Source organism: Crocuta crocuta, unplaced genomic scaffold (genome assembly GCF_008692635.1).
Source record: "Crocuta crocuta isolate KB4526 unplaced genomic scaffold, BGI_CrCroc_1.0 scaffold58, whole genome shotgun sequence".
Lineage (NCBI taxonomy): Eukaryota > Metazoa > Chordata > Mammalia > Carnivora > Hyaenidae > Crocuta > Crocuta crocuta.
Window position 1 is genome coordinate 1,347,127 of NW_027532417.1, and position 144,179 is coordinate 1,491,305.

The 144,179-nt window shown below is 38.9% G+C and overlaps 1 protein-coding gene across 1 annotated transcript; it reads right to left on the minus strand.

Annotated features, from left to right (window-relative positions):
• Positions 1-8,261: 8,261 nt before the first annotated feature.
• ERICH3 (glutamate rich 3) lies at positions 8,262-119,969 on the minus strand. The gene is given in 16 exon segments (XM_077779001.1): positions 8,262-10,006; positions 10,682-13,081; positions 16,508-16,633; positions 26,609-27,058; positions 37,817-38,053; positions 43,042-43,340; positions 49,226-49,412; positions 57,474-57,654; positions 70,264-70,482; positions 74,775-74,933; positions 79,728-79,856; positions 81,694-81,765; positions 85,466-85,591; positions 93,945-94,038; positions 119,420-119,747; positions 119,750-119,969. Coding segments are annotated over 15 exon segments (5,211 nt in total). The 3' UTR covers positions 8,262-10,006; positions 10,682-10,697.
• Between the last annotated feature and the right edge of the window lie 24,210 nt (positions 119,970-144,179).

Sequence of the window (144,179 nt, forward strand, 5' to 3'; positions counted from 1 at the left end):
ACTGGACAAGACTGAAGTTATTTATCATCTTGGTTAGAGGTAGTCAGTATAGCAGAAATCCCTTGACTTGGGTTACTCAGAGTGCTCAACCATTTTACACTGATTCTTAGGAGACACATGGGCCAGAAATTACCATGTGTACAAACTCTCTCGGTTGAGAAATGGCATTTAAGATATGGTGGCTGGCCAGAAGCTAAATCGCCCCCAAAGCCACCAAGACTGAGCATCACAGATCTTACAGTTTGCAAATAGAGATTAATTAAGATGTGAAAACAGCATCATCTCACTATCGATGGAGAAGTATTCTTCTCTGGAAGGGACCTCCATGGTAATGGGAAGGACATTTATAAGTATCATGGATACGGGGTGCCTCGGTGGCTCAGTCGGTTAAGCATCTGACCTCAGCTCAGGTCATGATCTCGTGGTTTGTGATTTCGAGCCCCGTGTTGGACTCTCTGCTGACATCTGGGAGCCTGGAGCCTGCTTGGGATTCTGTCTCTCTCTCTGCCCCTCCCCTGCTCATACTCTGTCTCTCTCTGTCTCCAAAATAAACACTAAAAAAATCAAAATTATAAGCACCATGGAGCCTAATAGAATAGAAATCAAATTCTGTCTCTTCAGTGAGAGAGCAATGATTCCAACATTATTCTTGTGTTTTGTTCATTTAAGTTTTTATTCTGATTCCAGTTAGTTAACATACGGTGTTGTATTACTCTCAGGTGTACAATACAGTGATTCGACACTTCTATACACCACCCGGTGCTCACCACGACCAGTGTTATTCGTGTAACTGTGGCCATACGGCCTTTGGACGCCTTCATCTCCACATGGAGGGCAGGATAGAGAATGTTGTGGCTAAGAGAGTAGACTCTAAAGCAGTGACTCCCTACCATAGCTGCCCGGGGAGCTTTAAAAAAGACTGGTGCTGGGTCCTACTCCCCAAAGATTCCAATGGTCTGGAGCGCAGCCTGGCATCAGGCTTTTTAAAGCTTCCCAGTAGATCCTAACGTGCAGCCCAGGCTAAGAGCCATTGAGAACAGTGGTTCTCACACTTAAGTGTGCATCCGCATCACCTGGCAGGCTTTTTAAAACACAGTTTGAACTCTAGATTCTCAAAGTCTGGTCCCTGGCCCAGCAACATCAGCATCATACAGGGACTTGTTAGAAATGCAAACTCTCAGGTGCCCTGCAGCCCTAAGGAATAAAAAACTCTAGCAAATTCTAATTGAATCAGCCCTCCAGGACAGTCTAATGCCAGATAAATGTTGAGAACTTTACAATGGAGCCATTTTCTTCTGGGTTAAGTCCCAGTGGAGACACTTCCTAGCTCTGTGACTTGAGTATGTTACTTCACGTTTTTGTGTCTCAGTCTCATCTATAGAATGGGGCTAATAGCCCCTTCCTCATGGCATTGTGAGGCTTAATGAGTAAAGGAGTAAAAGAATAAAGTGAGTAAAGTAGTAAAAGCAAAATGTGTTATGCTGTATTATACCTGTTAAGTTAGAATTCTGAAATCACATTACAGTCTACCTTTTCAAATCAGGAGTTATTCAGACTACATGTATTAATCACCTGTGGAGACTTTTTAAAATCCTGATGCCTGTCTCTCACCCCTCAGAGATTTAAAAAATTTCCTCGGGAGAATTCTATGTGCAGCCGAAATTGAGAACCAGAGACTTAGATTTGAGTTGTTAAGCCAATCTGTACATGCTTAAATAGGTTTGTAATTTGTTGAATTCTGCTGCAGAATTCTGTGCTAAGTAGGCAGCCACTAACATTATGATTAGTTCAGTGGGGAGAGTTTGTTCATTCTCAGAGATTTTCTTTTCTTTAAATTAATCCATGACAGGTGTGTGTGTGTGTGTGTGTGTGTGTGTGTGTGTGAGCACATGTGCATTTGTGTGTCTGTGTGTATGTGTGCATAAAATATCTAGCATGTGGGATTTCTGCTGCCTCTAGCTACAAGCCTTTGCATTGTCAGTGGGGATTACAAACGGGCAATGATAACCTTACAGCCATCTATAATCCAGACAACCAAAATGTTTCACTGACATTGCATTTGAAAACTTGCATTTCAGTGTTTGCAAAGCAAGGACTAGGTTAGCTGTCCTAAAAACAAAACAGACAAAAACAACCCACCAAGTTTTAGAGAATGGGATTGGATTAGAAATTAGGATTTTGAATATCCAAAAAGAAAATCTGACTGATGAGCAGCCATACTGTGAAGTGAAATGGGCTCTAGACTAAAGATAGGAGTTCTAATTCCACTTTGTCCCTAACCAACACGTAGCCCCGGCCTCAGACCTTTTGGGCCACTGTTTTCTCAACCTGGTATCTAAACAGGAAATGGTGGAATCTCTGATCTCTAGTGTCCCTGTTGCCTCTAAAATTATATGGAAATATCATTTTCAGTCAACAAATTTGGATACTTTCTGCATTTTATCATCTTCAATTAAATTTGGGCTTAAATGTTCAGGACAATCTATAACACATGATCTCAATCTGCATTTTGTATCATTTAGCCATTCATTTACCAGATATTTATTGAACATGTGCCATGTGCCAGACTGTTCTTGGCACAGGGAATTGAACATGAGCCAGAACGGAGCATGATTCTTCTCTCATGGAGCTGACACTCCATTGCAGAACAAGTCAGCCCATGTTACATGAAGTGTGATTGTCAGAACTCTCGGGTTCCTTTTTCCTTCTTCGCAGCACCTCATGTTTGCACCCTAACAGATGTACCAGAGAAGATGGAGAAGGAGGGGAAGGATGGAGTGAAAACCTCGCTAAGATTTAATAATAGTCTTAAAAAGAAAGAGAGATTCTAATAAATCATGCATTCCACTGAGGGATTAAAGGGCAATTTGCTCCTCACACCTGTCGTTTCCAAACTTTTATGATTAGGGAATATTTTTGAAAACTGAAACTTCTATGGCATATGGGAAGTGAGCATTGGTCTACATAGCTACAGAGCGACTTACTTGATTGCTTTTTAGCACAGGTTACAAACATACAGCGTTCAGGCCAAATCTAGCAGGCTACCTTTCTTTTGTAAATAAAGTTTTATTGGAACACAAGCACACTCACGTAAGTATTGTCCATGGTTGCTTTTGCCCTAACATGGTAGCATTGAGGAGCTGTGACTATATGTCCTGCAAAACCTAAAATGTGTAGTACCTGCTCTTTTATAGAGAGACTTTGCTGATCCCCGCTCTCTAACACGGAGTTACTGTTTAAGTACAACTGTTGACTACCTTGGCTGTGTACTTGGACACACCCCAGAGGCACACTTCCTTCCCTAGAAACAGCGAGACATTGTGCTAGGATTCTTCTTCCCTGGAGCACCCCCAAGCTGCACGACCCACTCATTTATTTTTCTGACAATCGCTTCAATAGTACGTAGCCAAAACAAACTTCATGCATTAATCAACATTTTAGCAACTTGCTTATGATGGCTGCCATGCCTTGCAGCTCGAGAAGCAGCAGCCATGTGCTAGTCACCTGGTTCATTACACCAGTGCTCTTCAAATATTTTTGCTTACATAACCACTGAGAGTGCTTTGGAAAGTTGTCAGTACCCCCTTACACATTTTTTTTCATTGATATCTACAAGTTTTCCTGTAAGTTTAAGTAGTACTTAGAAATGTCATTTCTAGCATGTTATAAAATGGGATGTTTTAGGGTAAAACAGTTACATCTCTTTCCTAAATGGGTCCAAAGAAATAAAAATGCTATTGCAATTTTCTATCCACTTTATCCATGTATGTTGTGGGGTGCCAACAAGATACCCCCTTCTCAGTCAATACATTCATTCCCTAGCTGGGGTGGCGTCAGCTGCTGGCTGGCATCTGAGTCTTTCCACAGGAAGTGCTTTTGACTGAAGGGAGCTGCTATTCAAAGGTTAAGCTCCCTCCTGAGGAAACAGATGACATCAGTGACTGCCCTATAGTGGGGACACCCTCTGCCTTTTTCTGTCATCAGAGCTCCAGAGCATCCCACGTGATGGACTGCAGTCTCAGGGACAAGCACAGCTTCTGGGGTGATGACCTTATAGCCCATCTTCTCCTTCCACCCATTTCTGCTTCCCTCAGTCTCCCATACTGTTACTCCCAAGAGCACACCCCAGTAAACATTCTGCATACAAACCTTTGTTCCAGAGTGTTTCCCAGGGAACCTGACCTAAGATATCCATTTTCAAAAGTATATACTAAGCTCTTCTTTAAGATTAGGAAAACTCACATAATTTTTTTTCTTTTTACATTTTTTAAATATTTAGTTTTGAGAGATAAAACATGAGCAGGGGAGGGGCAGAAAGAGAGGGAGACACAGAATCCAAAGCAGGCCCCAGCCTCCGTGCTGTCAGCACAGAGCCTGACATGGAGCTCGAACACATGAACTATGAGATCATGACCTGAGCCAAAATCAGATGCTTAATTGACTGACCTACATAAGTGCCCTCACATTTTTTTAATTTCCATTCCATTTGGGCCGCAGATTTTTATCCTACTGTAGTGTATTTTTATGTTTGAGAGCCTTTTTTGATTGTCCTGTCATGCTTTCTATAACTAAATTCTTATATAAAATTTAAATATTTTTATTTGAAGTCCAGTATAATTGACATACAATTAATTATATTAGTTTCAGGTGTACAATATAGTGATTCAACAATTCCATACATTACTCAGTATTCATCATAAGTGTGCTGTTAATCCCCTTCACCTATTTCACCAATCCCCTCACCCACCTCCCTTCCGTTTGTTCTTTATAGTTCAGAGTCTGCTTTTTTGTCTCTGTAAAAAAATTTCTTTAAAAAAATGTTTATTTGTGAGAGAAAGGGAGGGAGAGACAGAGAGCACAAGCCAGGGAGGGGCAGAGAGAAAATCTCATGACCTGAGCTGAAACAGAGTCAGATTCTCAGCCACCCAGGCTCTCCTGTAAAACTTTTCTTATGAATATAAGTTTCTATGTGTTAAATTTCTTCTGGACTAAGCTATCATTGCACTAATGAGTAATATGCATTTGATTGAAATAACATACAGGTATGATAAGTTTTTATAAATGTTACACATAAAAAGTGAAAGTAGAAATGCATCTCCTAAGATGGTGACTTCTAGGGGCATCTGGGTGGCTCAGTCGGTTAAGCATCTGACTTTGGCCCAGGTCATGATCTCGTGGTTCTTGAGTTCGAGCCCTGCATCAGGCTCTGTGCTGCCAGCTCAGAGCCTGCTTCGGATTCTGTGTCTCCCTCTCTCTTTCTGCCCCTCCCCCCTCACGCTCTCTCTCTCTCTCAAAAATAAACAAACACTTAAAAAGAGGATGGTGACTTCTATTTGTAATTAGTCTGTGTATCTGTGAACAAATACTATTTACGCTAAATGAGAGTGTGGACCCTCAGTTCTACTCCATTTTCTGTTTTATTCGTATAAATGAACAAATGTCAGATTTGTGCACATTGCATAAGAGATGGGAATGGAAGTGGTTTGGTGTTTTGTGCGGCAGTATCTTCTCTGACCTTCTTAGTGATATGCCAGAAACCACAGACTGAGAAAATACCAAAAATTATTTTAATGGCTTATCAGCAGACAACTCAATTAAGTACTCATTAATTTTCTTGAAAACAAAGAATTGAAAACCACTTGACTTGCAGAAAGATTTGTTAACCAGTCACCGAGGTCATTCCCATTCTCAATACCTACGCCATATTTCAAATTGTTCATCTTTTGTGACATCCCAGAGACAACACAGAAAGTTGGTAAATGAACGAAGAGCTGACACATATTGTGGAGAGAGAATGGGAGACTGGCAAAAGGGAAGACCTTGAGTGCAGGCTAGTTTTCGAGTCCATTGTATGACAAGAGTGCATGTGTGGGTGGAACACTTGGAAAGTAGCCTTGCCATGAATCCCTTGAAAAGCTTCATTTTCCCTCCCGGGGTCCACCCGCTCCAGCTTGAAGATCCCTGTGTCACATTAGTACCAAGCTCCCGAACAAGTAGGAAATTTCTCCTATAATTTCTTTCTTTAACGTAACCTTTACTTATACGTAGATATTTAATAAAGACCAGGAAACATCTGACAAAGGAGGCAGAGAGCTGGTTCTTAAACAGATTTTGGCAGCAGGATCTCTGTCCCGGGAATCTTCTGGGTACTCTATTTTCCCTAATAGAACGTGGGGGTATTGCATCATTGCAAAGTTTTGTAAGGGTTGCACAGGTTATTAAATAGTCTGAGACTCTTGGAAAGAATTTCAAAAGGAATGTGTATTCTCAAATAATGCAGCATTTTATCTTACAGAATTTATATTTCCCATTATAGTTTTCCTGTTATGGGGCATGGTATTAAAAGAAAGGAAAACACTTAACGTAAAAAGAAGGGTGAGTTTGAAAGTGACTTTGAAAGAATTCTAGCTGTATTTATTCCTTGTTCCCTTGTACCTCTTGCTGCTGGCTGACAGGGAGATTCTTTTAAATGACACAATCAGGCGATATAGAAGACTGGAAGGAAATATTGTCCAAGGTCAGATGTGGCCTCTCCTGGGCTGTCCTTGAGGCTGTTGGAATATTTCACTTATTAGATGAATCTTTAAGGCTTTCTTTTCCTTTCTCAAAAAATCATTTTCCAAGGGCAATAATTGTGGCCAAATCATTGGCCTTAGAAATGTTAAGGAACTCAACCATACTTAAAGCTTGTAACAAAGAATATAAAGCCACAGAAAAGGCTTTTCTTAAATTTACTTTTTTATTATTTTTTTTTAGAAAAGGCTTAATTAAGAAAAATTAAGTAGCTTATTCTGCCTACCTTTACTTTGGTTGTCTATTTTTCTCCTGAATTAATTAAATAATTTACCATATTCTTTGATTGGCTGTAAATATAATTCCCTTCTTGCAGATAGGGAATATTAATATTATTAATATATTAATGAGATTTGTTCTTTCCTCTTCTAAGCCAGCTGAAAGAGGTAAAAGAGAACAGGGAATAAATATAGTTGGAATTCTTTCAAAGTCACTCTCTCAAACTCATCCTTCTTTAGTTTCTTTATAAGTTTTTTCTCTTTCCTTCTACAAGTAAACAAAAACATGTATAAGTGTGCATATAGTGTCTTAGTATCCATTAAATACATCTCTTCCCAGAGGATAGTGTGTGAGATGAAAAACGTTAGCATTTGGAGTCAGAAGACCTGAGACTGACCACGATTTTAGACAAGACTATGATTTTGAGGGGCGCCTGGGTGGCTTAGTCGGTTAAGCGTCCGACTTTCGCTTAGGTCATGATCTCATGGTTCGTGGGTTTGAGCCCCGCGTCGGGCTCTGTGCTGACTGCCAGCTCAGAGCCTGGAGCCTGTTTCAGAGTCTGTGTCTCCCTCTCTCTCTGACCCTTCCCTGCTCACGCTGTCTCTCTCTCCTAGAAATAAATAAAACATTAAAAAAAAAAAAGACTATGATTTTGAGCTTGTCTTTATTTATTTATGAATTGGTGATAATTTTCCTAACATTATGTATATGAAAGACATGAATGCAGACATGTTTGAATATAGACAGTCAATATAAACAGCCCAATGAAACTGATTTTCTCTGGTTTATGAAGTTTAACTTTTTTAAGGAAAGGACAAAGAAGATTTTCAGTCTAATCTATTTATAAAGAATCATTCACATGTCTTATCTGTAAACATATAGTTTGTTTATGCTTTTAATAATGAAACTAGGGGAAAAATCAGTTTGGTTTCACATATAGTTTTATCAACAGAGTATTTGCAGAGAAAGATTCATTTAATCAAAATATCACAACACTGAATTTCACACTTAAACCCACATGCAGATTGTAGAATTATGTTACAGAATGTTTTGACGGAATGTGTTAAATATAAAAATAATTCAATGCAATTTCCATATAGCACATTGTACAAAACTCATTCTTCAATGGAATTAACAAGTTTACAGTCTTTCCCATAAGGTGCTGTGTCTTCACAGTGCTCTGTGGCATTCAGGTTGAGATCAGGAAAAACTACCATAGAGCTCCACAGTCATGCAGTTCAGTAATAAATGAAATCGGATATAATGTAAATGAAACCCACCCATAAAACTTAAGACAGATGATGGAGATCTATGGTGTGCTGTGGCTGACGCTCAACCTCAATAGGGGACCGGGCTGAAAGACTTCATAAACACATTATTGCAGTCATAATAAAAATGAGCTTAATATTGAATCCATCACTTTTATAGTGAGTGCCCTTTCCTAGACAAAGGAAGAAAAATAGAGAGACAGAAAGAGAGGGACACAGCGAGAAAGTTCACAATGCTTCTGCAATCCATTTTCCAACTGAGACTAATCCTCAGTACAATCCATAGTCCACAACAGCAGTTTCCAGACTTTAGAGTACATCAGAATTACCTGGAGGGCTTGTTAAAACACCAACTGCGTAGCCCCAGCCACAGAGTTTCCAATTTAATAGGTGTGAGATGAGGGTGGGAATTAGTATTTGGAACAGTGCCAGGTGATGCTGATATCCTGATCAAGGGACCACATTTTGAGACCCAAAGGTCCATTATAGCTTTGATCATTCAACAGCTCTTTTATTAAAATGAAACATACCTATAAAGAGAATATGCCTGGTCCCGAGGGACAGAGGGTAGGGCAGCCAGCATAGATTATACGACGATTTAGGGCAGCGCTTCTCAATTTTAGCTCCATAGTAGAATCAACTGAATTTAAAAAAACAAACAAACAAACAAACAAAAAACCCAAAACTGAAACACCTGATCTCTATACCCACCTAAACTAATTAAATCCAAATCTCTGGGGGAGGGGGGGCCAGGGGTTGAATCATTCATGAAAGTGCTCCATGTAAGTCTAATGTGTACTCCAGCTGGAGAATCACCGCTTTAGGAAATTTTGTTTCACCCCCTCATGTGAGAAAAGATGGCCAAACATATGTGCCCTTTAGGGTACTGCTATATGAACAAAGATGTCTTCAAGGAAATGGAAATCTCCAGCAGGCATGCCGATGCACAACTATTTCTAGTAATATCAAGGAGTAATTTAGAAAGTGATTCTGACTGTTGATTTACAACGCCCTGCAAGGTTAGTTCACAGGTTTGAAATAACAGAACTTGGGAAGGTGAGCAGTGCACTAATTTATTCTAAGTTTCTTTTCTATCAAATGACATCAACCGAAGAATCTAGGGTCTAGAATGTTGGTGTATGTGCTCATGTGCACCGTTTACCTGCTATAATTATTGATACTCATTTCAGTCAGCTAAATTATTTACTACTTTGATTTAAATTTGAATGGAGCTATAAATAAGGCCCCCAGGGACAAAATGCCACAAGCATTTATGTCTACCTCAGAACGCAGAAGTACAGAAACCCCCACACACAAAAACAAAGGGCATTTTGAAATAAGATTGCCGCTTTACTCTTCTGCGTAAATAGTCATCATAGGATGAGTGACTATTTCTAAATGTAGGTGAGTTTATGTGCCATGAAGTTCCTTTCTGGGGAGATTTACAGGGTTGGCGCAATCTTAGTCCTGAGTGTATGAGGAAGGACCTTTAGAGCTCATTTGCACAAACTAAGTCATTAATGCCCCAAGCCATGGACTTGAAATAAAACTCTAATGTATGAAACCGGGACTAATATTTGATTAGAAATAAAAAGGAATTTAAACAGATGTGAGGACTGAGCCTTTCAGGTGCTCTTTGGTAAAAGTCAAACACGTGAAAACTATCAGTTTGGTTTGAGCAGAGACACGTTGGCCAGGCTGAATACGTAACAGCCTCACAGCCCTCCATTAGGAACCAGTGGTCCGGAAGAGAGTGGCCCCGAAGAGGGTCCCGCAGATCTACTCAGCTATTCTCAAGGTGCTCACTGTGTACTGACCAGCACTGCCACATTGGGAATTAGCTCCGACAATACAATGATTAAAAAAAAAAAAAGATAAAATCTAAAGTTCTAGTGAGATGCTTGGTGAATCTTTCTCCAGTCTTCCAGAAGACATCTTAAAATATCCTGAAAAATAGTAAGAGGGACAGAACTATGAGTGAAATCACTCAGGGTAGTAGAAACAGGCACTACGGATAGGAAGGCATCAGGGAAATAGCAGGAATGGAGGAAATGCTAAAAGAGAAATTTGGCCTTTAGTTACAATCTTCAGTATTTTACATGTATTTTCATAATTTGTATACGTTTTAAATATTTTCATATATTTTATAATTTATGCAATATTTATATTAAACTTCACAAACACTGCAGAAAGGAAGGCAGAGAGCCCATTGGAAGGCAAATAATCACAGCCATCCTTTTAACCACTAAAAGGGAAATGAATGGGGAATAGAGTGTGATTCTTTTTGTCTGCGGTGTGTCCCTGTGGCCCATTCTCTTGATTTCAACTCTGGAGCTCCAGGAAGGAGACACGGATTTCACCACTGCGGAGAGCTGTGCCCACAGAGCAGAGAGGGGGACTCAGGGGCGAAAGGAGTGGAAGTGGGTCCCCGGTGCAGGTTGGCTCCACCCTGGCCTGACAAAGCCGCTGTCCTCCTGGGCTTGGGGTTAAGCGGCACAGAATTGGTGTGACTGTGCACAGGTGTGTGCACGGACTGGCGGCGCTTGGAGCCCGCCCTGAGAGCAGGGTACCTCAGGTGGGGGATCTGTTTGGTCCTGCGAACAGAGCAGGCTTACACTCACCTTCTGCCACAAAGTCTTAGGCCTTCATGTTGCTCAGGGAGACATGTGCGTTCTCACTTTCTTTTTCTCTTTGCACGGTGAGCTCCTGCTTCTCTTGGGTTTCAGGGCAATCAGGCTTTGCAGGGAGTGTTTCCACGCCCTGCAGGGTCTCCCTGCCAGGCTCTGACTCTCTCCCCGGGCACAGTCCTAGGCTGAATTCCTCAGCTGCACCCAACTCCTGCCCCCTGGCGCAGCTCCCCAGGCCCACCTCCTCGCCCACCACCCCCACCACCGACTCTGCGCGCTGCTGCGTGGTATCAAGTGCCCCGCCCTCCGGATCCGGCCCTGTCTGTGGGGCCTCCCCTCTCGGGTCTGAAGGTTCTCGTGGAGTCCCCACCCAAGTCCCTGTCGCCTCCTGCACCGCCGCCACCTCCTCCCTGCCCAGCTCTGTTTCCTCTACCACCACCTCGGCAGCTGCCCTTTCCCCCGGTAAGTCATCCACTTGGTGAGGCGTCTCCTTGCCAGCAGCATCTGACAAGAAGGAGGAGGCTTTATTTGCCTCTGTTTTCCCCTCAGCTGTCTTCAAATCTGCCAACACCCCCCTCTTCTCCTCGGCCGTTCCTGCGGCTCCTCCTGGGTGGGGATCTTCCTCAGCCACCGCCACCCCCCCTTGTAAGCTCCCAGCCCCCTCTGTGTCCCCGTGGGCCATCACTCCTGTCCCCAGGGGGCGATCTTTATCTGCCTCCTCTTCTGGGTCCACATCCATAGCTTCTTCACTCTGCTTTTCTGCCATCATGGAGTCTTCCTCAGAAACATCTTCTTGGGTCATCGCTGTGAACCCCGCTCCTTGCTGCCCCTGCAAGGGCCCTTCCTTATCTCCCCCTTCCAATCCCGCCAGGCTATCTTGATCTTTGACTGCACACTCCTGGACCTCACCTGTGGCCATGGTCATCACCTGGGGCACCTGCCCCTCTCCCCCTGGCTCAGTTTCAGGACCTCCAAACATACCCTCCGGCTCAGGGCCTGGCCCCTCGTCCTGCCCTGAGGGAGCCCCGTCCTCCAGAGAGAGCGGTTCTGCTCTGCCTCTGCTCTGCTCTGGGTCCTGGGCTTCTCTCAGTCTTTCCCCTCCTTCCTCTTTCCTCAGAGCTGTTGTGTCTTCCAGTGACTTTTCATCTGCAGGTGCCGCTTCAAACACAGTCCCCTCTCTCTCTCTCAGTGAATCTCCTCCCTGCGGCCCTGTGTCTGTAGGTGATTCAGATGCCCCTATGGGCGCTTCACCCTCAGCATCACACGCCATTTCATTTGGGGGGACTTGTGTCTCTTCCTCAGGTATCACTTCCTTCGTGGTTCCCTGCTCTTCCCCTTTAAACTTTTGCTCTTCTTCTAAATTGTCTTCACCCTGACGAGCATTTGCCCTCCTCACCTCTTCCCGCTCAGATTCGGTTTCCTCCAGAGGTGCCTCTGGCTTCTCAGTTTTCCTCTTCTCTCTCGCTACACCTAATTCCTCAGGTAACATTTCTTTCCTGTCATCTTTGTTAGAGTCTGCCTCAGTCTCAGCCTCCTCCCTTTCGGTATCTTCCTTACAAAGCTCTTCCTGGCTGTCCTCCAAAACTCCCCTCTGGGGAGCCTCGGCCTTCTCAGGAGTTGAGGAGTTCAAGGGTGTCTGCGTTCCCATAACCACCTTCCCCTCTTTGGCCGGTTCCTCTCCCCCAAGCACTGCCTCTTCTGAACCATCCTCTCTCTCAGATGCGGCATCTTCCATGGCCCCCAGGTTCTCTAGGTCTGTAGATGCTTCCTGTTCACTGTTCGTCATATCAGGCTTTTCAGACCCTGCCTCGCTCACAGCCTCCCCTCTCTCAGCCTCCCTCATTTCCACTGTCACTGCCTCCCTCAGAGCTGCCGCCTCCGGAACACACTCTGAGTTCCCAGGCGCTGTCTTGCTTGCAAACACTGCCTTCTCTGAGCCCTGCTCCTCCTCAGCAGCCACCTTCCGTGTGTCCAGCACTGTTGGCAGCAAGGCCCCCTCTTCAGGAACCTCATCCTGACCTTCATTCAGACTTCCAGAAGCTCCAGCTGTGTCTTTCCCCTGGGGGCTTACCTCCTCAAGACCAGGCCTTTTATCCCCTTCTGCTTCTGCTATGCCCTGAGGGATCTCTCTTTCCTCTATAAACTGTTCTACTAACACTGGCTGCTCTGCGGTTGACTTCCACTCCCCCAAGGGAACCTCATTAACCCTGGGTGTTTCCCACAGCGCTGCATCCCCTTTCTCGTCTACTGTGTCAGCATCCCTGTGCCGGGGAATTTCAGCTTCCTCCACTGCCTCTTTCTTCTCCAGTATGTCCACTTCTGATGCAACTTGATTGGATTCCTTGTTTAAGTTGAGTGGTGCCCTTTCCTCCAACACAAAATTCCTATTTGGTGCTATAAAATAAGGTTAGAAAACAAGGTCGCTTTAATCAAAGTGCACAGGGAGGAGATATTCTGTATAATCATATGTGAGAGCCAATGATATTATGTATAAAATATTTCCTCGATTCTATGATGCCATCTACTATAACATGCACCATGATTTAATAATGGCTCTTCGTGATGAAAAGAAGTGCTATCAATTTAATGGACACATTGATTTGAAAGGAAAATTAAATATCAGAAATGTTGAAAACAAAATCTCCATGTCTTACAGTAATCTCTCTCTCATGCACACACATACCCATGTGCGCGCACACACACACACACACATCCTACTTTCATTTGAAATATTAGGACTAGCAGAAAAATATACAATAAGAAAAACAGTATTTCACTCCTTAGAAATCATTGTTCCCTATAGCATCATAATATGCCTGTCCTCAGCCTGTGTTTCTTGGACTTGTGTGGGCATTTGACAACACAATCACAATACAGTGTGAGCTGATTACTATCTCATACATTACTCCCACATTTTAAAGCTACTATATCTAGATTTAGTCATCAAATAACTTTATAGCTCAAGGTAAGACTTTTTACTAAAGACACCAATTTGTACTATAGGTCAAGATACCTCCCATCTAAGTTCAGAAACTGATTTGCCTTTGGCAAAACAGGATCACAGAACAAGACAGGACTTTGTAGTCTGGGACAAATTTCAACATAAATAACCTTCTTGAAGTATTTCATAAGTTCTCATCCATATTTCCCTAGCAAATCTGGGTATACTAGCCATCATACTTCAATAAATGTACGTTCAATATATTTCTTAAAGGCTTCAATGCATTTCTTACTATTTCACAAAGACATGCATTTCTGTTGAAATGACCCATGCAAAATAAATAAAGGTATGCCATGCCAAATACCCAAAGCATTTAAATTTTCCAGCTGCAGAACAATATTTAGGGAGATAGGAAGTTCTAAAATGATCACCTTAATAATTTCGTTATCAATCTAATCTTTTTAATTTATAGAGGCCCATGGGCTCGAAGCCATAAGTTATCATACCAGTGTGTCAACCTCCAAATTATATAAACTTATAAAGTAGGCAAATGTGTCTTCCTCATATTTTCTATTTCTTGTCTTTTTGGTTAGCCATCTAACCCCCACCCCCAACCCATTACCAACAATCTACCAGCAACCTCAACCCCTGATCTTCCTTCTTCCCTATTCTGATACCCAATTTCAGGACTGTATTATCATTCCATTTTCTCCCCTAACACAAAACACAGCTGTCCTTTGTGGCATTTCCTTGGTCTGTTGCAGCTATTAAAATAAACCATTTTGAAGTAAGGAAGTGATAGCTGATATTATTTCTCTTAAAAATATATTTGGAAGGTAACTTTTGATGTCTTCTTTCAAAGAGGTAACAGAAATTTCAGGTCTGTCAGTAGGGTTGGTATTGACTTTTATATGTGGTCCTCAGCATATCACAGGAGTTATTTACTAAATTGTACCTAGAAGCAGCCAGAGGGAAATGTAGAGCCCAATGTTCATTCAGAGAATATGTAGCCAATTCACCTGAATTTTATTTCATTATTCATATTTCATCTCATTGGTCCATTGTATCTCATTATAGATTATTATTGGATTTAGAATAAAATTAAATTAAAGCAAAGTGTGTTAAGTCTCTTTAATAGTATATCTGTTGCTATTCAAATTCCTGCATGAAAGTATATTAATAAATCGGTTATGAAAAACATTTAAATAAAATTCTCTGTTTTGCTAAGCTGGACTTTAAATTTATGGATTAATTAAAGAACATTAAGGAAAATGGGGGAATAAAACTGCCTAGACACCATATAATAATATACTGTGCCTAAATTCTAGGAGAGAAAGGGCTAATAGCATCCAGCTGAGCTATTATATGAACACGATCACCATGGGGGAGTCAGACATGACATTCCTGAGGTAAGAGAGAGAGAGAGTAATTGAAATCCTTCCAAGAAGTATCAGTATGAAAACCATGACGTGTTTTTTGATAGTAACATCATGGACTTTGGGGGGAAAATGAATATAAGAGAGCAAGCAAAATTCATAAACAGAGGCAATTCGATTTAGTGGAATGAGTGGTGGACTTCGGGGTCAGATAGATCTGGATGAAAACATCAGCTCTGCCACTTACTATGTATGTGAACTTGAGAAACAACACCTTTCTAAGCCTTCATTTTTCTATCCATAAAATGAGAATAGAAACACTCAACTCACAGAATCCTTGTGATAGCAAACCATCAAATGCTTAGCACAGTTTCTGGCACACAGGACTCCCTAACGAGTCTTCCACACTCCTCCTCCACTGCTTACAATAAACCATATTTTCTTGCTTGAATCAGAGTTGATCAAGAATGACTGCCGTGCCCACATTGCAGAATATCTGTGAGTACACTGGAAGACCTCTGGTGGAATGGCCACCACAAAAGATTTGGCGTCTCTAAGCCCTTGGGGTCCTTCTGTAACTTGTCTGCTTCACGTTCAAGTGTCATCGGCCCTCTCCACGTTACTTGGGGGGAACTGGAGCTCAGGGAAATGGCATATGTGCAAATATTCTGGCTACTATTTATTGTGAGTAATATAGTCCTTTTTCTCTGACCCAGGAGTCTTGTGTCTTCTGCTAGCACCATGAAACTATGGCTGGCAAATTCATTTGCTTGAAAATAGGCTAAAATCTCAAATAACCTCACAGTGCTTAATGACTGTCATTAAAAATTAGAAGTGGGGGGTAATGTGACCATGGGATGAATAAAATAAATAACCCCTCCCCCTATATACACACACATAAATTCAAATCAGGGTGGTTTTAAAAAGTCTAATACTAAATAGGGAGAGACTTGATTTCAAGGGCATGGGATGTTTGCCCTGATGCATATGAGTCATGGTCTGTTGAGTCACTCTAATTGGCAATCTTGCAGCTGGAATACTCATCACCAAGAGCCCAGGTCATATGCTGATGACAACAAATTCTTCCCTAATTTAAAAAAATAAGGCGTTCAAATAAACCATTGTGAAATGTGCCTTGGCTCTCTGGTCTCCAGTGGGTCAGTAAGGCAAATCTTCCTCCCTAGTCAACTGACTGGGAGGGCAAGTACGAAATAAGACTGATCTGAAAATCCCTACTGATATTTTGTTTTATAATCTAAAGTCTTTTTTCCCTCCAATCTAGGCACTAATCCATTCAAAAAAGAGTAATAACCTCATATCTGATATCAGCTTTAAAGCTCCCCTAAGGCCTCTCAACCACCTCCTGCCATCAAATTCATTAGTTGAAAAGAAAATAAGAGTGGAAGAAGGAGGAAGCAAGGGTCGGAAGATGAAAGGCAGAAACGAGGCTGTCTTGCAGAGGATTTTTCTAAAGGTCTTTCCTAGGTAATGATGTGCCCTTACCTGCACCTGTGTCAATCTCCGGCTTCCTCCAGTGCCTTTCCCCCTCATCTGTGCTGCTAACACCAGGCTCAGTGTCAGAGTGACAGTGGCAGCGAGGTTCCACAGCTTCTGCTACAATCTGTCCAACTGCTTGGAGATCACATAAGATATCAAAAGGCATAAAAACAGGTCATGGGAATATTGCTGAGCTATTTCACATCATTTCAGCAAGGGGGTTAATTTTAAAGCTTTCACATTAAAATGTGACCTTGTTTTTAAAATCTATTAAGAGTAAATAGCTTCCAAGCCGTGATTTCAAAAACACAATCGAAGATCATGAAGTAAAGAGATCCATGCAAAGAAGTACTTCCAACAAAAGACACAATAGCCAGAAGCAGTGACAGATTTGCCAAACGCACATGCAATGAAATGATTGAAAAAGAGGTTTAGTTGCCTTTTCCTTTCTAGAAATACGTGTTACGGCTTTTTATAACACCAATCATCACTGCTCTTTGAAATTGCTAAAACTACCAGAGCTGACTATACTATGAGCATTTCATCCATTAGATTTTAGTGATTTGACCCCAATACTCACTTCATGTGGACAGAGCAAAAAAAGCTATTGCATGATTCCTATATATTTGACAGTAAAAGCTGTTGTAGAAACTGCTGTTATCTGCAGCTGATTACTAGCCATGGAAATTCCGAAACACAATAACCAAAGTTCAAATCCCATATACTCCATACTGTGTCACCTTCGGTAAGTTCGTTGACTTAAGCCTAAGCCTCAGTTTACCCATCTGCCAAAAAAGATACCTACTCAGTGGTTATTGGAAGGATTAAAAAAAGCAATATATGTAGAGCATGCTTATCTTGCACTCATTAGCAGGTGCCTGATGATGATAGCTCTGATGATGATGAGCATGTCTATTATAAGTATAACCACCCAATCTGGTAGGATTCTAGGCAACATTGTAATATCAATTAAATTTGTCTTTGGCTTCTGACATGTCCCTGTCTACATCACTTGCCTATCATCTGATGATTCATGTTCCCAAATCACTGACATCTACCATTATGCTACCTTCTGGTTAATTAAAGCTCACTGGAAAACACTAGATCTTGATCTGCCCTCCCAGATAAGAATCTATCTCCAAAATACCCTTTCCTTCCTCCCTCCCTTCTTCCTCTCCTCCTTCCTTCTATATCTATCTTCCTCTTTCTCTTTCTCCCCTCCTGCCTCCCTCCCTTCCTCTCTCCTTTCCTTCCCTCTTTTCTTTCTTACCTTTTCCTTTTCTTTCCTCTCATGTATTCTGATTCAATTGATCCAAAGACTATACTTCAAGAAAAACAATTAGAATGTGGTCTCTTGCTCACTTTAAGGTGACTTGTTAAGGGATAGTTACAACCTGATCCATCTGTGTTTGGAAGCAAATAGTGAAATGTCTGTGTCATGTGGTTTTTGGTGGGAAAAATGGGGTGACTTAACTTTATTAGTCTTAAGAGAACAAACATGAAAGTGAAAATAGGTGCATCAAATAGTTCAGGTATGTATTCTATTTAAAAAGTTTTTGAACATCAGTTTTCCTCATTCATCCAATATGCCAAATTAAAAAGTTTTTTACAACAATACAGTTGAGATGACATCAACTCATGACAATTAGATTATAGTTGGGTTTGTTATCAAGTCATTCTTTATTTTAGGAACATAGTATTTATAAGCTAAACATCATCTTGCCCACTGTAATAATGTTAACAGTATATAACTAATGGGTTTAAATAAGCAGTGTTTTATGTCCTTGTGTATAAATTTGCTTGGCCGATTTCTTGAGCAATAGAAATCCCAAAGACAGTGGGGCAGGAGGATGGGAGCAAGTCTGGTTTCATAGCAATTACTTGAAGCTTTGTTTCATCAGGGCCAATGAGACATCTGGGTTTTTTCTCTAAGTAGCCCATAGACTATAAAGAAATATGGTTTGTTATACAAAGATCGAGTCATTAGGTTGTACACCTCAAATAATATCATGTGCATCAATTATACCTCAATAAAAATGTTTAAAGAAATATGGTTTACAGTAATAATAATAAACAATGATTAAAATAAACAATTAGCAACTATTGAACCAAAAGCTATTCTAAGAAGCCAAAAGGTATTAGCATAATGTGGAAATTACAACTCACTCAGAATGGACAGTGAAGCATGTAGTCGCTTTGTCTCAGGACTGTCATCAGCACTTGGCCACATCTGCTTGCTTGCCCCTGGAGGGTTGGGCTTTGAAAGTAGATGAGAAGGCTTTTGGAAGTAGATGTATAGTTAGGTGATACCTGCTTCAGATTTATTGAGAATGGGACCCTGGCCTGAGCATCAAGGACTTATTAGGTAGGAGACCAGAAAAGGCCTCACTTGGTCATTTTTCCCTCAGATGTTCTGAAACTGAAACTTAAAAGCAAGAACTTGACCAGGGTCTAACCTTGAGGGTTTCTACATAGAGGAGAGGACTGTGCACGCTGAGCCCCGCCAGCACCAGCAATGTGACACATCACTTTGTGTCCTTAACTACTTAGCTCTTCACCCCCCGAGACTCCTCTCCTTCCCTCTCTCTAAAGATGACCAATAAAAGCAAAGGTAACTGTCAGTTCTCATAGCCTTCGTAGCAAAACAGAAGAGGCTCACACAGAGAATTTCTTAGAAAACAACCTTTTCCACTCAAATGATATAGAATATTTTAAGATGTTTTTTAAATACAAAAATATTATTACCTGATAATGTGAGCTTTTTCATTATGAAAACAAACATATTTTAAAATAATATATACAGTACTTTCCTTAACTAGGGAAATAATTCTTACCTAAAACCTTAAAAGATTATAAAGTACAAAAAAAAGAATAAAAAGGGGCATCAGGGTGGCTCAGTCAGTTAAGCATCCAACTTCCACTCAGGTCAGGTTTGAGAGTTTGAGCCCCACATCAGGCTCTGTGCTGACAGCTCAGAGCCTGGAGCCTGTTTCAGATTCTGTGTCTCCCTCTCTCTCTGCCCCTCCCCTCACTCACACTCTGTCTCTCTCTCTCCCTAAAAAATATTTTTTAGGGAGTATTTTTAAAAAGTAGAGTAAATGGGGTGCCTGGGTGGGTCAGTCGGTTGGGCATCTGACTTCGGCTCAGGTCATGATCTCACAGTTTGTGAGTCTGAACCCCATGTTGGGCTCTGTGCTGACAGCTCAGAGTCTAGAGCCTGCTTCAGAGTCTGTGTCTCCCTCTCTCCTTGCCCCTCCCCCACTCATGCTCTGTCTCTCTCTTTCTCTTTCTCAAGAATGAATAAGCATTAAAAAGTTTTTTAAGTGGATTAAAAAGAGTGGGGTCTGTCTCTCTCAGTCCCTCCCCCACTCATGATCTGTCTCTCTCTCTGTCTCTCAGAAGTAAATAAAACATTTAAAAAAAATCATAGTTTCACCACTCAGAACTACTAGTTAAACATTTGGTGAATCTATGTAAATTTTTACCCTCCACTTAGATAGCTAACATTTTGTACCCCATTTTATTCATTTACTAATATATTGTGATTATTTCCACATTTCATCAAATTAGAAAAGATTCTTTAGTAACTGCATAGAATGTTCTAATAAGTATTTACTAAAATTTGGTTAACCAGGAATGCCTGGGTGGCTAAGTTGGTTAAGCATCCAACTTCAGCTCAGGTCATGATCTCAGGGTTCATGAGTTTGAGCCCCGCGTCAAGCTCTACGCTGACAGCTCAGAGCCTGGAGCCTGCTTCAGATTCTGTCTCCCCAGATCCTACTCTTTCTTTCTCTCTCTCTCTCAAAAATAAATAAAACATTAAAAAAATTGGTTAAACATTTGCCTGCATTTAAATATTGAGTTATTTCTATTTGTGTGTGTGTGTGGGTGAGCACGTGCGCGTGATTAGAAAGCTATTTTAAACACCACTTATAATCATGTTTGTTTTATCCTGACTATTCCCTTAAGGCAAATTCCTGGAATTGGAATTGCTGGCTCAAAAAGCATATTTTTGGAAGCATTTGATACATGTTTTTTATGTTCTTCAAAAAAGAGGTATCAACTAACAATTTCACCAATAATGATGAAAGGCTGTGTGTCCCTGTGCTTTGTCAACAATGTCACAATTTCCTCCAATTCTTTCTATGTTTGATAATTCGTAATTGAAAAGTGGTGACAAGGATAGAGTTTTCACTATTAGTGGGCATGCTTTCTAAATTCATTCCTTCTTCTCTGCTTGTTTTGAAACAAAATAAACTGATCCCATCTGAAAACATGCTAATAATCCTGAACATTTCAATATCAGAAGGAAGTTTTGCTAAGAACTTCTCACCTGAATTTTAAGAAGGTAAGAAGTCCATAAAGGCAAAGTGAAGACATACCCAAGTTTATCCCAAGTTCCCAGTCACCTTTCATGCCACCCGTGTGCTTCAATCGCTCTTCGCGTGGCCAATCAATTACCTTCCGAGCAAGTCACCATGACAAACTTCATGACTAACACCATCTACCTACACAGTAAAGATGCTCCTGCGTTACCTCTGGCATTGACAATGCAGACCCAGGATTAATTACAAACTCAAGACCACAGCTGTTCGGAGATAAGAGCTGCAGAGAGCTAAAGTCTATCTTCCACACAGTAGCTAGAATAGTCTTTCTAAAACTTCCAGATGGTGGCATTTGTATGCTCAGACTTTTCCAATGGCTTCCTCTCTCAGGATAAAAACCTCACTGCGGCATGTAAGTTTCTCCCTCCACCTCATCTCCCACCACTTTCTGGCTCTCCTGTTCTGATCCTGTCACACCACGCTCCTTGCCAGATCCTTCACTCAGCAACGATGCTCCCCATTTAGGATCTCAATTTGTTATTTCCTCTCCTTCCTATACTCTTTCCTTAGATGACCACCCCTTCCTCAAACCATTACTCTGTCCTCCTCCCCTCATTTATTTTTCTTCTACACTTAGTCCAGGATACCCCATTACTTGTTAACATTTTTACTTGTCAGATATATCTCACTAGAACATAAACTCCGATATGGGCAAGAACTTGATTATGTTCACGCCAAGAATGGTGTGACATAAAGCAGATAACCAAAACATATTTATTGCCAGTAGAAATCTATTGGAACAAATAACTACATGCTTTCACAATTCATCCAGAAATGGTATTTAGACTGCAAATCATAACACATGATTGTCTTGTTCTCTCATCAGGACCATCTAACTTGCCTGCATGATGATCAAACTGAATATTACGTTAGCCATAACGTTATTAGTTTTATATTTCCTAGCCAAGCACTATGATGTCTTCCCATTCACACACAAAAGTATAAAATCCCTACTTCCATATATATTTTACTTTATGCTACAATACTCTATTCTTATCATTTTATTTATATTCATAATGTATAAATTATATTAACTCAAAAATTAATCTACTTTAATTTTTCCACCGGAACATAAAGCAAAGATCACGTCACAATGCGTTAGGACAGCTTAAACTGCATATAACAGAGAAAAATAAACACATTAAAATAACACTGTGCCCCATCATATTGAATTACCTCCCAAGGACACTATCTCATTGTAGCTAGCAATTATAATCTTTTATTTCATCTACTTCACTGCATATAACACATCTTTTATATCAGTTCACCTGATTTGTTAGTGACAAACCCCAATAAATAATGTGAGATATATTATAATATAGAAGGAAAATATCACTTTATGCTATCAGTCTGAAAGGTATGTAGGCACTGAATATAGCACTTTACTACTTTATCCACTGCTATGATCTTAGGTGAAAACAATTTAGATGAAGTTGTGTTACCTTGGATGCTATAAAACATCACTAACTGAATGTAATTGTGATAGCCTACAGACCTGCTCTTAACATAATCACAGTTTTCATTCTAAATCTGGTTGAAAATGATTAATTAAGCACCATACAATATGATAGATAATCTTCTACACATTATCTCACCCCCCATTTTGACCAAAGATTCTAGTCAGAGATCTAAATAAAATAATACACATTTCAATCTTTACCACTCCTTATGATCTAATTTACATAAGCTGTATTTTGCAGCATAATCACCTATGTGACTTTCACTTTAAGCATTCACTTTGGTCCCATCCCTCTCTCCCTGAGCCATCTAACTGAAGGCTCAATTAAGAAAAAGGAACTAGCCATAACCTCTTTGCTTGGCATCAAGCAAATTAGGACCCAGTGTATTTTATCTGAAATTTTCTTAGATATGTTTATTCATAGAAGGAACTTTGAGACTATTTATGAATTCTCTTAATCTGTTATTTTAAGTATTTACAAATGTATTGTATCATTTCCTTGAATATACTTAAAACATCAGCACCCAAGAGTTACAATCTATGCATCCTTGAATTTGGATAGCCCTAATCCTTCTACATCATTCTGAACATTTTACACGTTGGTTGCTTATTTGTTTGCTTTTAGTCTATCAATGTTTTATTTTCCACCCTACTTTATTATCTCTGCCTCTATAACCCAAAGTTTTATTCTTTTATGGAAGATGTGTCATAAAACAAATCTACCCATTCTTGCACGGAAGGCAAGATATTTTTTTAAAAATTTGCAAAGTTATAAAATACTCAAGCAGTACGATGGCATACTATGTATGGTAAATAAGAATAAAATACAGTTATGTGCACTGATAGGAAAAGATACTGAAGATACAGTACTAAGTGAAATAAAAGACAAGTTGTAAAACAAATGTATCATTTCCATCTGTATATAAAAATAATATATGTATATATGTAATATATAAACTCATTTATATATGTGTATAGAGAGAAATTTTTCTGGAAATCAGACCTAAAAATATCCTCCACAGAGTCATCTCTGTCTCATGGGAAAGAATAGAGGAATAAAAGGAAAACTGGCTCTCATTTCATTTTCTTTTCATTCTCTCTGTTCTGTATTGTTTAAACTTTTTAGCAGTATTTTGTAAAGAAACGCATTTTATCAAAAGCCATAAAAAGTAATCCAGAAATTACTTTTTGGAACTTATCCTAAGAAAATAACTATAAGCTTTAAATTACCCTAGGTAATAAGATACTAGAGTCCTATTAATAGTAGTGAAAATAGGAAAAATATAATAGGGTAATGGTTAAATTATAAGAAAATCACGGAGTGGGATAACACACAGACATGAAACATATTTGTAAAGATTACATAATAACATAAAAATGGTATAGCATTAAGAATAAAAAGCAAGGTAAGATATTTTATGAAAAATATGACAACATAAGTTTGTAAATCCTCAGTTTAGAACCTGATCAAATGTATGTAATCTTGTGTGTGTGCTAAATCTATGGGTCATATTTTACATCTACTCTTCTCCATTTTCTGTTATTTCATGTTATTTCATAAGCTATTAATAAAAAGTAAACACTGACAGAGAGTCTTGGTACATGTATTAAAACCTAAGAAAGATAAAAAAGTCACAAACCTTGCCATCTAGTGTTGAACCTGCCTTGATAAAAAGATAACAAAAAGATAACAAAATGCGTTAGAATCATAGATGCTTCTATGTTCTAAATCAAGAGCATAGACTCCTCATAATACTTAAGGAAAATATTCAAGAAAACCTACACACTTTTCATTTCACACACCTGGAAAAAAATAAACCACCTCCCTTTCTTCCAAGTAGCACAATCCTCGTCCAGTGTTTCTGCTATTCCATCCAGCACCGAAATACAGCCTGCATTATATGCACCTTACTTTACAAAAAGATGTCTATGTACACAAGTCCAGGCAAACAATCTATTTTTCTGAAGTGGAGGTAAAAGAAATCATAATAATATCAATGTTACTAATGAATTTTAACATCTCTACTTTTTTTGAGCAGCAGCTTGCAAAATTGTACAAATTTCCTAGATTATATGTTATACCCTCCAGAATTGAGCAATAAAATCTGAGATCAAAGACTGGAATTATCTTATAAAAGGGTTTTAAATGTATTTTAACAAGAATCTTAACTCATATATGGAAAAATCCTTTTGAAAATATCAGGGGTCTTTGTATTATAATCCCAGGGCAGAAGATGGAAAACTTTTTCTATTTAGGGCCAGATAGTGAATTCTTAGGGCTTTGTGGGCTGTATAGTCTGTGCTGCAACAATTTAACTCTGCCCTTGCAATGTAAAAGCAGCCATTAATAACAAACAAATGAGCATGGCTCTGTTGCAGTAAAACTTTATTTTCAGACCCTGAAAGTGGAATTGAATTGAATTTTTACATGTCATTACATATGATTTTTTTAAAACTTTTTCCAACCATTTAAAAATTTTAGTGGTGCCTGGCTGGCTTGATCAGAGGAACATGTAACTCTTGATCTTGGGGTCATGAGTTTGAGCCCCCGTGTTGAGGGTAGAGATACTTAAACAAGTAAATAAATAAACATTAAAAATTAAAAAAAAAAATTCCTAGCTCACCGACAATACAGAAAAAAAATAAATGTGGTAGGCCAGATTTGACCTGTGGGTTGAAGTTTGTCAAGTTGTTCATTCCAGAATTATTCATATTTGCTACATCCTACTATCTGAAATGCTTTTATGGTCCTCCATTCCATCTTAAAAATCATATCTAACCCTTAAAGCCTTCTTCAAAAGAATCCTTCACAAAAATATTCAAAGTGTATTTAACCAAACAAGGACTTTCCCCTTCTTTTGAAATGCCACAGTATTTGCACTTTCTCAGGTTTTACAAATGACTGCTTACCGACCTGTGTCCACTTCCTGGTGTGCCAAGCCTTCCTCTTAGCATTTGATGGTAGGCACCCTCCCTTACACATTTCTTATTGACCATGGTGCCCTTCACATAGTAGAAAGTTAATGATAATGATTGAATTGAAAGATAACTATTCAACATCCTCAATTCCTATATGTAGGTCACAGTGGTTTCATAACAGCTTTTAAGGTCCTATAAATGTTAGAAACATTAAAAGTATTCATAAGTGTTAAAGCAGATGGATTTTAGTAATATTAAAATATGAACACGAACTTTATCTTGGAATCAAGAAGAATGCCAATCGTGTTGGCGAAGGAGACAGATGAGAGGGAGTAGGGAACAGAGAGAAGAATTACAGGGCACAAGATCTACGTGACAATCAGATATCTGGCAGGTCCAGCTGTCCACAGGACACAACTTCGTCCCTTAACTGTCCTCCTAAAGTTGAGAAAAATATCAGACTTTCCACATGTCTAAGGTCCTGGGACCTGATTACTGTGGGACACTCCCCACTCTTCCCATGTCATATGGAACTGTTCTGCATACTCACTCAGGAGTCCCTGGATCAGAAAATTACTCAGTGTCAGAGAAGAACTCAAAGTAAAGTTAGGATTTTTCTATGAAACTTTCATATTTTTATCTAAATTTACATTCCTATTGCACAGATACAATAGAAAATCCTTAAAAACTGGAACTACTCTTCTTGAATTCAAATCCTAGGAATGCTTCTTATTAGTTGTATAATCCTTGACAACTTATTCAACCTCTCTGAGCCATAATTTTGTCATCTGTAAAAAAAAGAGATGATGATAATAGAATGTAACTCATGGGGATATTGGGCTATTGTAGGCAGTAGATGAATTAATATATGTAAGTGTTTAGAACTGGTGCATAAGAAGTACCTACCAATGTTAGCTCTGTGTGTGTGTGTGTGTGTGTGTGGTGTGCATATATATTCATACATGTATATATAAATGCATCTATATCTAAGAACAAATAGTATTCCTAGTATTAAATAACCTCTAAAAATCCACACATACCCTTGCCTTCAGACACATAATGTGTTTTATTTGGTTCTTGAGATAGAATTACCATAAGAAGGAATTTACAGAAAATAGGAAACAAGCTGTATAAGATTTATCAAGTAATTTTAAAAATGCAATAGAAGAAAAACAGCAAGCTGAGTGTACATGTATGATTATGTGACGAAGAGAGAAATAAGAAAAACATTGAATGCCTCTGGCATTACCACAATAGTATTTCCCAAGCTTTGGCAGAATGCAATGACCAAATCAGCTTCCATGCATAGGAACAATGGCGGGTCAACTCAATGGCCATACTTACCACCTTTCTCCACCCTACTGGGACCTGCCTTTTTGTCCTTCACCTTAGCGGTGTTTCCTTCCCAAAGCTTACTTTTATCCTTTTCTTCTTCTTTCTTGGAAACATGTTCCCTGGACTTCTCAGATAAGCCTTCTGCAATCACTTGGGTTGCTTTCTCCATTTCTTCTTCAAGAACATTCTCCAAGCATTCTTCTATTGGCAGAGGCTTGGTCTCTACATCTGCTGTTTCTATTTCTTGGTCTTCAATTTTAGCTTCTAGGGAATCCTCAGTTGGAAGGTGGGATTTTGCTGCCTCATCATTTTCACTGGACTCCTGAGAAGATGAACTTCTGGCACTTTTGTTTGGACTGTTCTCAATGTGGTCTTCCCTGTCCCCCAGTGTGGATTCATCTTCACTGCAACTAGAACATGGGTGACTTCTGGATGAGGACGATGAAGCAGTTTTTATATCTAAGAGACAAAAATGATGACATCATTGCTTTTCCATTAAGCAATCGGTTTAATCGTGGGAATTATGTTAGCAATAATCATACCAAAAGTTTAGATTTGATACCCTGTTCACATAGATTGTGCATAATTATCAAGATAAAAATCTATGTAGGGGCACCTGAGTGGCTCAGTCAGTTAAGCGTCCGACTTCGGCTCAGGTCATGATCTCTCTGTTCGTGGGTTTGAGCCCTGCATCAGGCTCTGTGCTGACAGCCAGCTCAGAGCCTGGAGCCTGTTTCAGATTCTGTGTCTCTCTCTCTCTCTCTCTGACCCTTCCTTGCTCACGCTGTCTCTCTCTCAGAAATAAATAAAACATTACAAAAATTTTTAAAAAAGATAAAAATCTATGTAATCTGTGAGTCTCTAGAACTTTTCAATAGGAAATGGCATTTAACTGAAAACCAACTGTATTTATTTATTTATTGAAAGCCATTTTATTGGAAAACATTTGTAAGTATTTTATTATAAAAGTAACTGATTAGTCTTTTACTTATTAAGTAAGAGCACTTATTTCATTATCATCTTTGGTAGCCACAATATTCTCTGTGCGTAAAATTTAAATTTGTATCTACTGTAATATCCACCATACCCAGTTATCAAGGTGTACTAGAAAGATCTATGTGTTTGCAGAATACCAAGACACTTTAAAACTATTTTGAGGTGATGCTTATGGGTGTGTATAAGTGTGTGTGTGTGTGTGTGTGTGTGTGTGTGTGTGTGTATGTAGGAGGAGGAGATATTGTCTGATCTCTGGTTCCCTCAAAAGCAGATGCTGAGGTCAGGATTCATGGGCAAGTGATGTACTAAGGATATGCATTAAGGAGAAACTCTTGCAGGTAGATTAGAATTTTTCCTCCCTTAAGGAAGGAGTTAGGCTTTCATACTCGGCTGCAGTCAGACATGGCTACCGGCCAACCCCAGGGGAGAGTAAACTCCGTGGCACTTTCAGGCGCTTTGCACCTGTGGGTGAAGCAACTCCATGGCCCAGGGCTGTCTTCTAAAAAGTATCCTCTGAAGAAGGTAGAGAGTGCAGGAGTTGGGAGATGTGCACACGGAATCAGTAAAAGGGATTTTGGGAGATCGAGGCAGTATGTTGATGTGATGCAACAGACGCGCAGTCTAGAAACTTACTGAAGCCCAAAGTATACCTAATACCCAAAAACACTTTCAAAAATCTCCAAGAAAGCAACATACATACGGGATCTCTGGAAGGAAGATGCACAGCCTGAAAGTCACGGCATATGCTGTGGGCCAGAGAAAGACAAACTTGCTTTTGAGTTTTTAACCAATAGGTCTGTGTTAACAATTGTGTTTTACAGAATAGTTTTTGAGATGAAATATCCTACACTTAAATGCTGCCTAGCTTTCTTGTTTTCTCTTTTCTGTGTTCTCCTTACTCTTTTCTTTGTTTCTTTTATTTCTGCTTGGCAGCTACACAGATGGCTGTAGCAGCTGATACAGACTTTAAGGGAAGAAATACCTGTCTTTACTCTTATCCTTTTCCTTCACACCCTCCAGCCCAAATGGCTCTCCGTGACAGGGCTTAGAATTTTAAGTATAGTCACAGAGACTTATCAGAGTTTCCACAAAGATTTGAGAGATGCTACACAGCGGTAAAAAAACCAAAAAAACCCCCACAAACTCTAAAAAGCCTTTAAGCAACACAACCCCTTAAGCACAATTCCATTTGTTCTTATCTCTCAACTACCTTGACAGGCACCAGATGACCACTGTTTCTCAAGGGAACACAAACTTGAACCACTCATTCTTTATCTCCATTTTATAGAATCTGGAGATACTGTCTCTCTGTAGGGAACACACAGATCAAGGACAACTGTTCTCTATCTTATTTGTCCCAATTCAGAAACTCCAGGGAGTATGATCTCCTCCTCTCTTAAGCATCTTGTTTTTTGTTGTTGTTGTTGTTGTTTTTTTAAAGAAAAAGAACTCCTATTTGCTAGTTGTTCAATCAGTAGCTTTCACTAAATGCACAATTAGCTAGAACATCATATTATACTTGTTTGGCACTTCTGAAAATATTCATGTCTACCATCTTAATATTGATATAACGGCTCTGACTTTTGGCTCTGAGAGTCGTTCACAGAATAAAAAAAAAAAGAGCGTTCCTCTACCTTAGGTAGCTTCTATTAATTGTGTTACTTTATTTCAAAAGGCTAGAACACACTCTGGCTCATTTTGAGTCAATTCCTTAGAGAAGAAAGAAAGATCAGGAGAATGAATGGCCTTCAAGAGGCCAGGGTACCTGACCTCCCATATAAACTCATTTCAGTTTTCCAATTTCTCTCTAACCTTGCTGTACAAGTTAGCTTCCCTCTCATTTCTTTCTCTCATTTTTATGCAGAAGGTGAGGCAGGGCTTTTCCTACCAAAAAAAAAAAAAGCTCAAAATGTTTTAGGGCCACATTATGGGATTTTCAACACTAATTTTTATTTATTGTCTTAGAAATGAAGCAAGTTTTCATATAGAAATTTTTATCTAAACAACCTTATTACATAAAAGAACTCTGAGGGAACATATGTTTTTGTTTTTGGTTTTTTTTTTGTCATTTGTAGGGACAAAGTTATCTTTAAGTAGTAAGCAACGCTGCCTCCCACCCAATTCTATCTGTCTCTCCGGTGCTCCCCCCAGGTACCTATGTTGAAAGAATCTGAGGTTGGTCTTTACAGCAAAGAAGTGATCTGCACTCGTTGCCCAAGTCCTTGGCCAAAGCCAGCATGTGTGGTGCTATGATTCCATATCCTAAGCAGAACCTCAGGACCTCTGACTTTCCACTCTGCCCATTCAGTTAGTCTCCACAGCCTTCACTGTCTTCTCTTTTCATGTCACTGATGACTATTCCTTCTTCTGCATCACTACCATGTCAACAACATGAGATTGAGAGAAAAGAACATGTCCTCCTGTAAGATAAACCTTGGTGTTTCAGTCATGACTCAGCAACTTAATAGCTTTGACTTTGGTTATTCCACTTAACCTCTCTAAGCTTCTGTTTTCTTGCCTATAAAATGGGGCTAATTCTACTTAGCCATTCTAAGTCATTGTAGAAATTACACAATGCAAAATTAACATAATCAAATTGAATAATGATTTCTATATGGCTTTTAGTCTTTCCTCCCTCTATGAAATCATCCATGTTAAGTACAGCCTATTAAATTTCTGTCTTGTGATTTCACCCTGTGTGTTATATGAAGAATGGTAATTGCAGTTACCAATTGCTTAATTAAAAAAAAAGGAAGATAAAACCCGATCATGGTTATGTACCTACTGTGTCCCTAAAAACGAGGTAAGCACTCAACAAACATCTCACTTAACCCCATGGAATAGCTATCTTCTTTTCTAGATCTAGAAAGTAAGGCCCAGAGAAGTTAAATAATACCCAATGTCCATTAGCAATAAAGCAGCAGGTTTTGCAAAACATTCTTTTTCTTTTGTAATGACCCACTATAGTAAAACCAAGACCACTTTTCTTGCCAAAAGGCCTTCAAACAGAGAGCACCCACTGTCATGGACCTACTATTGCTTCTCTTAACTGACTCTTTACTGTTAGCATCCCAGGATGACAAATAAAAAATCGTTCTCTCCAAAACATCAGAGCTCATGGAATTCAATCTGTCCTCCCTTTTATATTTCTAGTGGTCATTCTCCATTTTGACCACTGTGTGTGTGTGTGTGTGTGTGTGTGTGTGTGTGTATACACAAATTCATGAGAATTTTTAAATGTGTATTTATTTTTGAAAGAGAGACAGAAAGACAGAGTGTGAGCGGGGAGGGACAGAGGGAGAGGGAGAGAATCTGAAGCAGGCTCCAGGCTTCGAGTTGTCAGCATAGAGCCCAACACGCAGCTCGAACTCACGAACCATGAGATCATGACTGGAGCCAAAGTCGGATGCTTAACTGACTGAGCCACCCAGGCGCCCCGAACATGGTTTTATTATAGTTTAAATTCACCATTTTCTGCATTAGTGTCCTGAAATGAAGAGCGAGACTCTTGATTTTAACTACTGTGTTTTGGGTTTAATAGCTTGAAGCCCTATGGACACTTTAAAAAGTGCATAAACTCAAATACGGAAGTTCAGTTAAAAATTTAGATCACCCCAGTAACATACCATGCATCCCAACCCAGTGAACCCAATACTCTTCCAAACTCTAATACAAATTGTTTCTCTCTCCCATTCTTTAGTCGGAGGATTCACAGAAAAATCTGCTTAGGCACTGTTCCTGCTGTCTTCAAACTGGTCATGACACATGAATTCATAGAAATCTGTTTATATTTTATATTAGATACTATGGCTTAGTCAATATTTTCATGTACAATAATACCTAATTAGGCAAGTGCTTTGTACTCATAAATATTATAGAATGAATGTATGCTTAATGAAAGTAAAAGTAGAAATCATTAAATTACAGCTACGAACAGTAATTAGTTACTTGTCTTAAGGGAGACCATATATGTCCTCACACTGATAAATCATGACTCAATTCACCAATGAGACAAATATATACATTACTTTGTAAGAATAAATATCTATAGGTAAATGCAGCTATCACAGGGGGAGAAGAAAAAATTTAAAAAACTTAAAAGTTCCTCCATATGTACCTTTAATTGCACTTTTTAAAAATATTACAATGAATACTTAAAATTCTAGCACTATAATCAAATCCTGTGTCACAGTGTCCTGCCTAGGTCCTTTTACATTTATCTATTAATCTACTCCATGAGCCATATATTCCACAAAATTTTATTGGGTGTCTTAATAATGCCTTTGCTGTGTGTATGGGCAAATTCAAAACTGAAGAGAAATACCTCATAGGAAAGTATTTAGTGTGGACTAAAAGATGATTCTGCAATTAGGGGCGCCTGGGTGGCTTAGTCGGTTAAGCGTCCGACTTTCGCTTGGGTCATGATCTCGCGGTTCGTGGGTTCGAGCCCTGCGTCGGGCTCTGTGCTGACTGCCAGCTCGGAGCCTGGAGCCTGTTTCAGTCTGTGACTCCCTCTCTCTCTGACCCTACCCTGCTCACGCTGTCTCTCTCTCTCCTAGAAATAAATAAAAAAAATATTTAAAAAAAAAAGATGATTCTGCAATTAAACACTCATGTGAAAGCCATGACTTCCTACTACAACAATCAAAAAGTATGGATTGAGGAATTCTTACCATTCAGAAAAATTAAAGTTTGGCTAGTCATGCAAAAAACAAACAAACAAACAAACAAACCCGCACATACAGACTGACCAGACGGCCACCTACAATCTTCCTCTAACCTTCTCTGGTCCAAGGAGCAGTCAAGTTACACTGACTGTGTCGTTTCACAGCACTTATAATTTCAACACGGAAGGAGCAGGCTTCCCTGATACACTCCTCTTCAATAGTCAGGCCAAGAAATGAAGAGTGAGATTCTTGAAGTCAGTAAGTCAAGTAAATAGAATATCTTTTGTGACTCGGGAATTTTAAAAGTCTATAAGGCCTATTTCTTCAACAGACTGGAAAACAGCACAAGTAAAATGTTATCTTTCTTACTAGAAAAAAACATTTGTTTTAATTCTTATATTCTATCCTTTGCAATCCTGGGAAGAGAGTCTCTCTCTCTCTCTCTCTCTCTCTCTCTCTCTCTCTCAACTCCTATTCCTAAGGAGCTATTTATTCTTTACCTCTTACTCATAAGCATTATTATCCAAACTATCCATAAAAGTGCAAAAGTATATTTGCAGCGACATGACACTTTCCCCCTCAACTTTATAACATTCATCTATGACAATATATTTTCAACTAGTGAATTAGTGTCTAGGGTTGCCAACACAAATGGAGAGAAAAAGAAGTGTCATTCTTTTTAAACGATGGAAAGTCTCACACGTCATTCCTAAACCAGGGTGCTCTCTTAGTGGCTCTTGGTCCCTAGCACTCATCACTCATGGGCTGCTCAGCACAGAGCATGCATCAAGGCAGGCCCACGCAATTGTTAGCTGGCAGTTTAAATGGGACCGACTTGTCACCAGAGTGACAGCCTGGGCAATTGTTTGCCCTCTGGGAACAGGTGCAGGCAGGTTCAAATGAAACACATCCAAATACTAACAGCAAGATTCTTAATCATGTCAATAAAAAGGATGAACTGGTGTCTCAGATTCAGTGGTCACAATATGCCTCTTACACTTCGGAAGATGAAATGCTGTCTGGCTTTTTAATAGAGTGTTCCAAGGGATCTATTGTGTCATTATTATTTTTAAAGCATGCTACTTTGTTTGCTGGGTGAAACCTCTAATTTGGATACCCCACATGCTAAAAGGAATGTTTCTGAATAACACAAGGCCAGGTCATCAAAATCAAGGGAAGGGAAATAAAAGAGCCTGGAGGTAGAAGAAAGAAACAGTAATAAATAATGAGGCTTTATTTCTGAATAATGGCAAGGTTTTATTGTAAATACCAAAAATGCCAAAGAGCTCTGAAAAAGGATAGCTTAATGATATCATTATTGAAACAACAAGATACAATAATTGGTGGGGGTGCCTGCATGGCTTAGTTGGTCAAGTGTCTGACTCTTGATTTCAGCTCAGATCAAGATCTCAAGCCTCACATTGGGCTCTGCACCGGGTATGGAGCCTGCTTAAGATTCTCTCTCTCCCTCTCCCTCTGCCCTTCCCCTGCTCTCATTCTCTCTCTCTTTTAATGTTTTATTTATTTCTGAGAGAGAGACAGCATGAGCAGGGGAGGGTCAGAGAGAGAGAGGGAGACACAGAATCCAAAGCAGGCTCCAGGCTTTGAGCTAGCTGTCAGCACAGAGCCCGATGCGGGGCCTCGAACCTTGAGATCATGACCTGAACTGAAGTCGGACACTTAACCAACTGAGCCACCCAGGCGCCCCTATTTTTCCCTTAAAAAGAAAAGTTGGCAAATTTAATTTTTGCTTTTAAATTTCCCAACCTTTGTGTGCTAGATTTTGTATGTTGTGGTAGCTTTCATTACATATCTCTTTAAAATGTTATATATTCTATACCTGAATTGCAGCTAACTCTATACAATCTTTTTCAATAAAATTCTAATAATAACATGCAATGTAAATGTAACTAGATATCATGGCTAAACAATAGCACCTTAATATTCATGGTGTTAAAACAATCAATCAAGTATTCTTGGTATTAAAACAACCAAGTAATCAGGGTGCCTGGGTGGCTCAGTCAGCTGAGCGTCTGACTCTCAATCTTGACTCAGGTCATTATTTCATGGACCATGGGTTTGAGCCCCACATCAGGCTCTGTGCTGATGGCGTGGAGCCTGCTTGAGATTAGTGCTTCTCCCTCTTTCTCTGCCTTTCCCCCACTTGTGCATGCTCTCTCTCTTGCTCTCAAAATAAATAAACTTAAAAAATCCAATCAAGTAATTGCTTAATATTTATAAAATATCTTTTAAGAAATCACTTCTGTGAGGAATAACGAAGACAACATACAGTCCTAACTTTCATTGTGTAATTAACTTTGTTAATAACCTGTGTAATGGGTTTGAAAGGTAAAATTTAACATATGAAACAATAAGAGAATAATGAATTACTGAATGATAGAGATTCATACAATAAAGAGATCAATGAAGGCTGCCAAAGGAGGAGAGAGTCTTGGAAGAGGAGGGGTTAAGCTGGAACTGAATGAAAGTCCTGGGAGTGGACAGGGAGGTCCATCCAGGGAAGAGAAAGGTAAATCTGAGTAAAAGTAGAAAATGTCCATTTTTATCTCCTCTGTTTAAAAACAGAACAAAAAACAGAGGCTAGAGAATAAGATGAAGAATTCAAGATAAGTACCTCTAAAATGTATTGTCTTAAAGAAGCACAATTGTTTTATTAGGGGGATTTGCTTTACTTTTAGATAAATAGATATTTTCTCATTTGGAAAAATCATAGTTATATTGCTCCTCCAAATCCAGGCTCTGAACTTAAGTAATGTTTCTATCTTGGCTCTGCCATTTTCTGACTGTGTGAGTTACTTAATCCCACCATTTCCAAGTTTGTTTGTAAAATGGAGATAAAAAGAAAAAGTATCTGCCTCTTAAGATTGTTTGAGGTAAATCAGGTAATTCATATAAAATATTTGGTATAGTGCTTAGCACAAAGTTTTAATAACCAATACCTTTGGAATACCTTTCCAAACATAGGATTCCAATTATTTATGCTCAAGCAGTATTCAATAATAAAGTTTACCAATCTCTGCCTGTTATTCAATAATTACAGCTAAATGATTAAAGCCTTTCCTCCAAGGAATATCCAGATACTGCCTACATCCTCTGTGTTTGAACATAAAGATTAGTCTCTCTTAGAAAAAACCCATTTGATCCCAAGAAAACAAGATGATTAAGCAGCACAAAAATAATCCCAGATGACCAACTATTGAAAAAATGTACTGAATCTTCATGAAATCAACACTTGACAATTCCCCACCAAACAAGAAGTGAAAAATTTAGTTCTTTGTGTTTTGAACCAGTTATATTTACATGCAAACACATTTTCAATTTTTTTCCAAGTTTAACTCAGCTGTATAGTTTTTTTAAGATGTGATTCAGGTGACATCACTTTTTCAAAGAATTCTTTAACTTTCTCTGTCATATAGTAATATAAACTTAAATTTGATATTTACATTCAAACTGAGGGGGGGAAGCTTATATATTAAGCATGCCTGGAAATATAAAATATAAGTATTATGAGAAATTATAGAAAAGATTTAGCTTAAGACTTCACAAAAAATATTTCAATGCCAGACCATTAATTTCAGTAGTTCTTTGAACTATAATAAAAGAGACAGCAAATACTGTTTTCAAACTTACTAATAGTGGGCATCATTCTAAATTTTCACATCATGCTTCACTCTTTACTTTGATTGTCAGGAAACTCAGAATTAAATTTTAGTTCAAGCGTATTGATGGTCCTCTCTATGGTTCCTAGTAAAATTACCATCCCTTTTATTCTAAATTATTTCTGTATTTCTGCATTTTATTGCCTTGTATATGTGTGCATGAAATTTTAGAATAGGTTTGCTTAAATTCTTTCTTGAAGAGAGTGGAACTATAAATATTTGCTCTTGTGATTACTTGATTACTGAATTTACTACTAGTTTATATTATCCTAATATATTCACTGAATTCAAAATTTTGAGATTTAAAAAAAATATTTATTTACTTTTGGGAGAGCATGAATGGGGGAGTGGCAGAGAGAAGGGGACAAAGAATCCAAAGCAGTCTGTGCACTGACAGGAAGGCAGTAGCAGCGAGCCTGATGTGGGGCTCTAACTCACGAACTGGGAGGTCATGACCTGAGCTGCAGTCATAACGGAGCCACTCAGGTGCCACCAAATTTTGAGATTTTATACAGAAAACATGTTGAGAGGTGGAAAGAATGGTGAAAATAGACAGCAATTCAAAAAGTCATCATGGGGGTGCCTGGGTGGCTCCGTTGGTTGAGTGTATGGCTTTTCAGGTTACCATCTCATGGTTCCGTGGGATTGAGCCCCTCATCGGGCTCTGCACTGACAATGTGGAGCCTGCTTGGGATTCTCTCTCTCCTCTCTCTGCCCCTCCGCTGCTTGTATGTGTTCTCTCACTCTCTCAAAAATAAATAAACTTTAAAAACAAAAATCAAAAAGTCATCATGATATAAACTCATTTTCTAGCCCAGCACAAACTACAAAGACATACACGTACTTAAATATGATAGGGTTATGTTTATAACTAGTAATGTTCTGGATGTACCAGGAAAGATCTCTGACTAACTAAGAATCACATAGCCTGGGCCAAACGCTTTTATGGGACAAAGCAGAAAATTGGTTCCTCCTTTGACTGAACATTACTTCAGTAAATTAACATCTTAAAAAAGTCTTCAAATGTTTGAGATATGCCTCAGATGATGAAGGTTTCTTTCTCTACCTGAAAACCTCTCTGTAATTGTCCCATGAACATTCAGAATCATTTTAGGCTTAAGGTCTGTGAGGGGGCCTCTTTTGCCATGAGAGATGATCCCTACATGAAACTAAGATTTCAGCACCCTGTGCTTAAGTAAGTTAAGACAAAAAAGTGAACCTAAGGCAGGAGTTTTCAACTTTCCCTTTAACTGAAATTGAACTACTTTTCATTTTTCCAAGGCCACAAAATGGTGTGTGTGTGTGTGTGTGTGTGTGTGTGTGTGTTTGTGTGTGTGTAGGTAAGTGGGAATACTTTAGGTTGATAAATAAATAAATTAATAAATAAATAAAAAGGAGGAACACCTGGGTGGCTTAGTCAGTTAGGCATCTGACTATTGATCTCTGCTCAGGTCATGATCTCACAGTTTGTGAGTCCAAATGCTACACTGGACTCTTTACTGACCGCGCGGAATCTGCTTGGGATTTTCTCTCTGCCCCTCCTCTACTTTGTCTTTGTCTCTCTCTCTCTCTCTCTCAAAATAAACAAAAATTTAAAAAGGAGTAAGTTTCTATATAAACAGAAGGCATAGCGCTACAAGCTTTACCTGGCCCCTATGAAAAAATCCTGGCAAACTAAGGAAAGAGAAGGGATTAAGGACTGACCCCATAAATTGGGTATCTATGGAAGACTGATTGATCAGCATCCTCTGGTTAGGGAACCAGGCCCTACAAGTTCCCTTAAAAGAGGGTCATCTCATTAAATATAAAGTAAGGAAAAGTAGTTGGCACACTTGCTGAACAGCACGCATCACATGATAAGTGAAACAACTTGCCTTGTTTCTCCTCCTCCAGTTCACTGTCAGAGCATCCATCACCTTCATCTTTCACATTGTCATCAGCATCTGCCGCCTTCTGCGACGAGGCTTCACTCTCCTTTTCAGGGTCTAAATGATCTTTTTCATCATCTGAGGGTGACTTTGACATCCCATTCATTTGATCATCAGCCTGTCCTTCTTCATTAGCTTTCTCATCTTGTTTCTCCTCATCTACTTCAAAATCTTCTTCATATTCTGAGAAAAAAAAAATCTCCACTCTGAGAATGAAAACAGAATCCCTGATACTTAAGCCATTTTACTTTAATGAGAACTCTGAGTCCACCAGTCTCTCTTCTTTGGGCCTTTCTTCACGTCTTTTTCACACAATTAGTGAACATGGACAAACCAACAGCAAATGATCAAAGATTGCAATCAGTCACATATATAAGAGCACAAAAGAAATAAAGCTCCAAATGACAAGGCTGCAACCTAATGAAAGTCCATTTACAAATGGACATCATCATCTACAATAACCTAAATGGACAAGAGAAGAACTTGATAGAAAACAATAAATTAGAAATAAATTAAAAATGAAGAGAACAGGGTTATAATAATGAAAGTTAATTTGGAGACTCAGTGAAGTCATATTTCGTATGAAAAATGTTCAAAATATTTGGATATCAAGTTAATGAATAGCGAAGCGGAAAAATTCAATTAATCAAGTCCAAAGGCCCCGAGAAGTAACACCATGAATAGCACATTCTTTGAGAACCAAATGGACATCAAGAAAAGGCATTATGAGGGATTCTGTACCTAGACCGGAACCCAAATCATATGCATTATTCATCCCTACAGTCAATGAAATAATTACATTCCAAGGATAAAAAATTCTTATAAAATAGAACATTCCTGTCACAGCCACTAATTTGCTTCATTCCCTACAGAGGTGCAACAAATCTGTAGCAGAAAAAGGAAATTGTCACATCAGATAAACTCCAGCTGTCCCTTGTGGTTATAATTTTTCACCTTTCATATTTAATTGTTCCCCTTTTTCCTCCACCAACAACTAAAAATCTTGAAGTGACAACATGCCAAGGATGGAGAGCAAAAGGATTTCATGCAGAACCAATTAAGCAAATAAACAATTATCTTTAAGAGAAAAATTACAGGGAAAATAAAGCTTTCCCCATTTTGTGCGTTTTAGTTATTAGATATTCTGGCTTCCTTTGCAGTGGTGGGGGCCTCTCAGGTAATTACTTGAGAGCTATCCACCCTGCTGCAATGAAAGAAACTTAATTTAGAAATGCATGCCCTGTGCATATGAAGAAAGCTCTGTTAATGCAGAGATTGTATGAGGGAGATGTAAGGGGAAAAGTGAAATCAGAAACTGTAACGAAGAAAGGCAAACAAAGAGGATTCATCATAAGAATGTTTCCATGAAAGAGATTTAATACAGGGAACATGAAATGCAAATTATTATCAGCAGAACAAAATTATAAATAAGCAAGAAGATGAAAATTTTGGTTTACATTGCATGAAACAAATAGGAAATACTAATAAAAACAAATAAATATTTGGATCCAACTATTTCACACCAAATAATAGGACAGTTCCTCACCTGGCCTAGTTAGCTATCAATCAATAAGCCTTTATTGAGCATCTTTAATGTGCAAGGAGATAAAATTGCAAGATCTGAGACACTACAATAACACAACACCTGCCATCAAGGAAACTCCAATTTTTATGGAGGAAATAAGACCCAGGTACAGAAGACAGAACTGTACTCATAGTAGTTTTTATACATGGTCCTCAGTAGTGTTAGTTTCAACACTACTGGGCTGGATTGCTTATGAGTTTTTATATAAGACTCATGATTAACTATGTGAAAGCATGTCAAATGAGTGGAATGGAATTTTTAAAAGGGCATAAAGTCATCTGGAGATCTTGGAAGACTTTGTACAAAGAAGAATTTAGGTTAGCCACAGAACTTGCACGTGCATGCATACCATACACACACACACACACACACACACACACACAGAAACAAGCATCTGTCACTTTACAGATATTTCTTCCTGGTCACAGGATAAGGAGAGGGCCAAGCAGAACACTAGTATATTGCTATAATTCCATCAATAGTATTACATAGTGGTAACATATGAGAGTTTTAGAGAAGGGCCGTTAGGTGCTGAAATCCAAGTTAAAACAGTTGCTAGCTGTGTGACCTTAGACAATTTGCTTAATACCCTTAAGCTTCAGTTTCTTCCTGTGTGATATGGTAGCTCCTGCCTCACAAAGCTGTGGTCAGTATTAAAGCAATGATCCCTGGAACATGCTTAGTACAGCGTTATGGAGAATATGTGTCTAGTGATTAGTAGGAATTAGTAGTAATAGTGATTGTGAGTGGAAGTGGAAAGAGTTGGTTGTAGACCAGGAGAAATACACTTTAATGGAGGCACCTGACTAACACTGGAGAAGTACAAGTGCCCACAATTAGGACACAAGTAGAGTTATATTATTGAAGCAGAGCATAAAATTAAAGGAACATGCAGTGAACCATAAGAATAGTCCCTACATCCTATTTTACAGGACCTTCTGTGTTTTCTCCCAAAGCATGGGTTTCAAGGCTGTCCTGGCTTTGCCCTATTCACTACTGCCTTCACATCTAAATAAATATCATCCCTCCATTAACCACAAGAGCTCAATTAGCATGACAGCTCAAAGCCATGTCCTTTGTGTTACCTACTCGTGTACTCAGCTTTCTGGATTCCTTTTCATAATTTCTTCTGTTCCTCTCATCTCATCTTCCTTCTTCCAGAGAATTTAATTAGCTTGTTGTTTACCATCCCCACTAATGAGGAAGCAAATCGACACAAGGTCAACATCAACCCAGCTGCAACCCTCTCTTGCTGACCTCCACTCAAGTTTCTTGCTGCCCTTACCATCAGTGGATGCTCTGGAGAGAGCAGAAGTCTTGCTGCTACGATTTCTTCTTCTTCTTCTTTTAAAAAGAACCAGTCCACTAACTAGCCAACACAGGAAAAGACCTTGGGAAAAGCTATATGCATAAAGTACACTACTCATAACACTGGCCATGTTGGTTTAAGAAAGAAAAAATGAAGAAAATGGAAAACCTCTCCTGAACATGGCATAATAAACCTACATATCTTGAAAGTTTAAAATACATAAAACACAACCCATTTGTTAATCTCTCCACTATTGCTGTTGCCATAGGTCATTTTAAATTCTCAGTCTAAGATAATAAAGACTAAAAGGGATCACAGAGAGAGATAAACTGGGTCAAAGTGTTATAAGCAAAATCTATTTTAAGATGACCGTGTTATTTCAGTAATAAACAAAGTGTGGTGCTATAATAGCTCTGTAATTATTCTCCTGGATTTCTGAAACCCTTGGGCAACAGCAAGATGAGGTGAGAAGGAGGTACCTGGGAATCTGTCCCCTTCCTGAGGCCAGTTCTTCCACAGGTCACCCCAGCCCCCAGCTTTGCTCCCCTAATCCTGGCACTGTCTCCCTGCTGAAGGAGGGACACCCAGGCAGCTCCTCCTTTCTGGCTGTTTGGACACATCACCCATAATCAGGCAACATCCAAAATAGCTTGTACAGTGAGGGGAAGTCTGGGTTTTCGAATTAGATAGGCCTGGGTACTGGACTATGGCAGAGGATGCCGCCCCCAAATAGCCACTTTGGTATAAGATTATTCTAAGCTGAAAGTAACTGAGTAATAGTAGATATAAGAAGGGCTCTCTGCCCTCTCCCTAAAAGCAGGACATATATTTTTGAAGGTGTCTCCCCTCCTCTCTCTACCAGGATGGACACAAGTTAATCATAGGAGACTTTAGACCCTTAGCAGCCCAGACAAAACACCAGAGGAATCAGCATAATAAACCTCTCCAAAACTAGTCCTTATGTCATTAATTTTGCTATATATTTGTCTTCCCACAATTTGCTGCCCCAGCAGCTCAGTCCTTTCCCTTTTTCCTGCGACTTATCTAAAAATGTATTGTTCTTTTGTAAAATGCCACATAAGCCCAAGTTCTAACCACCCCTTTGAGTTACTCAGGTGAGTGCTCCTGAGTGTATGTGCATTGTGCATGCTAATAAATGTATTTGTTTTCCCCATTTTAACCTCTTTTGTCAGTCTAATTTACAAGGACCCAGCCAATGAACCTAAACGGGCTCAGGAAAAAGTTTCCTCTCCTACAATATGAATCTTAGTTCTGCTGCTTTCTGTTTGTATCCCTGAGCCTCAGCTTCCTGTCCTGTAAAATGGAGGGAATAATAATATCTACCACAACGAATGGTGAGGATAAAATAAAATGGTGTGTGGAAAGCTCCTGGCCCAGTGCTCAGTGCCTGGCACTTCCATTATTGTTATTATCACTACTATGCATATGAGTGAGTGTCTGTGTGGATGTCGAAAGAAAGAAAAAGGAAGGAAGGAAGGGGGAAGGAAGGAAGGGAAAAAGGAAGGAAGAGGGAAAAGAAGAGTACAGGCGAGGAGAGAAGAAAAGAGAAGAATAACAAGGAAGGCAGACAGATAGGCTCTAGGACCCCAAGCCTATGTCAACTGTTTTTAGTTATGGAATACTCTCACTGCTATAGAAGCATCAATTTCACCAAAGCAAGTACATTGAAATACTAAAAAAAAAGGTAAAATTCTATTTGGTCAACCTGGTCCCTCTCTCTGCAGAAGTGAACAGAGCTTCTGGTTCACACAGACATAAACTGCCCCCCCTTCCTCTCCTGCCCCTATACGCATCTTCACCTCTCCAGAGTCAGACCTGTCCTCCTCTGCTAAGTCAGGTGACACAGGACTCCACACAAAACTGGGAAAAGGTAGTCAGGGATTCCTCCCATGTAACAGAGATGCCTGAAGACTGTAACTGAGTAACAATTAATATATATTGTGGTAAATTTTGATAATGGCATTTTATTCTTTTTTACTTATTTATTTTGAAAGTACAATTATGTGGGGGAGGGTTAGAGAGAGAGGGAGAGAGAGAGAGAATTCTAAGCAGGCTCTGCACTGTTAGCTCAGAGCCTGACACAGTGCTCGAACCTACAACCACGAGATCACGACCCTGGGATCATGACCTGAGCCAATATCAGAAGTCAGACACTGGCCGACTGAGCCACCAAGGAGCCCCTGATAATAGCATTTTAAAGGCCTTAAGCAAAACAACAGCAATAACAACAAGAAAGAACTCCATTTTCTCCATTACCGTATTTAAATATATTTTCCTGGTCATCTTCCCAAACATTTTGTCCTGGCTTTCCTTTATGTTCCATTTCTTCCACAGCTGTTCTCACTTCTCCACTCCTTGTTTTTTCGTGAGCTGATAAAATGACTGAAGGGGACATTTTGTTCCCCTCTATCTCATTCCTTCTTGGTATCATGTACCCTCTATCCTTCCTCAGTTTCCCCTCACCCTTCTTTAGTTCTTCTCTCTTCTCAATACTCTTTTCTTTCCTAAGTTTTGGTGAAGTTGGATTCTTGTCAAGGCCCATTGCAATAATGCACCTATGAAAAATATAAACACAAGGTGATTCTTAACCTATATTAAAACACAGTGGAACCTCAGAGTTTTTAAAATCAGTTACTTTTTACTCCAGTAAAAGATGTTATAAGAAATTTTTCATTACAGTACACATAGTTAATTAGAATAAACTCTTTTCTCCTTATTAATACTAAAATCATGTAAATTGACACAAATATTAACAATTTTACCCACAGTAATAAACAAGAAAACAACTTAACAACTAAGAAAGGTAGTTTCAGACTAAAACTTGTCACTTCAAGCATAATTTTGGCCCTATAACAGAGTCCAATAAACATCATTCAAGTCTTTAAATGAGAATTACGTGCGAAAAGAACAGTCAGGTTTATAAACATAGGGAAGCTGAGATAAAAAGAATCAGAAGAAAGATGCCAGTCTTTGATAATTTGTTATTCCTGCAACACAACAAAAGACTTACATACAAGGTTGACTCTCAATAAATATGATTGATTTTTTAAGAAACATATACAGTCAAATGTTGTTGTGCCCTTTAAGTAAACACCTCGGGAGCCTGCATGCTTATTTTAATAGAACTGTCATCATTGTTTTTAGAATGGCCTTTTGAAACCTGTACAATAATCTTTTTGTGACTTTTCCTGGCAATGAGCTTTTTTCTTTGGAGATGGCAATAATGTGTAGAGGTCATAAAGTCATTCAAAGTTGAATCTGGTGAAATAAGCATATGATTTGAATGCACTGAGACATTGAAAAATATTTTAAAAATCAGTTATAACAAAAGTAACATGAATAAATCCTTCTATAGCTTTTTTCCTATCTCTGAAGTTAATATTGAAATAAGAATTCCAGCCATGATGATAATACAGACATTAATAAAAATATGATTGTGATAATATTATTGAGCACTCCCTCTGTGCCATGCTCTTTGCTGGGTACCATATACATATTGTCTTGCAGGATTCATTACCCTGCCCAGAACAATAAATTAAGAACCAACATCACAACTTTACAAATGAGGAAGCTGAGGCTGACAGTTGCCAAGCTCACCCAGCAGGTTAGTGATGGAGGCAGAATCTGGCTCAGGACTGCTAGACTCCATCACCTCCCAATGAGGTAGACAGTAGACTGGTGTAGATGAACAGCCACATGGACAGATGTTACACTGCTGGGCTGCCCACTGGGGAAAGTACCCACACTTTTCCCCAGAAACTAGCACGAATAAGAAATTTTCACCAAGGCCTAGAAACAATCTGTGACCTGAAAAAGGGCCTGGGTGTTGTCAGTCTCCACTACCTTTCTCCTCTAGCACCACCTGCATCCCCTTCTCTGCAGGTTACATGACTTAGTGGGAAACTGAGTCAATAGAGTGCATAGGTGAAAACAGATCCAAATGCAGTCAAGACATGTCAGTCCAGGAGAATCAGAAATAATAAGTAAATCTGAAAATTGCTTCAAGGTGAATCAGATGCAATGGTGATTTCTTGAACTGAAGATTTCACTGAATTTCAGCCATTTCCACTCTAGAAATAGCAAAGGAATCAATTCTCCCAGCTGATGAGAACTTAGTTATATCACTTATCTTTTCAATATCGCCCCATAAAATAAAGCTAAAAGGATTTGCACTCAAAGTAACTATCAGGCTGTAAAAAATGATATAATAAGAATACACTTACCTCCCCCATATTAAGCATGATAAATTCTTGACTGTAATGATGATGTACTTAGCACACCGCTTTCCTTGAAATAAAGGTGTCATGAATCTTCACAGAATATGATTACTAGCACTGCCTTCTGTTCAAGCTGTTCTTCCCTTATCAATGGCAACACCAAATCCATCGATTTGGAGCTTCTGATATGCTGTTACTTTTAGTTTATGTTGTGACTGTGTGGAGGCTTTGCTGCCTCCCTACTGCACGCACAGACTTTTTATTGCCCATCTGCTTAAGGGAATTGGACGAACAAAGTGAGCAACATCTGTGCTCTCCTCGTCACTGACTACCTATTTGACTTCTGAGTATAATTTGAGGTGTTGATTTTGATTACTAAAGCTCAGAGCTGTCTGCGTTCCACTTGGCTAGGCAATTCTTCCTCCTGGTGTTCCACTCTATCGACTGAAAATAACTACCTTGTCTCTTCAGTTTCCATGACTGAGGGATGGGTGCACCTGTGGAATCTCCACACCTGTTAGTGACCGCTGCTGAGCCTTTCTTGTTTTCTGAGGACCTCAAACAGGTAATTCCTAATCACGTTCAGAAATAGAACTCCCTGTTGTTGTATCACACACTTCCCTCCTCATAACAAGAGTTCCAGAACCCGTATTTTTAAAATGAATTAAAATCAATTTAATTTTTAAGAAATCAGAGAAATTGATGTACATCCCTTAAAATGACTAAAAGTGGGGCGCCTGAGTAGCCTCGTCGGTTAAGCACCTGGCTCTTGATTTTGGCTCAGGTCATGAATTCACAGTTCATGAGTTCGAGCCCTGCATCAGGTTCTGTGCTGACAAGCAAGGAGCCTGCTTGAGATTCTCTCCCTTCCTCTCTCTCTGCCCTTCCCTGCTTGCTCTCTATCTCAAAAATAAATAAATATTTAAAAATAAAGTAAAATAAAATAACTAAAAGTGTTATTATGGATGTGCTTCCCCCAAAAGTCATATAATATTACAAGTGAGTTTATATACATAATAACTAATATGTAATATAAAAGTAATAATATATAATGTATATTATAAGTGATTGTAATATATTATATTACAAGTGGGTGGTTCTCAAGTTTCACTGGAGCTATGCAGTTTTGGTGCTTCTGGAATAATCAGAGTAGTCTCATATGGGGTAGAGCCAAACAAGCAAAGCTGTAGCACTCATCCATACATCCCTGCCCCATTTAAAACTTTCTGCCTTGACTTCTATTTGGTGCAGCAAGGAGACATGAAATGACACCCCCCTTTTCTAATTTGGCCATTGACACATTTCACTTGGAGAAATGATGATGAAATTAACAAAACACTGAAAACCAGTGTCCTATAAAAACTGCATTTTAGTTAAGGATAACAGATCTTATTCTTTAATACCACAACCATTTTGTTATTATTATTTGAAAAGGTCACAGAAAAAAGCTACAGAGAATCAAATGAAATCATATAAAAATTGTACAGAGACTATTAAGTATTAAATAGGAAAGTAGAGGTCATTAATCAGATTTCGGTACTGAGTACTAAACCCCCATAGAAAGTGTTTACATCCAAACATTTGCAGCTTAGATTTATATAGTAGCTCTCAAAGAATGGAGTGTGTTTGTGCTTGGAGGATTGTATGTAAGCTCACTGTCTTTCTTAGGAGCTAAATAGAAATTTGTTAGATGACTTGCCCGCAAATATGGAGAAAGCATATTTGAGTTGGAATAGGAAAGCAACCTCAGGTGGGTCCTAAGCACTCCTGAGCCCTCCTACTGTATTGCTCTAGACCATTCATTCTGCCACTTGCTGGATGACTTCTGCACACCTTTTCTCTCCCCTAAAGCCTCCAATCCCTTCTCCCCCTTAAGCCTTAACCTCAGCTGATAAATTCTTATTTGACTGAAAAAATAGAAACAATCAGTGTAGAACTTCCAGTTGGTCCCAACACATGCATCAACTTACCTCTCTCCCTCCCCTATAAGCCACCTCTCCTCCAGTTGCTCTAGAAGAATGAGTCTCCTCCTCTAAGGCTAACATCTTGATTTGGGCCCTGGATCCCATCTCCTCTCACCCACTCAAGCATTGCCTCCAACAGTTTCTCCCTCCATGTCATGCTCGATTGAATTTTTTTTGATACCTCTGTCTAGGGTATCAATTCTGTCTATCAGCATATAACATATTACTATATCTCCCATCTTAAAAAGTAAAAAGTCCCCTTTGGCCCTTATAGCCTCCTTCCTGGCTGTCACCCAATTTACATCTTTTATAGCAAAATTCTTTAAAAAGAGTTATCTATATTCTCTGGCTCTACCTCTTCTCCAATCATTTCTTAAACCCACTCCAATCAAGTTTGCATTCCTTTACTCCACTACAATAATTTGTGTCAAGGACACCAATAACTGACACATTACCAAATCATACTCAATCCTCAGACTTGACTTGACTTTACCTATACACACATTTGACCTAGTTGATCACGTTTTTCTCTGTTCATTCCCAGGACACCGTGTTCTCTGGGTTCTCTTTATAATCCCTTGCCTTCCTTCTTAGGCCTTTTTCCAGTTCCTCTTTACCTCCTTCATCTTTAAACTGGAGCAACCTGGACATCAGACATCTCTATCTGCATTCAACTCTTAAACGATCACATCCCATCTTATGAGTTTAAATGCCATCTATATGCAAACCATTCTCAAATTTATATCTCCAACCTGGACCTCTCACCAGATCCCAGATTCACATATTCAACCACTTAATTAACATCTCTGCTTGCATACTCATAGACATCTTACATTTCATGTGCCCCAAACCAATATCCCTTCATTTCACTCCCAAACCTGCTTCTTCCACAGTTTTCTCCATCTTAGTACATGCGAACTGGACATTTTTTGCAGTTATTCAGAACAAAAACTTTTCAATCACTTTTGACTCTGCTCTTTATCTCATGCCCTGCATCCAATCCATCAATAAATCCTGTGGACTCTGCTTTCAAGATATATCTAGAACCCAATCACTTCTAACACTTTCTACCATTCTCTCTCCTCTGGATTAAATTAGTTTCCAGTCTTTCCTTGCCTCCACCCCTCTTGTTTATTTTTCCCAGAAGAGCTACAGTCCGATCAAGACAGGTCATTGCTCAAAACCTACCTTAGAAGCTCTGTATCTCACTTAGAAAAAATCAAAATCCTTGCAGTCACTTTAAGATGTTACATGTCTTGGCCTTACTGTCCCTCTAATCTCTATAAAACTTCTATTATTGTCCATCCCTTACTTTTGCCCTGGCCACAATAGGTTCTGCACACCAAGCATGCTCCTGCCTCATGCTCTTTGTATATTCTTTGCTTCTACTTGAAAAACTATTTAGAGGAGACATTTTTTCTGGTTTCTGTTCAAAAGACATCAAAGAGGCCTTTCCTGACCACCCTAGATAAAATACCACCCTCTGACCCTTGTTCCCCTTAACTCCGTGTATCTCCCTTCCCCTGTTCTGTGCTCATCACACTTAATGCCATATGACACAAATTAACTGGTTTACTTGTTATTTGCCTTTCCCCCATTAGAATGGGCTCCATGAGAGGAGGAACTTTGGTTGGTTCACTCCTATAGCTTGTCATACATTAATTTTCCATTAGTACTTTCAGAAAAAAATTAAAGAAAGCCTGCATGTCAGTGTCCTAATTTCAAATAGAATTCCCAATATAAAAGCTGATGAACAACAGTCAAAATTGATCTTTTATCATGCATTTTGTTATGTCTGAGATGAAAACCAGGGGTGTGAGAATGATCACCAGGCCATTCCATAATGCAAGCATGCCTCTGGTATGCATGACCTGAAATTCCCAACCATATAAGACACATGCATGACACACATTTGGAGATTCCCCAATCCAGTTCCTAAGAAGACTGAGAATAAAACCCCCTCTTCTCCTTCACTTCAGTAACAGAATTTAAAACAGTATGAGGAAAGAGAGAGGGACAGACTTTGAAACACCACCAGCTTTTGCCCCCATTATATATACATCTGGAAGTCTAATTCATATCTTATAATTTCAAATACAACATACTGGGTTATAATAAACAACCTTTAACTTAGACATTTTAGGCTCATCTACACTGATATCTTTGTTAACAGACTGTGCTGAGAAATGCATCAGTAGAAGCATGAGAAGAAACATGTAGCAAGGCTTGCCCTCTACCAGAGGACATTTGTTTCCATACTTGTAGCAAGGAGATGATCTCTCCACGCACACAAACCCAAAGTAGCCTCTTTTGCCTCCAAGTCTGGAACCTTTCCGATGCTTATATTCACAGCAGGAGCTCAACCTGTTCACTTGCATCCCATTCAGGAAAAAGGTGAGGCTGAAGGGGAAGCCATGGTGCCTTTTGGAAATAAACTGAAAGGTCTCTGGAATTAAAAAAGTAAATACATCAGTGAAAGCAACTGACTTTGGACTAATATGTTCAAAATCACACTTTTCTATTAGGTAAGTACAATAGTATGCTCTAGATTACCTTTTTAACTTGAGAACAATGTTTAATCATTAAAAACACTTTCTATTACTTTTATTTACAATAAATACTCCAAGGCATTATAAAACTCTGATTTGTAATAAAATAATAACATTCTATGAATTCTTACTATGGCCGGGCATTCTTCCTGATGAACTTAGGTGTGTTATTTCTCAACAACCACATGAAGTGAGAATGTCATTATCACTAGTTTCTATATGCAGGAATTAAAGTTTAGGAGGACTCAGTAGTTCATCCAAGATCATACAGTTAAGTAGGACAGTTGGTGTTTGAGTCCAAATATCTCTCTTGATTCCATCTTGCTATGTTAGCTACTGTTAAAGTATATGACAAAAGTTACTGTGAGCTCAGTAATGCTTTTAAATAAATGTGTATTTTTAGCTGTGAGTTGAAACCGCCTAATATGTATGGAAGAGGAGGAATTATTCCATCTCTAATTCATTCTCAAATCTGCCTGGGTTGATTTCCCTCGCTTGCTCCCCCACCCACCCAAAAGCCACAGCAATAAATTAAGAACCACTGCTTGTAATTAATAATTGTTAATCATCCCAAGTCTTTATAATGCTCTTTGAAAAGGTCTCACCTTGGAGATCCCAAATTCTAGGTCTAAGAAACCCGTTCTATAGAATGACTCAGAAACCTGCTTTTCATGACACTTCTGTTACTTCCTACAAAAGAAGCCTCCTGGGACTTTTCCACTTGCACTAATAATGGGGTTGATCATTTCATCTCTCTGCATGTACACCTTTCTTGTTACTGCAGTATTTCAATGTACATTAAAAATATGGCTATGCCACTGCTTCTCAAACTTTAGTACTAGTGCACCAGAATATCCTGAAAGGCTTATTATAACCCAGATTGCTGGGCTTCCTGCCAGTTTCTGATTCAGTAGAACACAAGAATTTGCATTTCTATCAAGTTGTCAGGTGATGCTTGCGCTTCTGGTCCAGGGACCACAAGTTGAGAGCCCTGAAGTAGATGTCTGCTGCCCTCCATGCTTCTGAAATCCCTGAGAGCTGGAACTGGTCTTACCTTTGTTTCCCCAGATCCCAGGACAATGGCATAGGAGGCCCCCAGTAAATAATTAATACATTATTATTTTAACCTGTTTCTTTCATAGTCATCTAGAAATATTATGTTTGGACCACATTCTGCCCCTAAAAAAAAGTCTAAATAAGATGCAACTTGTACTAAAGAACAGAATTATTGAAAAGGTAATTCCATTATTTACACCTTAGTATTTGTGATGCAAAATTAAACACACTAGTGAAGAGAAAATTGGAAAGTTAGTGTCTGGGGAAACTAAGATACAACAGATTTTAAAATATACTGGTCTTTGGATGCGTGAGTGTCTCAGTAGGTTAAGTGTGCGACTCTTGATTTTGGCTCAGGTCATGATCTCCTGGTTTCGTGGCCCCCCGCTTTGGGCCCTGTGCTGACAGTGCTTGGGATTTGGGATTCCCTCTCCCTCTCTCTCTGCCCCTCCTCCACTGCTGCTCTCTGTCTTTCTCTCTCTCAAAATAAATAAACAGTTTTAAAAAATTCTTAAAAGTCCACTCTTCTAAATGACATATGGGCTTCTAAATATTGACTAGAAAGCGAGTTTGACCGCTTTCTTTACTGAAATTTGAATAGGACATTCATGTAACTATGATCTATTCTGCCAGAGCCTCACACTCTGTAACTACCTGAGATCCCAGCCTGGGAGGAGGTACAGCCAATGAAATGCTGTGAACGGGCACAGAAGACGAACTGCTAGAAGTGACTGCCGTTCCATTTTGTACCCATGTGGCTAGAGAGCACATACACCTATTATTCCATTTCTTTTTTTTTTTCAAATTTACTGACCAAAAATTGACACCATCTGCTCTTCTTTCCTTGTTATTTATTTTTAAATTTTAAATTTTAATTTTTAATGTTTATTTTTGAGAGAGAGAGAGAGAGTGAGAGACAGAATGCGAGTGGGGGAGGGGCAGAGGGAGAGGGAGACAGAATCCAAAGTAGGCTCCAGGCTCTGAGCTGTCAGTACAGAGCCCCTGCGACAGGGGGCTCAAATCCACAAACCATGACATCATGACCCAAGTGGCAGTTGGACGCTTAACTGACCAGCCACCCAGGTGCCCCTAATTTTATATTTTAAAATTTAGTGACCCTTTGCAACCCTCGCTTAATGGTTTCTGCATGAAATTAATGGAAAGAATATAAACCAGAAGTCAGCAGATTTGGGTCCATGTCCTAGTTCTTCACTTCCAAGTTGAGTTTCTGTTGGTAGGTCCTTTAACTTTGCTGCATTTCAGAATTCTCATCCATAAACTGAGGATGGCCAGGGGCGGGGGTGAAGGAGTGGGGTGGAGGGAGTGACCCAGTCTGCAGAGTAGTCCTAAGGATTATATAATGTATAATGTTAGAAGGCATTCCAGGCTATTTGTAAAACGTGGTTATTCATTGTGGACTGGCAAGTGGCTCGCACTGTGTTAGGCACTAAAGAGAAACTAAAATACCAAAAAAAAAAAAAAAAAGGTCAGTACAGAGCCCCCGCGACAGGGGGCTCAAATCCACAAACCGTGACATCATGACCCAAGTGGAAGTTGGACACTTCCAACTTCCAAATATGACCTCCTTCCTCAAGAAGTTATAATTTAGCAGGAGAGATGAAAATAATATACCTGATTTCTGGAGTGTGGTCACCAAATCCTCTCCCCTTAAAATTTTGTCTCTAAAAATGGACCAAAGACTTAAAACAAGCTGAGCAGCAGTTATTCATCAAAAATGACTGAACTTTTTGTAAGAATAGAGGGAGTCTGAGGCATTCTTGCCTGGGGCTGCTCTTCTCCCCCTCCCTTGCCACCATTTCATCACCTCCTTCTAATAGGGTAGGGCAAGCCAGAAATAACCAGCAGCTTCACTGTCAGTGGGGGCTGACTTCATTTGGAGCAGAAAACAAAAAATCCTTGGCCAGTAGCATTACCAGTAATAAGTAGCAATCTTGGAGGCAAGCTATCGTGGAAGGTCAGAGATTCTGCTAGCTGAGACTGTATTTCTAATTAGGGCAAGCAGGAGGCCACTGGAATAGCCAGAAATTTAACAGGGAGATGCGGGCTATAAAGGCAATTATAGACACATTCAATAAGCTCTCAACACATCTCCGGCTAACGGGAAGCGGCATGGATTGGAGTAGGCCCAACCTATTCACACATCCCTGGCCTACTTGGAGCTTGCATCTGTGAACAATGAAAACACAAGAAAGTCTGGTGGAAAATAAAAGTTGAAGCAAGACTTGAAAACTGCCTGAACTTTGAATGTGTTCCTGAACCTGTTATAACTGGTTGAATATTGCTCTCTAAAAACCCATAACTGGGGTGTGTGGGTGGCTCAGTCAGTTGAACATCCAACTCTTGGTTTTGGCTCAGGTCATGATCTTGGGATTTGTGGCACTGAGACCAATGTCATGGCTTGGGATTCTCTCTCTCCTCTCTCTCTGACCTGCCCCTGTTCATGCTCTCTTTCTCGTTCTCTCTCTCAAAATAAACTCCATGACCAACCTCAGAATGTAACCTTATTTGTATATGGTTTCTTATTTCTTTGGATAAGTAGTGAAGGGTCAAGTTGATACTATCCTGGATTTGGTTTGTCTTACAAATCCAATGACGGACGTCCTTAGAAGAGGACCGGACATCCACAGAGACACACAGAGAAGAATGGAATGTGAGCACAGATACAGAGATGGAATCACCATGAGATGGAAGAGCCAAAGGAAGATTCTCCCCTAGAGCTGTTAGGTGGAGTATGGCCCTGCTAATACCTGAGTTTAGACTTCTAGCCTCCAGAACTGTGATAGAATTAACTTTATGTTCTCTTAAGCCACAGTTTTGAGGATTTGTTACATCAATAGGTAAAAATCTGTTATAAGATAACCGACAAGACCAGTAGGGGAATTCCAGTCCCTGCCTGAAGATTTCCCTTCTGGGTTCTTCTTCCCACCCTGCTTGCCACAGGTATTAATGAGGAATTCGGAAATAACAGACTATAATTTGTCCCCTCTGCTTATGCTCTGGACTCAGGCCTCTGGAGAATGATCTCCTCTAAGCCCACCGGTGTAAAATAAACCTCCTGCTTTCCAAGATCTCCAAGGGCCGCTTGATTCTTCTGCTGGGTGATCCAGACCAGGTTGTGTAACAACATTAGCCCCAGAAAACTAATTCACCTACAAACAGATCCACTAGTGGAAGCTGGAGGCTATAGTGGTTCAAAGTGTTTGAACACAGTCTCTGACAAATCACTAGTTGAGCAATAAACTATGAAAACACAAGGATAACCCTAAGAGACTAGCGTGAAAAATAAAAACTAGATAAAATCTAAGCAGAGACATCACACTGGCTGTCCACCAAGGAGAGGGGGCATGGATTTCACAGATTTGTTTCAGAAAAGTTACTACACAAACAAAAACAAAAACAAGAACAATAGCCTTCAAGTGGGAAAAGCCAGAATCTAGAATCCACAGCTGCTATATGATCAAAAATGTCCTGTTTTCAACAACAACAAAATCAAAGAACATGCATGTAAAAAACAGAAAAGTGTGACCCTTACTGAAAAAAAAGAGCCATCAAATCCACTCCTAGGAATATACTCAAGGGAAATGACCAGATGTCTGCACAAAAGCTTGTATTTGTAGGGATACCTGGGTGGCTCAGTCAATTAAGTCTCTGCAGGATGTGGAGCTTGTTTGGGATTCTATCTCTCCCTCTCTCTCTGCCCCTCCCCTGGGCTCTCTCTTTCTCTCTCAAAATAAATATATAAATGAACATAAATAAATAACCTTAAACCAACAAACAAAAACCGAATTAGAAAGAGTACAAATGTCCATGTAGTGGAATGCATTCAGTGGTGTAAGAAGAGAGCAATTACTGATAAATGGAGTGAATAGATGACTCTCAGAAGCATTATGCTAAGTGAAAAAGCAAGACACAAATACTTCCTATTGTGCGATTTCATTTATATGAAATGTCCAGAAAAGGCATATCTGTAGAGACCGGAAGCAGATCAGTGGCTGCCTGAGTCTGGCTACAAAGAGTGAGAATTCTTTGCCAATGGGAACAATGGAACTTTCTGAAGTGATAGAGATATTCCGAAACTGGTTTGTGATCATGGCTGCACAACCCTATAAAAATGTTTAAAAATCACTGAATTGTACACTCACAATAGATGAATTTTATGGAATATAAGTTACACCTCAATAAAAACTAAAAACTCAATATAAATATGTATATGTATACCCAATATGTGTGTGTGTGTGTATATATATATATATAAAACAAGTAAAAGAAAAATAAAAACACAGTTACTCTAAGTCACAGTGTAATGAAATGTTCAGGTTTCAGTGCAGATTCAGAGCCATAGCCATGGAGGGAGGGATGAAATGGTAGAAGTCAGCTGAGAAAGCTGCCAGCCTCAATCAGAATCTTAAAAGATGGGTATGATTTGAATTTAAAATCCTATTTTGAATTTAAAATCTTTTTTGTCCTATTGCAGACAAAGGAAATAGCACCAGAAAAGAGAAGATAACAGCGCGGGGAAGGGGAAACTGGTGGAGCAGCCGGTTTGTGAGGGAGTAATGAGGGATGCACACATCGGTACAGCAGGTTATGAAAATATGGGAAAATGAGGCAGAAAAGGAAGGGATGATAAGAGGCCCAGAAAAAAAAAGTTACACTCCATGTGAACCCAGGAGGCCAAGGTTTTCCTTGTTTGAAAAGATGAACGTGGTAAATAAAAAAGCCTTTAAAGAACTATACTCTTTACAGGTAGCAGAAAGACTCCGTGACTTCATAGGTGTATCTAATAAACAATCAATATGTGGCTTGATATCTAAACTCAAACTGTAAGACATCAATGAATTACTACGGGAATAAAAGATGCACTTGCCAGATTCCTAAATAATTAATTTTATTGTTATTTCTCATCCCAAAGCAAGACAAATTAACGAATGCCACATTTTTAATTAGTTTACTGCTCCAAGCAGAACATTAAACACGCTTTTTCTCTTTTTTTTTAAACAGAGCTCTTCTAAAAACCTATTCACATTTCACTGAATCATGCACAGCTTTGATTTGTAAAAACGGGCAGATTCTTTTCAGTCCAGCTAAATTGCTAAGATTGCTGAACCGCAAGTCAACTTCGAGCCACCCAACTTTTCAATTTTGAACAATTACTTTCCTGGCAATCAAAGGGCAAGCTGAGACAAAATTATTGTGTGGACGGGATTCAATTATTTAAGCTCCCATTCCATCCTATTATTCAAGTCTGTTCAATGACACAGCAAAAGTCATCTCCAGGATCAATATGTTGCAAAACATCACTTAGCCAAGTCACACTCTCACTCACTCTGATTTTGCACCATTCCTACAGAGTATATATCATTTCCCAGAAAAGCATTCAGCTCACTACTTCTTGTTCTTGTTTCATTTGTATGTACCATGTTTTCCAGTGGGCAGAAAGGCACACGTAGGCATTGTCTGAAATAAGGTGTGATCCAAGACCCAGGTAAAGTTTCGTTACATTCATTCAACTTGTAGACTGTAGCTAATTTCAGCAGTTCTTCTAAGTTAATAGTTCAAAGTCACACTTTCAAAAAATAAGTATATCTATGCCACTATAATTAGGGGTTTCATGTCACTCATATGATGAAAACATGGGAAACCCTTTGCCACTGATGGCTAACTGAGCAAAGGTCCTGCACATACTCAGCGGTCTGGGTTCTGCTCTTGACGTGCCCCAAACTGCACATGAGACTTTAGGAAGCCATTGCACCTCTGGTCTCCTCATTTTCCTCATCTACAAAGTGGAAGGAATGAACTTTCAAATACTATGACAAAATGACAAAGTAAATTACATTTCAGCCAAGTAGAGAAAATGGGGAAGGAATCGTTTCTAGATTTACTGATGATTATTTTTTATAAGTTTTACAAAACTTTATAAAGTAAAAGTTGAAACTAACATTCAAGTGTTTACTTTATGTTGGAAAGTTTTATTTATGTAATCTCTAAGTCTATCTAGTTTCTTTTTAAGTCCCTGAAATTTTTTAAATTAATAGTCACTATTTTTGAGTGATGAGGGAAATCAAAAAAGCCAAAAGTAACAATTCCATACTTGCCCCCAACTCCTGATTCCCTAAAGTTATATCAAGATTGTCCAAATGTAAATATTTATTTCAGTTAGTAATAATACACCATCTTTTTAAATAGAGTTTCTTAAGCAAGGAAATAAATATAATCTGATATTATATCTTCATCCTTTTAATTGCTATTCCACAGAACTAAATATTGATGGAAACCATTTCAGTACAATATGAGAAACCCTGTATTAGATATAAAAATTATCTTATGATAAAAAAACATGGATTTATCTTCAAATGAAAACAGAAATGTTTTCTAAACATTTCTAAATGTTAGATGTTTCTAAAATCCATCTACCCAAATTCTGCACCAAATTATGTAGGTGTGATTCACCCTGAAGTCTATTGGATTTGTGATTTTATCTCAACATTTTTCTAAAGAACAAATTGGCAACCTGGTATTTTTCCCTTAGAATAATGTATGATATAATTCATTATGGCAGGCCAAATAGTTAACTTGTAATTTGGGGGACCGTTTATTCGTGCAACATTTTAATGATCATATATCTCTATCCCAAAATTAATCTGTTACTGGGTTAAATCACTCCAAATCCTTTCTTCCACAATCTGCAAGAGTAATTGCTGTTTCGGTTTCAATCATGGAGCAGTAAATCTAGATTTACTTTTAGGCAGCTGGTTTATAAGTCCCTGGATATGCATAATTTCATAGAGTGGTTGAAGCCATTTTGATATTATATCAATGATAGCTTATCTATTGCATCAACCTCAAGCAACTTAAAAAAAAAATTCACATTCCATGTGTACCTTTTTCAAGTAGTTTGCCTTTGTAGACACAAAGGTTTTCCCCACCACAGTGCTGTTGATAAACTTTTATTTCATCCCGGAAGTCTGGGTGATCATGAGATAGGTGCACATTTTTCCCCAAATAAATCATTGTAATAGCTGCATTACTGTGCAGCGGTGGTTTGTGAACCTTTCTTGAATCCTAGAATAAACAAAAGAAGAGGCTTATTAATTAATTACCTTCTAATCAGAGGGTATTGTAACAGGCAGAGTACAAAAGGCTCTTTTTATGTACCTAGCAACAAAACCTTTATAAAATGTCAATCTTCGCAGTGCACAAAAAGTCAAGCCCATTACAAAATAAATCGCTGTCATAATTATATGCATTTTGGCTTTGTATTTTTCATGTAAATGCCAGGGGTCTGGACAAAGTTTGTCACTTTATATTCTAGTTATGTGTGTGTTTTACATACAATGAAAATACCAGTGGCACTAAAAGGAAACTGCTCTTGGTTCTTTTAGCTGATTCTCAAATAAAAATTCAAATCAAAAAAATTAAATACCGGTGGCATAATTTTGTTCTAATATGAATTGATTTTTTGATTTAGCAATTGTTTTGGCAATTGAGTGCTTTATCTTTATACTTGCGCACTGACAATATAACCTTCTGTGATCTTCTATGTGAGAGGGGATGGCATGTATCTAATTCCTTCTGTGATCACTCTGAGGACTCGAGACATGTGTTATATACCTAGGACTCTCCAGTTTTACAGGAGGCATTCAGTTCAATGAAAAACCAAGATTATTAATATTATTTTTAATATCAAACAGTATACCCAACTGAAAAACACTGTTCTATGGTATTCACAAACTGACTTATAACATAAACAATAAATTGATATGCCAGAGATGAAAAGAAATGTATGTCTTGCCCTCTAGTTTGTATTCAATTTTTACAATAGTGAATGAACAAAGTGTTTATCTAACCTCTAAGAGGAAGATGAGGAAAGAAAAGCAGAAAAAGGAAGAGAAAGAGGCAGAGAAAGTCATGTAAGAATACTGTCAGCTTGAGAATTATACAGAGACCAGGCAATAATTTTAATCTACTACACTTTTCTAAAAAATCAATTTTCAGCTAAATGGAAAATGTGAAGAGACCAACTTTCACTGAATTCAAAGCAATTATTTGAGTTTGATTTCACTGAATTACAAATGCCTTGGAAACATGCATTTTTTTTTAAATAACAAAGCTTGCAACAAAAATTTCTGAAAGAACTCCTAAAATATTTCCATCTCCAAACCCATCCACTTCCACTTCAGAGGATTTTTTTTTTCTCATTCAATTCCATTTCTCTGAAGCAAAAACCAGAGGAAGTAAATCTGATTAAATGAAATTCTGCAAATGACAGTCTGAAAAGTATAAATGGGGAAGGAAGTCCAAGATTTAGCATTTAAGTAAATGGTCTTGCCTATGGCAGACAGAGCTCCCAAATAGAGAGGTAATCACCAGAGATATTTCAGGAACATTGGTAGCCATGAAGGTAAATCAGCAAACTGGATAATTCTTTGCAGATTGGAAACATCTCTCTGATTCACAGTTGAAAGCAAAGGGGTGATGGCAGAGGCCTGACTCCACGTTGCAAAATCATGCCTTTTTTGCTGTGGCCTGGGCAGCTGTGGAGCTGTTACATGCATTTGCGCGGCCCAACGGACAATCACTCGCCTACAGCAAATCCAGCTCCAAGCTCCCACTAGAACATTTAATGATATGATGGATTAAATAAGAGCATCTTCTTTCTGTTAAGCAATACTTTCTAAAATGGTATGGATTCAGAGGTAGCCCTGTGAGCTTCTGGGAGATAAGCTCTATATAAATGCAAGGTAATAGTGAGATTATGGTGGAGGAAAGGCTTGCCTCATATGTACAAAATGAGAAAGTGGAAGTTGAAATGTTTAAAAATAAAATAAAGGAAATGACAGCTCTTCACCCTTTTCATTTATTCTTATTCATTTTTTTTTCTGCCAAAGTGTGTTCCTGATAACATCTCTTCTCTCCTGGGTCTAGTTACTTCATTCTTTTAACAAATATTCCCCAATTATTGCCACCAAGTAACCTTTACTGGATTCTAACAGGAGGCCCGAGTGACAGCTCATGATTAAATATATGCAGTAGGAAATGAACAATTGTTTCTTTCAATTGACTAAATTGCCTCTATACTTCCCATCTTTCAAGGTTATAAGGACCCAGACTGATGAAACTTTAACAAGGTTTCACAGCCCTTTCTGCTGTCCTCAAGCAAGTATCGAAAACTTCCATGAACATTCAGTTCTATTTCAGGAACCAGAGCAGGCCCTCACCCCCCGGCACAACTAGGGGTTATCTTTCTTACTTCCTGCACCACTTGCTTATGACTTTCCTTCTCATTTCTTTTCAGATTTCTCAGGCAAGTACAATTTGAGCTGACAAACAGCAAGCTCGTTGAGTAACCGGTTAAGTAGTCAGCCATCACATATTTATAATATTTAGCATTCAATTAATATACTAAATTGTCAGGGGCACCTGGATGGCTCAGTCAGTTAAGCGTCTGACTTTCGATTTTGGCTCAGGTCATGATCTAGTGGATCGTGAGATAGAGCCCCCCAGTCGGGCTCTGTGCTGACAGCATGGAGCCTGCTTGGGATTCTATCTCCCTGTCTCTCTCTCTCTCTCTCTCTCTCTCAAAAATATGTATGTACATACTAAATGTTCACTGGGATCTCTTTTCTATTTGCTCAGGCCTGAGTGAGAGGTGGATTTAAGAGATTCTAAGGGGGGGTCAAAGGATCTTTTCTTGCTGATAACACTGGGCAGCCACTCCTCTTCACCCACTTAGCCAAGCTCTCATGAACTCCGGCCACCATAGAGCCTTTTCCTAGGCCACTGGAATAAACCTCTAGTTAGTAGAGTGGCCACAGCATTTATTATCCAAATGGGAGACATAATTATTATTATTAATAATTATACTAGAAAAAACAAACACAAATTTGAACTGTTCCAGGAAAGCTGAGATGTTACTGTACTAGTTGGTCTCCCTATTTCTAGCCTGATGTCTTTCAAAATCTCCTTTCTCCGTGGTATCACAGTGATCTATTGTCACTAAATAGATCATGTGACTCTCTTGCTTGAAGTCCCTCAATGATTCCCAATATTCATGTGATAAGTTCTAACATTCTTCAAATAACAAAAAAAAAAAAAAAAGTCTTATATTCTCAACTCCTACTATCTCTCAACTATTTGCAATTTCTTTTGATACCTTTAAAGGCTCAGCAACTGCACTAATTGTAGTGGCCCAAACATTACCAACACATTTTTAATCTCCAGACCTATGTAACTGTAAGTCATGTGGCAGTGAAATCATTTCTTTGTATTCTTCTCATTGTCCGTAGATAAGGACAGTATCTTAATGATCTTTATGCCCCTGGTGTCGTGCCAGTGCTGACACCCAGCAAGGGCCTAATAAACATTGATCTGACTGGACATGGCCATGGAACAATTATGGATTCCACATTCTGTCCTTTGCTGAGACAAAATCTACAGTAGGTTGACCCCGCCCTAAATCAGAAGCTTTCTGCATTTATAGGAACTCGATAGGTACCACAACGTGAAAACGGACTCACAGGGGCCTGTTAAACACCACCTTTGGTAACTATGCCCTGATAAAGATGGATTCAAAGCCTGGGTAAGGAGTAGCAGGCAGTTCGCATGTTGGCTCTGATTCAGGTCTTAGGGAGAGAAAATTCCAAAGTGAGCCTGAGTAAGAGTGTGCCCATGTTCACATCCTAAGGATTCAAGAAGCAGCCGGTTGTAAAGGAAACCTCTTACAATATTCATTTGGTTCCTCTCTTTCTCTTTCCTTTCACGCTGCTGGTGTTTCCTTGTTCTCTCCTCCTCCCTCCTTTGCTTTCATTATGCTTCCTCTTTTCCCTCTCCTCTTGCCCATTCTTCTTACCACTATAGCGCATGTCAGCTGCTTATTCTTGACATGCCCCCCAAAGCCTCAATCCTTCTGGGAAGTATCAGAGCTCCAGATTTTGAGGAGGCGGGGTTGACACATGAGCTTTCCCTTCCTCATCTCTCTCAACAGAACACATTCAGTAAGTCTGCTAAGAGGTAGAAAAATGATCTGGCTGCGTTTTGCTTTCGGTGAGAAGATCTGGAAAGCTTACCAGGTCTGCCCTGAAACTCCAGCTGCTGCAGACCCCCCCCACAGGCAGCCTTGGTTCTTTTTCTCTTCTTTTGTTTAATCCCGCATGCCAGCTGCTAAGGGATTTTGACTGTTGGGCTGTCTTTTGCACCGTTTTGAAAGTCTTTTTTAGTAATGTAGTTACCAAACTGCAATGTTAATTTTAAGCAAAAACAATTCTTTAAAGGAAAGTGCCTGAAATAAATCAAGCCTATGTGAAATATGTCGCATTATCCTATATTAAAATCATGCCAATGCTTTCCTTTTTCATTCTTAAATCTGAGTCCACCAGTGAGGAAAACCAAGAATAAAAAATACCAAGATAATACATTGACTAGAATGGAAATTAAAAAAATATTTTTAAAAGTAAGTCAAACAAAGGAAATTTGCAATCTCTCTAGCAAAGCTAACATTTGTTAGGCTTCATTTGTTATTGAAGAAAAGGGATCTATGTCCGAAAGGCATAATTTATTTCCATAATATCTCCATAAGCTAAATAGTACAATTCAGAGTAATTTTTGTATGGATAATAAACTAGACACAATACTAATAAACACTTGATTAAATGTAAGTGATATCAAATGCCTGGCCTCAACAAGCTTCATAATCTCAGATTAGAAATGACAAATAATAAGCACATGAATATTAATACTAAGGAGAATGTATAAGGGACAAAAGAAAAGTAACAGAATCATTTTTTTTTTAATTTTAGAGAGACAGAGAAAGAGACAGAGAGTGCACAAGTGAGGGAGAAGGGCACAGAAAGAGAGAGAGAAAGAATGAGAATCCCAAGCAGCGCCATGATCAGCGTACAGCCCGACTCGGGGCTCAATCCAACAACCCTGGGATCATGACCTGAGCCGAAATCAAGAGACAGATGCCCAACTGACTAATCTGATCCAAAATCAAGAGTCAGATGGTCAACTGTCTAAGCCAGCCAGGCGCCCCACAAAATTCTTTTGAAGAGATGGGATCCTGTTAGGATGTATGGCGACCACTACAGAACATAAAACCTCTCCCAGGGGCTGGGAAAGGTGGGTTTTATAACATTCTTCTTGTGTCTCAGGCACTCGCAGGCAATTCGTAGAAAAAGAATGTCTCTGCATTGAAGAAGCACCTGACCAATTATGATTAATATCTCAAAGGTTTGAGAGAAAAAAGCTTGTAGATAAATTCCATATAACTTGAATTTGAGGATTACAAATGTGGGTTCATGTCAGTCTGCTGAGTGTATACACGTGGTCTGCCACTAACTAGTTATGTGATGACAGCCAGATTATTTAACCTTTCTTGCCTCAGTTTCCTCATCTTTACTATGGAGCAGTTATCTCATCTCTTTCTTGAGTTTATTGTGTATGTTAAATGAGAAAATGTATGTAAAACACTGAGCAAAACTCCTGAAACATGCTGAAGGTCTATCATATAGAAGGCAGAATCATTGCTATCATTATTGAATATAAACATAAACATTTTATTTTATTAAAAGCTAACAAAGGTAATTAAGAAAATTATATATAGATGATTTAAAAGGGACTGAGTATCGGGCAGAAAGTAATAATGGATAAAAGCACAGATCAGAAGTGGGGAAGTGGTGGACCAACCAGTTGAGGGTCCAGGGAGTAGTTCAGTTTGGCTTGGATGGGAGCGGAAAGCTGGAAAGGAGTCAAAACATGAGAGCCCTTGAATGCCAGTGTATAAGCATACTTTTTAATTCTGGTGTTTTGAAATCTGGAGCCTAACTGACTCAGGGGAAACTACCTCTCCCAAGACTAACTCCTAGAGATGGTAAATGACTTGCCTGAGTGCTTACTTTTCATGTACAAACTAACCAATCCAGAGCTCACATCCACCTTCTCCCTACCTCTGCGATCTAGCTCTTAAAGTCTGGGCCAGTATTCCCCTGCCCTTAGAACCCTCTCCTCCAGGCACCAGACAACCCAGGACAGCTTCCACACCCCAGAGCCTGCCCAAATTATTCAACTGCTCAATCCTAAACCTGCGTACCCCATCTCCCCTGTTCCTTCTCTCAAAAACCACAACAAAGGCTCTTGCCCATGTTTCCTCCTCCCCCCACCCCTGTCTCCTGCCCAATCCTGCCTTGTGTGGCCCTGCATGACTTATGTGATGGTTTTATCTATCAGCTTACCTGGGCCACAATGCCCAGATATGTGGTCAGACATTATTCTGGATAGAACCCTATCGTACATGGCACACCACTTTCCTTTTGGGAACTGTAAGTGACAAAGTGTCCTTTCAGTGGCAATCATCTGCTAATCTATAAGTGTCAACATACTTGAATAATCATAAAACCTACATTTTAAAACAATGAAGCAGAAGAACATACCTGCTTTCATTAGGAAAGAAGCTGGTGAAGGTTTTAATCAGGAGAGGAGTATGTTGGGAACTATTCTATCAAGTTTTATTTAATTGCGTTATGTTGAATCTGTTGGTACTGAGATGGACTTGGCTTGCTCTTACTTCCCTTCCTGCCTTTTACCTTCTGCTCCCTGAGTCTATCTGCTCACTTTCTACTCTTCTTTCAAAACCCATTTCAAATGCCACCTTCTCTCTGAAACGCTCTTCAGTCTTCTCAAAGCTAGTATTTCCTTCATTATGCTTTATTTATACCACTATGATTATACTTCACCACGAAGTGTCATGGTTAATGGTAGATATTTTTGTCTCCCTTGCTAAACTGCAATCCTTCTGAGAATAAGGATTTGGCTTTATTCATGTTGGTAACCTCAGCACCTAGCACAGTGCTCATCACAATCAATAATACCTCACTTGAGCTATTGTTGATTTAAAGGAATAATGTAAGTATGCAGATGACTCCAACAGCTCTGTGAAGAGTTAGGTGGCCAGTGCCTGACCCAGGGATGTGGCACTGAGAGTGGAAAGAGAGTAACAGACACATGAGCCACCGTCTGGGTGCTAGAGATGCGCAGCCTGAGACAGAGCCACTTACCACATTTGGCTGTTGGGCATTTGAAAGGCAGTTCATTTGAATGAGCTGCACCATAAATATAAAATCCTTACTAAACTTCAAAGACATAGTATGAAAAACATTGTACAATGGCCATTAAAACTCATATTAATTACATGTTCAAATATATTGAATATATTTGATTAAACAAAATATGTTAATAAAATTAATTTCACATGCTTCTTTTTGCCCTTTTTGGTGTGTTCATGAGACATTAAAATTGCATATGTGGCCTGCATTATATTTCTATTGGATATCTCTGATCTGGAGAACTTAGCAATTAACTGATGTGTGATGCAGACAGAAGAAGGAATTCTAGAGTTTGAGCACAAATTACTGGGGAAAACCTCATGCTTTTTGAGATATGTCAACTGAAAGGAGAAGCTGGCTTAACCATGTCAAATTTGAGGGGCAGTAGAACCTACCAGTCAGGCACCAGTAATTGCACAGGGCTCATGGGGGGTGTAGGAGGTGGGGATACAGAGACCAGATATAGAGAAGCCCAGACTAGTTCATGCCTGGAGAAGCTCTTTGTCCTCTGTTTCACAAAACATATAAAAAAAATAAAAAACAAACTGTGTTTGGTTTTTTAAGATTAATAACCATAATGATTAAGTAGCTTCTTATTTGAAAGCCTATGTTTTCACATTTATAAACACTATTTATGGGACCATTCACATGTTCATAGAGTAAGCGACCAGCAATATCATGTAAGAACAGAAAAATCTGGAGATGTGTGAGGTAAACCTCAGAGCAAAATCTAACTAGTCTCATAGATTCTGTAAAAGCAGTATAAACGCTCTGCGGGCCCTGGAACAAAAGGAAACAAAGCAACAGGGAACAGTAGCAACTTGCTGAGCTTTAGGATCGACCACACCTTGTCATTTAGCTCCATGGATCATCCCCTAGAGACAGAGATCACAGAAGGCAGGGACTGTGTTCCACACATTTATAGAGACACAGGTCACTCAGAAGCCTTATTTCTTTGCCTTTTCCATCTTTTTTTTTCCTTTTAAGATGATTTGGAGGATGCTTTGGGGGTGGTAGGCATAAAATGAGTAAATTTAATGTGTAAACTACTCATGAGAGCCACATCTCCTTAAATAAACCTTTTCTAGACTGAAATAAAATAAATCAAATTATTGAAGGAAAAGTGCAAGACTTTGCCCACTGTGCCAATTTTATTCTATACCTGAAGACCCAGGAGCTAGTGACAAATCCAAGCGACATCTAGGAAGCTCCTAAAGTCATGTGGCAAGATGACTACATCTTGAATACGAAAACAAGAGTCAAGGTTGAAGCTTCAGTGATGGCTAATAAGGATGAAGGAGAGTCACAAAGGAGGCAAGATGAGAGGTCAAAGGAGATGGCAAAGAATGATGAAGGTAGAGTGTGATGGAAGGCAAGGGAGGAGAGTTTTAAGGACAAGGCAACAGGCAATAATAGCATAAAAGGCTACCATCAAGGAAAACTCATGGTAAGTAGAATACAAACAAAGATGGCAGAAGTAAGTCTAAACAGACCATTAAATCAAATAAATGTGATTGAACTAAACTCACTTCTTAAAGGAACAGATATCTTCAGATTGAAATAAACACAAAGCATCCAAATGTTACATAAATACATTTAAAACCTAAAGTTTAAATTCAAAGATATTAAAAGACTGAAAGTAAAATGAATATGTATACATATATATTAAATACTAATATCAAGAAAATAAGTACTGTGAGACAAAGGAGATATTAAGGCTAAAATTAATGTGATAAAGAGGAACATTTTTTTTAATCATAAAGAATCACTTCACCAGTAAAATGGAATAATCCTAAATCTGAGAGCATATAACCAGGGAGGATTCTCAACATTACAAAGCAAAATTTGACATAATTATAAGGAGAAATTGACAGGTCTACAATTACAGAGACTGAATTATCTCTAGAACTTAGGAACTGAGAGAGCATACAAACAAGAATGGTAAGCATGTGAAAACAGGAAGGACATAATATTTCTTATCTACTAGACATTTATAGAATTCTATTCCCAACATTAAGAGATTCACTGTCTTTACAAAAATTGAACATATATTAGCCCACAAAGAAGTCTCCACAAATACCAAAGAATTAAAACCATACAGCAAGAATCTTTTTATTGACTTTTTAAAAACCTTATTTATTTATTTTGAGAGAGAAAGAGAGCACGAGCAGGGGCAGGGCAGAGAGAGAATCCCAAGCAGGCTCCATGGAGCTTGACCCAGGGCTCAATCATGCAACCATGAGATTATGAACTAAGCCATGATCAAGAGTCATATACTTAACTCATTGAGACACCCAGGCACCTCACTCAGCAAGATGCTTTTTAAAAGTAACATTCAGTGGGGGCACCTTGGTGGTTCAGTTGTTTAAATCTCTGACTCTTGATTTCAGCTCACATTATGATCTCATGGTTGTGAGATTGAGCCCCACATTGGGCTCTGCCCTGGGTGTGGAGCCTGCTTAAGACTCTATCTCCCCCTTTCCCTTGCTGCCCCTCCCCTACATGCAGACTCTCTCAAAAAAAAAAAAAAAAAAAAAAAAAAAAAAACAACAAAAATAAAAAAAAANAATGAAAAAATAAAATAAAAAACAGTAACATTCAGTGAACAGAAGGGGAGTTCTTAGAATTAAAATAAGGCATCACAAGAAAAACCTCAGTAGAATGTGTGGAAGATAAAATTGAAAAAATCTCCTGTAAAGTAGAACAACAAAAAAAAGAATGAGAAAATAGGAGAGAAAAGCTAAGAATATTAGAGCTTCAGTCTAGTAGCTCCAGAATTCCCCCAAATAGAGATTCCAAATAGAGAGAATAGAAGTTTGGAAACAAAACAAAAGACCAAGTCAGCCTAAAACCCTGTAACTCAAGAGACAGACATGCTAAGGTCTGTGGAAGCCAGGATGCCCGTTGACACCATGCTGTGTTGCTAACCCCAGTGCAGAATGCCCAGGGGAGGCTGCCTTACGTCTTATCTGCGCCTCACTTGTCATGCCACAGGATGGAAAAGTCCCTGCTCTCTCCTCTGTGCCCAGTCACAGAAGCTCAGCCCATCCAGTGGCTGGCCCACACTAGGACTTGCCTGGACGCCCTGACCCTGGTGAGCGCATCTCCCTGGGAAACTCCCATGACCTGGCTTCTCTGACTTCTCCAGAAGAGGCTCTTAAACCTGTCAAGGAACCAGACTCAGACTCTGACCCAAAGACTCCATTCAGTTTCTTTCTCCAGTAAATATTGTTCTTTCATTACAACGGTAGATGTGAGCTTATTTCTGAAGTTTCATGCATCTAAATCAGAGAACTCCAAAGAAAAACAGGACTCAGTTAACAAAGAAGTCAGTGTGATGGTTACTTTGGGAGTAATAGGGGATGTGATGGGATAGGAAATGGGGGCTCATAGTATGACAGTAGTGCTCTTCTTTGTTAAGAAATAATGATGTATATATGGATATTTGCTTGATTATTGTTATTTAACTTGCACATATAGATTTAATACGTTCTTATGGTTGACATATTTAAAACTTTTTTAAAAAAATAAAAATATGAATGGGTCAAGCTTATCCTTGTAATATATTTTAACATCAGAAAGTCAAATGCTGCTAGCATATGAATATCATGAGGGACTCACTGTTCTCACTAAACAGAGGCCACAGCCTTCAAGAGCACATGTTTGCTGGCTTAGTGCAGGGGACCAATGTCAGCATGTATGGTTCAGAGGTAAGTTAGTAGACGTGGTAGATTTTATTATTGGTCCAAATAGTCACTGCCTCTTTCAGTGGGAGGAGGATACTTCCTCTTCCACCGCTGACAGGCTTTGGCAAGGAATTCAAGTAGAAGTGACATCTTCCACTGCTGAGTGGAATCTTAAAAACATTTCATGGTTCTGTTGGCCATGAAGGCAACATACCCCAGACATACCCCAGACAGGGACTGTTCCTCCAGTCTGGGTCCCAGAATTGCAAATGACCAACCACCGACGGTAATGTGAATAAGAAATAAACCCTATTCTTCCCTTCTGCAGGCAACCACCGCTGAAGCATAAACAGCCAAAACGAAGCTCCATTTCCCGAGAGCTGAGACAGAAAGACAACGTTCAATCCATGCCCCTCCGAAAGGATGCTGAAGTATAGGTTGTGTGAGGATACTACAAAGGTCAGCAGACTGGCAAGGCAGTCCAGGTTTACAGGAAGAAATAGGGCATGTGCACTGAGCAAGTACAGCAAGAGAAGGTGGGCGGTCACCCTGGCCTAGACTAAAAGTGGACAAAGACCGCAAAGAGATCCTTGGACGTAAAGCCAAACCTTGCCAAGTAGGAAAGGAAAAACGCAAATATAAGGAAGAAACTATTGAGGAGATACAGGAATAAAGTAATCTTATATATGACTTGAAAAAAAAACTGTTAAATGAAAAAAAGAGAGATAGAAATCGACCTTTGTTATTGTAAGCTGAACTGCCTGAGGTTGTTTGTTAGACTAAAGTGACACTCAACTACTCTTCAGAGGACACTGCAGGAGGAGAGAAGATGATCTGGGGCTACAGCACATGAAGAGAGGATCTGGTTCCTCTGTGGAAAGCCTGGGTACGCTGAGAGACAGTGATGTATGTTACAGGGAGGATGAAAATCCAAATTAGAGAGGAGAATGACAGGCAGTGGAAAAAGGTAAAATTGAGGACCCATGGGGCAGTGGACCTCTGACATGAAGAATACAACGTTCTGTCAGAAACCATAACAAAGGAAGAGTACTGGTGAAAATGGAAAGGAGAAAATTTGGGCAAGTGCAAGGAAGACAGTCCCAATATTTCGAGGTTATTGATGAAGAGAGCCGTGGGACTGAGATATGGAATGAGGTCAATGGAACGCTGGAGCAAGGCTGGCTGAGAAGAGTCAGTAGCAGTCTGCGTGCAAATTGGAACTTCACTCCCTTATTCTCCATCAGTGAAAGGTAGACCTACCTATCTGCTAATAATCACAGAAGTTACATATAATTTTCATTAGTTGTGTATTTACACAATAACAATTAAGAGATCTTCTGCCTTTGTCCTATAAAGTATCCTATACAGTCTTACTGGCCTTAAGGCCATTTTTTAATCAGTATTTTAAGAAAATGAATACAAAAAGCTGTACTATTTTCAAAGAACATTGAAAGAAAATATATGGTATTTTCCCAAAAATCCTTAAAAGGAAGCTTTAATAAGGAACTTTATATGGTATGTTATGTTTTCTGGTATACGTAAGTCCCTGAATTTTCACAAATTAAATGTTAAAATACTTTTGATTGAATGGGCAAATTGAAGGAAATAAATAATTTGGAAATGGGCATAGTACAAACTAAATTTGACCACAGGATTTACTGGATTTTTAAAAATTGTGCTAAATTAGTTACTGAACTGAACTACTCAAGTATCTGATTTCAGATTCATTCTGGCTTACAATTACATTTATAAAATTATTATATTTATATTTGCAAGGAATTTTGCATTTGATTTCCCTAGATTCATTTTTACTATACATTTAGAAATTTAAAAGCACAACGTAATCTGTGCTAAATTAATAAAAGAAAACTTGATTCCATATTCACCCTGGTAAACAGAGGCTCTAAGCCATTTGGAGCAGTGGTAGGACGAAATCTTCTCCTTCTCCATGATTCAAGTCTATTTTCCCTTGTGATTTTTCCTCTGTGGGGAGGAGGTGAAGGAGGAATAGGCATCATGTAATTATTAATGTTTGGAAGTTGATAGCGATTCATTCCCTGTGAATTGTCCATGGAGTTCTTGAACTTCATCACTGCCTTCTTGCCCTGTAATCACATTTCATGACATAACAACGAGTAAAACAGAAGTAGTGACCATTGTAGCCCAAAATTAAAGACAAGACTGTATGATTTACACTGCATGTAAACACAACTGATATCAATAGGCACACTGAAAACATTTCATGTTTTTATTGAAAAGTGGCATTTTGTAATATCCACAGCAAGTTAAATTTTCATAGCTTTTTTAGCCTATTTAAGTATACTTTTAAGCCAAGCACACAGTAATGGAATTTTCAAAGTACTTTGGGATTTTTCTTCAACAATCCATTAAATCTCTGGGAACCCAGGGCAATTAAACAATTTAAAGTCAAGGAGTTTGGTATTGTACTTTGAAGCAGGGTTAGATAGTCCAATTAACAGCAGTCTGTTATTACTACTTTTTTCACATTGATTTTACTCATCCAGGTGTTCTTATACTCCTTGATAATGTACTATCTAGGAACCAAATGCAGACTCTGACCCAAAGACTCTAGAGGTTCAGCTTATTTTCTCCTAGAAATTCAACTTGTAGGAATATATCTTACTAAGAGAACTACACAATACATTGATGTAAATGTGTATAAGGACACACACACACACACACCCCAAATTTAGTTGAACCATCAAGTCCAACAATAGAATATTTGATTAAAAAATTTTTTGTCTTTGTAATAGATTCCCACCAGGCTTCAAAAAGAACAGTATGGATCTATTCATCCTGACATTAAAAGGTCCATGCAACGTGATCACACATTTCTTTTAAATAATTTGTATGTGGATTTTGATTAAATCAAGGATGACAAGAAGACTTTGAACTAAGGGTTGCCTTTAGGGATTTGGATTACTGGGGCATATCATTTTCCATCTTCCATATCTTTGCATTATTTGCAAAAATGTATCAATCAAATATTAAAGAGAATCAAAGGTATAATCAATAATTACATCACATTTTCAAGTACATTTGAGTCCTTGAGCTTTCATAAATTGGTCATTTTTGTGTAGCTGAGGTAGTTTCCCACAATTTAAGGCATCTTTAATCACTTTTATCCATTTTATACCAATTTACTTGGTATGGTTTTTTCAGTCAATTTATTCTTCGATATGCTTACATATAATAAAGAGTTATTGTTAGAAAAGGGGAGTCATTCTCCGAAGATTTCTCATTGCTAAATAAGTAAAAGCAGGATAAATAAAGGCACATATAGTTGATATTTTGATTGAGAGCAACATTTATGTGAACATAAAGGGTTATAAGTAGTCACCAAGGAACTTAGAATTGTTAAATAGTTGATATTGTAGGTGCATTTATGTTCTCACTCTTCTTACATTTTATGATTTTCCTGTGATGGTGTGCATTGATATTGTAATAACAAATATAAATTAAGTAAAAATAATAAGAACAATAAAATAAGAACAATGAATCCAAACTTTGAGGCTTTGGGAGTTTTTTTCCTAAGTAGTTATCAGTCAATTGTATGCCTCATTTGGAAATTATTTAGTGAATTTTTAAAAAAATTAATATGCCATTCCTTACCTTGCTTTTTTAGCCCAAAATGTCTTGGACATCTTTCCATGCTGGTACAGATAAGTTTACTTTATTTTTTGTTCAACATACTTTAATAAATTATAATATTTTTAAACAACATCCTATTAAATGATTAGGTGCCTTCAATTGTTCACTATTGAAAATATTATATTAAATATTCTTGAACCTACTTCTTTCCACATATGTGTATATTCCTAAAATAAATTCCTATATATAGAAATGCTTGAGCATGTTCATTAAAATTTGATATACCCACACTGTCTTCACAAATAGTCGTACCAATTTCTATATCTATCAGTAGTGTATGAGAAAGTCTCATTCTAGGGATAATCATTTTTAATCGTCACTATTTTTACTCAGTTGCCTCTTAACCACTCTGTTTTTGATAAAATTGCTTTGGCCTAAATCAAAGATCCTCACTCTTGAGGCTGAGAAACTTGCTTATGCCTATTTTTCCTTCAAAGGATTCCCATATGCATAACTTTGGGAATGCCGGCATCTTTGTAAATAGTTTCTTCGTTAAACTCTTTAAGAAAGCAATAAGAATTTAGTGGGTACACACTACATACTCAGAAATCACACAAACTACTATTCTTGAGAAATTTCTAGTCTGATTTTATATTAAATCATCTTCATCATCAAGGCCATTGAAAAAATTACTTGTATTTTCGAGCAGTAGAGTTTGCCTATGTATATTACAGTATAAACTCCAATAAGTTAAACACTTTTGTCTGCCTTGATAACTGATTTATCATCAATGCCTAGAGAAGTATCTAGTCCATAGTAAGTGCCTGATAAATATTTACTAAATGAAAAGTATAAGTTTAGCTAGTTTAAATTAACATGGAATTGATCTCAATGTTGTAAGCCTAAGTAAGCTACCACTAAGTTGCTATCCCTTGCTCATACCCCAAAACTTGAAAACAGGAAAATATAAGGCCGTATGCAGATTTAATGAATAAATCCATCCAGTCGCTCAGAGCAGAGCTAGAAAATTATCTGAAAGAAAAAGAAAATCCCTCCCTAGCCAGCAGAACTTGAATATTACCTGACTGATAGCATTTACATACCTAACAGGAAAATGTGTCTACCAAAGTATAGCAGCTTAGGAAAAAATACAATCACCTTGGCAAATGTGGAAAGTATAAAATATATCCCAGCACTATCTAGGGGAGAGAAAATCCCACCTCTTGGACTTTAAATATTTCCAGTCCTAATGGCAAAATTATCCCGGGAAGATACACAGGATTTTAGCCAAAGACCTTTGAGTTTTCTGGTACCTTTGGCAAGCCCATTCCTAAGATGAGATAGGTACATCAAGCCATTTTAACCTGATTCTATTCCGTTATATTCCATCATTCTGATTCTATGCTCACTAGGCAACCTTCTCATTGTGATGTGGCTTCCCAGGTAGGTGTGTCTACAGGGGAGTAATACCATACTTTTACAGCTATGATTATCTGACATCTGGTGGATACATGGCCCTTGATTATGATTTGGCTCCCTATTTTGGTTTACTAAAGGAGATAAATGAACTTGTTCTTTATTATTTTAGTGAACCTGAGACAATCTCTCTGGACCTGACCATTCCTGGACACTAGCTAAAACAGGAAATCTCTAGGCTTTCTAGCTGATCCTAGAGGGTCAGCTTAATTGACTTATAAATTCACAAGCTTTTGCCTAGCCCTAAGCACTATTCCTTACTCAAAGTGTTACCACTCTTGGTTTAATTTCTCCTGCTTTCTAGGAAACAACTATTAAATTAATTAAAATAAGGTTTGGGAAAAGTGCTTCATAAGCTGAAACATATATTAAATGGATAAAATATTACTTATTTGTTAGAGTTATATTTATACTTTTATTATGAAATACAATCACTTGTCTGAATTAATAGTATCAAGGTTATCTGTCCGTTCTAGATGAAAAAAATCTTAATTTTGAAAAAAGAAAAAAAATCCTAATTTCACATGTCTTATGTTTCCAAATAAGAAATGGAACTAAATTCACTTATTTGAACACAGTGACAACTGAACTTGTGACACAGATTCTTTCTTAAGCTGGCAAATGTTTCTTCTTCATGTTGGAAATACAAAGGATACCCTCCCTCATTACTGAATGTTCTAACTATTCCTCCCTGCTTAAGTAACTCATATTTTATGTTTACCACATCTCCCTCCTGAGCGCTATTAAAATAAGTTCAAATTACCAGAGACATAACCTTGAAAAGGAAGCAAAGTCAAGCTGCTATGTGTGATTAATTCACCACTTTTTAAAGATGGACATTCTTTTCCTTCTGTATCCAACTTTCTCCAGAGTCAAACTTGAAGCAATTTCATACACTGATGGTAAAGTAAGTCAGCATGCAAATGTAAGCCTATTCTTGGAAAGTTTCATTTTCTAGGTTTCATGCATTTAAAATTTAGAATCAGTCAACATTGGGTCTATTCTGATAGAAGTCATACCTGACTATAACAAGTTCTTCTTTGTTTTTTATACAAACACTCAAATTAATGAAAGGTGACCTTATACTAGTACAAATCTATTCCTTACTCTTTTTGCTTAAAAGCACAGAAATCATAGGCCTTTCGGTTAGAGTAAGATATAATTAAAAAGAAGTACACAGTAAATGCTTAATAAGTGCATAATATAAATTTCACTGAGTAGATTAATTGAATCTTTCTATCTTAAAACCTTGGTAATCTAATATTCTAATGAAGAATAAAAAGATATTTCTTGAAGAAGTAACATTTACCCCAATGGGAAATGGAGCTTCATTTTCCAGCAATGAGGTTTTCGATCTGGACCCCGAAGTTATCTTTGGAACAGTTCCTACTGCAGGATTACTGGGAAGAGGCTTTAATCGAATTGGAGGCTGCATATTTCCTGGGGCAGTGTATGGTCGAGGGGCTGTCTAGACAATTAAGGGAAAAAAATTCCATTTAAATTAGTATCTTGACATGTTTCCAGAACCAATTAATAACCCAACAAATTGCCTAGAGTAATTAATGGTGCCTTTTTACTGAACAGATTAAACTTTAATTATATCCTTCCATTATACATAGCCTTATGACCCAAAGTATTTGTTAAAACATATGGTGTGGAAGTCCTCTACATAACTAAATGCCACAATTATAGAGTATTCTAGACAAAGGCGATGTTTTCTGCTAGGTTCCTGTATTTTATTCATTTTGTAAACTTGCTGACAATACATAATTTATTCGGTGCATAAAATGGCTTTGCTCAATTAAATGTTACCTTGAATAATGTTCCTATTTTAGAGATCTAAAGAGATATGATTGGAATGGACTCATTTCCATTTAAATGTTTTCAACATAAACTACTGTGAGTCCTTTCTGTCTTAAGATTGGTGCTGAAGTAAAAGCAGACAATATGATTCAAAAAGAGGAAAGTTGGATGCTTAACTCTAATGTATTACCATTTATTCAACTTCTCCCTTGAAATATTAGGAAAGCAAAAATGAAAAACAGTAATCGGCAACTGGAAAACACTGTGTAAAAATGGAGAGGTTTTCCAGGCTGGACCTTTTCCATTTGCCCCTCTTCTGCCTTCTCTGCCCTGTTCTGCCCTCTGGGAGTCATTTCTCTACTGACTGCACCAACTAATCTCAGGATTCCAGTTGGATTTGGCTGATGTTAGGCACCGGCAGGAGATCAGAAGACAGGACGCAGGAGGTTGGGGTCTCAATTCTCCTGGACCTTTCCTACCAAAGGTTGTGATGGGTCAGCTGAGTCCACAGCTCCTGTCGGGCAGTCCTCTCCTAGCCGACAAGTCCTGTCTGCTGGTGCTGGTACCCAATCTTTCCCTCTCCCTCTCTGGCCTAGGTGCTGTGATTTCCCATCATGCTGACCCCAGCAGGCTTAACATCCCCAGTTGGTTTTCCTTAACCCTGCTGGCATTTTTGTAAATAGTTTCTTCATTAAACTCTTCCTAATTACCCTATTTGTGTGAGCCATCTGTTTCCTGCTGAGACCCTGACTGATGCATTTTCTAATCAAGAATGTACTATAAAGAATACAAAAAGTGTGGGCATGGAAGACCAGAAATGCTTTTTGTGTTACTGACAGAACACTATGGGTTTAGTATAAGGATCAGCAATGTCTCAAAAAGAAAAAACAAGGTTTTTGGCTCTATTGTTCTATTACAAGTAGGAACTTGTAAAGAATAGTATATGTATATTTGGGCAAGAGAGTTAGAACGACGGTATATAAATGACCCATGATTAAGGCTTAATGCACTGACTCAAGAACAGTGAACAACAAATATTCAGCTCTGAAAAAGTGTTGTGTAAGTACATAAAAAATGATGATAAGGCAGCTCCTACCACCACAATTTGGTCTGAGTGCCATCTTTACAAGTATGTCATACGTCACTAAATGTCTGATTTTGTTAACTCAGCATTCACTGGATTCCAACTATAGGCACTATGAGGGAATTAAAAAGTAATTTTTAACATCTAATGCAACACAAGACAATTAATGCCAAATAAACCACACAAACACTGCCACAGAGACAATAACAACAAAAACAAAGTAAGAACTAACAGGACTTAGAACTAAATATTATTTGGAATAAACCAATGAGACTAGGACAAATTCAAGTTTTCACAGAAGCGTTTTATCCAAATGTATGAGCAAGAGAAGAAAATAGATGAGCAGAGAAGAAGAATGATAACTTCGAACATCCAAGTAAGTAGAAAGCCACTTGTGAGACAGACATGGGAAAGGTATCAAAAATTTCCCAGTATCTGTTTTCCTTTCTTCACTAGTCATAGAATTTTTATCAGGGAACATCGCTATCATAAATAAAAACTGTATTTCCCAGCATCTCTTGCAGCTCTGTATGGATATATGCCTCAGACTTGTCCAACCAGATGTGAGCAGAAGTGATAAATGAAACCTCTAGATCATGCCTTTTGAAGAAGTGTGCTGTCACTTTCCCTTTACCCCCTTCCCTCTGATTGAAATATTCACACGGTGATATGCCGTCTTGGCTTAAGTATATGAAGATGACACACTAAGTCTCACAGATCAATGACACAAATAGGAGTCTGAGCTTTTGATGAGCTCATACAGTAAAGATGGGCACAACAGCTGAAACTCACATAAGTGTGTTGCAGTGGGAAGGACATCCTTATGTTTAAGTCATTGTTATCTTGGGTCTCTGCACACGAACCTATTTCGTGACCTGTACGGAATCCTTAGTGGATTGACCAAGGCAACATTTGATTTAAAGAAATAGGACATAAGGCTCTATGAGCCAAAAGGTAAAATGTCTTAAAACCCACAAAGATATATCATACTAGAGGTTTCTGAACAAGGAAATCAGATCATCCAAAAGAATTCTTAACACTGTAAAACAAATATGCCTAAGACTTTCTCTTGTCAAATAATTCAACTGAACACAAACACATTGAAAATCTAATGTAGGAATTTAAGAAAGCAGGTTACTATAAACTAGAACATGATCTATTGGCTTCTGTGCTCTAAATTTTATTTCCCTCATTTGCATACAGATATCATTCAGTTAGATGAATATGGCAGTCAAATGTTTAACTGATTACATTTATCTCTAAAAACAAATCTGCATCATTCAACTAACAGCTGTGAGCTACAAACTGTTGTAGTTCACATCAAAAAGCCACCTTAAATTTGCTATATTTGAAACTGTTTGTAATATATTTTCTTGGAATAAATATGGCACTGTAGCTTAACATTTTCGAAACCGTACCAGAATGTGAATTGAAATTGACTACCTGGTGATTACTCAGCTTAGCTGAGCATTTCCAGTTCTGAGTAGAAGATCTCCGGGGTGAATTTCCCAAGCTTGTGCAGAATTAGTTGAATGGCTTTCCACAGTTTTAATGGGAATGGTGCAGCTAAAAGCCTATATGCTACTCTGAAAGTTTAGGTTCAATTAGTGACCAAGTGCAATAACTATTCACTGGATGCTTTCTTTCTTCCTTCAAGAAAGATAAAAGAAAAGTCAATGGTAATATCCCAAAAGGGTTATTATCTCCATCTCAATGGCACATGGAGGTCAGGAGTCAAATTTAAAGGATATGCATCCAAGTTGGGAGAAAAGGAAGATTTGAATTTCTGTAAAATGGGAACTACAATTCTGAAATCACAATAGGTACTCCCCAGTGGTGCTTGCACCATAGGGGGTGACCAAGTGAAGAACTGTGGCTTACCAGATAGAAAGGCTTCTGAAGTGCTGGTGTCAGTGTTTCCTGTAATTTTTAAATTACTTTCTCACTCCTGCCACATTAAGATCTCCTGGATGTATCATAAACTACTTATTGAGGGTGTTCAGCTGGAAAATTGAAAAGAAAGCCTTTCAAGGGTTTTTTCCTCTCTGAAACAGGTGGGAAGACAGAAAACAGCACTTGATTGTTTCTTTTGTTTCAACCAGGTTAAGCTTTTGAGAGCCTAGTGAATTTGCCATTCAAAAAAAAAAAAAAAAGGAATTATTTGTGTACGTATACATTGAAATGAAGCTTGGAAATATGGTATCAACACAGGGAAAACGGTTGCTTTTCATAACTTGAGCTGTTCATCGGGAAATGTCAAAACATATTTACCTTTGAAAAATGTCAAAGCTTAACACTATATGCGATGAACCTACTTCAACAATCTGTGAAAGCTTTGCAATTTCTCTGTAAATATTGTGCAATCCAAAAAAGTGTTCATGCTAACAAGGAAATATATTAGGCCACACAAAGCAAGAATAAAGATGTGATCAACCAATTCATTTACAACTTAAACCATCAACCTCCAGCAAATATTTTGCAAATCTTTTCCTGTATCCATATTATTTCAAGCTACCTTAGCTTCCTTCAAGCAAATATCCTCTCTATATTATAAGTGAATCAAACTAGGATGAAATGTCAGCATGAAATTTCTTTAAACAGAATATCTGTATATTTAACTATTTTTGTCAGAGAGTGTGTACATGCTTTTGATAAAAGAAGCACAAATATAAGTATATGGCCCACCATGATATATAGTATGACTGAGTTTGTGTGCATAAATAAGTTTTACAGATAAGGTGAGAGTGGAGGGAAGAGCAAGACAAAACCCAGAGGTCAGAAAATATAGAACATATGTGGAATGACTCATGCTTCCACAAACTTGCTGCATTGTAGGGTGCTAAAGGGTAATCATGAGGGGAAATATTGAGTTGGTTAAATTGAGGTCATATGGCTTAGAGTTTTAAATGTCAGGTGAAAGAATCTAGGTTTTTCTAAACATGTCACAGAGCCAGTAAAGGCATTTGAGTATATAAGTAGCATAAGTAATCCACACTTTAAGAAAACAAATCTATGGGGCACCTTGCTGGCTCAGTTGGCTAAGCATCCAACTTTAGCTCAGATCATGATTGCACAGTTTATGAGTTCAAGCCCTGCTTTGTGCTGGCAGTGCAGAGCCTGCTTTGGATTTTCTCTCGCTTGGACTCTCTGCCCCTCCTCCACTTGCACTCTCTCTCTCAAAATAATTTAACATAGGTGAATTATTGACTATGGGACATTCAGTAAAGACAGCTGAACAGATACAAAACTACTTTGTCATTCAGTAGGATTCAGAGAATTATACAGACAGATACTCAGAAAGCATTCTTTCTGAGAGTAATTGGAAATTATCAATTAGTTGGAATGGTACATGACAGAGTGTTTAATATGACTTACCAGTGTTATTGGACTGGAATTTCCTTCATCAACCAGAACACTATGGCCACGGTTAGTCTTTGGGCCAACTGGGGGGTGGGGAGACAGGATTGGCATGTTATTTTCTATAGACCATCTTGTGGATTCTCCCTAGAATAAGAAAGTGATTTAACAAGTTGATGCATAATTAGTAATGTAATTACTAAACCTGCCTGACAAGTAAGAGTTAATATATTATTAAAGAAGTCCTTTCTCATTACTTTTGATAGTGTTCCTTCTGGGGTGCCTGGGTGCCTCAGTCGGTTAAGCATCCAACTCTTGATTTGGGGTCAGGTCATGGTATGATAGCCATGAGATTGAGCCCTACGTCTGGCTCCATACTGAGCGTGGAGCCTGCTTGGGATTCTCTCTCCCCCCTCTCTCTGCTCCTCCTGTGCTAGCTCTCACTCTCTCTCTCTCAACATAAATAAACATTTTATAAAAGTGTTCCTTCTGAAGTCTATCATGACAGTCAGAAAAAGTTCCACAGCTGTACTGGGGCATTGGGTGTGGTCGTGAGAGGCAGAAATTTCAGTCTCCTATGGTGGGAGAAACAGCTGTACTCAAAGAAATAGCAATGGATACAGTGCATCCTGAGTTTTAGCAATAATGCTATTTATTAATCCACTTTAAGCAGATCACTACAAGAAGCACAATGCTCTTCACAACTCTGATTAGTAAAGACTACCAGCAAATATTACTTTACTCCCTTAAAAAATAATTAAATCATGTCCCAAGCAAGAGGGCTGCATATTACATAAAAGGAGGCTAAATTATAGGTCTTTCACTAAGTACAGCTATAAAGTGAAAACAGTTATAGATACAAATCACAGAGAGAGGAACTGAATGTCCGTCAGGAATTTCTGCCACTGTTGTAACATGCCTGTGTGTCTGGCAAGCTGAATGAGAGTGAACCACACACTGCTTCAAGCAGTGTTTGCTACTATTTCCAGTGGCCATTCTTCTCCATGAGCATTTCATCAGTAAGTCAGAGAATCTATAACTCAGTTCTTGATGCTGGAGAATATTGGCAAAGTTGAATTAACCACAGATCTCTACACACCTTCTATGATCTTGAAAAACTGTCCCATCTACTGTTATTTAACACTTTGCTAACAAGATTATCTTTTGACCACGACAAAATAGATTTGAGTCTATCAGGCAAGAGGGAAATATGACCGTTTTCTACAGCAAGTTATTCTACAGAAGCTTTGCAAATAGTCCTTAGCCTGTGAAATGTGTCTTAGGCCCCACATTTGTAATATGACACAGAAAATAAAGAATAACATGTGAGTTTGAGTGGCTTAAGAAATCGAATAAAACTGCCAACCTAAACTGAAGCCTTTCAAGCATGCTTAATTGAATCTCTTATCATCTTGATTCAAATTTATATGTTTTGTAAGTTCACTTCAAAGAAGGGATATCAAATACAAAAATGGAAAAACAAGGAATTTTTAAATGCCTTGTACAGAATGTTTAAAATCTTAATGCTTTTATTTGCCAAATAGATCTTCCCTGCCATCTATTTTCAAGGGTCATGTTTGCATGAAAATGTGCCATTGGATAAGTTTTAGAATCCATTTTCCCAATCACTTTGGGAACATCATCTATTTTCAGCTTTTTAAGACAAAGAACAAGAATCCTATGGTGTTTATCACATATCAATCAAGAAAAGACAAAAGCAAAATTTCAAACTTGAAAAGAATGTTTTCATGTTTCCTTTGAAAGGTTTGTACCTTATAAAATTTATTTTGCACAATAAGCTCCTATTTTGCCCAGATTTTCTGAAATAATGGTGGCCAAGGTATAGTCTTGGTGAAACCATCACCTGACTTCAGCTGAGTTACCCAAAAGTAAAGTGCCTCAAAAAACTTCAATAATAGCACCATTGGCTTTTAAACTCATAAAATAATATTATGAAGTAAAAGAGAATTGTGTAGCTCCTTACCTTAAATCTCTGAATTCGTTCCTTTCTAGCTAAGGTCTCCAGTTTTTTCTTTATTTCAAGTTGATGGTAACGCTAAGCACACAGGAAAGAATGGAGGAAAAGATCATATCAATTATAGCCAAGAGTTTTTTAGAGGAAAATAATCCCACCAGCTAGCTGTATTCCTGGTGCCCCCACCTCTTGTCATTTAGATGGAGAAGAATCACCTGCATACATGAGCAAGTGGCAATATAAATTGGTACAACTCTTTGGAAAACCAATCCCTAACATAAAGTGGTGAAAAGGGTCTCAATCGTTCTAAAACTAGGAGGAAATTGGGATTAAAAGAAAACATATCTGTGTTATACACAATGATGCTACCTGAAAGGATTTTTCTCTTCAAAGCAAAAATTCAGAAGCAATATAAACCTTATAGAGAAGGGTTACCTTTTGGCCACATCTGTATAATGGAATAGAATATAATAATTACAATAAAATTCATAAAGAATTTGTTTAAAAAAAAGTTTGAAAATGGATGTAATGCAGGAGCAAAGTAAAATTGAATTGATCATACTTATATTGTGTGACTGCCCATGTGCTAGGAAGATGCATCATGGACACCATCTCCTTTGGAACAATGCTGATTGCTAAGTGGTCTCACTCCACAAGTGTAGAAACTGAGGCAGAAGACCATGAACTTGTCCCAGGTCACATATTTAGTCAGTGGTGGAACTGTAATTTGAAGCTCAGTCTATTGGACACTAACTTCCTATTTGTTTGGTTTTTACTTATTTACTTATTTTTCACACAACCGTGTCCCAGTCATAACAAAGTATATTTTTATTAATGTATACATATGAATAGAGACTAAAAGGAAATGTGTTAATAGCAGTTCTCTCTGAGACAAAGGATTTTATGTGGTTATTTTCCTTGATATACTTTCTTGCATTTTCCTAATTTTCTGTAATATATTATATTAATTATATAATTTAGAAATAGGAGCACCTGGGTGGCTCAGTTAGTTAAGCATCTGACTTTGGCTCAGGTCATGATCTCACGGTTCGTGGGTTCGAGCCCCACATCAGACTCTGTGCTGACAACTAGCTCAGAGCCTGGAGCCTGCCTCAGATTCTGTGTCTCCCTCTCTCTGACTCTTCCCTGCTCATGCTGTCTCTCTCTCCCTCTCTCTCAGAAATAAATAAAAACGATTTAAAAAAATTTAGAAATAAACCCCATATGAAAATAATGTGCTTACAATTCTATTTGAAATCATTCAGACATATTTGAGAGCATTTTAAAGAGTGGTTTTATCCTGTATTTTTGATCTCTTTGTGCTGCCGTTAGGATCCCGCAGACTCAATCCTTCCCTACCCAGGTATCATCCACCTCTTCAGACACTTCTCTTTCTTCTATCCCTCTTCCTTGGTCTCTCACCCACTGATCACCATTTTGTTAGATTCGCTACTAGTCATTTTCCATCTTCCATTTATTTCTAAGTCTCTGCAGCCCTCTCTCCTATTGCCCCTCCTCTTCACCAAGGCCACCAACGTTTTGCCTCTGGGTCAGACCAGAGTCCTTTTTCCCCCAGTACTTACCTGTTTAACCATTGTACGTGCAGCTTGTGAGAGCCTGCTGGCTTCCAGGACACCTCTCCATGGAGCCCGGGTTTCTACCACCGAGGGCTCCCTCTAACTCCCTGCGGTAGGTAATTCCTGAGCCCCAGCAGTGCACCGCAAGCTAGCACCCCCAGAGTTGCTCTGGCGCCTTCTCCCCACTCCATCCTCATTCAGTGTCAGTCTCTCTCCCCCTTCGCATCTCCAGGGACAGCTGCCTTTCCCCAGCGTTTCCTTGACTGCTGTGAGCCATTACCCTTGGGCAACAGCTTCCTAATTGACCTCCCACCTCTAATCTTTTCCACTTCATTAATCCATCTCCCACATTTTTAGCAACATCATCTGTCTAATGCTACTCTGCTCATTTATTTCATGCCCCTGCTGAAAAAACATCTCATCACCTCATCACCTATGGTCCAGACCTAGTTAGCAATTGAAGGCCTTCCAGAAAGCAGGCCCCAGCTTACTGAAGAGTGCCTCTTCCTGCCCCTCCTTCAACCAACCTGCCTTGCAGTGTGGCCTCAGTGAGCTTCCCTGCCCATCCACAATGGTCTTTCCCCTGTAACATTGCACCTGCTGACCTCGCTATCTCACATGTTTTTCTCATGCTTTCACATGCAGCCTCACACAGGCTTCAAGATCCAGTTCAAATAGCAGGACCTCTGTTCTGCTTCCTCTGACTTTCACAGAAGCAAATCATCATTCTCTACTTCCCTGAACTAGGTCTGTTTTCCCTCTCTTCTACCATTTGATCACTTTCTACGGTATGTTTTTGCTTTTGTTTTTTTAATTTTATATCTCATAGCTATGTCTCATAGCTATGTCACATAGCTTCATACTGGTATGTGGTAAGCCTACAATTAATGATAAATGTCTGTGGTATGAACAAATACATGAATGCTAATATAACAACATTGGTAAATAGCATCAGCATAAACTAAATGTGAGACAAATGTGACAACTTAGAGACAGCTATTCTATTTGTTAATTATATTAATATATTACATATCATNTATATTATATATTCCATATTAACACTTATCTAAGATATTTATTCCAAATTTTAAGTATATATAAAGACTCTTAAGTAATAGCATATTCAACAGTTATGATGTGTAAGTTACATGAAAGTGGAGAAAACCAAAACTTTAAGGATCAAAGCTAATACAAAACCTGGTGTCTATTCGCTGAACATGAAAGTAAGAATACATTAATCTACTATACTATTTTTTAACATTAGTTGCAGAATTGCAACTAATACTTTTATAAGCAAGTGAATTTGAATTATTCCATATAACTCATGCACATTTATAAAGCATAAAATGAATTCCTAATTAACAGATCCTATACATCTTATCTGAATGCAACGCTTGTTCATTTTAATGGTAACATAATAATAAATATTTTCAGTGCCACTACACTTAGTATTGGTTTACTGGTGATTCTACAGTTGTTCATAAATGTTTACTGCACTCACAGGTCAATGATTTTACCAGCCAAGCTTTCTGATTTACTGCTATATGGTCAAGCCAAAAAGTGACATGCTTTTTCAAAGAGATTAAAATGGTGTTGATGCTTGAAACTATAAGTTCCATAGAGCAAGGCTAAAATAATTTATCAAGTTAGCTAGATATCCTACTAAAAATGCCATGTCAGATTTGACAAAAAAGTTGTTGATGCTTGGTTTATGAATCTACGTTGACCAATGTGGCCTAAAGTGGGAGGGACAGCAGATGTTTCAATGCCTAGTCCCTGAAATTTAGCATACGGCTCAGCTTCAGAACCTTAAAAGAATAACAAATCTGAAATAATTCATGGCAGTGGAATTACTGATATTTAAGCAGATGTCATTTTTTTTTTAGCAAATGGAAATTGAGGTACAGATGGTGAGGGCTGGTATGTTTTAGAGTAGCCATTAAGGATTAAAAATCTACATTTGTTAAATTAAATATCACAAAATATATAATGATGTCCATATTTTTCTGTAACTGAAACAGAGAAGAGCTTACTTCAGTCTCTTGGCTCCTTGCTACCCAGAGATTATAGAGTATTTCTCAGGGCACCTTGTTCCATTCCTTTTTAATGAAATACAGGAGGAATTCCTCTGTTTCTGAGTACAGAAGTAGTATTAATTATCATATTAGAAAATATCTGTTATAAAGAAAATGTGAATACTTTACCTCCATATCAAGAACCTTATGGAAAATAGCCTGAGCTAGGCACTCCCGGATATATTTTTGGTGATCCCTCTTCATGATATTTAGTTTGTATTCTTTTTCAGAAAGTATTCTCCCACTTCTTGTGATCTGTTTCATGATAAAACATATATGGAAATACAAAGCAGAAAATGCATTGTTTGTTACCATAAATGGAGAGACGGCATGACAAAGAGACAGAGAGAGTGGCAGCGTCTTCTAAGCCTAAAAGAACATACTACTATGGTTGATAAACTTTCACTCTTAATGAATATTTCATAAAGGAAAAAAATCAGTCTCATGTACCATCATTGAAAAAACACACACAGGTGGCGCACTTGGCAAGGTTTTCATTAGAGTCACAATTTCTCCTTGATGGAACCCAGGTGTTCTTTTCATGTCTCTTTTTTGGGAAGAAGAGGTAGAGTGCTACCTTGAAGCAATGAAAAGGAGCAGTGATCACAGGACTGATGATCTCACAGGAAATAACTTTGAAGGGCAAAGCATGTAAGCTATAGAGGTTCTCATCAGTTTGTTTTAAAAACAATTGGTTTCATTACTTTATTTTCACACTGTTTTTTCTCCTTCCACTCTCCAACCCAGAATGTAATTTAATATGTTGTGAGTCAGATTTCTTTCAGAATATGCAGTGCTGCACATATAAAAGAGTCCAGATTGCTTTCAATTGGCATCATTGAAAATGTCAGGAGTGGTAGTTTCTGGTTTTTATTTACGTGTTTTTCTTTGCTTTTAATCCTTCCTGAGAGCATATTTGTGGTATTCTTCTGTATATTCTGTAAATAGAGGGGCTTATCCTTCCTGGATTGTTGATCTTCTTCCTTTCCACTTAATTATGCCCTGCTCTTTCAGGTCTAACCCCAGCCCACATATTTCTTAATTTTGAAAACTGTAGGTTTTGAACATTGTTGTGGCAACATATTGGAGTGCTGGGACCAAGGAGATTTGTGTTACAGGTGACTGGTTACTGACGATCTTTTTTAATATCTTTTTTTCCCCTTAATGGAAAAAGGGGACGTGGTTCTAGAAAGTGTTTCCAATCACAACTCAGTTACAGTCTTTGAGATGTGTTGTCCACTGGATATCATGTAATATGTTTCCAGCTGAGAATAAATGTTGAGAACGTCCTGTACTGTGGCTCCCTCCTCAGTTAATAGGTGTCCCTGTTTCTCCCGCTGGGAGATCTGATCTCCCTAACTAGACTGGAAGCTCCTATAAGGCAGAAGTTCTTAAATTTGAGCTCACATCAGAATTACCTGGACAAAGTGTTGAAAATTGATTGGTGGGCTTCACTTTCCAGCTTCTGACTCAACAGGCCTGGAGTGGGGCTCTAAAATTTGCATCTAACAAGTTCCCAAATGATGCTCAACACAAATAAGTTCTAGAGAAATCTTCCTTTTTTGAGTTGTCATGCACATAACCAATGTTCAATACACACTTGCTAATGATGCTAATAAGTAAATAAAAAGTCCTTTCCATTTATACATAAAGCTTACCAATTGTTGTTATTCAAAGAGGGAATGTTAATAGTAACCACAACAATTGCAACAAGCATTTATTACACATTTCTTATTGCTGCAACAGTCCTGAGGACTGGGTATCATTATCTTCATTTCACAAGTGAGGAAGGTGGAGCTGAGCAAGTATGTGATTTGCCCCAGATTCTATGACTTGTAAATGGCAGAGCCAAGTTTCAGCCAGGTTTGTCTGATAACAAAGCCCCAGGAGACAAAAAGCAAGCTCTCAAGAGATCTACGCCAGAGTTCCAAGCACAGAAACAACAATTAGAAACATAATTCATATCCTTTCAACACCATGGCAACAAGAGTTAAGGAAATTCATTGCGTTTTAAGAAGGTAAACAGCTAAAATCATTACTCACACACTTTGTAAAACCACGCCTATTTATTCCAGTGGAAAACTGTAGTATTTTTTAAAGATTTTCACATTGAATACATTTAGAAGAATGGAAATTTTGTGGAAATGATAGCTTTAGAGCTAAGAAAAGACACTAATGTCATCAATAAACCATCCAGGAAATGAAAGTTTTTAAAATTCAAGGGGAATTTTTTTTCTTAAATAGTTTATTGTCAAGTTGGTTTCCATATAACACCCAGTGCTCATCTCAACAAGTGCCCTCCTCCATGTCCATCATCCCCCCTCCCCTCTCTCCCTCTCCCATCAGCCCTCTGTTTGTTCTCAGCACTCAGGAGTCTCTCATGGTATGCCTCCCTCCTTCTCCCCAATTCTTTTTCCCCTTCTTCTCCCCCATGGTCATCAATTAAGTTCCTCCTAATCCACCTATACATGCAAACATATGGTATCTGTCCTTCTCTGCCTGACTTTATTTTGCTCAGCATAAAACCCTCAAGGTCCATCCATGTTGCTACAAATGGCCAGATTTCATTCTTTCTCATTGCCATGTGGTATTCCATTGTATAGATAAACCACATCTTTTTTGTTTTGTTTTGTTTTATTTATTTCTGAGAGAGAGAAAGATAACATGAGCAGGGGAGTGTCAGAGAGAGAGGAAGACACAGAACCAGAAGCAGGCTCTAGGCCCTGAGCTAGCTATCAGCGCAGAGCCGGACATGGGGCTCAAACCCACAAATGTGAGATCATGACCTGAGCCGAAGTCAGATGCTTAACCGACTCAGCCACCCAGGCTCCCCAGACCACATCTTCTTGATCCATTCGTCAGTTGATGGGCACTTAGGCTCTTTCCATATTTTGGCTATTGTTGAGTGCTGCTTTGAACATTGGGGTACATGTGCCCCTATGCATCAGCACTCCTGTATCCCTTGGGTAAATTCCTAGCAGTGCTATTGCTGGGACATGGGGGAGTTCTATTGTTAGTTTCCTGAGGAACCTCCACACTGTTTTCCAAGGGGCTGCACCAGTTTACATTCCTACCAACAGTGTAGGAGGGTGCCCATTTCTCCACATCCTTGCCAGCATCTAGAGTCTCCTGATTTGTTCATTTTAGCCACTCTGACCAGCGTGAGGAGGTTGGTTTGTATTTCCCTAATGAGAAGGGATGCTGAGCATCATTTCATGTCTGTTGGCCTAGATGTCCTCTTTGGAGAAGTGTCTGTTCATGTCTTCTGCCCATTTCTTCACTGCATGATTTGTTTTTTGGATGTGGAGTTTGGTGAGTTCCTTACAGAGTTTGGATACTAGCCCTTTATCTGATATGTCATTTGCAACTATCTTTTCCCATTCTGTTAGTTGCCAATTAGTTTTATTGATTGTTTCCTTTGCCATGAAGAAGCTTTTAATCTTGAAGAGGTCCCAATAGTTTATTTTTGCTCTTGATTCCCTTGCTTTTGGGGATGTGTCAAGTAAGAAGTTGCTGCGGTGGAGGTCAAGGAGGTTGTTTCCTGCTTTCTCCTCTAGGGTGTTGATAGTTTCCTGTCTCACGTTCAGGTCCTTTATCCATTTTGAGGTTATTTTTGTGTATGGTGTGAGAAAATGATCTAGTTTCATTCTTCTGCATGTTGCTGTCCAGTTCTCCCAGCACCATCTGTTAAAAAGGCTGTCTTTTTTCCATTGGATACTCTTTCCTGCTTTGTCAAAGATTAGTTGGCCATACATTTGTGGGTCCAATTCTGAGTTCTCTATTCTATTCCATTGGTCTATGTGTCTGTTTTTGTGCCAATACCATACTGTCTTGATGATGACAGCTTTGTAGTAGGGGCTAAAGTCTGGGATGGTGATGCCTCCCATTTTGGTTTTCTTCTTCAATATTGCTTTGGCTATTCAGGATCTTTTATGGTTCCATACAAATTTTAGGATAGTTTGTTCTAGTTGTGAGAAGTCTGCTGGTATAGTTTTGATTGGGATTTCATTGAAGGTATAGATTGCTTTAGGTAGTAATGACATTTTAACTATATTTATTCTTTCGATTCATGAGCAAAGAAGGTTTTTCCACTTCTTTGTGTCTTCTTCAATTTCCTTCATAAGTTTTTTATAGTNTCTGTAACCCAGGAATGAATCCTGCTTGATTATGGTGGATAATTTTTTCTATGTGCTATTGGATTTGATTTGCAAGTATCTTGTTGAGGATTTTTCCATCCATATTCATCAAGGATATTAGCCTGTAGTTCTCTTTTTTTGGCTGGGTCTCTGTCTGGCTTCGGAATCAAAGTGATGCTGGCTTTGTAGAATGAGTCCAGAAGTTTTCCTTCAATTTCTTTTTTTTTTTTTGGAATAGCTTGAGAAGGATGGGTATTAACTCTGTTTTAAATGTCTGGTAGAATTCCCCAGGGAACCCATCTGGCCCAGGGTTCTTATTTGTTGGGAGATTTTTGATAACTGATTCCATTTCTTCATTAGTTATGGGTCTGTTCAGATTTTCTATCTCTTCTCATGTGAATTTTGGTAGTGAGGGTGTGTTTAGGAATTTGTTCATTTCTTCTAAGCTGTCCAATTTGTTGGCATATAATTTTTCATAGTATTCCCTGATAATTGCTTGTTTTTCTGAGGGGTTGGTTGTAATAAGTCTATTTTCATTCACGATTTTGTCTATTGGGGGGCTTTCTCTTTGGGAAGCCTGGCTAGAGGTTTGTCAATTTTGTTTATTTTTTCAAAAAACCGACTCTTGGTTTCATTGATTTGTTCAACTGTCTTTTATTTCTGCCCTGAGTTTTATTATTTCTCTTCTCCTACTGGGTTTGGGGTGCTCTTGTTGCTGTCCTTCAAGTTACTTTAGGTGCGCTGTTAGATTTTGTACTTACACTTTTTCTAATTTCTTGAAATAGGCCTGGAGTGCTATGTACTTTCCTCTTAGGGCTGCCTTTGCTGCATCCCATAGAGGTTGGACTGTTGTATTTTCATTTTCATTTGTTTCCATATATTTTTTAATTTCTTCTCTAATTGCCTGATTGGCCCATTCCTTCTTTAGTAGGGTGTTCTTTAACCTCCATGTTTTTGGAGGTTTACCAGACATTTTCCTGTGGTTGATTTCAAGTATCACAGCATTGTGATCTGAAAGTGTGCATGGTATGATCTCAATTCTTTACGTTTATTGAGGGCTGCTTTATGTCCCAGTATGTGATCTATTTGGAGAATGTGCCATGAGCACTTGAGAAGAAAGTAAATTCCATGGCCTCAGGATGTAGAGTTATGAATATATCTGTCAAATCCATCTGGTCCAATGTGTCATTCACCTCCATTGTTTCTTTAGTGATTTTCTGTCTAGTTGATCTGTGCATTGCTATTAGTGGAGTATTACAGTCCTCTGCTATTGGCATATTCTTATCTATAAGATTGTTTCTGTTTGTGATTAATTGTTTTATGTATTTGGGTGCTTCTGTATTTGGTGCATAGACATTTATAATTGTTAGTTCTTCCTGATGGATAGACCCTGTAATTATTATATAATGCCTTTCTTCATCCCTTGTTACTGCCTTTACTTTAAAGTCCAGTTTGTCTGATAGAAGTAGAGTTACTCCAGCTTTCTTTTGACTTCCAGTAGCATGATATATATTTCTCCATNTATATTTTTCCTATTCATCACATTGAAGATTTCCTGCCATTCTTTTCTGGCCTGTCAAGTGTCAGTAGATAGGTCTGTCACCACTCTGATAGGTTTCCCTTTGTATGTTAGGGCCTTTTTAACCCTAACTGCTTTCAGAATTCTCTCTTTGTCCTTATATTTTTCCAGTTTCACTATGATGATATGTCGTGCAGAAGACCGATTCAAGTTACGTCTGAGAGATATTCTCTGTGCCTCTTGGATTTCAATGTCTGTTTCCTTCCCCAGATTGGGGTAGTTCTCTGCTATAATTTGTTCAAGGACTCCTTCAGCATCTTTCCCTCTTTCTTCCTCTTCTGGAACTCCTATGATATGGATATTGTTCTGTTTGATTGTATCGCTCAGCTCTCAAACTCTTCTTTCATGTTCCTGGATCAGTTTATCTCTCTTCTTTTGGTTTCCTCTTTTTCTATAATTGTGTCTTCTAATTCACTTATTATCCTCTCTGCCTCTTCAATCCATGCATTGGAAGCTTCCATTTTATTTTGCATCTCATTTATAGCATTTTTTAATTCATCACACCTATTTTTAAGCTCCATAGTCTTTGTAGCAATAGTTTCTCTGATGTCTTCCATGCCTTCAAAAAGGCCAGCAATTAATTTTATGACTATTGTTCTAAATTCTTGTTCAATTATATCTATTTTGAGCAGTTCTTCGCTGTCATTTCTTCCTGGAATTTCTTTAAAGGAGAGTTCTTCCGTTTCATCATTTTGGCTAGCTTTCTGTCTCTTGTTAGTTTTAAAAACTTGTTATGCATTCTGCATCTGCGAGTACTGCTATATTAAAGAGGCTCTTTGATTGTCCAGGGCCTGTCCATTCAGGAAGTATTCTGTGAATGGTGTTTCTTGGTCTCTCTTGTTGAGACCTTGGTTATTTTATTTCCCTCCACCATGGATATTTGGGACTCCACCATGTGTGCTTTGGCTTATTTCTTGGGGAGCCCTGGAAAGGAAAACAGACAGACAAACATACAGGGAACAAAGGCACACAAACACACAGATAAATCCAACAAACACGCAAACCAAAAGGGAAAAAGAAAAAGAAAGAAAAAACAAAGAAGGGAAAAAATAAAAAAAAGAGGAAGGAGGAAAAACAAATAATAAAAATTAAAATTAAAAAAGAATAAAGAAAAAAAAGAAGAAAAGAAAAGCAAAATGAAAAAAAAAACAAAAGGCAAAGGACAGTCTAAAAGCATAAAACCAGAATTCCCAGCTACAAGAGCAGGGTGTACGCAGTGCTGATGGAAGGGCATATACAAAGAGAGAAATGACAGGGCAGGGAGGAAGTGAAATTGGACGATGACCAGACAGAGAGACTAAGAGCATTAATTCAGAGAGAGACAGAGGAGAATATGGTAGGAGGTGAAGAGAAAAAAACAGAGATAATGTAACTCAGAGAAACTATATAGTCTGATTACTCCAAAGAGAGAGAGATAGAAAGGTAGCAGTGGAGGTGTAGAATATATATCTCGAGAATGGATTAAACGTGACTGTTTAAGCAAACCAATGACCAGAGTGCCCAGTCCAGCAGAGGGGAGGGATACGAATGAGACAAGGGAAAATATATATGAATAGAGAGAATTGATCTAGAATTAATCAGAGTAGTGCATTCATGTTGGTCTTGCCCCACGCTCTGGTTAAAAAAAAAAAAAAAAAAAACAAATCTCTAGCAGGGATGGGCATGGTTTGGTGTAGACAGGTCTTATGCTCCACTGCGTCCTGTGAGCCGCTCCCTGAGGTCCTGCCTTGATAGTTGTGGAGAGACAAATGGCGGCGCCCCAGTCCCTTCTCGAACCATGCATTGCAACTCACTTTTTTGGGTCCAATCTCCCTGTTATGCAGGGTTAGCCAAGGTGGGCGGTGCTCTATGTCCCAAGCCATGCTTTGTTTCCAGATCTTAGTCCCTGCGCCCCATCGGTATCTCCAGAAATAAACCCTTATGCCAAGTCCCTCTGAGCAGTGCAGTTTCAAGTCTGTCGCCTCCCCACTGGGGATGGAGCGGAGCTAGAATAGCAGCAGAGCGGCTTCAGGCGCGCCGCTTCCCCTCCGGGTCGAGCTGGCAAGCCGAGGAGCGGTTTCTCCCGTTGCCTGGGACCAATGTGTCCAGCTCAAGGTCAGCTGCACAGCTGGAAACCGGATCCCTCTGTGTCCCGAGCCAAATTTTTCTCTTCTCCAGGGACAGGGACAGTTCCTTGAGGAGTTTCAGCTGCTCTTTCTTTTCCCCTTGACTTACCGTGGCTCCCCGCAAAAGGGGCTTCTTCCCCTCCCTCCGTGTCTCCGGTCCTGGACCATTTTTATCTTCCCCAGTTCACACTCACACTATAAGGTTTTCTCAGCGGACTCTGTCTCCTTTTCCTCCCAAACTCCTGGATTCTGTAAGGGTTCCTATGGCTTCCGGCCTTCTTCGTTTGAGAGATGGGGGCGAGTGAAATGTATGGAGCTCCCTATTTCTCTGCCATCTTGCCTCCTCCATTCCACAAGGGGAACTTTTGAACTGTTCATGTCTTCCACACCATATTCTGTGATTATTAAAAATATATTTTCCTGAAGACAGTAAAGTCTTCTCTGTGCTTAATCCCTAAAAGTTCCTGGCTCATAGAATGTGTCCAATGAAAACGTGTTGAATAAATAAATGAGTTAACAAATAAATAAAACATGCTATTGGAAGCTCATAGGGTTTTTCCTCAATAATTTATAAGTAGCCTTAGTAGTCATTGTGACCTCTCTTCCTGTCTTTTGAAACACAGCTTCAAAAAGATAATCAGAGCTCTGGAAAAGAAGTAATTTTTCTAAGATGTGGGGGTTTGGGGGGGTAGATGTCACTGATTAGCTCAAAGAGAAAACCAGAAAAGGGAGGAAATTACTGGATTCAATGAAACAAGAGGGCAGGTAGGAAGCAAACCAAATCTTACCAGCCCTGATCTTAAAAGATGCCGTCTTATCCTTGTGTTGTTAAAATATCCAGTCAGGTGTTTATCAGTAAGACTATTATATGCTGCAAGTAATCTGGAAGAGAAAAATGAAACCATTAAGGTTTTATGAAGTGTTGCTCGATAACCAAGGCAATTCTTGACTTTCTCATCCCCAAATTGTGCATAATCATTCACTCATCCAGACAGACAGTTATTCATGTGTTTAATAAACAGGTATTGAGCACTTACTGTTTTCCAGGTTTTACGATAAGAACTGGAACACAGTCCTGACACTGTTTATTTTGCAGACAAGTATGCAAATCAGGCATGAACAATAAAATTGGGCATGAAAAATCCAACAACAGAAATAGGCATCACTCATGGGGACACAGAGAAAGAGACCACCAACTCCAGTTGTGTGGTCTTCACACAAGCAGCCTGATGGAGAACTTGGGAGTTCCTTCAGAGGACTCTTCAGCTTCCTGTTTCACCCTAAATTCTAACAACAAACACGCACACCTCCTCAACATATTCTTTCATGTCTTTGGCACATGACGCACGGTACCTCTACTGCCAAGGCTTCTCCCTGACCTGTTAGCTAGTGGATAAGACCCATGATTCACAATCATCTCTTTCCAGGAAACATTTCCTGATACAAACTGGATGTACCTTCCACTCCACACCCCTAAAACATTGAGTTATATTACAGATCATTGGAAGGTCAGAATTGTGTGTTATTCTTGGTATCCCTATAGATGTTATTTACTGTGTTCCCAAATAGTGATGTTTCAATAGATGAAAACACAATATTGCTTGGGACTCATTCTTACTGGTATAAACTGCTAAATTTAAGGTCAGCAGCTTAGAATTCTTAACTTCTAGATAGATAGATAGATAGATAGATAGATAGATAGATAGATAGATAATCTCCAAACAATGTCATTAATTCCACATCCTCCAAATCCCCACCTCTCCCCAAAATTCATAAATTACTTTTGATTTTTAGGGTCTTTTAAGAATGAAAAGAAAACAAATTGATATTATACCTGGGTCTATAAATCAAAATTTGAAGCTATTTTTTCTAAGTTTTAACTTATTCTTTACTGATTATTATCACCGTACAAAAGCATATTCACATACATTTACATGTAGGCATATATGTTCATCCATATATGTCCATATAGATAAATGTGAATATATGTACATATATATGTATATATACAGAGCGAGATGAAGACAGAGAAACAGACAGGTAGAGAGAGGCAGAAAGAAAGAGAGAACACACAAGTCTAAACACAACCCTAAAATAAGGCTGCTTTTAAAAAAGTGTATACCCTATTACCTGCAACAAAGATTACAGTCTATACATCTTATGAATAGTGGATCCTTAACTTATTTGGAGGCCAGAGCAGGGACTCATATTATAGAATCTAGTAAATGTCATTAGTGACAATTTTATTTAGCTGCCTTAATTACATGGAGATGGTATTGGTGACCTTTTCCTTTCTCTTTTCTCCTTAACGCCCATCTTAGGAAAGCTATATGCTGTCAAATGGTAAGGAAAGTTTAATTTTGTCCACAAAAGACACTGAAAGCGGTTACAAAGCCCCGAAGGCAAGATGCCACATGAGGGTTGCCGACGTGTGAACAACTGCGGAAGCCATTATTTCACTGGGTTTATGTAAAAAGACAACCTGAGGGCTTCAGTAATGCACATACGAAACCAGCCCCAGCTAATGCTTTGAAACTATCTTTTAAATGAACTGTCTTGGAGTCCTATAGTTCATCAAAGGTTTCCTGTCTTCAAAAGGTCAACACTGTATCCCTTACCCTTTCTGAATCTCAGAATATCTTTTCAGCAACTCATTTCAGAAAGGTGAGCAGGTGTCTCTCGGTCTTAACAATCATGATTCCACAGTTCACAGATTCTTAAGATAAATCATTAGACAGATATAATATACAGTCTTTTGTCTGTTTTTCAGGCTCAGGTTTTAAAAAAAAAAAAAAGTCAATAGTTTTAGGATAGCTATGAGTGCTAAAACCCTGATTAAATGAAATAGGGTCAAAAAGTTAGGATAACATAAACTTTAACTTCCCTACAGACTGAAAATAATCCCCTTCTTTCAATTCAGAATTTGTTGCTATATTTAGGTCCTAAGAATAAAGGTTAGCGAGCTTTGGCACCACCTCATCTTAATTCTTCTCTCTCAGGCTCCTACTAAACGAATTTGTGTCCATGACACCTCTCCAGTCTTACTGAAAGGTCCAGTTGAGTTGAAACCTTTGAACACATCAGCTTTCTCACCTTTAGGAAAGACTGAAAATCCCTGGCTGGGATGCCATTTGTCGAGCAACTCTTTCCATGACTATCACTTACAACTGGCCTTGGTAGAAAAGCTGAAAAATAACTAGCTGGGTGCATTCAGGGTCAGTCATTTCTTTTTCAGCAGTGCCTAATTTATTTTTTTAACTGAAACTCTAGATTAACAAACTGATAAGAAACTGTACTAGAGTAAACTCTATATGGATTTAGTAAAACACCTGTTATGGACGGAATGCCCGCCCATTCATATGTTAAAGTGCTAACCCCAGTGTGATGGTATTAAGAGGTGGGACTTTGGGAGGTGATAAGGTCAGAGGGTAGAGCCCTCATGAATGAGATTAGTGCCTGTATAAAGGGAACCCAGAGAGCTCCCTCCCCCTTTCCCCATGTGAGGATGTAGTAAGAAAATGGCAACTTATGAGCTAAGAAGTGGCTTTCAGAAGACACTGAATCTGCCAGCACCAGCCTCCAGAACTGTGAGAAATAAATTTCTGTTGTTTCAGCTAGTAGTCTATGGTGTTCTGTTAGAGCAGCCTGATGGTACTAAGATAGCAATCAATGCAAACATTTTTATTGTATACATTTAAATGTACCCTGTTCTGACCATGAAGCCTCCTCCACAGGGAGATGGTAGTAATCCTGTGTCTCAGCCCCAACCAGGGTCTGTTTGATCCTTTCTGCTCTGCTTCTCTTCATGTGTGCTTGGTATGGGTTTGTAGCCTCCCTTTGCATTTACTCAACTACAAGAACTTTACTGACCCAGCCACAAATTGAGATTGGTAGAGTTTTTCTAATGTTTCTGCCTTTGTCCTCTCCATTCATTGCTACTGTTTCCCCAACACATACACCCTTTGCTTTTCTTTCTTGTACTCAGCAGAGCCCTGGGCTGGATGAGGTCACCTCACCTGAACTTGGTGATTGTGTTGGTGATTGTGTAGCACCTGGAGCACTCCACTCTCTTTGTAACTCACTCTCTGCATTTCAGGTCAAAGCTGGACTTCTGGTCACACTACCCAGTCCTGAGATCCTCCCCTGCTGCCATCCATAGGATCAACAACTGCACTGGTCACACAATTATCAGGCCACTGTGACTGTATCATTTAAAAGCCATGCTGTTCACACCAAGTCCCACAGCTAAACGCCCAGACCAGCCTACCTCACTGGCTTCTTTATTGGATGGACAAGACTGCTTACTCACCTCCTGGTCTCTGGGTAGAGAACAACCCGCCATCTGGCGCAATGCACCAGGGAAAACAGTAGCCCAGGAAACAAAGCAACCCTGTCCCTTTCCTCCACTTCGATACACACCCGATATTCCTGTGGTGCACTGGGATTAGAGGAACAGGCTGTTGAGTTGTTGGGAGTGCTGCCTTCCCAGCTGCAGCCCTTCAACACTTAACCCTCGAACCCATGCTGTGTAGAACATATAAAAAGGGCTCTGAAGTAATAAAGTTGGGGTTTCCTATCAATCATTCCATCTGCCCCCAAAGAGAGACTCTATCCCCAGAAAACCCCAACTGAACAGACAGACACTATAATATTATTAATCACAGACATTTATTGAGCACTGACTATTTCCAGGATATTCCATAAGGTACTAGGGATATAGAGACAGCACAGACCCTGCAATGCACTGAGTTCCCAATTTAGTGGGGAAGTGTGTGTGCACATACAGAGTGCGTGCATATGTGTGTGTGTGAACATCTGGGCATCCTTCATTTCTTCTGTGTCATAGGCTGATTCATTCATAAATAGATCATGAGTGCTTATATGTCTCTGCGTCAGATTCTGTGCCCTAAACTGGGCAAGGAGTGTAATATTCCCATCTCACACTGAAGATTACAAACACCCCCACATACAGAGTCTCATGTGATTTCTTTTAGGTCCTTATTACAGATCTTCCATCTTCCTAAAATGGAAAAGCTCTAAAACGAGATTATCATTTAATGAGTCAGTCCCGGGAAACCTGACTAAGGTAACAATTTTTCACAATCACAGTGATAGAAGAAATTCTTTGGGCCTCAGCACTCTTGAACCCCAACCTCCTCTCCCAGAGATGCTTGTCCCCACACTGTTTACCCTTGGTGGGAGGGACAGATGTAGTGATTAATGCTCCAGCTCCAGTTCAATACTGGCTTCACCATTACTGGCTCCATAACTGAGAGCAAGTGACTTAACTATGTCTCGATTGTTCTACCTTCCACAAAACACTAAAACATGAACACAACTCAGCCAAGTTCTTTGTCACTTTCTAACAAGGATCCCCTTTCTTCCAGTTTCCATTCACATGTTCCTCATTTCTATCTGAGACCTCATCAGAATGGTCTTTACCATCTGTATTTCTACCAACATTCTGTACACAATTATTTATGTACTGTCTGAGAAGTAAGCTTTCTCTCCAGCTCTCTTTTCTTTCTGTGCTCTGACCAAAATCACAAGACAGTCCCTTCACAAGAAGTCCCTTGGCAAATCATATATCTAACAGAGCATTAATATCCAAAATATATAAGGAACTCGTACAACTCAGTGGCAAATAATAATTAAACATAATAATAATAATAATAAGAGTAAGAGTAATAATACAAATAAAAATGAGAAGACCTGAATAGACATTTTTCCCTCAAAAGCATGCACATGGCCGACAGGTAGATGAAGGGATGTGCAACTAATCATCAGGGAAATGGAAATCAAAACCACAATAAGATATCACCTCATATCCGTTAAGATGGCTATTATCAAAAAGGTAAGAGATGAGTGTTGGTGAGGATGTGGAGAAAAGGGAACACCTGTACTGTTGCTGGGAGTGTATATTGGTGCAGCCACTGTAGAAAACAGTATGGAGGTTTCTCAAAAAATTAAAAATAGAATTCCCATATGATCCAGCAATTCACTTCTGGGAATACATCCAAAGAAAATGAAATCATGATCTTGAAGACATATCTGCACCTCCCCCTCCATGTTCCCTGCAGCATTATTCATAATAGACAAGACATGGAAACAATCTAAGTGTCCATCAATGGAAAAATGGATTTAAAAATGTGCTACACACACACATACACAATGGAATATTACTCAGCATTAAAAAAAGGAAATCCTGCCATTTGCAATAACATGGATGGATCTTTAAGGCATTATACTAAGTTAAATACATCAGAGAAAGATAAACACTGTATAATCTCACTTGTATACAAAATTCTTTTTTTTTAAAGATCTAATGGACTGAAGCTCCTGGGTGGCTCAGTTGGTTAAGCATCCAAATTTGGCTTAGGTCATGATCTTGTGGTTTGTGAGTTTGAGCCCCATGTCAACTTCTGTGCTAACAGTTAGCTCAGAGCCTGGAGCCTGCTTCAGATTCTGTGTCACCCTCTCTCTCTGCCCCTGCCCTACTTGCTCTCTGTCTCTTTTTCTCTCTCAAAAATAAATAAATATTTTTTAAAAATAGGAAAAAAAGGATCTAATAAACATAGAGAGTAGAATGATGATTGTCAGGGATTGAGGGTGGGAGAAATGAAGAAATATTGGTGAAAGGGTACAAATTCCTACTGATAAGCTGAGTAAGCTCTGGGGATTTAATGTACAGCATGGTGACTATAGTTAACAGTGTTGAGTGTTGTATTATAGAGTTGGAAGTTGCTAAGGAAGGAGATCTTAAGTGTTTTCACAACACCAAAAAAAAAAAGTAATTATGTGAGGTGATGGATGTGTTAATTAAGCTTACTGAGGTAATCATTTTGCAATATAAACATATATCAAATCATCATGTTGCACACCTTAAACTTACACACTTCTATATGTCCATTACAGCTCAAAAAAGCTGGGGAAAAGAAGGTTTGCACCTCAAAACTTTTAGTCTCTACCCATTACCAGTTCCAAACCTACTTCCACAGTTTTAGGTATTTGTTATAGCAGCATTCCACTCTTCGGTACCAATTTCTGTCTTAGTCTGTTCAAGCACTGTCACAAAACAGACTAGGTGGCTTAAACAACAGGCACTTAGTTTTCACAGTTCTGGGGGCTGGAAGTCTGAGGGTAGCGTGCCAGCATGGGCAGGTTCTTGGTGAAAGCCCTCTTCCTGGTTGGCAAACAGCCACCTTCTCTTTGTATTCTTCACAGGGCACACAGAAAGGCAAGTTCTCACTTGTCTCTTCTTATAAGGGCACTAATCCCATCATGAGGGCTCCGTCATCTCAAAAGCACCAGCTCCAAATATCATCACATTGGGGGCTGGGGTTTCAACATATGAATCTGAGGAGGATGCAAGCATGTGGTGCATAACAGAAGGCATCATTGTCTTCAATTTGTGGATAAGGAAAACAAGCCTTAGGTGAAATCACTTGCTAAAGACCATATAACCTAAAACCTGTTCCTGATAATATTTGCCAAATCATAGGGAAACACCACTCGCAGGGGCTTGCTAAGGTGGGGACCAGGATGCTATGTATGATGACAGAAAAATAAGAATCATGAAATATTCACAGAAAAATGTAATTCCATAAATTCTCCAGTATAGAAATAGAAAATTTTTAATGAAAATTCTTACAGACAAAAATTAATAAATACATAACTCATTTATAATTGGCCATATCATTAGCATAAAAGCAAAGTACCGAAATCTTTAAATTATCTTATTCTTTAATATATATTTCTGTAATTTGCTTTAAAATACAAATTTCTCTAGCAAACCTGTTCAGAGAGCATGTAAAGAATAATTTTGACACAACCAGTTTTACTTAGCTCAAATTGTGACCTCACCCATTTGAATTAATGAAGCTTGTACTAATTTATTATTGTTGCTGTACCAAAGTGGCACAGATTAGTAGCTTAAATAACACAAATTTATTATCTTATACTTCTAGAGGTCAGAAGTTCAAAATGGGTTTCACTAGACTAAATTCAAGGTGTCATCAAATCCACATTCCTTCTGGAGACTCTAAGGGAGGATCTTTTCCACATTCCAGAGGCTCCCCATATTTCCTGGCTCTCCTGGCCTCCTTCCACTGCCCAAGCCAGCAATGGCCAGTCAAGTCTGCACCATCAGTGCTGAGTGGGACTCGATCTCACAAACTGGGAGGTCATAACTTGAGATCATCATGAGATCATGAGATATGAGATCATGGCCTGATCAAGACTTGGAAGTTCAAACAACTGAGCCACCCAGCACCCCAGGTTCTGGCTCTTCTGCCTTCCTCGTGCCTATGTAGACACCCTTGTGATTACTTATATTAGGTCCACCCACATTAGTCAAGAATAATCTTTTATTTTATTTTAATTCCATATGCCAACTTAATTTCCCCCTTGCCACATAAATTAACATGTGCACATGTTCTGATGCCTAAGACATGGACTTTTTTGAGGGGCCATTATTCTGCCTATCATGAGGCTTTGCCTATATACCAGATGCCAGGGAGCAGAAACACTGGATGCTTCATGTTGTGGCAATTAGGCTATAACACATATTTTCTGATACCCATGTTCAATCACGCCAGTGATCCTCACTTTCAAAAAGGACGCTTCCCAGATGGAAGAAGGTACATCCTGGGTACCACACCAGGATATACAAAATAAGCTGGAGCCTAAATTTTGATGTGCCAAATGTGAACACTGAGGCAAAAGAGCAAGAGGTACACTATGGAACAAATATATTCAAACAATATATTTTTCTTAAAAAATTTTTTTAACATTTATTTATTTTTGACAGACATAGAGAGACAGAGCATGAGAATGGGAGGGGTAGAGAGAGAAGGAGACACAGAATCCGAAGCAGGCTCCAGGCTCTGAACTGTCAGCAGAGTGCCCGACACGGGGCTCAAACCCATGAAAAGTAAGATCATGACCTGAGCCGAAGTTGGATGCTCAACCAATGAGTCACCCAGGTGCCCCAGTATATTTTTCGTATAAGGATAACAATATAGAGATAACTTCTTTAGGGGAATCTAAAATGTAAAATAACAGATTAGCCCATAGGATGTAATTGTATTCATGTCAAACACTAATTAACCAGCACTTAACATATTTCATTAAATTCAAATAATTATTATATGAAACACTAAGAAAGAAGAAAAAGTTGCCAATTACACTGCAGCACGCTACTGATGTAAGCACAAATGATTTTAGTAATGTTAAAATGTGAAAAAATAATCTTAGCATTGACGAAATAGGTTACTATACATGCTTGATTACTGCACATGTAAAGAGATATCTGAGGAAGAAGGAAAGAAGACATATACAAGAATATGGCAGGGTTCCTACCATTAAAAGCCTCAAATTGATGGGTGCCTGGGTGGCTTAGTTGGTCAAGCATCTGACTCTTGATCTTAGCTCAGGTCTTGATCTCATGGTTCATGAGTTTGAGCCCCATCTCTGGCTCTGTGCTGACAGTGTAGGGCCTGCTTGGGATTCTCTCTCTCCCTCTGTCTCTGCCCCTTCCCTCTTGTTCTCTTTCTCTCTCTCTCTCCCTCTCTCAAAATAAATAAATAAACTTTTTAAAAAAGCTTCAAATTGAGGTTAGAAGATTTTACACATTAAAAAAAATCACAAAGCATACAAAAGTATATTTTAAAAGTAGTAACTGTGGAGTATTGGAGCTGACTCATACTGGATCTAATGAGATAATGGTTAAAATTTTCAGGACTTTGCAAGCCACTGTTAGCTTGAAATTGGCCATTGTGGGAATAGTTACACTATAGAAATTAACGGACTCTATATAATTCAGGGCTCTTTTTCTTTCCGAAAAGCCAATTTACCAGCACACCACTAACTAAATTTCAAAAGTAAGTGGCAAAATACATCATGGGAGCTATTAAATAAAATGATTCATTATATGAGTCAACATACAGAAGTATGCCTTACATAGTATTATCCAGAAATTCATCTTCTATATGCAATATTTGACCAAAGGGGTTTATATACCTGTTCAACCATTTCCTATCCCCGACAAAAAGAACATGGGGACTCTGGAAAACACATTGACATTTGTCAGCAGCATTTCAATCAAGAAATTTTATGCAAGATATCTCTTTACATTGCCACAAATGGAAAGGTTCAACTCACCTACCAATCTGGAAAAACTGATTATATCGTTTTATGCTCAACAAAATCAAATGAGACTTAGGAGAATGAGCACAGTGTTATTACTATAGATGATCAAGATGTGCTTCACATTTCAGAGGTCACTAAATCTGCAATTTGTAGAGTCTGATAGTGTTCAAGGAGGGGCTACCTTAAGTCTCCACTGCCAAGGCAGGCTTCTAGCAATGGCAACCGGATAAAATGTTTCTGCAACTTACTTATCAAGTCCTTGTATTTGTATGATTAAACAAATCACAGAATATTGTGGTTTGATTGACATTATGTTACAATTCACAAACAATGGAGCTCCATCTCCTGACCCAAATGGCTTTCTCACTGTCCATCAAAAAAGACTTGTGAGAATCCAGAGAATTTCAGCTCTGTGAGGAAACTCACCATACTCAAGCCAACAAACCAAGACTAAGATTTTGAATCTCAGCAAGATTCTTAGCAAAGAAGTTAATAAAATCTAGTTATTTGGGGAACAACTTCCCCCCCAAAAATCTCTGAAAACAGTACAAATAAGCAGAAAACCAAAGAAAAATTAAACTATATAGCTTCCTATCACTGAAAACTGCATGTCTGTCATTTAAGAATGAGAAAATTTAAGAAATACATGACCAGATACCTTAACTCTTAACAGGTGCAATGATTTTCCTGTAGTTATTTAAAACAAATAAATATATATCAAATACTTCAGCCCAAAGTAAATTTGATGAGATAAAAGAAGGATGAGATTTGGGGCTAGAAGGCTTGAGGTCAGATTCTAATTCTGCACTTTACAGGATGCATGACCCTGGAGAATTCAATCTTTTTCCTTTTGCAATTATCACCAGGAAGTTAAACGCTGTGACTGCTTCCTGAAGTGGATGATCTAAGTTTACTGGTCTGGAAATATATTTACCTGGAGCCATAGGATTATTTATAGTAATGACCACATGAGGTCTAGTCACCTCTCTCATTTTATATTCAGGACACTGAGGCTAGATTTATAAAAGTAGGCATAACTTATCAGTAAACTCAGATCAAAGGACTCAAAAAGAAGATGTCTGAATGTCACAGGAATTCTCTTAGAAGAGACAGTCCCTTTCCTAAGATCCTTGTCTCCCTACCTTGCACCAGAATTTCTTTCATCATGTTTGATCGCTCCTTTTATTTTTATTTCTTTTATTTTTTAAGACTTTTTTTTTTTTTTTTTAGAGAAAGAGAGAGGACGAGTGGGGTAGAGGCAGAGAGAGGGGAGAGAGAGAGAATCTCAAGCAGGTTCTTTACTGTCAAGGCAGAGTCTAATGCTGGGCTCAAACTCACAAGCTGCAAGATCATGACCTGAGCCGAAATTAAGATTTGGACACTTAACCGACTGAGCCACCCGTGATCACTCCTCTTAGATTCATATAAGAATCCTCCCCGTATTCCTCTTGCAAACTGTACTGTGGTGCCATGTCTACAGTAAGCACTCTGCCACTATTTGTTGAATGAATGAATGGTTAATGGAAACAAAATCTATTGGCCCAATTCCTTGACATATATCTTTTTAAAAAATCCATGTGTAAGGATCATAACCCCTCTTCTGCTTCAGGATAATAACCAAAGAGAGTTTATACCAAAAGAGGCTCAAAAGCTTGCTTTGCAGAGTTTGGCTTTTTTAAGATTCAGAATGCACAGTGTGGATGATCATGCCAGCAATATGTTTTGTTGTTTTGTTTTTGTCAAGTAAGTGCTTTTGCAGTGTGATACAAAATTGCATTGAAAGAAAAGTTCCTAGGGAAGCAGGACAAAACAAAACAAAACAAAAATCTTTTGAGGAAACTTGAAGAAAGACCAATACAGAAGAGTAATTGACAGAAGGGTCAATTATTTTTCAACTCTTTATAAGAAAACTCTTTGCCAACTAAAATTAGAACATGAGTCTCTACTGCCTGCCACTTCATAGAGGGTGATTGAACTATTATACAAATGATTTTACATTACATTCTTCATTCCTTTTATTTGTATCCAAACCTGCCAGATCTCTGCAATTATGCTAAATATTGACTTACAATTTCTCTCAGCTCATTCCAATGATGCAGACAGATGAGAACCACAATATTATTTTACTTATAGCCTTAATATGATGGTTTGAAGTGACTAGTAAAAAAAAAAAAACCCACTCTCCAACGGTGCTGACCACTGGTAAGATAGTTTTGCAATGTTCACAGATGAGGCAATAAGAAAACAGCGTGTGGGGAGTCAGTAGGCCTAGGCCTCCCCAAGGTTGACAGTTCCCAAAAAATGAGGTTTGAGCCTCTAAGCTCTTCTCTAGATATGTAAGAATTTCAGTTCTTTGGACAGGAAAAAAAATTGTGGCCACTTAAAAAATATGCAATAATAGAAAAATAGTATACAAACCAAGAAAGATAATGAAGTTGTTTAGAGAAAAGATGACAGGGGGGAAAGTTCTAGAGACCAATAACTTTCATCACTATTATTTATTGATCACTTATTTTTTTGTAGTGCTCACAGTAAACATTCTATATAACATGAACTATGTATTTTAATTCTCAAAGCAATCCTGCAAATTATTGTTATCTGCTTTTTTCACAGAAGAGTAAACTAAGGTATAGAGTGCTTAGATAAGTAGCTTACATCTAGTTAAAGATAGATCCACAGTTCAAATAAGGGGCTGTTCTGCTTTAACCACGACACTGAACTGTGTTATACAAGGTAGTCCATAGTCCTAAAGAGCTCAACCTAAAGAAGAAAAAGTGTATGGGGGTCAGATATGTGAACAGTTGATCTATGTAAGATACTCAGAAGGCAGGATCATCTAAAACCATGAATGAAAGTACAGCGAGAGCAGTTTGGCTCAATCAAAGGAAAATTGTTTAAAAGTCAAAGGAGTGGCTTGTAAGATGTCATGCCCAACAAGCCTAGGACTGGATGGTTTTGTAACAGCAGTGAGGGTTTTAAGTGGGGAAATAGCATGACTAAATCATTTTAAGTCTCCTTTTAATACCAAAATCTTCCTGTTGAGTCTTGAGGAGGCAGAGGATGGTAGTTGAGAGTTTCACTTCTCAAGTCCAATTCCCTGAGTTTGAATCTTAACCATTTAACTATCTCAGCTATTTAGTAGATTAGCAATGAGGAACAAGGTAGTTAACTTCCCTGTGTCTTATATCTTCCTCTGAAAGTGGAAATAATAATAATAGTGCTACTTTAGAAAGTCATTTGGAGCATTAAATGAATAAATATGAAAAAAATTATCAAATTACCAACCACATACTAAAAGTTCAATGGATTTTGGAAGTTATCAATGAGTTGATGTACTTCAAGAATTAAAGTATTAGGGGGTGCCTGGGTGGCTCAGTCGGTTAAGCAGTCAACTTTGGCTCAGGTCATGATCCCACGGTTTGTGGGTTTGAGCCCCGCGTCGGGCTCTGTGCTGACAGCTAGCTCAGAGCCTGGAGCCAGTTTCAGATTCTGTATCTCCCTCTCTCTCTGACCCTCCCCTGTTCATGCTGTCTCTCTCTCTCAGAAATAAACTTTTAAAAACATTAAAAAAAGAATTAAAGTATTAAACAATTAAAGTACTTGCTAAAGATTTAAGGATGTGTTAACTAACCTTATTGTAGTTATCATTTCATAATATACACATATATAAAACCATCATATTGTACATCTTAAACTTACATAGTGTTATTCATCAATCACATCTCAGTAAAGCTGGAAAAATAAAAATGAGAAAACAACAACAACAAAAAAAAAGACTTAAGCAACATATGTTGTGTGTTTTTTAACAATTTTCTTTGTTTTAAGTTAATTTATTTATTTTGAGCAAGGGCATAGAGAGAGGGGAAGAGAATTCCCTCTCTCATGGAGCTCAATCCCATAAACTGTGAGATCATGATAGACACTTAATAGACTGAGCCACATAGGTGCCCCTTAAGCAACATATATTTTGCACAAACATCAAAATAAATACACAAGAGCTGTCACTCACTGAGTCTCTAATATGTGCCAATACTCCTGCAAAGATGGTAATTATAAGCCCTAATTTTTGAAAGAGGAAAGTGAGGCACAGAGAAATTAATTTCCTAAGTCCACATAAGGCACAAGCAAGATTCAAACCGCTGACCCCCAAAATATTCCTCTTTCTACTATAACATGCTTATCTCATATTTTTTAAGTGAAACATTGATTTTCCTTTTGGAATATCATTCCTTTTCATTTAGAAGAACACAAAAAATGAGACTTTTTCAGACAGTTCTAATCTTTTAGACACTTCAATCACTTGTTTGTGCCTCCTTTGAAATGCTCTAAGCTTCTGTCCACACTCTTCAAACAGTTTCTAAATTTCCTTGGGCCTTGTCTCCCAAATTCCTTCTTGCGTCACCCTGCTCCCTGAAATAGGACTTTGGGATCTGGCTCCTGCCCCATGCTCTTGCATTTGTCCCTGAAACTTTGGGCTTTCCTTTTTTTTCTTCTGTGGCTAATTTCTTCACCAAGGACTGGGACCTCAATAACCTGCTTCATAGACTACAGCCTGAGGTCAGCCTCACTCACTCCCTAAGTCCACTTCCTATTCTGGAAGATTCCAGTCTGGGCCAAAGCTCTAAGTGTCAAGTTTGAATGAGAGGAAAGAATTTGTAGGAAAGAAGAATTTAACAGTGATAACCTTATATAAATTCCTATGATTTATGGTAAAATAGTCATTTGCTGGTAGTTTGAGAGAGAGATTCCAAATGATTGCTTTCAAGGGGAAGAAATATTCAAACTCACTTTTATAAAGATTTACAAGATGAACAGAAAGGAATCTGAAATTAGCCTAGAATTAAAGGCAAAGATCTTTCACTTAAAGCAAAACAAAACAAAAACAAAAACTAATGTGCACATTTAGTGTTGTATCTGAGGTTCCAAAAATGGGCAAAAGACAATAAGTGGAATCTAACAGTAAAGACAAATTTGAGATATCGACTTCTTAGGCCAGGCCAGCTTTTGCTTGATTTTATAGCATCCTTGCTTGCTCCTCAGAAGATGTCAGCTAATAAACAAGTAATGTCTCCTCTCGCTTATTCAAAGTCATAACAGGCTACTATTACCCAGGCAATGATAACTACAATTACAACACAGTTCTTCCTGTTAACTGAAAGTAGAGCATTCCTATGAAATTTTTCATAAGCCAAAATGGCAGAAAGAAAAGAAGTGATTACCAGCGATTTACATGAAAATATTTTTAAGCATTCTCAGACCCAAGAAATAATCTTTTATTTTTTTTAATGTTTATTTATTTTTGAGAGAGAGAGAGAGCGCGCTAGTGGGGGAGGGGCAGAGAGAGAGGAGACAGAATCCAAAGCAAGTTCCAGGCTCTGAGCTGTCAGCACAGAACCCAATGTGGGGAACGAACCCACAGACCGTGAAATCATGACCTGAGCCAAAATCCAGAGTCAGACACTTAACTGACTGAGCCACTCAGGCACCCCAGAAATGACCTCTTTTAAGCTTTTTCTGATATGTTAGGACACACCTTGCTAATGAGTGAGCAAAATAAATCAATATACAGCACAGATACTAACACAGATGAGAGCTATAGTGGCTAATGCTGACATGCAGAGTGTAGTTCTCAGGGAAAGAGCTTGGTGGGGTCACTCTTGCTGCTTCGACTGCATGCTACCTGGCTAAAGACTCACTGCAAAACACATGCCAGATGCTGTTTTTGCTTTTTACCTTGTTTTATAAAAGCAAAATTATTCTCCAGATTTCTTCTGTTAGCAAAAACAGGCACTAATATAGGTCATTAGTAAAAGTGAAGTAGCTTAATGCCAACTCACAAAAAATGGGAGGCGGGTAATTGTATTATGTATTTAAAGGGCACTTTTTACTCTCTTTAAATGTTTCTGGATATTTTATGTATCTGTATGTATTTTTAATGAGCCCTCCTTCAAAACTCTTCTCAAAAACTAATGTCTCCAGAATGAATCCAATGACTCCAGCTCTACATCTAGTTCAGGACTTAGAGTGGAAATTCTCGTACAGAAATCTGGCTTATTCTTGTACATTAGTACCTACCGTAGTGCTACCAGACACTAAGTTAGCATATTTAACCCTTGCTATGTGGCAGGCCCTGTGCTAAATGTTTTAAAATATTTTATTTAATCCTTACAACAACCTATAAAACAGACATATTTTCCACATGGATGAAAAAAAAAAACCAAGAATCAGAGAGATTATACAGAATTCATATAGGGCCACACATCAGCTGTGTGGCATATCTGAACTCAAACTATCTAAGTCTAGAGCTAGACACCTAACTACTAAAACACTGTGCTGTAGGACAGAGTTGACTGGTACCAGAAGCAGTTCCCAAACCTTTCTCCCTTAACTGTCTCCCACTGAAGTTGCAAAGATCAATACACTCTTTCCCACTCTCCCTTGCAGGTAGGGATATCCACTGCTGCAGTTCTGATCAACGAGATATTAAAGGAAAGTGCTGGAATATTCTGGAAATGTTTTCCCCCTTGATAAAAATAAATAAATAAATCCTTTCAGCCATCTTTTTCCATTCTGTTTTGGATGCTTTTATATAAACTTAATGACTGGATCTAGGGTAATCATCTTGCTACCATAAGGAAGAGACCAAGAAAATGTACAGGTGAGAACTCAAGTCCTAATATTACAAAAAAATGAAGTCACCTAGCTCCAGACTACTTGTGAAATAAATAACAAATGTTGCTATGGTTTAAGGCACTTTTTGTTTGGTTTTCTAATACTTGCAGTTGAACATACTCCTAACTGATACAACTACCTCGCTGCCCTTGGACAGCAAAACTCCGTGATGTTCAGTGATTTTTGAAGTCTTAAAAAAAACACAACTCACTATTTAGGTTTTCTTCAAGAATTCAAATGAATTTCTGGAACAGAGCAAGTGCTTAGCAACTAACACACACTTGGCACTCAATACATATTAATTGAACAAATGAGCAAATTCATTCTGGAAGCTAATCATAAATGATCACTAACATAGGAGACATATATTAGCAATTATTGAGCTAAGTTCAGGGCATAGTCCTGAAGTACATGGACGACCAAAGTATGGAGAGAGGTGAGGTCTCCACCCTCAAAACGTTTGTAGTTTTAAGGGAAATATGAAGGCAACTGGAATGCTATGAGGGAATTCCCCTCCTAGTATTTGTTGGTGTAACTTTAAAAACAGTCTTAGAAACAGCTTTTCAAACAATACAGTTTTGTCAATATAGCTTTACAAGTAGGTTAATACATAGGAAAGTGGAGCAAAAAAAAAAAAAAGACCAAAAGCCTATGATTCTAAATGGTAAAATTTCAAGCAAATTTTATTTTTCTTTGTAGAATACTCAAAGTAGAAATTTTTCAAAATACATTTAAGAATAAGGAGGAAAATTAAAAACTACTTGTAACCCTAATACCCAGAAATTTGAGATCACTTCTAAGTCTATTCTAATTTACAGAAGATTATTTTTATTTGAATCTAAACAACAGAAACAATATTATTATAAATATCTTGGAGCAAGCTATGAAGAGAGACAACTTCTTGATATGAGAGACACATAATATTCACAAATATAAAATTGCAATCCATAGCATATCAAGAATGTCAGATTAACAGCTACTATAAAACACTATGATTCAATTCCATTTAAAATCCTTAGTTTTTAATGCTGTTTCATAACTACTATGTGCAATTTATACTGTCTATTTAGTTTCCTGCTGTTTTTCCCTTGTTTTAATATTTTGCCCTGAGAATTTTCATTAATTTATAAATGTTTATTACTATTACAAGAAAATAATAACAGTCACAGAAAAATGGATCACCAGCTTAAAAATGTTCAATTTTCTTTCCCAACCAGTATAAGATGCTGAGAGGTAGGGAGTAATTTGAAACTAATCAGACTAAAAAGAAAGTTTCAGTACTTACCAGTAGAGACCAGTGACTTATTATCTTAATTATTTCTCCTCACTAGTGTTTTAATCATATTTTATGTTTGCTTTGAGTTTTATCTCCCTGTTCAACTTTTGGCTTCCAATTTCCACTCTTCATGACCCTTATATTGTTAAATCATTTATTTTCAATGACTACATTCCTCATAAGGACCATCTTTAGCTTTTGCAGGCCAAGTAATAAAGAGCAACGGCAGTGACAAAAGGTTGTATTAGTGTGGTAAGGCTGCCATAACAAAGTATTACAGACCGGGGGTCTTAAACAACAGAAATTTATTATCTCACAATTCTGGAGACTAGAAGTCCAAAATCAAGGTGTCAGCAGGGCTGGTGTCTTGTGAAAGCCATGAGGGAAGGATCTATTCCAGGCCTCTCTCTTTAGCATACAGATGGCCATCTTTTCCCTGTATCTACACCTGGTCTTCTTGCTGTGTGTGTGATTGTGTCCTAACCATCTTCTTCTTATAAAGACACCAATCATATTAGATTAAGTGACCCAACTGACCTCATTCAACCATAATTACCTCTTAAAGACTGTATCTCAAACTATAGTCACATCTGAGGCACTGGAAGTTAGCACTTCAACATGTGAAATTGAGTGGGGTACAATTCAGCTCATAACATAAGCATAGCCCAAAAGATGACCAATTGAATTATGTAACATTGCTTTAGATAGAAACAAGGAATGCATATCCTGAGTACAAAGAAACCCACACTTTGATTATGAATTATCTGTGTTGGCAAACAGAAAAGAAGCATTGATGATCTATCCAAAATGGGAACAGGTACATCTGGACCCCACCACATCCATGTAGGTAGTTTGGATGAATGTGGAGAAGATAATGAGGCTCTCCAAAGAGAGCCCCCAGAGCACTGGGCAAAAGAAGAAATTGTACCTCACAGTAATCTTCCCATAAGCCAAGAAAAGAGTTAACCATATAAAAGAGACCAGGAGATAAGATGAGTGAGGGGTCAGAGAAGACTCTCAGGAGAATGAGGAGTTATTAAGGAATTCTGACCCATACATCTGAACTTTGAAATGTTCTTCACTTTTAAAGTATATGTCTTGTGGTTCACTATAAAAGCAATGCTTTGACAACAATTCTCAAAAAACTTTTAGTCCTAATATTGACAGAATCTCAGTAAGGCATGATTTTTCAAGCTGCATCTACTGAACTTGTAACATCTTTTTCTCTTTTCTCTAGAAAGACATTAATCCAGAAAGGCAAACTCTCAGGTGAATAACTTTAATCCAAATATATTTTCTCATATAACAATCTGCAGCAATGATGTTGTCAATGAAGAATGTGTTTCCTAATTGGAAGTCTTGCAAGGAAAGAGTTACTTAGAGCTTCTAGCTAAAGGGAAAAACAAACAAACAAACAAACAAACAAATGGCTTCTGATCAGTTAGAAACCAGAGGTATAATGGAATCATATTTAACATTTGGGTTTACGTTTTTAGTCAGCACAAGATGCAAATATATTGTACAGTCTCAAATATTATCAAAAATCATGAGCTTAATCCATAAAGTATGATACTTATGGTTTTATATATACTACACTATCCAGTAATTCTTTGTATGCCTAAATTTCAGATCCATCCAGCTAGACCAAAGCAAGGAACTAAAGAAAAATAAAATGCAGTGTCTATATACTCAAATAATTCACCTTAAAGGGCACTATCTAAGATTTATTCAGTGCAGTCAGGACCAGTAGTTGAATATTCAAACAAAACATTAAGTTAATGAGGTAACTGCATATAAATTTATTTACCTTAAATGTTTATTTTAACTCAAAGCATAAATGTATGTCAGCTTACTATATTTACTTTGTTAGTAGTGCCAAGGGTTTACTTTGTGGCTCACTGATTGTCATCTTTCCTTATCCTTTTTGTTTGTTTATTTATTTATTTATTTATTTTAACGTTTATTTATTTTATTTATTTACCTGAGAGAGACAGCACAAGTGAGCAGGAGATGGGGGAGGGGGAGACAGAAGATCTGGAGTGGGCTCTGCTCTGACTGCAGAGCGTGATGTGGGTTTAGAACTCACGAACTGCGAGATCACAACCTGAACCGAAGTCGGACGCTCACCTGACTGAGCCATTCAGGTGCCCCTCCTTATCCTTTTTAAAAATATAAATCGGGTTTATAATACATCATTAGGGAGTTCAAGTTTATAGAAAAGTGACAGAGATGCATGCAAACCAATGTGAATGTTGAATCGTAGATATTTTTCTTTTTTACAAATCTACCCCCACCTAATTTAACAGTTTATTTTAAACTGATGGGCATATATGGAATTATTCCAAAGCTTACACTATTTTCAACTATTTGTGTGGGGAACTAAGTTATTGGTGGGAAAGATCCAATAATTCAATCTGCATACTGCTTCTCTTGATCTGTACCAAAATTATTAATTAAAGCTTAAATGATTATTTCAGTACTATCTTCCAGAATCTGGAGTTTTCATTCAAAACGATATCTTGGGAAACTTAAAGTCTTGAAAATACATCAATACCCCAGGCCCAGATTATTTCAGGCTGATTTTAGTTTTGAAAATTGGGTCACAGAAGTTTTGTTTTCCTGTCTTCCTGCAAACCTCTTTGTAGTTATTAGCAATCAAAGTAAGTTGGGGAAATCTCAACTTTTCCCAGTTAGAAATACGTTTCTTCAGCACAGACTGGGGGAAAGAAAGTGGGATGCTACAGTGACTGCACCTGACAGTACCCTGTTCTCTACACCAGAAGTGTAGATGCTGGGATATGCACATCGTTTAGAGACCTAAAGAATTTCCTAAGGGAATCTAGGCAAGGACAGTTTTAAGGGAATTAATTTCTAGATGCTCCAGATTCCTCTGGGCTCTCCTAACACTGATCTGACTGAAAATGCACCTCCAAGTCATATTGATAGGCCAGCCCCTTCCCTTTGTAATCATTTTTCCCTTTTTTAAAAGGAAGGCACACTTCTCACCATCTAGTGTCTTATTAGGGCGCACTGAACTTGGAAGAACATCTGAAAAATAAACGGACAATTTGAAGTATTGTATAGATGTTAATACAAGTCACTTTCATGATTGGGCAACAAAGATGATTGCAAGTAATTTCCAATCCTTTGCTTTCAACACAATTGAAGGATCACATTTGAAAGATCATGGAAAACATTTTGTGGTGATAGATCACTATGTGATTTGGACATATAAACCCTGAAGGAATTCAAAGAATTGAGTGATGGTGAATAAACAAATACCTTTCCAATCCCATTTATGTATGTGAACAGATTTGTTAAGCAAAGGGCTAAGACATCCCATCTGTAACAAAAAGGGCAGACTCTAGAGCAAATGATCAGAAAGGAAGTCAAGACAAATGAACATACTCAATTTACCTCGTTTAACCAGAAACAATGTATTCCTGATGTTAAATTGTTAATATGTAGTAGGAGGGTAAGTAGAAACTACCTCATTTAAATTCAAATGTTTAATGACTTCAAGTCTGAAACTGTGTGTCATAGAGATACTTTTGGTGGTGGGAGTGAGTGCGGAGCAAAAGACTAGAATGTTAGCCATAGAAAGTATGACACTTTACTAAGAAGGCAGAGACACCACAATAAATCTAGTTAACATTCATCAGCATAGGTAGTTACAAATTTTGTGTGTGTGTGTATGATAAGAACTTTTTAGATCTACTCTTTTAGGAACTTTCAAGTTAAAAAAAAACAGTATTATTAGCTATTATCACCATGATATACATTATATCGCCACGATTTATGTATGTATCAGCTGGAAATTTGTACCTTTTGACCACCTTCACTCACTTCACCACCACTTCCCCCCAGCTCCCTGTTTCTGGCAACCACCAATCTGTTCTGTTCTCTGTATCCATTGTTCATTTGTTGCTGCTGCTGTTCTTGTTTTAGATCCTACATGTAAGTGAGATCACACAGTATTTGTGGTGATCATTTTGCAATATGTAGTAATATTGAATTATTATATTGTGCACTTGGACTAATATAATGCTATATGTTAATTATATCTCAATGTTTAGAAATACCATGTTGGATCAAACAACCAAAAAGTCAAAGACAAAGTAAAACAGACACTCCANTTGTCATTTATATATATATATATTATATATATGTATATTATATTATATATGTATATTATAATATACATATATATATATCTACTCTTTAAAAATTGACAATTTTACTCACAGCAGTTTTTACCCTGCCTTTGATGAAGGACTGAGTTATCAGGGAGTAGTAGGGACATGTTTATTCTTTCTACACCACACTTCAGTATACAGATGGTCCCCAACTTACAATGGTTTGGCTTATGATTTTTTGAGTTTACGATGGTATGAAAGCAATATGCACCCAGAAGAAACCATTTTGAATTCTGAATGCTGGTATTTTCCCAGGCTATGTGGTATGATACCCTCTAGTGATGCTGGCCACTCAGCTCCCAGTCAGCCATACAGTCACAAGGCTTAACAACTGATATACTTACAACGCACACAACCATTCTGCTTTTCACCTTCAGTATAGCATTCAATAGATTACATGAGCTATGGAGCACTTATCATAGGATAGGCTTTGTGTGATATGATTTTGCCCAACTGTGGGCTAATATAAGTGTTCTGAGCACATTTAAGGTAGACGAGGCTAAGCTCTGATGCTCAGTAGGTTAGGTCCATTAAATACACTTTCGATTTACATTACAGTGGGTTTATTGGATCATAACCCCATCACGAGCTGAGGTAGATCTGTACTCTGTCACTACAGAAACACTTGTTTACATTAAAAAAGATACATTAATAAGTCTAAACAAAAAAAAGTGTGTCTAAACCTTGGAACAATTTTTCCAAACATACATCCTCTGCATTTTTATCTTGTCATAAACCATAATGTTCCCCATTCTTCCAATTCCTCAAAGCAAATTTACAGACGAGTGTGACTATCTCTACTTAGAGCCAAGCTTATCTTTCACACAGGGAGTCAACTTCACATGGATTCAGTGACGATCCTTTGAAGGAGTTAGAAGAGCCGTATCATTTTATCCTCATGCATGACTGAGGGGTATAAAATCCCCATTCCACCTCCAGGACCAGTGCACAACCCACAGACACACACACACACACACACACACACAAACAGCAACCCAGGGTGAGATTTAGCAAACTAGAGGGACTATCGGTTGAAATTTTCCACTCTGAAACAATTCCATTAGAGATGGCAGTGCCGGAAGTGGTATTTTATAGTTGACTTCCCCCAAATTACAATGCAGCTCAGATTCAAAGTCTCTATTATAATCTTTGGCAGAAGTTTTTAAGACCATTTTTATTTACTCCAAACTCTATCCGAACTAAGTCAGCACAGACCCTTAGCAATTTTTACATCAAGTGTTTCATGCTGTAATTAAGTGAGCAGTGGAACTCAAAAAGCACCAAAAGAAAGCATCAGGGCGTCCCTTATTGATTGGTGGAGTTTTAGGGATTTAAAATTTCTGTTTTATTGTACAACTGCACTTCATTACCATTTATCCTTAAAACGTAATAAGTACAAACTGCTTCAGCAATGATGGAAAAGCTTTCTCAGCTTTAATGAAACCTTTTATTTGCTACTGAAACTTTTATTATTTCCAAATGGTGGCACAGGCAAGAAAAATGATCACTACTTATATTGAGGAAAAACTTCAGCAATTTGAATAATTTTGTTCTTGGATGAATTCTAAGGCATTTGGATTTGTTACACTTAGGTTTATTGCTTTTGTTTACTTTTGATGAACTGAAAACAAAAAATATATATACATATACACACTATTACAAAAGAATTTTCTAATTGTATATCAAAATACAACATAGTTATATACAGCAATCACTTGTCAAATGTTGGTCTGATCTGGGTAAGAATTTCTGTATCTCTAGGGCTACAATACGTCTCAGCTATTGGCCATGAGAGGCATGCAGCATAATTGCTCAGTGCATGCGCTCTGAGGCTGGACTACCTGGCTTTGCATTCCAGCCCTGTCATCAACCCACCCCACCTCTGAGACCTTTAAAAACTTTTCAGTCCTCCCAGCACCTGGGTGGCTCAGTCGGTTGAGCACCTGACTTCAGCTCAGGTCATGATCTCATGCTTCGTGAGTTTGAGCCCAGTGTCAGGCTCTGTGCTGACAGCTCAGAGCCTGGAGCCTGCTTCAGATTCTGTGTCTCCCTCTCTCTCTGCCTCTCCCCTGCTCACGCTGTCTGTCTCTCTCAAAGCTAAATAAACGTTAAGAGATTAAAGAACAAAAACAAAAAGCTTTTCAGTCCTCAGTATTCCTTCCCTGTGAAAATGAGGGTGAGGTATTTCACATAAAACATTATTCTAAAGCCTGCCACATGGTCAACGCGTAACACACGTTCATACGTGAGTATGTTCACCTCTAGAATGGATGCAGTGTCTGCCAGTGCCATTCATCCAACAAACATTTATTCAGCTTTACTTTATGCAGAACACTGTCCTAGCTAAAGAGGGCACAAAGATTAATGAGACATGCAGCCTTGCTCTCCGGGAGCTTACAATTTTAGTGCAAAATCACTGTTGCCATCTTAACATCTTTCTAGAAGAGTACCACGAAGCATACTCTTTCCCTAGAACATAAATTTTCCTTTTGTCCACGGGCTTGGAACTAATGGAACTTCAGAAAAATTTCACTTCAGTTTCTGAAATCTTAATCATGTACAATTTAATAAGCAGCTACAGGTTTCTCCACATTTTAAAATGGATGATTAAATGGTCTAATAAGATTCTAACTTAGCCCAAAACTTGAAAAACATAGGAAGACAACCATGACTGACACATTCATTTTCCCGAATGTGGACATACTGCAAACAGCAGCTGCAGAAAAATAGTGCCATTTACCTCCCACATGACCCACGGCTAACGAAAATTGCACAGGAGTTCAGCATCAAAGCGTTAAAGTACCTAAACCAAATTCAATTTGAGATAAAATGAGAAGTTTGTTTAGTCATAGCTACATCGCCTTCCAAAAAAAAAAAAAAAAAAGTTCTGGAATTGACTTCCAACATGGCACCTTGTATACCTTGAGTTTTTCAAACGTTTTGTTTATGTCATTACACTCAGAGAATTCATTAAAACCTAAAATCTTTAAGTTCGACTATAAATCCGAAACACGACTAATGTGATATTTCAGACATCACAAACTCCAAATGATCTTAAATATGTTGTCCTCTGCTAATTTGCTGCTCTTGAAAATGTGCAATAAATTCAATTAAAAGGGAAAGCATTTTCAAATTAGTTGCAAGATCAACTAGGATATTATCTGCTTACTAGATGTATCATAATAAAAAACCATCTAATATGCATTACATTGTTTAATTCAGGAGGAAATTGGATATTATTCTCCCTTCCAACAAAAGGACCAAGACCTTTTTATTTTTTTAACAACAGCCAATAATGACTGTGTTAACTTTCTGGAATAGATTGAATAATTGCCAAATATATCTTCTGAGGAGTCACCCTGCCCAAAGCAACAGGAGATAGTGTGTAAAAACACAAGGACACAATTGCATCCTTCCCTCCTTCCTCTCCAGTATCATACCACCTTCCCTGGTCAAAATACTTTTTAAGGATCCCTATGATCTTGAAATAAGGGGCACGCCTCACAATAAAACCTCCCTCCACATTAAATCAGCTCACGCCTCGTTTCTATGCAAGACGCCACAGTGAGAATTTATCTCTCAGTCCCAAATCTCCAAACGAATGCCTATTTTGGTGACCTCTACTTTTACGTTCAAACACACATGTCCCACACCATAGGATCTTTTTGATCCCAGCTACGGTCCCTGCTTAATGTATGCGTTTTTCACATCCATTTTTTAATCCTTCCAGAGTGAAAATTTCAAAGAGACGAACGTCGGTGAAAGAAGCGAGAGGGAGGGAGGCGATATGAAGCCTGGGATTTCTGCCATCCTCAGTGCAACCCAGAATTCATATTATTTGTTTCTTCTTCCCCAGCCCTCCCTCTCGCTTCCCCTCTCGCCCCTTTCTCCGCAGCAGGAGGGAGGTGGAAGGGCCGCTGGGTGAAGCCGCCACCTGCCGCGGGGTGGAAAAGCTCCAGTTGTCACTTACCCAGCGGGGTGAGAATGGCTCATTTTTGCAGGATCCCTTTTGGACCCCGCGGCAGGTGCGGAGGTAGGGTGCGCGGGCCCCCGTGCGCGCTGGCGCAGCGACACTCGCGCTCGCGGGGTGGTTCCGCACTGCGGTCGCCGGTGAGCCGGGCACCTGAGCTGGGCCGCCCCCGCCCCCGAACTACCCCGTGGCCTCCGGGGGCCCCCACCCACTGGCGGTATCCACAGCCTCGCGGTTGCTAAGGGAGGAGGGAAGGCAAACGCAGAGGATCTGGAGAGGCCCAAGCGTTGCTGGAACGGAGCCTGGGGAAGCTGGAAATGAAGCTCGGCTTCCAGCTCGGCTGTGTGGGCCCTAATGGAGGAGACCCAGGCCCTTGCTCTTTGCTCTGGGCTCGGGTTGCCCAAGCATTTGTAATCTGAAAACACAAATGCGCGCGCGCGCACACACACACCTGGCACCTCTGCTTCCTGCTAGGCCCTGGGGAAGGAAGGGCTGGGTGGTGGCAGCCGGTAAGGTAATAAAAGTCCAGAGCTGCTCCACTGTGATGCATTTCCAGTTGTAAAACACCCTAGATTGCAAGTTCAAGGGAAAGAGGTCTTTTCAATCTGTTTAACGTTTTGATTTTCATCCTGACATCTAAGGCATGGCAATTGGTCATTTCCTCTTTGGAAAATCTCTATCCTCGCTCCTGCTGAGGTCCCTACTGCCAGCAGGCAGTGCTGATGGTTCTGAAGGTCAAAAAGTGGGAACCACCTGGCTTCTCAGTGAAGTATGCTAGAATCATACTTGTATTTGAATCCAGTACACAGAAGGCAGGGCTTAGATGAAGAAGCCTGGATTTACATGAGGGCCTTGATGGGAAGGAAGCTTAAAGCACTGGCCTTAGATGATCTAGGATCCCTAGTCCTGTTTTGCTTTGTCAAGTTCTTTGTTGCTGACTTGCTCTCTGGCCTCAGGTTCCTCCTGTGTAAGTGACAGGTTGGACACATCCGTGGTGAATGAACTCTCTGTGGATCTCTATTCTAGCTCAGCCACTTTTATGGGTGGGATGGGTGTCAGCTCCCTAATGGCATTCTGCTTTCCCACACATCGTGAAAGGCCCACTGAACGTGTCAGAGTCCAGTCTCCTTCGTATATTCGAGGTCTTCATCACCCAACTTTCACATCCTTTATCAGCCTCACTGTGACCACTCTCTCCACCTCTGCTACCCTGAACTCTGGCAAAACCAAACCCCTCACTATCTTGTGAATGGGAACATGCTTCTTCTTTTGACTGCTTGACAAACTTCTAGTCGTTCTTTCCTTTTTCTTTCTTTCTTTCTTGAGAAAAGGAAAGAGCAGGGGAGAGGGGCAGAGGAAGAGACAGCAAGAATCTTAAGCAGGCTCCATGCTCAGCCCAACGTGGGGCTTGATTCCATGACCCTGGGAACATGACCTGAGCCAAAATCAAGAGTCGGACACTCAACTGACTGAGTCACCAAGACGTCCCTCTATTCATCTTTCAACACTTCGCTTGCACACTGGCTTCTTTGATGTCCCCAGGTGTGTTGACGACTCCCATTTCTGGGGCCCCACTCTGCCTGGATGTACCTGTTTTACACTCACCTGTACTACTGTACTTACTGGTCTATGACTACCTTTTCTATGTGAGCTCCTCTGTTTCATGCGGTACATTGATTTTATATCTCTGTATTCTCAGAAGCAAACAGTTCAACAACTGTCTGGTATATAAATGAAGGAAAAGAAGTTTAAGTCTCTTCAAAGTGGTAGTATTTTTACTGAGTACTTACTCAATGCTCTCCTCAGCTTTTTATCAAGCACTTACTAACTGTTCATTATCTCATATAATCCTCCTCTCTACTCTGTGAGATAGGTTTTCTCCCTCATTTCACAGCTATCCAAACTAGAACACAGAGGAGCTAATTACTTTGCTTGAAGTCTACAATAGCTCCTAAGTGGAAAAACCAGGATTCAAATCCAAGTCTGTCTGATTCCAAAGCCCACAAGTGTTTTTTTTTTAATTTTTTTTTTTAATGTTTTATTTATTTCTAGGAGAGAGAGAGAGACAGCGTGAGCAGGGGAGGGTCAGAGAGAGAGGGAGACACAGACTCTGGAACAGGCTCCAGGCTCTGAGCTGGCTGTCAGCACAGAGCCCGACGCGGGGCTCGAACCCACGAACCGCGAGATCATGACCCAAGCGAAAGTCAGACGCTTAACTGACTAAGCCACCCAGGCGCCCCCCCCTTTTTTTTTTTTAAACAATGACATTTAACAATGACAACATTCCTTCCCCCATAATTCCTGTGAGTTGCCGCAGGAGTCAAATTTCCTACACTATCAGAGTTTTCTGACCTGAAAGTTCAGAGCTATCCCAGCAGGGGGAAAATAGAGTTCTAGTTCAATAGCTTAGATCCTGAGACTGGGGACTCAAGGCTGCTTTGGGGACCAGAAGGCTAGAGCTAGAGAGAAGCAGAGGTTGTCAAAGAAAAAAGATATGAGATGTGAGAGTGGCATCTTATGCTTAAACAAGGGAAGAGCTATAGATATCTAATCACTGTGCAATTGTAAGTAGGACTTGAGCCAGTTCGGGCTCGTATATGTCTACTCCCACTGACTGTGGCTCCTGTTTGATGGTGTCTTTAATGCTCCCTGTGACTAGGTTTCACCTGGATAAAAATTGACAAGGGAGGAGAAGGTACTAGAGACAGACATTATAATTTGCCCAAGTGCTGCCAACCCCTAAGGATGGTGTAAATAATATAATCTTATGCAGGTACTAGTTGTTATATATTAATTCGTTTGTGCAAATAGAAAATGGTATTCTCTCACTGGTGGAATGAGAAAGGAAATTCAAATGCACTATTTAGATCCTCAGGATTCTGTAGAAAAGGATCCCTGGCACTCAGCAGACAGCAAGGTACCCTTGGCAGCATGTATTAATTCATAAATGGGGTTTGAGTTCTCCACCCCTGTGAGCTGCACAATTTCACATCCCTGATGAAAACTGCAAGGAAGCTACTAATTTTCACTTCAGAAAATGCTCACTGTGAAAATGTATTGGGAATTTAGCCAGAAAGAATTTTTATGTTAATTTCTAGTATGGAGATAGGGAAAGGGAGGAAAGGAAAAAAACTAAACTGTTTCAAAGACCAAATAGTCACAGGAGTCATTTTCATTTTCTCACAGGAAAACAAGTCCCCAGATGTCCCCAGTAGTATCGTAAATTTATAAAAAGATTTTTGTTTTGTAGAGAGACCTGTGGAGTTGGGGGTTGGGGGCCAGAGGCTGGTATCAGTAGGAGTGAAGAAAAAACACGTGGATCTCCATTTTGGTTAAACAGGAGCTAGACTTAGGAATCACAGAACTAAACTATCAGTGACCATCTCCTAAGTAAGGGGTGGGAACCCTATGGCTCAAAGGCCAAATCCAGCCCCCTGCCTGTCTTTGTGCAGTCCACAAGGTAAGAATAGTTGCTACATTTGTAAATGGTTGGAAAAAAACAAAAGAATAATATTATTATATGATAATATGAAGGTTACACAAAATTTACCTTCCCATATCTGTAAATAAAGTCTTATTGGGACACAGCCACATCCATATATGAATCATCTATGACCACTTTGGTGCTCTAAAGGCAGAACTGAGTAGTTACAACAGTGCATGGCCCACAAAATCTAAAATATTTACTATCCGGCTCATTACAGAAAAAGTTTGCTGACCCCTGGCCTACGTTGTTACTACAATCAGAAAGGTAATTTACCTTTATGGACTTTGAGAACAGATACCACGTCTTTCACTGTTTTATCCCCAATACCCGTCACAGAGCCTCTCATAGAATAAGTGCTCAATAAGCAAATGAAGGAATGAATAAACGGTTGGGAGGAATACACCTTCCCGCCAGTTTATCTTTCTCGCACAAAATAAAGGTGAAGTCATCAAGACTTCCTTCTAATTATATTATATTATATTATATTATATTATATTATGTTATATTATAATATTATATTGCCATGCATGATGATTTGATGTCACGCCAGGACTACTTTCTTTTATCAACACCATATAAAACCCCAGAAAGTAATGTAAGTATTTCATCAGGGCACAGTTGTACAGCGCGTTACATCCTTCAGCATTAACTTAGGTCACTCAAAGCTATAGCACTGAGAAGTGGGGATATGAAGAGCATGTGTACAAGGACTTAACTTCAAACCTGAATTGTTTTCCATCCTTCCCTAATAAGCTTCCTTAATTGGCCTAATTCCAGTGAGCCATTTAGTGAAGCATGGTGTTAAAGATATAGAAAAGGTTGAGAGGGGATGTACAACAGAGCGACAAATGTAAAGGGGCATCCTTAAGTCAGAATTGTGAGTAACCCAGATACGCAGATAGATCTTTCTGTCCCTATTTGTGGGTTGGATTGAATCTGCAGATAGATCAGTTGAAATAGAGCAATGGACTTGTTTGGTGGCCATGGGAAATCAATGATATTTACTACACATGAGGTGTCAAAGATGACTAGAACTCCCTTCTGCCCTCAAGCTTGAAGTCTATTGGCTCTACAGACAATGTGGACAAAGAATGACAAGGTGCTAAGTGCTATGATGAAGTACACACAGGGTGCAATACAGGTGCCTTCTGACTAATGCTCCTACCTTATCCTATGCTCATCCCCCACCACTTCCAGCCACATACCCACTTTGTGATGCTGAATATCACTTCTTAGTAATCACATTATTATTCCCTCTAGCTTTGACCATCCTGATTCTTCCTCATCATCCTCTCCCAGGTATTCTACACCAGGAGAGGGAAGACACTGCCCATGAAAGAGGATAGAGAAGGAAAACGGAGAAACATAAAGCCTGGGGGGGGGGGGTATAACCCCTACCAAATCTGCAAGAAGAATAAAGGATATTCATTATTTTTATTGTTTTCAAGTAATTATATTACTGATAAACACATTTCTCTACCTCTACCTCAAAAAGATTGTCTAGGAAAGTCAGAGAAAAACTCACAGAGGAGGCAGTGCTTCAGATGGGTCCTAAAAGATGTGTCGGAGTTGGCCAGGTAAATGGGGCCTGGGCAGAAGAGGCATGTCTTCCCCAAGCTAACACCTCCCCCTTAGAGGTTCTTAAGCCAATAGAGGACTCAGCCAGTGTCTGCAGACCCTGTTATTCTAGCCCAAACATTAAGGGAGGTTGTGATTTGGAACAGAAAAAAGGGAAAGGGGAAAAAAAGGAGAAAAGGTAGGAAGGCAATGGTTTAATCAAGGAAATGGGATCTGAATAGGGCTCAGGTATCATGCCACACCTGCAGGGTCACCTTCTCCTCTAACGTGTATTGTCTGTAGGGATCATGCCACACATTCATATACCGTGTTGGGTACATGCATGTCTTATTCTCCTCCAACCTCAAACTAAGTTCTTGTTCTCTCTTTCAATGCCAATCAAACTGCCATGAATCTAGAAAGTATTTAATAAGCATTTGTTGAAATAAATATATAAGAAGTGTAATCCATAGTTTCCTAGACACTCCAGTTGGAATAAAGGACATCAAGAAGGTGACATAATAAGAATAATAAGCAATTAGGCAAGATGGCGGAGGAGTAAGGAGCTCCGTACTTGCACTCGCGCCCATACATCACACAGAAAAGACCTGAAGCCATTGGAAACCTTACAAAACCTGAGAGATTNCACCCACATATGAGTGAAGCTGTCAGATGTTAAGGAGCTCCCCATATCCATGACTGTCCACCATCAGCCAATAATGCATTTGAAACCACAGGCATTTACATCTGGGGAGAGGGACTGATCAGAGCCATCACAATGGCCTGGTGCAATGGAAGCCAGCTTTGTGTACTTGACCCAGTGCTTCCCAAGCAGCTGTAGATGGCCACCACTGTGTGCCAAGAGAAGAGACAGCATGCTTAGAGTACACAGAACTCTACTTAGGCTCCACTGGGCCTCTGATCAGAGAATATCCATTGACTTTACTAATTATCAGGCTCTCTCCTCAGGGCTTCACTCATTGAATCCTCACAAATATTAATCCCTGTTTTACAGATGAGAAAGCAGAGGCTCAGGTGAATTAAGTACCAACTGGCAAGCATCCCAGCTGAGATTTAAATCCCATTCTCCGTGACTCCAGAACCCACACACTCTCTCTCTCCTTTTGTTTTTAAATGAGCAGTGCCATCTAAACCTGGGAGCTGTTTAGAAATACACAGTCTCAGGCCCCACCCAGACCTAATGAGTCAGCACCTGCATTTGTTTTTTTTACTTTAAACTTTTTTTAAGTTTTTAAAAAATTTTTTATTTAACTTTTTTTGAGAGAGAGAATATGTGTGAGCAGGGGAGGGGCAGAGAGAGGGAGAGAGAGAATCTCAAGTAGGCTCCGCACTGTCAGCACAGAGCCCGTCACAGGACTTGATCCCATGAACATTGAGATCATGACCTGAGTTGAAACCAAGAGTCAAATGCTTAACCAACTGAGCCACCAGGCACCCCCAGAACCCACACTCTTAAACACTTTGCTCTATTCCTTCCCATGCCTCAGAGGTAAGGAAGCATGACCACACAATGGGCTGTGGAATAAGTCTAAGGTCACTGATTCCCAAAGCAAAATTGTTCTCAGTTGTAGCAACTCTTCTCCCAACTTTCTTTAGGAACAGTGGCTCCATAAAGTGACTGGTGAAAAGAAACTGAAGAGCAAGAATTTCATTTATTATTGCACATCTGTTTTCTAACACAGTAAAGAGAATATTCCACATTCTCTAGTCCTTAAGAGCATCCTTCGCTAAAAAACTTTAAATTGGTTCATTTGGTTGAAATGACAATGGACTTGACTCTTCCATAGAACTGGAACAGCACTGGTCTTCAAGTATTCAGGCATCACAAACTGCTGGCTGGATTATTCTGTTCTCCTCCTCTCTACAGCTAGAGGGGAAGGGAGAACTGTAACCCTTTGAATTTGATCATATAAACAAAATTGCATTTCTTAAACTCAGATTAGAAGCCACATCCGTGGCTTTGAGCCAAAGACTGAGATTGTTCACATGGGAGGTAGGTGATAGTCAAGTTCATAAAACAAACCATCAGGACTATAGCAACTATTTTAAAATGAAAGCAGAGCTTTATTACTTCCAAATTCATGTTGCAATTCAAAACTAGATTGAGAAAGTGCTACCTAATAGGGTCCTTAAGAAATAGATATTGACTAGATAAAGAGGTTTTTTTGGTAATTAATGTTTTAGTTTCACCTAAATTAGCATCCATAAAGGAGCTTGAGGGTGATTTCATTAATAATTGCTCAATCCAACACTTTCTCCCTAAGAGCAAAAAAGTTTAAAAACAAGTTTCATCATTGTTAGAGTGATCACAATTTTGAACTAATGAGATCTTCCTACTGTGACAAAAGAAACAGAAGTATGGATCAAGCCACAGAGAACATGCAAACAGGAAAACCATTCTGGAGTGAGAGGTGCAGAAAGGATCATCTACTGGTCAACTGCAGGAAAACCTAATGCAGTGAAAATAAATCCATAGGAAAGCAGATTAAAATAGCAAAACCATGAGCTTCTGAGCTGTATAAATGCATTTGGAAAGAAAAACCTGGAAATTCCTTGAGATATGTACAGGTTTGTTACACAGGCCTCATAGCTGACCCAAGATCAGAACTGTAGGATTTCTCCCTTCCTTGAAGTTTCAGTTTTAAGTACGTTTTTCTCTCATTTAATAAAGGCCACTTCAGATTCCACATTTTGGTTGAGGAGAGCATGTTCATGACTACAGGGTTGATTGTCTGCACCTGTGCAGGGCTGTTACCACAGGGAGCTTTTATCCCTGAGCTAAATGGGCAGTCAGGCAGAGATGCAGGAGAACGCTCTGATGAGCCCAAGTTCCACAACAGAGGAAACAGAAGCACACAATGTCATGGCCTTGTTCCTCCTATGTGTTCTATAGTCACACATAGCAACTGAGCTCTTTCCTCAGCTATAAGTGAAAGGGTGGAGGGAGGGGATGCAAAGTTGTTAGCACTGGGGTCTGCTATGATGTGAAGCATTTAGCAAGTAGGGATAGGAAGTCAAGAGGAGAAAATGCAGCTTTACTGACTTTGAAGGCAAATAAATGACAAAGAAAGAAGTCTTAAATGGGAGGTACTTACTACATTCCAATTATCCAAAATCACAAAAGGTAGAAAACTCATAAATACCCTTCATTTTCCTTGGCATCATGCCTTTGCACTTAGACTTGAGTAGTCACACCTAGGTGATCATGTAAATTGTGAGCACTTTCTTTAGATGCACCAGTAAGGCCGTGTTATAAAGAACTGGTTTACGAAGAGGTAAGAGGTTTTGGCTCTCCCATTTTGTCCCTATTTAAGTCAGAGGACAGTGCTTGAATTCTGTCATCGTGGAAGGTGTTCCTCTTCACCATGGTCTGGTTCCTGTCCACTTCCGATTATGGGAGAGGCTTGCATGTCTCCATCATCTTGAAGTTGGGCATGGCCATAGGACTTGTTCCGGCTAAGGAAACGTGAGTGAAAAATGATGTGTTCCTTCCTGATAGAATATTTTAAGAGCTTCTGTAGGGTTCTCTGTTTTTCTTTCCCTGGGCCAGGCAATCAGCAACATTCTGGATGGTGGCACTTTCCTCAGCTTGTCCTTCCTTAGGGAGGACAGGATGGAGCAGGACCCCACTCTGCCCCCCACAAACCCAAGATTGACTGGAACACAGATGAGGAACAAATCTTTGTCATTTAAAGCCACCAAGATCTGGGGGTTGCTGTTCATCACAGCAGAGCTAGCCTGTAGTCATAAGCCATTTAAGAGTTATGTGACTTTGGGAAGTCACTATATTTAGTTTTCTCATCAGAAAATGAGGAAGGCCTGTTATACAGTAAGCATTCAGAAAATGGTAGCTTCTTCATCCTCATAATAATAACTAAACTTTAATAACTACCTACACTGTGCCAGTCACTATCTCCTCTATACGTATATCATCTCTCATCCTCAAGCCTATCTTATAAGTTGTAATATGGGTTTGCAAGCTATTCTCAGGTCTAGAAGAAATAATATACTTAGAGAGGGCAAGTTGACCTCAAATCAAGATAAGTTTTCATTTATTTCATCAGAATTTATAATGGTCATCTCATTGTGGTACATTTGTACATTGGTACAATGTACGATGTGCTTTGGTCCATTTATGATGATTTTTTTTAAGTATACAAGGAGGGTGCCTGGATGGCTCAGTTGGTTAAGTGTCCAATTTCTGCTCAGGTCATGATCTCGTGGTTCGTGAGTTTGAGCCCCATATCAGGTTCTGTGCTGACAGCTGAGAATCTAGAGCCTGCTTCAGATTCTGTCTCCCTCTCTCTGCCCCTCCTCCACATATGCTCTGTCTCTGTCTCTCCCAAAAATAAATAAACATTAAAAAATTAAAAATAAAAGTATACAAGGATCTTTTGGTTATATAAACGTTGTTAAACACTACTATATCCCAAATCGCAATTTTTGGCTGGGACAAGCCTATATTAACCTTTTTCTCTCTCTTTGCAACTTAGCTCCTAATAATCCAGGTTATTCCCTACAGTTCCGAGAGCTGCTGGGAAGCACCACAGCAGGAACATAGATGGATCTTAGTTAATTTGATAAAAGGAAGAGCTGATAAATGAAATAAGAGTGACAGAATCAAAGCAGCCTTGTCACTTGGGGGACATGGACAGGACACCTAGAATTTTGGGGAGGATACTTCTCAGAGGAATTGACAAGAAATTATAGTAGAAAATGTGAGTCAAAATTAAGGAGAAACCATCAAAGTGGGATTCTGTGGGCACTCTACCCTCTACTTCCCTCTACTGGAAATCAGCTAATCATTTTCAGACCAAATTAAAGGCACTTGGTTGTCCTCAGAGAAAGCATGGTGGTCAAGGTATTTCAAATAGATCTTTTGTTCAGATTTCTAGAGGATAGTTATAGGCCTTTTCATCAAAGAAAAGAAACTATTATAGTTGCAGGAGTAATGACAATTTTAAAAATTACTGAATAAATGCCATGTGCCAGGCTCTGTGCTAAAATACTAAAATACTTTACATGTTGTGTCTCATCTTATACTCAAATAGATTATTTTTCCCTTTTTACATAGAAAATTTCTGAAGCAAAGGATTGAAGTAATTTGCCTGGAGTCACCTGCTTGTAGGAAGTGGTGACACTTCCTTAGCAATGGCTTTCAGCCCCTGTGTTCTACTGTCCCCTTCAGGGTGTCTGGGATGACACAATTGAAGGTGTCATCAAGAAAGCAGAATGGAACCATTTATCAAGTATGCCCCAAGTGCTAACCATACAGTCACATCACCTCATTAAATTCTCAGAATTCTGAGGGTGGTGGAGGTGAGGTGCCATTATTCTCATGGCACAGATGAGAAAATTGAGGCTCAAAGAGATTAATGGGTTGACCAACAAAGAAGACAATGAGATACAAACCAAGGAATTCTAAATCCACATTGAATGATCTGCCTCTGTAGCAAAAAATTATTTGCTCATAGAAAATATCAAGATATCTAACTGAAAAGATATCTATCAGTCTGTACAAGAAATATCTGGACGGTTGCTTGGAAACTCCACACAAGGCAATTTGAGATCAATATAGTCTCCAAACTAAAAAGATCAATGTGATACTGGTTTACATTCTCAGATATGCAAGTTCTTCTGTATTTTGCCTTGATATGATCACATCTGGAACACTGAGCTTCCATGAGGCATAGCTCAAGGTATATATCATCCACTGTATTTTCCAAATACAGGGGCAAGGCCAAAGCTCTCTACTTGTGCTCTGAAATCCTTTCTAATTTGGCTCAAGGTAAGGGAAAAGCATCCCCTCTCATGCATGGTAGGTAGGTGTGGGAATGGAGAGAAATAAACGTACTTCTAGCTCTGGCCAATGAAATCCTCACCACCAGTTCCTTCCTTCTTACAAAGAATTTTCTTCCTTATACTCTGGTAGTAGGTGAAGGGCTAACACGTATCCTACACGTGTGCCCAGCACTTCTCTCTGGGAAGCGTCTGAGACTTTCATGCAGGGTCACAGGGTCATGCAGAGCTCCAGGGCATACTGCTCACATAGACCATGATATGAATGGTGCCCCCTACAGTTATGCAACTTGGCAGCCTTACTGACATGGAGTGCTTTATTCTCTGTTTACTATGGAACCTCTCCTGAAACTTACATAGAGAAAGCTGTTTCATTTACTTCTGGGTATTATGGTCACCATTTCAAAATAAAAGAATTACATTTAAAAATGTGCAGATGAGGCTGCAGGAACCGTATTAAGGGCCCGTCTTATAAGGCAACTGCCCTTGGGCTCAGCTGCTAGTTGCCTTCTAGAATGCTTTCTAGAATTGCCACATCTTATTTTTCCAGAGAAGCTGAAAAGCTGTTTTTGGTGAATTTTTCTAATTTTGAGAACATTATCAGGCTGCACAAAAATTATTTGTGGTTAGAAATCTGTTCACTGGCTTCTAGTTTATGGCCGCAGAAAGGCTGAGCCTTCACGGAGAGGTGATGAGAAGCCCGTGCATGCATTTATGTCTCCATGTGAGCCAGCAGGTGGCTACAGGGCAACTGAAGCTGAAGAAAGTACAGACAACAGTGTTGGTGGGAAGATGGAAGGGAGGCTGGGTGAAGGTTTCTGCCCCTACATGAGATTGCTAAGCAGGGTCTGAAGGGTGAGAGGCTGCCCTGCCCTGTCCTGAAAGAGCTCTGGTATAACAGCCCTGGGAAGGCCACTGGATCCCCAGGCAACTCTAGCCCCTGTGAACTCTCTGTAGAAGGGAGGAGATTTTTCCCCAAAGGGTAAACAAAAATTCTTAAGGCCAAAGAGAAAATTCTTTAAAAAAAGAAAAAGTTTATTTATTTTGAGTGAGGGGATATTTTGAGTGAGGGAGAGACAAAGAGAGAGAGAGAAAGAGAGAGAGCACAAGCAGGGATGCCAAGGACCCGATGCAGGGCTTGAACCCAGGAACCATGAGATCATGACCTGAGCTAAAACCAAGAGCCAGACGCTTAAGCACCCAGCCATCCAGGCACCCTAAGAGAAAAATCATTTTTAAAGAGAGTCATTCTTAGGAAGGAGCAGAGATCTAAGAAGTTCAGCAAAGACAGAGATGCGGAGGCCACCAGAAGACCCTCATGAATGCCTTCATTCCTTGGATTTTGTTCCCCTCACAATGGGGGGGAAAGTCTTCTTTGCTGTGTAATTTGCTGTCTTTCCCTGGTTAAGGTATAATCCTTCAGCACATGGTGCATCTGACAGCAGCCCTGTGTTTATTTATTTATTTACTTTTTAATGTTTATTTATTTTTGAAGGAGAGAGAGACAGAGTGAGCTGGGGAAGGGCAAAGAGAGAGGGAGACATGGAATCTGAAGCAGGCTCCAGGCTCTGAGCTGTCAGCACAGAGCCTGACATGGGGCTTGAACCCACGGCCTGTGAGATCATGACATGAGCTGAAGCTGGATGCTTAATTGACTGAGCCACTCAGGCGCCCCAGCACTGATTTTAGATGATCAACAGCTTGTTCACATAGATTTGAGTTTTGATCAAAATCTGGTTAAACCGCAGAACACTAGAAGCACCCAAAATTGAAAATCACAGAATGATTGTTTCACTGTGAGGGGGAATGTGTTTAAAAGGAATAAATGGACAAAGAACAGAGTTTGAGATACAGTTAGATTATAAAGGTGATGAATGGAATATATAGATATTCTAGTGATGTATTTTATAATCATGTGTTTCCTAAAATTATAGGCAAGTCACAGACAGGCAGTCTTTATAATTTTCTAGATTGAGAAGAAATGTGATGAGCGGCATCAGGGTTTGTACACTGTTTTTTACTTAGCTAATGCCTGACACACTCTGCTATTCAGGGAAATCCATCAATGTGGAGAACAGCCACATGATGAAACGGCTGGCCAAATCAGGCCAGATGGCGTCCAGCCTGAACCACCCCTGCACACAAATGGATGTCAGACAAGGTCATCAAGAGGCCCTAAGCCATCCAGCTTCTCCTGTATGGGGCTGGTCAGTGATGCGACAAGCACTGTGAACACCTGGGTGAGAAAGTGCTGCCGCTCCTCCCCAGAGCTCTTTGGTCTCATCAGACGGCTGGCCTCCACTAATGTCTTTGGGGCGGCCAGCCCTGAGTGACTGAGTGCTAATGAGTATGAACTGGAAGGTCGTATACCTGAGGACGTATATCCAGTCGTCAATCACTTCTCAAGCTTGGCACCACTGTACAGGCTGACAATTAGCCTGAATGAAGCTAAGGTGATGTTTTTAGCTGCCCCAGGCAAATCAGGCGCACAACCAAAACCTACCATCAATGGCGTGGAGTTAAAAGCCATATCCAATTCCCATTGCCTATGTAGTCCGCTGTCTGGTGACAGGTCCTCTGCTTCTCTGTGGTTCCCGGAACAGCCACCAGTGGTGCAGCTCATTATCGGAACAAGAAGTAACAACCTGTATTAATAAATCCAACTTACTTGGGGAAAACTTGACAGGCAGGACTTTTGGAGATAAAGCATCTGATTACAGACAAAGACCAAAGTGCAAGACTGCCCTGCTGCCCAGTCTCCACTATGGATGTGAAGTTTAGTTCATTACCATTACCTCCTGGAATAGCATTAATTCCACTCTGCAGAAAACATCAAATGGCAACACTGGTAAGCTTGTCAAGGAAGAGAGCTACTCATCAGCAGTTGACATGGTATTTGCCCTGTTTTTTTTTAGTAACTGGCAATAGTTTCAGTTCAACAGCCTTGGAAATAATGAAATTCTGCAGACGTACACACAAAAAATCTATGGAAATTATAATCCATTGCATAGATTGCTAATATTCTAACAGTGTGTGATACTGATCCAAACTTCTACAACATCTTTAGGATGAAAGTTTAATTTCCTGCATTATTTGGTTTCTTTTGGCAGCAAACACCTCAAATATAATCTCTATAAAAGCTAAGGATAAATAGAAGGGTCGCATGGAGGACACACACTGCTATAGGGTTTGCTTTCTACACCTTGAGCTGAGTAAGATCTTGACATTTCTTTACTCTTTCACCATTTTATTTTTTGCTACTTCTTCACCCAACCCACATGATGTTCATTAGAATAATAACCCTCTTGACCCCAGTGCATCCAAAATTATGTGCAAGAAAACATATTTTGCTTCTGCAATTCCAGTTATTCCTGGAATGGAAATCACAAGCTACTAAACGAGTTATAATTCTGTTCATGTATTGATAACAATAACCTTAGAAATATGGATTGCTAATATTGTCAGGATAGGGACTAATCTTAATTTATTTGGTAAACACTGATAGAAAGCACTTGCAGGGCTAGGTTATTCCTGCTGTCTCAAAGTGTCATCTTCCCAGGTCGTGATATCATGGTTTGTGGGTTCAAGCCCCACATCAGGCTCTGTGCTCACAGCTCAGAGCCAGGAGCCTGCTTCAGATTCTGTGTCTCCCTCTCTCTCTCTGCCCCACCCCTGCTCATCCTCTATCTCTCAAAAATGAATGTTAAAAAATATTAAAGCAAACAAACAAAACCCAAAGTGTCATCTTCCCAAACTGGTTTTACCCTGTAATAGAAGAAATCTTTTCAGGAAAAACAGTCTCATCTATCCATCTCATGAGGTTTAAAAAGTCTATGTATTCTTGATCTGATGGTAGATTTGTTTACATCCTTTTCCTTCAAAAGAAAGCTTCCACCAGGAATTTGTTGGCAAACACATCCAGAGCTTCCTCAGAAGCACGAATTCTTTTTTTTTTTTTTTTACCAATAGTTTATTGNAGGCTCACCCATGGTGAAGATCCTTCAATGTTTAGGGATGGGTAGCAATATCCATACTTTCCATATGTAAGGGATATTTATTGGAACATGGTGATAGGGCCAGGGAAGAAAGGGGATACAGGAAAGAGGGGGGGCGGTGGCTGCACTTCATGGACTGGGAGAGAATCTTGCCCCACTGGAAGAAGTGTTTTTATGTGAAGTGCCCAGCACTGACCTGCTCCAGAGACTGTTCAAAAAAAAAATGTTGCCTTTGCTTTTCTCCTGTAAGACTACTTTATGCTAACGTAGCATTTTAAAGAGCATGAATTATGTTTACATGCATTATCTTATTTGACACTCACGACACTGAAGATCCACTTTATTTTTTGTTTGGAAACACGGCTGATCTACAAGGTCAGATCTATGTGGCCCTAGGGCACACAGCTAGTCCATTATAGAGTCCATAACCCAGATCATCTGATTCCAAGGACTCTCTTTTTATTACTCTGAGTTGCAAATATTCAGTGATGGGTACCTGGTCACTGTTTTTCTTATTTAAAAAAATTCTTCCTCATTTATGTCTTCATACCTTCAAGAATCATATATCATTCTCTCACATTTCCTTTTCTTTCTTTTTTTAGATTTTTTAATGGTTATTTATTTTTGAGAGAGAGAGATAGAGAGACAGAGCACAAGTAGGGGAGGGCAGAGAGAGAGAGGAAGACACAGAATCCAAAGCAGGCTCTCACGGACGGTGAGATCATGACCTGAGCTGAAGTCTGACACTTAACCAACTGAGCCCCCAGGTGTCCCATCACATTTCCTTTTGTTTGCTTCTCAGTTTCCTCTGGTTCTGTTTGTAAAAGTGTTACATATATGATGTTCACGGATCCATGATTAAGGGTTCTTTACGCAGGATCTTGAGCTCTTCAAAGTTAAAGAAACTCGACAAACAAGGCACATTTCATTCCTGCCCTTGTTTTTCCTTTCAGCATTTTTGCTCAAATTCCAAACACAATTTGCGTTTTGCTTGAGATGGAAAGAAATAGTTGTGTAGCTATAGCTATTATTGAGCCATTACCATTCCGAGGTGTTGATTTTGTGCTTCACATTTTTCCCGTGTTCTTCACTTGATGCCCTATCTTGAATTTTTATTTTGCTCTAACCATTTTTTAAATTTGAAGTCTTCCTTTTTACTTTGGCAATTTCAGTTAGAACGCTAGGTTTGGGACAAAAATGTTCGCAGAAAAACTGAAGGTTAAATCAGTTTTATTCTGTAAACAGTGCCTAAATTATCATCTCCTTCCCATAACAACCCAATTAATATGTTAGAGCAAAGCTGGAAAGCCAAAAACTGTGCTGAAAACGTAGAGTTAGTGTGACACCTTCTGGTGAGGAACAAACTGCATTTGTCAACAGCAGCAAAAACTAATTCTGAAAAGGGTCCTCCTGGACAGCTTTTATTCCAGCAAACCCATCTTTTGTGAATACCCAGCATATCTCGGGCTCTCATGCAAGTACCGGAGATAATGACACATTCAACAATGTAACCACCTCCTGAGGGAAGAAATACCTCTTATCCACACTCCTACCTATCGAGATGACAATCAAGTATGTCGGCACTCTAGTCAGGTTGGTGTTCATAAGATGCTACAGGGGCCCAAAGGGCCAACCCATCCTCATGGATCAAGGACAGCCTCACAGGGTGGTGCTTCTGAAGTCTCGAAGGATGAGCCATTTTCGTGAGGCAACAGGGTAGGAGGTGGGCATACAGTGGGGAACGTGCCATGCACTGGAAACTAAGGGGACAGCATGGGGACAAGGCTGAGAGGCTGAGAGTACAGGTTTACTGACCAGAACTTCTTTCAGGTGCCTGGAGAAGACACAGCATGGAGAGAGATGGGGCTAGAGAACAGAGAGAGTCTCACCCCAGAAGCTTAGTTTAAGAAGTGTGGATTTCACGATCAAGGCTTCAGGGACCCACTGGAAGATGTAATCGTGACAGTGATTCGATCAGATTTCTCCACGACTAAAATCAGCCTGGATCCAGGGTGGAGGGAAGAGAGGAAGACGAGTTACAGTCCTTGTAAAATAGGAAGCTGCTCAAACTGATGAGAACCTGAACTGGCAGGGAATGGGTGCAGTAGAAAGTGTTTTAGGAAAGAGCAGCAGCTGGTATTAGAGCACATTTAAATGTGGACTCTGAGAAAAAAGGAATTATATCTTATGCTTATATGGCCCAAAATAAAAGGAACATTTATTTTCCTTAAACAAAGAGAGGAAATCCCCTCCTATGAATGCAGATGTCTTCCTTCTCTTTATATGTGGTCTTAGGAAAGAGTTAAAATATTTCTCATCATATGAGAGCATAATTGCTCCACAATTCAAGCATGCAATTTTACAAACTAAATTTGGAGACTTTCAAAAAAATATTGATCGCACCTGAAAACATTTAATGAATGCGATTTGGAAACAAGGGCCCAGAGACGCCAATTTGTATCAACAGTGCTTAAATACTCCCATAAAAAACACACCCAAGGCCTTGGGAAATTTGGATCACCATAACATGTTTTCAAAGGAAGGTTTGAAATTTTTAAACGAACAGCTATAATTATGAATTGAAATTAAATACAATGCAAAAGAGACTATGATTTCCTTTGCTGTCAAAGTAAATCAAAGGAATATATCATGTCCACTGAGTGTCATGTCCACCCAGTTATTCTGGGTATACACCACATTCCGCTTTACATAGCAGAGTGTTTTTACTTCTGTATCCAAATGCTAAGGGATATATTTTTCCATCGAACTCAGATTTAATATCTAAATATTTCCACTGATCTGCCAGACTCCCTGTTACCTCACTGATGTCATCTTCTATTACTCTCCCACTCCCTCATTCCATCCCGGTCAGGGCACCCTAATCATCCTGAAACACACCAGAGATGTTCCTTCCTCAAGGCTTTTGCACTTGCTATTCCTTCCGCGTGGAAAGCTCCGTGTCCAGATATCTATCTGCATGACTCAGTTCCTCATTTCCATTAGGTCCTTTGTTCAAATATCGCCTTCATAGGAAGGCTTCCCTTCACACTACATAAAATAGCACCCGCTTTCAACATTCTCTTGCCCCTTACTCTGCTTTACTTCTCTGTATAGAGCTCTTATCACCACTCGAAATTCTATGAAATTAATCTACTTGTGTATCATTGCCTCTCCCCACTAAAATTTAAATGCTATGAAACCACAGTCACTGGCATATAATCAGGGCATAGAACAATGCCTGTTCAGAGTAGGTGCTTAACAAATATTTGTAAAATGAATGATGTTTATTTGAAGTATTAAGTTTTTAGTTAGACGGGCAAGCTAGAGGTTTTCAACCAATTTACCAACCACTTACTACGCGGCAGGTACTATTGTCTACCTTTTATGAGACAAAAGACCACCCAGGGATCCCTGGATAAACAGAGCAGTGGGGGTCAAACAAGTCAGTTGATAATTGTAGTCAATTATACTTCAATAAAGCTGGAAAAAGAAACAGATAGCTGTAATCCATCCGCTCATTCAACATGTATTTATTGAATACTTAATAGAAGACAGCTGGGTTTCTTCACAGGCTTTTTATGTGCCAAGCATTGTGCAAAGGAATAGAAAGACGGATCTATTATATTTTTAGAACAACTGGTTCTGATTTACAACCATGAAACTTGAAGCATACTAAGGCCAACAGTTGCCACATTAGTGAAAGCTTAAGACTAGACCAGGTCTGGGCACCTGGGTGGTTTGGTCGGTTAAGCATCTAACTCTTGGTTTTGGCTCAGGTCATGATCTCCCAGTTTGGGAGTTTGAGCCCCACATGCACAGAGCCTCCCTGGCATTCTCTTTCTCCCTCTCTCTCTGCCACTCCCCTGCTCTCTCTCTCTCTCTCAAAATAAATAAATAAACATTAAAAAAAAAAAAAGACTAAACCAGGTCTAACTAAACCAGCCCTGCAAGAACTATTAAAGGGGACTCTCTGAGTGGGAAAGAAAGGCCGAAAGCAACAAAGACTAGAAAGGACCAGGGAAAAGCTCAAGACTAGACCAGGTCTAGGTCTGTCTAACTCTGTATTATAGTTATTCTGCTAAAAGAGCTCGGAGAAAACCCATCTAACTTGTTAGTGAGATCAGAAGAGCCTTCTATGCAGAAGTAACAACTAAGGAAAACCTTCAAAGTAATGTGACAGAATTGGACAGGGTGGAGGGGAGGGCACACTGAGTTGGATGGACGGCATGTGTGGAGTATCATGACATTGTACTTTCCATAAAGAAACTTGTGGGCCTTTGTTTTCATTAACAAAGTAGGTTAAATTTTGGTTCTCTGAATTACTGAAACATAAAAAATACAAACACACACATACACACCCCATTATAAACAATAGCAAAATCAATCTAATATGTGATATAACTCAATCATGCAATGCAAATAATCAGCATGAAGGAATAATATAAACACGAGACTGAGGAAGATCCAGTATTCCAGATTTTAACAAAAGAGATATGATTGCCTATAAACAACATTTTCCATTTATAGCATATAATTAAATAACTTATGTGGCAATTAAATTACATGCCAATTAAATAGAATTGCAAGCTTTAATAAAACAAGTTAAAAACAAGTGGAAGTCATTACCGAAGCACATCAATTGCTTTTTTCCTACTAAGTTGAATTGACATCTAAATATTAATACTTGTGTTATGCACTTTCTGTATTTAGACTATAAGTTTAAAAATTAGGCTGTTAAATGTTTTCAAGCTAAAATTAAAAAGATTATGAGGTCTGGATGCTTGTTTCATTCAAGTAAAATAATAAAGGAAAATGATTGTTTTAATTCACCAGCTTTACTTTTATTTTCTTCAAAATTCCATTTTTTTCCCCTCTTAACCATCCAGAGTGGGATTTTCTTTGAAGCAAGATGGCAGGTACCCAGAGCTGAGCTTTGACAGTACACAAAGCCAAATTTTTCATACTTGATCCAAGTGTTAAATCTGCAATTTACAGTTAATGAACAATATGTTTACATACCTCTGTGGTATATAAACCACAATACAGTTTAAACTTCAAATTAAATGTATATATGCATATATGTATGTGTGTATATATATATATGTAAACTGAAATACACTTTAAACTTCAAATTAAATATATATGTAATATACATTGTGTGTGTATATGTAATAGTTGAGATAAAGCATTATTTGTAATAACACTTAATAAGCAAATATTGTTTCTGGGAGATATGCCTCTCCCTTGTTTGTAGTTGTGAAGGGTTATGTTGCATACCTGAGACTTCATATGCTTCAGAGAGTTTAGATACACACTGACCAGGATTATGGGGAGTAAAAGATCAATCTATCCACTTGAACCTCCTTTGCACCTGTCCAGAGAAAAAAATATAGAGTACACTAACCCTAACTAAGGTTATTATGGTCTAGTTGTTAAGAGTACCATGTTACCCTTGTCTTGTCTTTTTTCTCACTTTCTAATATACTTGAGAAAATTGAAAAATTGTAATAGATTGATTTAAAATATTTTATAAAATCCTCTTCTGCCTGTTGTAAGGTGCAGAGCCTGATTCTCCTCTGATAGGAGAGATAGGTAGTTACCTGAATCTAGTTTAAAAGGAGTGTCTGGGTAGTTAAGAGACCAACTTCAGCTCTGGTCATGATCTCACAGTTCATGAGTTTGAGTCCTGCGTTAGGTTGTGTGCTCACAAATCAGAGCTCAGAGCTCAGAGCCTGGAGCCTACTTCAGGTTCTGTGTCTTCCTCTCTGCCCTTCCCCACTTGTGCTGTCTCTATCTCTCAGAAATAAATAAACATTAAAAATTGAAATAAATGTTAAAAATTTTTAAAAGGTTGTATGAAAAGAAATTGTAATGAGAGGCAGACTCTGCTTTCCAAATCCTTGTTTTCTCTTAATCTTGGTATGGCATACCCAAAATAGATATGTAAAGAAAGAAAAAGAAGTTGTCTTTATGGAAGAAATAAAACAAAAAGGCTTAAAAACATATATTCATAATAAATATAAATGAAGTTATAAATAGAACTTGATATAGCAAAGCTTGCAAGTAGGAAAAGCCTAACCAGCCATTATAATCCTTCACTCCCCAACCACTTGAATGCCTGCCCTTTACAGTGCTGTTAGGTTTTATTTCTCACCTCAAGAAGCTTAAGTTCTAGTGCAAAAAGGTTAAATCAGAAGATAAAAACATTCACTCCTCCTGATTAGCAACCACTTATCCTACTAAGCTTCAGCCATTCCATGTTCTTTCCTAGCATGTGGTTTATAGCAATTTGCTTTCATTAATGGTTTCAGTGACATCTGATTAGTAGCTGCTCCCACATTCTCTCTACTGTCCAGAGGGAAAAATGCCTTGCCCATCTTCCAAACACTGCACACAGGGATATAGAGAGATCATCTTGTAATTAATCAAATGTTTAATTCCCGAATATATCTGGAGAAAGGGCAATAATGGGGCATAAATGGCATGAACAAGAATCCAGGCAGGAAGGTTCTGGGTTTGAAAGGCAAATGGGAGGAGGAGGCTCAGCAGCACGTACTCCATTTGATTGACTAGAGCTTAGGTGGGCAGATGAAGGTGTGAAAGTAAGGCTGGTGATTGGAGGTTGATTACAGGCTCAATGCAGGGCTAGGTTTCATTGAGTGACGCTATAGATGGCGGTGATTCATACTGGTTGAGGGTATTCCAGTGACCACGAAGGCCTGGTGGAATGTGAGGGCTAATGGACTAATGGACAGCTAAGGGACTAAAGAGCATTGAGAGATCAAATAAGTGAAAGGACTGAATACAAAGAACAGGTATAACTAAAAAAAAATTTTAAAGGACTTTAAACTACCTATGCTCTGGAAGCTGATTTCTTCACTCTCTAGTCACTTTAGAAAGGTGTGTTAACTTAAATCTTCCTAGTCTTCACTCCCCGGGGGCTGAAAGTGAGGCCAGTGTCTGGTCTAGGGCATCCACCTCCCCCAAAAAAATCTTCCCCAAATATTTCTAGGGGATCCAGAGCTGTCTAGACCATGGATCTTTCCTTGGTCCTGTGGCTGCTGCTGGTTCCATAGTGTTTGGAATTTATACCTGAAAAATGCATTATGAATACATTTTCATGCAGAAGTTAAGGCACATTCCACAAATCAATGCATAATAAATATTTATTAATTTATTCAATAAGTGTTTGCTAAGCTCCTTCTTCCAGTGAGGCACAGAGACAGACTTAGGAAATAAAAGACAGAGTCCTTTCACTCAAGAAATATACGCCATTCTAGTTAGCAAAGCAGGCAAATCAATAGTAAATTGCAATGGTGTAAAAGGTGTGCTTTTTTGTTTCCATGTTTATGTGTGGCATGTGTATGTGTACTCACCTTCTTCCAAAAAGAACTGAATACCCTAGGCAGGGTGGCAAGTGTTCAGATTTATTTTAGGAGCAGAGAGGAAGGGTGCCTAACTCTGATTAGGGGTGGTCAAGGAAAATCGTCTGCAGGACATTATCATATTTAGTAGGGCTTGAAATTCCATGTGCTGCCTTCACATCTTTGAGACTCACAGGGCCCTGAAAGCTTACCTGTGAGTTTTCCTACTCTTGCCAGGTGGGAAAGGCTGCCCGTCTTTGTTCCTCTGTTAGCTGGACTGGCTGTGACCCATCCTATCCTCACTGTAATGAGTTGTACCTCTCTGACAGCCTATAAAACTCTTCAAACCAATGACGTTCCCCAGTAGGAGCCAGGGGGTACCCTACCCTCTTGTTACTACAAAGCCAGCATCCCAGAGTGACTTTTGGTTCACTTAGCTCCTAAGTACAAGTCCCCATGTGGCCATCTGTGGCATCAGTGCCTCTTCCCTGGGCTGTGGGTGTATGTAACGAATAACTCTTGCCAATCCCATCTGACCAGTGTTGACTGTTGCGTGTTTGGCCATCTCACACTATTTGGGGTGGGGAAATCCCTCCTTCACCAGGAAGGTGGAAAGGAGGTGTTCGGAACAGTCATGTTGGTTGAGTTCTGAAGGATGAATAAGATTTAGGCAGGTGGAGAGATGGAGGAAAGCATGTCAGAACAGAGACACAAAAGAGTATGATGGATTTAAGAAAGGACAAGCAGGTGGTAAGATGGAGATATACTGAGGGTTGAAGCTAAAGAGGCAATGCCATTTGTGAAAAGGTAAAGAGTTCATGGTTTTGTTTTGTTTTGGTTTCGTTTTTTCTGAAACAACATTAAGGGATTTTAATGAGACATTTCACAAAGATCACTCTGGTACCACGTGGTCAATGGATTCAAAGTAGGGCAAGAATAAACACCAAGCAGCCAGTGAGAATGCCATGATAGAAAGTCAAGCAGGAAGCAACGAGAGCTCAGACCAGGTTCTGTAGCAACAGGTGACTCAGGTTCTGTAGGTACAGAGAGTGCAAACCATTCAAGTTACTGGGCCATAGGATACAAGGGAGGGGGAAGAATTGGAAATGACTGCTAGACTTGGGTAGCCAGGTACAAGCAGTCTTCATTCACTGACCTAGAACATGCAAGAAGAGGAACAGGCTTGAGACTGGGAAGAATCCAATTCTGGACGTACTGATTTTGAGAAGTTTGTGGAACATCCAAGCACTGTCCGGTGGATGTTCATCCTATGGGTCTTAGAAGAGGCTGGAGATAAAGGTTTGAGTGCACAAAGATGATACTGATGCCTGGATTCTGATGCAAGTCATGAGGAATATACAGAGAAAAAAAGTCCAAAAGTAAAGCATGCCAACATTTAAAAGGTGAATGGAAGAAGAGATGATAACAAAGGAAGCTAAGAAACCAGGGGTATCAGGAGTATCAGGACTTCCTGCTCTGGAAGTCAGGATAGGAAAGAATCTGGGGTGTTTATGTACTTAGGGAGATGATGAAGTTACAGGATCAGGGAATACACAATAGAGCAAGGTTCATGAAGAGGCCAGAGCAAAAGGATTCAGAGAAAAGATGGAGAAATTAATGCTTAATAAGCAGAATGATCATCACTTCCAGTGAGAGGAGATGAAAACAAAAGGATACAAATAAATTTGTAAGTATAAATAGCTTAGTGTTTTCTTCACTGTGAAATAAAAATTCCAGATAAATTGCCTACCACTGGGTAGAACAAAACTAAAAAACAGTGCTCCTCATTTTGTTAGCTAGCAGGCTGACGATAAAGAGGCAAAGAATTCTAGCAACTTAAGAGTTTTCATTTATGTGGAAATGTAGTTTGATAGACATAAAAAGGAACATAATCTGAGAAGCACTTAGGAGCTATAGTGATAGGTCTATAAACAAGACTATGTGAAACCAGCTAATAAACCCAAACCTACTTTAGGATAAAAGAAACTGCAAGACATGTAAAAACCCAAATTGTATGGATACACTGTGAAACAGAATTACAGTGTTAATTCCTAAGCAAAATAATATTTCACCAAATAATACATGGGTACAATTTGTTAAAATGCATTTGTCACACCTACTAAAAATGTTTTCATTACAACTGATGCTTACAATTGGATTTCAAATATGATGTTGCAATCAAAATAAACATCCAGCTCAGACAAATTGAAAAGCCCAAGTCACTCTTTTTTTTTTCTTAATTAACCCTAAGTTAAATCTGAGAGTTCATTACTAGAAATGTACATACAAAGTTTTCCCAGGATCAGATAGTTCTTCTCATCTTGAAGAATATTTTATCTTTTTAAAACAAAATGGACTATTTTCTGAGGACAATTTATTATTTCAAAAATAGAATAAAATAAGTAAATCATTACAATCCACTTAGTGCAAATTTAACACAAACGCACTGCAATATTTTTTTACAGAACATGTCTTAAGAATAAAACATAAATTACCAACACATAAAAACAAATTCTGAATGTGCAGGCATACAATTA